General features: G+C 39.9%; 2 protein-coding genes and 2 pseudogenes across 2 annotated transcripts; all 4 read left to right on the forward strand.

The window, feature by feature from the left end:
* The first annotated feature begins 9,578 nt into the window (after window positions 1-9,578).
* On the forward strand, window positions 9,579-10,254 carry LOC119507036 (60S ribosomal protein L9-like). Its single transcript, XM_037800095.1, has one exon. The coding sequence runs from the start codon at window positions 9,591-9,593 to the stop codon at window positions 10,167-10,169; it is 579 nt and encodes a 192-aa protein (XP_037656023.1). The 5' UTR covers window positions 9,579-9,590; the 3' UTR covers window positions 10,170-10,254.
* Window positions 10,255-29,855: 19,601 nt separating this feature from the next.
* UBL3 (ubiquitin like 3) lies at window positions 29,856-96,627 on the forward strand. Its single transcript, XM_037799947.1, has 5 exons — window positions 29,856-30,563; window positions 83,730-83,838; window positions 88,617-88,703; window positions 93,157-93,234; window positions 93,686-96,627. Exons 1-5 carry the CDS (start codon window positions 30,537-30,539, stop codon window positions 93,736-93,738), a joined length of 354 nt encoding a protein of 117 aa, XP_037655875.1. The 5' UTR covers window positions 29,856-30,536; the 3' UTR covers window positions 93,739-96,627.
* A 31,245-nt stretch (window positions 96,628-127,872) lies between these two features.
* LOC119506759 lies at window positions 127,873-129,562 on the forward strand (annotated as a pseudogene).
* Window positions 129,563-131,110: 1,548 nt separating this feature from the next.
* Window positions 131,111-135,136, forward strand: LOC119506760 (annotated as a pseudogene).
* The last annotated feature ends 9,043 nt before the right edge of the window (window positions 135,137-144,179 follow it).

Below are 144,179 nucleotides of genomic sequence, written 5' to 3' on the forward strand. Positions count from 1 at the left end.
AAATTTCCCGTTTAACCACTTTCAAGTACACAGTCCAGTGGTGTTAATTACATTTCACAGTGTTGTGCCACTATTTCCACCATCCATTACCAAAACTTTTCCATCACCCCAAACAGAACCTCCATTATGCAAACTAAAATTTCCCGTTTAACCACTTTCAAGTACACAGTCCAGTGGTGTTAATTACATTTCACAGTGTTGTGCCACTATTTCCACCATCCATTACCAAAACTTTTCCATCACCCCAAACAGAACCTCCATACCAATTAAGTCTTGTTAACTCTCTATTTCTCACCTCCATTCTAATTTCTGACTATGAATTTGCATATTTTAATTGTTTCATATAAGTGAGGTCATACAATATTCGTCTTTTTGTGTCTGGCTTATTTCACTTAACATGATGTCTTTCCTGGCATCGTGGGACGGAGAACATCTTCTTGACCAAAAGGGGGATGTGAAAGGAAATGAAATAAGCTTCAGTGGCAGAGAGATTCCAAAAGGAGCCGAGAGGTCACTCTGGTGGGCACTCTTACGCACACTTTAGACAACCCTTTTTAGGTTCTAAAGAATTGGGGTAGCTGGTGGTGGATACCTGAAACTATCAAACTACAACCCAGAACCCATGAATCTCGAAGACAGTTGTATAAAAATGTAGCTTATGAGGGGTGACAATGGGATTGGGAAAGCCATAAGGACCACACTCCACTTTGTCTAGTTTATGGATGGATGAGTAGAAAAATAGGGGAAGGAAACAAACAGACAAAGGTACCCAGTGTTCTTTTTTACTTCAGTTGCTCTTTTTCACTCTAATTATTATTCTTGTTATTTTTGTGTGTGTGCTAATGAAGGTGCCAGGGATTGATTTGGGTGATGAATGTACCACTATGTAATGGTACTGTAAACAATCGAAAGTGCGATTTGTTTTGTATGACTGCGTGGTATGTGAATATATCTCAATAAAATGAAGATTAAAAAAAAAATTTTTTATTTACAAAAATTTTTAAAATGCATGAAAATGCTTATCATATGAATATGGGGACAAGCAGAACACAAATTACATATTTGATATGAAATAAAATCAATGTAAAATTTAAAAAAGAAAAAAAAACATGATGTCTTCAAGGTTTATCCATGTTGTAGCATGTATCAGAACTTCATTCCTTTTCACAGCCAAATAATATTCCATTGTGTTTATATATCATATTTTGTCTATCCATTCATCTGTTGATAGACACTTGGGCTGCTTCTACCTTTTGTCAATTGTGAATAATTCCACTTTGAACATTAGTCTGCAGATATCTGAGTTCCTGCTTTCAATTCTTTTGGGTACATACCTAAAAGTGGAAGTGCTGGGTCATACTGTAATTCTATAATTAACTTTCTGAAGAACCACTGAAGTGTATTCTACAAGCAGCTGCACCATTTCACATTTCCATCAACAATGTACCAGGGTTCCTATTTCTCCACATCCTCCTCAACATTTGTTATTTACAATTTTTTTAAAATAGTAGTCCTTCTAGTGGGTGTGAAATGTAGCTTGTTGTACTTTTGATGCTAACAACGTGAGTGTCTTTTCATGTGCTTATTGGCCATTTGTTTCTTTTTGGAGAACTGTCTATTCAAGTCCTTTGCCCATTATTTAATTGTGTTCATTGTCTTTTTGTTGTTGAATTGTAGGCATTCTTTATATATTGTGACTATTAAGCCCTCATCAGATATATTGTTACCGAATATTTTCTCCCTTTCTGTTTGTTGTCTTTTCACTTTCTTGATAATGTACTTTGATGCAGCCATGTTTTTAATTTTGTTGATGTCCCATTGATCTATTTTTTCTTTTGTTACTCTTGCTTTTAGGGTAAGGTCTTTCTTGTGCATTTTTAGCTTAATCAGGAAAATTTCTCTCACCACCACAAACAAAACTTCTTCATTTAATTCACTTATTTGTTCATTTATTTATTCAATAGCTATTTTCGTGTACCTAATCAATCATAGTCCAGTCTCTGAAGAGAAAACAAAGTTGATTAACACCCCTTTTGCCTGGAGGCTTTACAGGAGACTCTGATTTGGGCGTGCAACTTCCAGAGTGAAAGATTCCCAGCCTTTGGTATCCTCCGCCCCAAGTTCCTGAATCGTAGGCTATCGGCTAGGATTCACCTTGAACGCCTATTTGAGGAAAACCCTAAATAATAGCGGCTTACACAGGACAGAACTTTGCTGTTGCCTCCAGGACAAACAGGGTGGCTCCTGGTTTCTGGAATCTTGGCTCCTTCTGTCTTGTGGTTTCCACCAACCTTCGTTCGTCACTAAGATCTGAGATCTGCATTCCAGGTAACAGAAAGAAGGAAAGGGAAAGAAGAACGTTGCCTGGCCCTTTTAGGAGGCGCCCCCTTAATCTCATTAACAGAACTCAGTCCTGTGGCCACACCCAGCCACAAAAGAGGTTGGAAAAATCGCACCTTCTTCCCATCAGCCTTCGGATACAAAAAGCTTGGAGTGGAGGATGGTGTAAACACCCAGCAATCTCTGCCACCTCCCACACGTCACGCCTGGGCAGCCTCCTGCTCCAACTAGCTACCTACAGATGCAGAAGTAATAACCCGTGCCCTCCCGTCAGCGGGAAGGAAGCCATTAAACTTGAATGATATTATTCACCTCACTAGCATTCCTTCAGTCGTGCATCTTGCAAAGTACTAATCTCATCTTTTGCATGTTTGCTTGTTCCTATGAAATAACAAAATAGATGTTGGTAGGCACAATTATTATAAGCTTTCATGTATATCAAGATAAAATCCTTACAGAGGCAATAGCAGTCATAAAGCACTAAAAGCTATGGAATTAGAATATCCAAGTTCTATAAAAAAAAAAGCAACATTAAATCTGTCACGTTGATGATGGTCTTTTAAATTTCCAATTATCCTGCTAATTGCAAAGTCTTAGAATGGGACATGGCAAATGGGGAAATAAATTAATGTTACTATGTGGACCCTCATTTTTTAGACCATAACTTTGAAATAATTCAGTGCCTTTAGTTTTTTTATTCATAAAAGGAAGAAACGAGCAGAGTGGAAGGCACCAGCATGTGTAATGCTTGTGGTGACAAAGTCCACGGAAGCTTTGATGTTAATATCCAACAGAGTTTAAAAAAGAAAAAAATAAAAGGACCAGTTCATATCTCACCTGCTGCTAATATTCAGTGGGGTATAATTAAACCACCGTCAGCTCTCTCAAGCAGAGATGAGACACATTTTCTTGTGTAAAGAAAAGTGCTACTCTAAGTTCTGCCCAAATAATAATCACAATCCATGTAAAGAGCTTCTCTTTAAATCGGGTCTGGGAGAAGTTAACTGTGGCCAGTATTTCTTTCACTGCTAATGTTGGGCCCCAGTCTGAAGCCAAGTCCTCTTCCCTGTCCCCAAGTATTTGAGTGTTTCCAGGGCACCTCCAGGTGCTGGTGAAAAAGCCTAGGCGAATCTCAAGAGGCAGCTGCGGTGCGGTTTCTTTTCTCGGCTCCAGCCCAGTCCACCCTCTCCTTCCCCCAGGGATTGCCGTGTCTGCAGGGCAGTGATGGGTGGCCAAGTGCGTGGGGCTTTGTGGGTTACGGTCATCCTCACAGGACTCCTCCGTCACTCACAGGTGCCAGAGCAATGCTGCATATGCCCAATAACGTAGAGAACGGTTAGTTAGTCAGCTCCTTGGGGTTTGACCTCCAGCTACCGCCACCCTCCAGTGTGTCCCCATCCACAGGGCTTGAGCTTGCATCAGTGGGAAGTTGAGCTGGATGATAAATGGAGTGGTTGGACTGAGTGATGTCCATAGAAGGAGCCCTCTGACACACCGTCCAAGGCTTTTTTTCTAGCTGGATTCATTCTTCCCTCAGGGTGACTTCCTTTCCAATAGGTTCTTCAGTGCCTCATGCAAATAGACTTCTGGCCAAGTGCTGGCGACAAAATTACCAGATATACTGAGGCCTGGTTGAGCAGTGGAAGCAGCCTAGATGGGAGCTGAAATCCTGTGGCAGAGATACTCTCTTCTAGTATCCGTTCTCTCCTCCTTCGATGGTAAAAGAAACCACAATTTTAGCTGTGCATCTAACTGCCCAAAATAATGATCTCCAACCTCTTATGCCATTCAATGTAAGAATATGTGTCTAAGTTCTGGCCAATGAGATATAGGTGGAAATGGAAGAGAGGCATCATGCCCTACTTTCCCCCTTCCTAACTTTCTGTTGTTAAGAATGTAGATGGAATGGCTGGGGCCCCAGCAGCTGTCTTGAACCATGAGATGATCTGAGAATAAAACCATACAAGAGTCAGAGCAAAACAAACAAAAACGCTGAAAGAGTTTGGGTTCTCCTGACATTATGGAGTGCAATCTAGTTCAGAACTAACTGCTTCTGAACTTAATGAACATTAAAGAGAAATAATCTTTCTTGCTTAAGCCACTGCCAGTTGTAGCCAAATTTAATACTAAATAAATCTTCTGGGCCCTCTTTTATGATCCTTCTCCCGGAGGTCAGCCTCTCACCCCTCTGCCCTCTGAGGCCCAACGTTGCAGCTCCCATGCTTTGGAATTTTCCTAGTCACTTGTCTTCTATCCAAATTTGCCAGTCCTATATTCCATTCTCTTGGGTCATTCAGGTACCTGGCTGGGGAATCTGATCATTAAGTGTATTACTTATTATTGGAAAATAATGTGTGTTCTTATTTCAATATTGCATTGTGACAGGGGCTTGGGTGATCAGACCCCAGCAGTGACTAACACCAACACCAGGGCAGGTAATTATGGTAGATATTTTGAAACAGGCAGGCTTCTTGATATTTTATATAAGAAATACAGTTCTGCAGACTGTCAGGCAACTCCAAGTATACATCCATAGCATGTCAGATTTAATCAGGATTTCCAGATATTGCTTACTAGCGCAATACCATACCAATGGTGTTCACAATAGGATACAAGGATCACAGGTGTGAGGACGTGTAGGAGTTAATAGTTTGAAAACCTTATAAGTTTCGAGAAATGGTGTTCTTTTGGTTTTCCTACCATAGAAATTGCAAACAGTATTTGAAGAGGGCATCCACATCCAACACAACGGTATGTGTTACAGAGGCTTAGTCCCTCCCCCTGTGATCTCGTAAACTAGCCCTCAGCTACCCCAAATAAGCCTTCCCTCCAAGGAAAATCAGTGGGCTCCCTGTGGAACACAGCTTCTAGACGGGGACTACACAAGGACAAGGACTCCAGCCCTTCCAGCAGAATTGTGATGGATCTACCGCTGATTGACGCGATACCGTGTTTCTTACATCTTCAAACCATCAGTCAAGTCTACTAGTTATTTGTGAAGCAGTAATTGTTTGTTGTTATTTCAGTAGCTTATATTAGGGGCTTTTCTTTCCCTTCTTTTATCTCACAGGTAACAGTAAGGGAAACGTATAATAAGGAAATCAAGAACACCTCTGTCATCAACTGACACCTGAATAAACGTTCAGTTTTCCTTAGCCTTGATTGGCTTCACATCCAGTAGAAATCAAGTCATTGGAGCCTGTGTCCCCAACCCCAAAGCAGCAGTTTATGAACACATGTAAACTGCAAATCAACTTCCTTAAAGATAGCAATGCCGTGAAATGCAGGGCTGGCCTTGGAAATTTGGGAAGCAAGTAACCTCATGGTAACCTCTTGTCTTTCCTTTCAATACCCTTATCTTTCCATCTTCTTCCTTCTCCCTCTCTCGCATCCCACTACTATATACAACAATGGGCCCCTGGCAGGAAAAGAGTTAAAAAAAACAAACCAGAAAACCCTACTGAAATACCTTAAGTTATTTTCCCCTCCTCTGATTTTCACTTTAAGAAATAGCCCTTACATAATTGTGTGTGGTTGTTTTTCTCCACCCTTACCTAAGCTCACCAAGATAGAATGAAACTTTCTTGAGATCAAAGACCCCAAAAACACATGGAGTTTAGAACTAGAAGCACACTTGTTATTGGCTAATCACTCCTCTCCTAGGCATGGTGGAGAAGTGAGTATAAATCATCTATGACGGAGACAATTAGACAGCAATGCCAATTGAAGATAATTCATAATGGTGTCATGCTCTACATCAGTCCTTGAAATAGCAACCTACATGCCTAAAAATAGAGCATGGGTGAGTAAGGAGCTGGTGGGTGAAAGGCCTGGAAAAGCCCTGGAGCCCCGCCCACCTGGCATTGTGCTCTCACAACGACTCAAGGCGATTGTCTGGGCCAGAATTTCATCCCATTAAAGGTTTTGTGAATTTTCAGTTTTGGGGCATTCGAGGTTAAAAAGAAAAGGACTCTAACCTGTGCCCCTTTCTACTCCTGTACAAGTAGGAAAGCCACTCAGATTACTGGTAGGAATGACCCATAACCCTTGTCTGTACCCACCTGCAAAAGAGCCTGGGGGTTTCTTCTCTGGCAAAACCCTTTGGGATGCAAAGAGAGAAAGGAAAAGAAGATACTTCCACGAAAAGGCTGTTAAAGGGAAAGAAGTGGAAACAAAATGAGGTTTTTATGTTACTTCCAAGCTACATTATGCAAATGCAATGTCTAATTCTAATCTTTTTTTTTGTAAAATAGCAATAATTTAGATGTGTCATAGTCAATATTTAATTACCGTTGAGTTCAAAATAAATTTTCCCTTTGCAAATATAAAATTCTTGCCATTAGGAAGAAAACTCCAGTCTCTGAGTAAGATTTTGCTTCTAATTCTAGATTTAAACAAAGGTTGCTTTTTAACATGATTGAATGGTTGGGTCCATCAACTTATGACTTTGTGATAAATCAATGAGATTCAGCACCTGGCCATAGTATGTAGTGCTCAGTAAATGTTTATTATTATTATTTATTGTTTTAAACAAAACAATGTGGTTAAGCTATAGTCTCTGGGAATATACGTTTATTGAACATCCCCAATTTTTCATTAACTCACCTCATGAGTTCCCATTAAAATGAGTTGAAAATGCACAATGAGAACTATTTGAATTGTTCACAGTTCTTAAATTATACTGGCCCCTCCCTATAAATCTTACCTCAAGATTCTGTAATAGAACTAATTCTCTTTTATGTACTTTAGTGACCAAATTGTCTCAGCCAAAATCTAAGGTTTGTCCATTTATAATTATCTCACCATGTCAAACAGATCTTCACTGAGTGACAAAACCTCTCTGCTTCTCCAAGGTGGGGAAGTTTTTGTGCATATATAGTGGATGCCTGCTGGTCATTCATTTTTTAGGAAACTGCTTCCTACCCAGTTGATCTGTGCAGTGGTTGCCACAGCAGGTATCTTTCAGACATTCTCTAGTAAGTGGTCTTAGTAAATGGTCTTCTGCCATTTGTGGAACAGTGATGGCTCTACCTAATAAAAGAAGTCTTGGTATAAATTAAATGTAGGTAAGCCAAATTATTTTACATGCAATCGAGCTTCCAAACAAACTCTAGTTGCTCCTCTGCAAAGCGAAGGATTCTTTTACCAAGTCAACAATTACTTCCTAGCGCATGGTTTTGTAAATCAGGTATTTCATCCATCAAATTTGCTTAAAACAGGTAGACCCTTTTTTATTTATTACTCCAAGGGCTGGTCTTCGGCTAATTTAAATTTAAAGAATAAAAGTATCAAGACCAGATGGCTCCAATCACACCAGTGTTTAGGCAGAGTTGATTACTGTGTGAAGAGTAATTGGGCTTAATGGACGGAAATGTAAGATATGAGGGTGGTTGGGATGATTGGGGTGATGTTGGGTGGGCTGGGAGGGACTGCACTTCAGAAGGATAACATGGCCAGGATAGCAGCACAGCTACAGTTTGAATACCTTTGATTTTCTTTTTAAATTTACCCAGCTGTTTGGGAGATTGCACCCTAAAAAACAAATAAACAAGACCCAATACTCCACAAAACTGAAAAAGGAAAGATGAACCTCCCACTGACTCTGAGCTCAGAGTGGTAGCAACGAGAGCTCATGAAGCAAGCACAAAGAGGGACGTGGGCAGAGCAAGGAAATACCTAAGTGGAGGTTGTGAAACAAAACCACTAAGATGGAAAAGGACAAAATTAGTTGCAGAAGCATGTTTTTCTAACCTAGAGAATGTAAAACTATAAATAAGACCTCCTTCTTATCAAGAAAAGCTGCAACATGCCCTTTAAATTTCTCCTTTGTGCCCCTCACTTGCAGGCTTTTATCTTGTTTTCCTGCCATCCAGTCCTCCAGGGAGGAAAAGAATCTGGCTTTGTCCAGGCCAGACCTTCAAAGCAAACGCAGCCCTTTGTTTCAGAGCTCTTTCACCTTCACAAAATGCTGATACAGTTTCTACCAGTCTGAGGAAATCTGATGGTGAGATTTGCAGAAAAAGAATTTTCCTTCCTGCAACCAAGACGGGACAAATTTAAAGTCATCTCTTCCAGGGAAAAAGACGGCTGTGTTGGTGGTTTAGACCCAATAGACTTTCAAGGTTCCTTTTCTGGGATCCTACGCCAAGTGCTGGAGGAATTAGGAAAGCCTATCATCTATCCCCCTAAATGCTCTGTCCCTCTAGACATCTAAATTTTTGTCAGGATTTTTAGCTGCATGTTCTTCAACGGGGCTGTATTTTCAAAAGGAAACCTCCATTTCTGACTGCTTGGCTCCTCTTTGAACTATCCTTTCAGACTCCAAAAACCTCGATGTGCTTTACTGCTTGAAATTGAGTGGGAGGGTTTCAGGGGATCAATCAAAGATAATAAGAGGGTTCTGAGCTTTTATAATTAAAAAAAAAAAATGCTGTTTTCAGAAATTATAAATAAGAGCACCATTATGAGCATTTAATTATTTCTATAAATGTATTATAGACTCCTCCATTGCTGGAATGTAATAACTAAAAACTGTTGTTATAATGAAATTTAATTGAATGTCATTCCATGAAATAGGACATTAAAATCATATAGGCAAACAATGGCATTTCCCCCCTATCATTCCTCAAAACTGTTGCTCCATCAAAACACAAGAGAAATGTTGTTCCCATCATGTAAGACTGAAATAAACATAACTTTCATCACAGTCTCAAGGCCCTAATTTTGTAATGTTCTAGGACAACTTGGATTCCTTCGAAGATATTGTGAAATCCTTAAAGAAAACAGACAGCTAATTAAAGTTTAATACACTTCAGTTGAAAACCTGAATACATGGAGGATTTTTTAGAGGTAGAAGCATCGTTTACCACTTATATTAATATATTTATTCTACTATATGCATAGAAACCTTTGCCAATGGCTAAGAGCCCAAAGGCCTGGGGTCTGAAAGATGGTAGATTGAGCTTTAAATATCAAAAAACAAAGAGAAGAAAGTGAAAAAAAACAAAACAAAACAAACAAAACACACACACACTTAAAAACATTCGATTTTGACTATTGAAGGGTTAATTATCCAATTCATAGACTTTACTTTTTCTTATTTTCTTCCTGATGGTACCTGATTTTGGGCAATTACTCGCTGATTTTCCCAAGATGGTGGGTTTGGCAAGAGAGAGGATATGAAAGTCATGTTTAGGAACCTGTTCCAGTTTGGGTAAAAATGCTAAATAGAGGCCGCATCTACTGCGAGAATGAAGACCATTCTCAGCAACCAGACTGTCGACATTCCAGAAAATGTCGACGTCACGCTGAAGGGACGCACAGTTATTGTGAAGGGCCCCCGAGGAACCCTGCGGAGAGACTTCAATCATATCAATGTCGAGCTCAGTTTACTTGGGAAGAAAAAGAAGAGGCTTCGGGTTGACAAATGGTGGGGAAATAGAAAAGAGCTGGCTACAGTTCGCACTATCTGTAGTCATGTACAGAACATGATCAAGGGTGTTACACTGGGCTTCCGTTACAAGATGAGGTCTGTGTATGCTCACTTCCCCATCAACGTTGTTATTCAGGAGAGTGGATCTCTGGTTGAAATCCGAAATTTCTTGGGTGAAAAATATATCCGCAGGGTTCGGATGAGGCCAGGTGTTGCCTGTTCAGTATCTCAAGCCCAGAAAGATGAGTTAATTCTTGAAGGAAATGACATTGAACTTGTATCAAATTCAGCTGCTTTGATTCAGCAAGCAACAACAGTTAAAAACAAGGATATAAGAAAATTTTTGGATGATATCTATGTCTCTGAAAAAGGAACAGTTCAGCAGGCTGATGAATAAGATCTTAAGAGTTGTGCAGCAATGGAAACAACAAGATGCCAGACCTATTTGTGATTTTAAAGATGCAATAAAATTCATCTGTTAATTTCAAAAAAAAAAAAAAAAATGCTAAATAGAAACATATATAATAATATATGTAAAGTTTTGACACAGTCTTATGACGTAACAATGTGCAGCCATTAGCATTGATATTTACTAACAGTTGTGATGCTGTTAAAGTGTTTATAGTAGTGATAAAAGGCCAGGTTCCAAATTGTATACAGTATGAGCTCAAATATATAAAAGAAATATAGAAAACAAGACTAGAAGGAGAGATGCCCCAAATTTTTAACTGTGCATATGTATGGGAGGTGAAGGTTAGGTCTGGGTTATGGGTGGGGTTTTCTTTTTCTGCTTCTATAAGAATGCTTTACTTTTGTATTTATGATTTTTAACAAAGTTTTTAAAAACAATTGATTCATTTCTATGCATTCTCTGGGCTCAGTCATTCTTAAATCCTTTTGCTGTTTTTGGAGAGGTTGGCGTTAAAGAAGCCCTTTAGGAGCTGTTGTAAATAGAGGTATCCTAATGACGGCTGTCATGAGGCCAGAAGGCTGTCCAAACATGGTACCGGGTTCATTGTCTATCTCCGTTAAATGACTGCCACTGATCATTAAGGGTGACGTTTTAATGTGTAAACAAGAGGTATTCCTTTTATTCCCCCAGGAAAAGCCAGATGGCTTAGAGTCTAGTGAACAACAGCTTAAAAGGGAATACGTTCCAAAGAAGAGATTTGGTTTTTATCTCAATAGAAGCTGCACATCAGGAGAGACCTTTTTGGGGAGCAGAGAAGTTTTAAGTGGGAGCTTGGCCAGAACTGGGATTCGAATCAAAGGACTAGAAGAAACGCTGCCCTGCTGTTAGGAAGAAGAGCTTGGCCTGGAGCTGGAGTGCAAGAAGAAGAGCGGGATGAACACAGAATTTTCAGGATCCAGGCAGGAATCAGCATGACCATAGATAAAACAGACCTGACTTATGAGGCTGGACAGAGTGTCCAAGACCTGGGGTCTGAGTCACCTGACCCAAGCCAGACTGTATCTTGTTACCTAAATCCATCCATCCCTGGACAGACTGCACCCTTGTCAATGATCATCATGGGAAGAAAGTTGTTTTCATCACTTTGCTCAAGAAGACTGGCCAGGGAGTATGTTGCAATCATGATGATGACCAACCAGGGAGAAAAGTACCAGGGAGGGTGGTATAATCTTGCCCAAGGGCAGAAAGGAGAAATGCAAACTCTTCAGGAGATAAAAGCAAAGCACAGAGCTGCCTGTGCGGCTACAGCATGCTCCTGGTATACCTGCCCAAGCAGCGATGCTAATTAAATTGGCATTCCTTATCACCACTGCTGTGGTTTCTTGGGAACATTCATATTTCAACATATCAGTCTCGGCAATACTATCAGTCTCCTCTGTAGTCCTGGTTGTTGTAGAAGGGGAGGGTGGATTGGGCTGGGCTTGTGGCTCTACCTTAAAATATACCAGGATCTAACCACTTCTCTTCCTCAGCCATCCTTAGGTCTCCCAGCTTCCTCTCACAGCCCCCTACGATCCATTCTCCTTACAGCAGCCAGAGTAATCTGCATAAAATCTAACCCAGGAGTTGACCCTGCCCTGCTTAAACCCTCCGTGGTTTCCCCTTGCTCTAGCACCAGTCTAACCCTTTGCCAAACCTACAAGGACCTGCGTGAACTCCTTAACTCTGACCTCTCTGATTTCAGCCCTTGCCAGCCTTTCTCTCCCATGCAGATCAGGCTCAACTACCCTTATCTTCTGTCTGTTTCTGGAAACCACCAAGCCTGTCTTAGCACTTGCCTAACTCTCTGCCTGGAAAAGTCTTCCCCCTTCTCTTTATATGGCTTTCCTCCCTGCCATCAGGACTCAGTACAAGTGTCACTCCTCAGAGAAGCCCTCCAACCCCACCCCACCCCCACCTAAGGTAACCCAGTGCCAGCCACTTTGCCCCATCTCCCTGAATCATTCTATTCACAGCATTTGACACAATCAGCAACTACCATATGTATTTTGGCTCTGTGCTCCTCTGTTTAACTGTTTATGTTTTGTCTCCCCATACTAGAATTTCAGCTCCACAAGAGCAAGAATTTTGTGTCTTTTGTTCATGCTTTAGCCCAGAAGCCTAATCAGTGTCTCTTAATAGTAGGTGCTAAAGGTTTGTCCTAAAATAACAAATATTAAGTGATTTTGTATCGATTTTTATTACTTTTCCTCAATGTACCCCATTTTCCAAAAGATCTTTATCTCCTAGGCTGCATCTATTAAGCTTTTATGAAGACTTTCCCATGAGATAATCAATGCCATCATATTCTAGCCCAAATCCAAAAAATTTGACATTTTATTTCCCTAGCAGCCTTATCAGACACAAATATACAATTGCTATCAATCCTTTGAAAGTGTTGAAATTATCTCCAGTATTCCTTCTCTCTTCCCCAGTACCATCTTCTCAGATCCCTGGCATCAAGAAACCCAAGCTGGAAACTTGTGGGTTAACCTTTGTGGGATTTACCACTCTAAGTTTCTGTGACTCTATGGGGTACTAGAATGTGTCAGCTGACCAAAACTAAAAAATATCACTCTCCTTCCAGGACCATTTTTCCCTTTACTTGTCTATGTGGCTAAAGTAAATTCAAGACCCACAGTATAAGTTGAGCTAAAAACAAAGGCTGAAACGAGCCCATGTATTTTACCTAAGAATCTGTGGTAAAGGGTCCCATGACAAATGATCCATTTCATAAATGGGATGTCCCTATACTTGACATGAAACATCATCACTTCCTGCAGTTGGCAAAAAGTTTTTGCAAGAATGAAAACAAACACACACAATGCTATAACTAAAGGGAGAAAAGGAGCCAGCTCAAAAGTATCCACTGCCACTCAAGCCCAGGGAACACCAAGCAGCTGTTCAGAGACTCACAGTAAACACTGACAATGGGAGGTACTGGCAGTTTATCACTAAGAAATTTAATTTCATCTCTGGCCTCATAAGAATTCTTGCTGATACAATCTGTTTGTAAAAGTGAGCCATCATACATTTGATTTTCCCTAGTGTGCTAGTTGAATCTGTTATGTACTCCATAAAATTCTATACTCTTTTAATCCACTCTTGTGGGGGCAGACCTATTGTGGGTGGGACCTTTTGATTAGGTTTTCTCCATGGAGATGTGAACCCCACCAGTCAAGGTGGGTCTTAATTAGTTTACTGGAGTCCTTAAGAGAGCTCAGGGAGAGAGAGAGAGAGAGCTCAGAGCCAACACAGACTCAAATGCTTGGAGATGCAGACAGAAAGACATTTGGGGATGCTAAGCTGAGAGATGAAGCCCAGAGTTTGCCCCTGGGAGAAGCAAGCAGGGACCCACAGGAGCTAAGAAAACACCTAGAGACATTTTGGAGACAGCCACTGAAACCAGAACCAGGAAAGAAGCTGAGAGATGATGCCCAGAGTTTGCCTCAGAGAAGCTAAGTAAGAACCCACAGACTCTTAAAGAGAAGCTGGGAGAGACATTTTGGAGAGAAGCTAAGATATGTAACCCAGAATTTGCCCCCGGGAGAAGCTAACAGAGAAGCTAAGAGAGACAGAAGCCCAGAGATGTTTTGGAGAAAGCCATTTTGAAACCAGAACCCAGGAGAAGAAGGACCAGCAGACGTCACCATGTACTTTCACATGCGACACAGTAACCCCAGATGCCATCGGCCTTTCCTCAGAGAAGGTATCTACCTCTTGATGCCTAAGTTTGGACATTTTCATGGTCTTAGAACTGTAAATTTGCAACCTAATAAATATTCCATTGAAAAAGCCAACCCATTTCTGGTATATTGCATTTCAGCAGCTTTAGCAAACTGGAACGCCTGGCACCAGAACAAAACAGGACACACCCATGTAAAGAGCATATATAAAACGTGTTCAAATGTAATTGGAGTTTAAATTTTGGGAGGATAAAACACCTCCAAGAAATGCAAAACCCTCCCCCAAAAGTACTTTTATAGTTGCTCCAAAGGAACAGCCTCCTTCAGAGTAAACTGGTATGTAATTTATTCATCACCCAGTCAAGCCCAGTAGAGCCACTGGGTTGGGGAGGGGAGGAGGTGAAACTCAAGCTTCCCACAGAATTGGTCTTCATTTTGCTTGATGTGCAGCCTGGATGAAAATTTGGATTTGGAATTTGACAAGCACTTCTTTAGAACACTTTAAAAAAAAAAAAAGAAAAAGAAAAAGTTTGGGCCACTTGGGTAAGCCTAGCAGAACGGAGTTTGTAAAAAGAAAAGAAGGATCAAAAATCACTAGATCCATTCAAGCCCCAAGAAGTATTTCATGGTGTCAGAAGATGTGTGCGTGTGTGTGTGTTTGCCATCATTTTATATTAATATATGTCCATGTTGTGATTAGTTTTTAAATAAATGGGACGTTTGATTTCAATTTCTTTCACTATGTCACAAAGCAGCATTGTCTGTAATCATATTTGTGTGGAAGGCAGGAACACCTTTCCAGGAATGACACAAACCCAAGAGTGGATTTGATGGATAAATTAAATCTTTAAAAGAAAGTATACTCAAAGGCCAGCTTTTATTAAGCCAATAATTTATTTCTGGATCCCTGGAATAATATCTGCTTTTGTTGTTTGGGGAAGAGAAGTGAACGTGCCTGAGCTCAGGAGAGTAACCCTGAAGTGCCTCTGAGGTTTTAATTCAACTCTGCCAGCTGTGAGTTTGTGCAAACTGTTGCATGGACCATTTTCCAACCATCCCCTACCCTTCTCCATGAAATTAAGCAGACCTGGCTGTGACCTCATGGGGTTGTTGTAGTGACCTCATGAAACAAACAAAGCCTCAAACTACCTGGGGAAGGTTAATGCCATCCAGTTGCTCTTCTCCCACCCTTCCTTCTTCCCATTCTCCTCCTGCCCTTCCCTTCTCTCACCCTTGCCTTCTACATCCTAAAAATGGCAGATGAGTGGCAGAGTCAAGGAAGCCTTGGTCAGGGGCACAGGCGATGCTCCATGTCCTTTCCCCATTCTGCTGCCTGATTAAAGACCTCTGCAGTATGAAAAATCGCCAGTAGAATGGCTCCACGCATTCATTCATTACCATGACTTGGCTATGAGTGCACTTCCCCCCGGACAAGCTAACTAAACAGCCCGGGCATCATTCACAAACACAGGCTTGAGAGCTGCAAGGAGATGGAGAGTGCATGACCCCTGCCCTGGAGTCCTCGGAGGAGAAACCGAGCCCTGGGGAGTGAACACTGTCTCCCACCTAGAGCCCAGGGGGTGGTATCTGCGTGCTGCTCTGGCTTGTCAGTCACTTCCTCTGGGTGCTACATAGCACCCAGAAGGGTATGGGGATGAACTGTTTCCTGCTTCCCTAGGGCTCTTTGCTGAATTTAGGGATTTGCTAAATCTTAAAATGTTGCTAAACATGATGGATGATGGAGATTCTAATCAATAATGAATATTGCTGAAGTTAACTTTTAAAGCTCTAGTCTGGCATCACATTTGCTGGGCAAGATCATCTTTGTTCAAATTGCAAAGTTTTGAAGTCATTACAGAAAGAAGCATTTCAGGGCCTTTCCTTGTGCTAAATTCTCTATGCCTAAGAGATAACCTTTGTCCTCAAATTTGTTGCTGGTTTGGTACACATGTGTGTATTAATTTTCAAGCTAAATCTGAGTGTTGGGGTCTTCAGTTCTGTTTAGTGGTGGCAAAACACAAATTCCACTAAAAAACACAACAAAACAAACAGCTGAGTTGTGAAATGTGCTTTTGGTTCCCACCCTCCCCCCCAAAAAAATTTAACAAAATTGCTGTTTTACTATCTCTTCCAAGGGATCCTGATCTCACCAAAGTACCTTTACATTTACTTTAGTGTTACTTGGGTTGACGATCAGGGATGGAAAAGTGACAATAGAGACTATAACAGTAGGAAACAAGCAGGGATGTTTCACTAAAAACCTAAACACAGAGACCCAAGAGAAATTTCTTCTCCAATATCCCCACAGAACTTTGAAACTGATGGTCAGAACTGGGAATACCCAAGAACCAGGGATAAGCTTTGTTTACAAGTCAGAGAAGATCTTGTAAAGCATTGTTTTCCCAATCAGGGGAATGCTGGGAGAGGCCCAAGAGAGGCAGAGCCCAACTACAGAACTTTCTGAGTTTCTTCAGCTTAACAACCCAATTCAGAGCATTTATTGAGCAACTACTGCATGCTGGACCTAACAGTGTACCAGGCTGGGTTAGGATTATAGATGCTTGTGCATGATACTTCCTTTAAGTGACAGATCTCTGGAACCCTCTGCCCCCTGGCTCTTTACTTGACTGGCTCCCATTCATTCAGGTCTCAGCCCAAATGCCACCTTTCCCAAGACCTTCCCCAATGATCCACCCTAAAGCTGCCCCTCCACTACCCCCTGTCACTCTTCATTCCATTTTATTTTCTTTGTAGCATGTATGACTACCTAAAATGATCTTGTCTATTCATTTGCCACCTGTCTCCCCAGCTAAAGTTAAAAAACCTTCTCTCTAAAGCTAAAGTTCCTTGGGAGCTGGGCCTTGTCTGTCCTGCTGGGGCACTCACCCAGTTATCTGCAAAGGGATGCTAAGGCAGAGTACACGCCTGCCAAAGCAGTGTCATTTAAGGGGTGCTGCAGGCCACGGCCGTCCCCAAATGTCTTCTTCTTGGTCCTCTGAATCTGAAACTATGATTGATGGAGGTTTGGGGAGAGTTATGGACTGCTTCCTGGGGAGCCTCAAGTTTTGGAGGATAAGGAACAGTTAGAGGATGAAGCAAGAGAAAGATACCCCAAGCCAAGGCAACAGCTTATGCAAAGATGTGGAAGCCTGCAAGAACCTTTTGAATTCTGATTTGCAAGATTTTTTTTGGTGTGACTGGAGCAGGCATTGAAGTGTGAAAAGAGGTGAAAAAGTATTAATAATAATAAGCCGGAGAGAGAGAGCAGAGGCCCAATGCTGAGGGAGCCAAGCTAAGGTATCTGGGGTATGACAAAGATTTTTAAGCAAGGAGATAAAAAATATAGTGACTCAGACCTGTCAGTGGTGTTTGAGTCAGTCAAGCCTGCATCCAAGTTTCAGGCCCTCCACTTACAAGCTATGTAACCGACTGGTCTGTGCCTCAGTTTATTCAACTCTAAAATGGAGATAATAGCAGAACTTATGTCATAAAATTGTTGCAAAGATCAATGCATGCAAAGGGCTTAGCCCTGTGTTAGGCATATAAAAGTGTACAGTCAATTTTAGCTTTGATTATTGTTTTAGTTTCTGGGCTGCTGAAGCGAATACTAGTAAACGGGTTGGGTTAAACAACAGAAATTTATTAGCTCATGGTTTTTGGCTTAAAGAAAGTCCAAATCAAGGCACCATCAAGGCAATGCTTGCTCCCTAAAGACTGTGGTGTTCTGGGGCTGGCTGCTGGTGATGCTTAGTCCTTAGCTCGTCCCATGGCAGGGCACCTGGCGGCAGCTCCTGCTCTCTTCCTTCTGTTCTGGGTTCCCTTGATTTTCAGCTTCTGACTGCTCCCTCTGTGGCTTTCTCTCCTCTGTGTCTGAATTTTGTTCCACTCACAATGGGCTCCAGTAATAGGATTAAAACTGAGCTGGGCCACATCTTAACTGAAGTAACCTCATCAAAAGGTCCCACTTACAATGGGTTCACACCCACAGGAATAGGTTAAGTTTAAGAATATGTTTTTCTGGGTTACATACACCTCCAGACCACCACGATTATTATTAGGGATAACATAAATTGGGGGTTTTTTAATGCATAAATAGCCATTAAATGTAATTTATACACAGATTTCATGAAATGATCATTTAGGCATAACTAAAAATATATGGCAACAGTTGACAAGCTTTCAGATTCCATGACCTAAAAAACTATTTTTATAAAACGTCATTGAGGTAAAATTGATGCACAATAAACTGCACATTTGTAAAGTATACAAGTTGAAGAAGTATACATTTTAAAGAAGTTTTAAATGAACACAGGAATGCCAACTTTTAAAAAACATAATAACAATGACCTATTACTAACTGTTTCAAAAGAAATTATTTTAACACCAAAAAAGCAGAAAAGACATTTTTTTCCAAATAAAAGACAAATTTTTAAATTGAAAAATAAAAAGCTTTATGAGAAACTCACTGCATTATTTTCAACATTTTCCCACAGATCAATGAAAAGTTCATCCTGGAAGTGACTCCCAGGGATGAATCTGGACCCGGCATCATGGGATTGAGAACATCTTCTTGACCAAAAGGGGGATGTGAAATGAAACAAAATAAAGCTTCAGTGGCTGAGAGATTTCAAATGGAGTTGAGCGGTCACTCAGGTGGACATTCTCACGCACTATATGGATAACCCTTCTTAGGTTTCAATGTACTGGAATAGCTAGAAGTAAATACCTGAAACTATCAGACTTCAACCCAGTAGCCTTGATTCTTAAAGACAAATGTATAACTATGTAACTTACAAGGGGTGACAGTGTGATTGTGAAAACCTTATGGATCACACTCCCTTTATCCAGTATATGGATGGATGAGTAGAAAAATGGGGACAAAAACTAAATGAAAAATAGAGTAGAATGGGGGGGGGTGGTTTGAGTGTTCTTTTTGCTTTTTTTTCTGTTCTTATTCTTATTCTTTCTGGTGTAAAGAAAATGTCCAAAAATAGATTGGGGTGATAAATGCACAACTATATGATGGTGCTGTGAACAGTTGATTGTACACCATGGATGATTGCATGGTATGTGAATATATCTCAATAAAATGGAATTTAATTAAAAAAAAACAGTTCATCATGGATTGGTGTTTGGGATCCTCTAATATTCAGACTCTATAAGAGGAGTCTGGAGGCAGGGAGGCATCATGGGTGGCCAATGATCCCAGGAAGAACTTGTCAAGAAATGAATTAAGGTTGTGGAAATGGGAATGCAACTGTGAGAGACAGATTCAAGAAATATTAGGAAGGTAAGATCAATAGGACTTGTATACTGGGGGTGAGTAATGGGAAAAGCCAAGAACAGGCTTTTGGAAGAATGGTGACATAATACAAGATGAGGAGTAGCTTTGATGGAGAAACTTGTGATGCTTTGGTTTAGAATGTGTTGACTTTGGGGTTCCAATGGGACTTGCCAGTGGAGAGATCTAATGGGCAGTTTGGATGCTTGGGACTGGAGCCCAGGAGAGCAATGTATGACTGAGATATGACATTGGAAATCATCTGCTTTGAGGAAGTAGTTGAAACCACTGAAGTGAAGGATATGCAGAGTGAGAAGAGAGGGAAGGAGAGGGGATGAGAGGAGAAGAGAGAGAGAAGGCAAAGACTAACACTCTAGATAACTTCAACATTTAAGGGGCAGGTCTACTATAGAAATTAGTGAAGGAGATGGAGGCAGAGCAAGAGGTAGTTAGAAAACCTGGAAAGGTTGGTAGCATAGAAAAGTGTGTGTCCTTCTTTACAAGAGGACTGTGAGCATTTCTAGAATTATTTATACGTATCAGGCACTGTGCTAAGTGCTTCTCCAACTATTTTATCTGGTCCTCATAACAACCCTATGACATAGATATTTCATGATTCAGGAGATCACATTTGACAGAGATTAGGTCAACTTGCCCACAATGTTAGTGAGAAGTAGAGTTGGAATTCATTCCCATGCAATCCCACTTCAAAGCTCATCCAAGAGTGACAGAGTGTCCAACAATGTCAAGAAGTCAAAGAATTGGTCAAAGATGACAAAGGCTGAAGTGTGTCCATGGTATTTGGCAATTAAAATCCTTGGTTTGAGAGTCTGGTGACGTGTGAGGGAAGGCAAGAAGCATGAGGTGGATTTATCGAGTGTGGCCTTGGTAAATGCGTGTTGCACAGCTCTGGAAGACTCTGCTCAAGTGGATTAGGATGTAAAACGACTCCTGCAGTTGTGTGTTGTGCAACCTGCATAACCTGTGCAGCAGCCCTGGGTGAGGGTCAAATGGTATATGGGACATACTCCCATCCACTTTTTTTTTTTTTTTAATTTTATTGAAATATATTCACATACCATACAATCATCTAAAGCCATCCACTTTTAAGAATCTTTTAAGAAGGGAAGGATTAAGATAGAGTAGGAGTTGGGCAAGAGCACTGAGAAATTACAGAACATGCTTGTTTTTAAGATGAGAGAGATTTGAGCATATTCCCATGCTAAGGAGAAGTAGATTGGTTTGCCTGGGATAGTCCCCGCTTATCGGTGGTCCGGGAGAAATTATCACCAGTGCCCACTTTCACTCTAACTTGTTTGGACAATACATTATATGGTCACCATGGGAGAGGGAGAGGCAGAAGAGTAAGAGAGAGGGAAGGGCTGTTTATTGAAACAAGTTCCCTGAGTAGAAGGGATGGCTCTGGGCAGATAGACGATGGGGTCTTGGAAGGCATGATGCGATAAGAGTAGGAGCAGAGGATAACAGGTAAGAGGCTTGATGGAGATTTGTGAGATTTCTTATTTGATCCCATTTCTCTGTGAAGTAGGTGGCCGTGAGGTCACAGCTTAGGGTTTGTACTGTCACCCAGGAGGCCAGCCTTTTCATAAATGGGGTTCCAATGTCTCTGTAAGGAAAAGCAGGCATTGTGGGAGATCTGCGGTGAACATGAACAAGCGACTGCAAGCAAGAGCTCCAAGAGAAGGTGGTGTCGATATCATATATGAAAATTTCAGCACAGCAGAATAATATAAGAGACCAACCTGCAACACCAACACTGGAAGCATTTATCACCGCATCCCCATTTCATTATGACAGCTATAATGATAGGTTATTATGGGGAACTTATAATGTGCTGGAAACTGTTCTAAGTTTTAAACGTATATATGTTAATGTTCTCAGTGCATGCACTCTTCTACTTTTATTATTCCTTTTTTTTTTTTAATAGAGGAGGAAATTGAGCAGCTTCCCCAAGTTTACACATCTACTAAATGGCAGAGGCAGGATTTGCAGCCACCGCCGACACTCTTAACCAATGTGTTCTTTTTCTCTCTCACTCCAATTCAACTCAAGTTCGTTTTAGGCCTTCTCCTTTAACTGCAGCATTAAGTCAAAGGTTACCATTGTAATTAATCACAGCTGATCCCCCAAAAAAGATGAGACGTCCATCTGGTATGAAGGCCACTGGCGTGCAGACGAGCTGCCCAGTTGGAGGTGATCTGTTCTTCATGTTGTGAGACAGCTCGATCCCTGGCTCTTCTCTGCAGTGTCTGCTCGGCATGCTAGAGGAAGTGCATGCTAACTGGATTATTCAGTTTAGGAACCACAGTCACGAAATTCAGCCATGTGGACAGTTGCCCAATAAGGACTGATTCACGATCTGAATCAGTGATAACAGAGGCCGCCCTCTGGCTCCAGCGGTTCTCCAGCTGTGCCGACCTCCCTGCCGTGTGATCCGTGGGAAGCCTTCAAGAGCAAATGGGGGAAGGGGGTTTGGCAAAATCTCTCCTTGATTTCTTATTCTGTTCATTAAATATTGATATAATGCACATTATGTTTCTTGATAGTGACACTACCTCCCTTGGTGGATATAGAAAAATACAATTTGAACATTATGGGATAATTATAGGTCAATTAATCAATCATTGAGAAAACTTGTGTCAAAAACTAGATGCCATTACTGTGCCAGCAGCTATTGGGATACTGAAGAAATAGAATTTATAGTTCACATCACAAGATTAGTGTTAAAAAGAGTTCTCTTGCCTACACTGAGGGAATATAATGCTTATATGGGATTTTAAAAAATTCTGGATAGAGTTTTATTTATTTTGGCATTTAAAGCATATTTTTGGTTGAATAGTCTACAATTGAGTGCTGATTTCCCATGACAATGAAAACCAGCAATAGCGATTGTGTTTCATGAAACCAATTTGATAATAAATTTTATATTCATTTCTTGTATTTGCCATGACTTATAAAATTATTTAATAATTCAACAATTACATAATGCCACTAGGAAACAATCTGTCTTTTTGTTTCTTGGAACATCTTCGAGGAAACTCATTCTCATGTACATTTGAAAATTACCGAAAAAATGTGGCTGCTTCTCAATTATTTTCCATGTCCTCATTTGTGAAATAGATGGAGGTGATGTCATCTCTAAGGATCCCTCCAGCTCCAGCATTGGAAGATTCGGTGACCCCATATTGTGTGCAAAAGTGGAATCAGGAAGAAATTGTGAGCATCAGAAAGAGACAAGAATTACTTTTCCGGTGGTCTGTGAATTCTTAGCCTGCCCTCCTGATATCTTTGCTTGTCTGTAAAAATAGCTAGAAACGTTACCATTAAAAAATACAACTCTTTTTTTTTTGTTTTTTCAAAAATAAAATTCTCCTGCTTTCATATCAAAACTGCCCTCCTTTGTGGTGACACATACTCCCTTAGTCATGGGAGAACAATTGAACTAAACCTTGACTATCATTTCTGTGTAAATGAGACACACATCCAGGTTTGAAGCTAACATTAAGCAGCTAATCCCTGACTTTACAGAATCACCATACTGGGAGGGGATTTTAAAAGTTCAACTGTTATCTCCAATGCATTTTTTTTTTTTTTTTATGCTATTCATCCCCTGGAGGGACAAAGATGAACAAAATCCAGCCCCAGCCCTTAAGAAGCTAACATGCAGTTGGAGACCCAAGGCACAAACAGATGTAAGAGAAAAATAACAGAGCTGCTAACCTTAGCGGAACCAGGTGTTGCCTCCTTCTCCATTAATGGCGGACAGTCTAGGAGCTGTATTGTGTCCATAAATAATTTGTAATGACAAATATAATTTCTGACATTCAATATGTTGGTATTTGTCCTGAAATAATCTTAAAACCAGGGGTTTACTCCGGGGCCACAGACAGTGAGTGTAGAGCACCCCAGCAATCTCCCAACCAAGAAGTCTGGGCTGTCCTGTCTCCAGCCCATCCCCAGTCTGGAGGACATGCCCCTTGTCCCCATGGGAGGCACACTGGCGCTGCAAGACAGGGCTCCTCGGCCACACAAGTCCCAGACCTGATGGTTTCTGCTGGTTTCGCTGGTTCAGGGTTAATCTGTCAAAATTGTTTGTTTCCTACACACAGAAAAAGGCTCACTATGATGGAAATCATTAAAATGCAAAATGAACAACCACGAAGTGTAGGGCTTTTTTTTTTAAACCTGATTAATTAGCATGCATGTGCAGTGACATCTCCATATTTTCTGAATACGAAGGGCTTCCTGCCTGGTTGGTAAGTGTGTGTGTGTGTTGCTGAAGCTCAGCTTGTATAAAATACACATTTTTATCTGGATTGTTCCTTTACTTAGAATAGACTAGAGAACAGTTAATGAGATTATTGGAGAGGCTTAAACCTTCTCCCAGTCGTCACCCTGTGGCTATCTGCAAGGGTATGTGTACGTGTTGAAAACACACAGGTATGGCTATGATACATATAGCAGCTGCAGGAGGGCGTAGCATTGTAAGCAGGTGAAACCCCTTTAGAAGATAATTGGGCTGAGCAGTTTAAGTGCCAGGGAAGTGCCCATAGACTTTGACTTGGTTCTGGACTATAGCCTAAACAAGTAACTCAAATTTATATGCACAAATAGTGAACAATTACAATCTTTATGTTCTCCCAAAAGAAAATGACTGCATAAATTACAGTACATTCACTCTGTGGAATAGTGTGCAGTCTTTAAAAGTGAGGAGTAGGACGTTTATGCAAACCTTTTGTAAAAATGCACATTTAAAAAATTTCTAAACAAAAAATAATTTTCTTTCAATGTTTGAAAGAGGTTTCATTTAATGTTTACAAGGAAAAGTATTTTTTAACACATAAAAGAAAAATGTATGTATACCATAAATATGTGAAATTGTGTACACAAAAACTGAAAATAGTTTTTCTAATTTCCAGAATTTTTATGAAATTGATACTGCTCTTCAAAAATAAAAGAGAACCCATTTTTAATGGGTTCAACATATATTATGTAATAGAATGAGTAAAGATCCTCCTTGTTTTGTTGATGGGAGGGATACTGGAAAAGTACCAAATGAGAAGTCAGTCCTGATCTGCTACTAAACTGACCTCAGCTTCCTGATCTCTAAAATAAAGAGTGGCGTTTGATGATCTCTAAGATCCCCTAAGAGTTTTTTTATGGTTTTAGTCCAAGAGGTCCTGTGGTATGCCAGCTAACCCAAAACATACAGACAAAAAGGGCTGTTGGAGTTCTGAGGGCTTTCACCGTCCTATGAAAACAAATCTCATCTTGACACTCCCTAGTTTAAAACCTTTCAAAGGCTTCCACCGACTTGGAAGTTTGGGGGGAGTTGGTCCAAACTTGGAGCCTACATTATAAAGCCCTTGGAGACCTGCCTCCGGTTCTCCATCCCGACCCCAGCCCGCCCCCTCTGCCAGCAGCCTCCGAGCCTCAGCCACCTCCACCCCCTGCGACCCGCCGGCCTCAAGTCTTGGCTCTTGACCCATCTTCCTGACCAGCCCCTGCTCCACTCACCTTGGCCGGTTAAAGGACAGAACTGAGGGCGGCGTGGGACATCTTCCCTACAGGCTCTCAAGGTGCCCAGTGCTTGTTTCTACAGCAGTGTTTATCAGCGCATCGCCTGGTGTTTTGATTTTTACCCTCCTTTCTGCAGCTCTTACTTGACGGTGAGCACAGAAGGAGACATTTTAGGACAAAGCGACTTGAGTGTTATCAGGGGAGAAGTCAACCTGTTAGTTACTGAAAAAGTGCCCTGGAAATGGGAGGAAGGAGCTGACATCATTATCCCTTAGACCATGTGACTGTGGCCGTGGATCACCTTACAAATTCCCAGGACCTTCAGGAATTTCTTACAAAGGAAATTGACAGGGGAAAAGGAAGGAGTGGGGTGGAGGGGCCCTGGCTTACACAGTGCTTCTCAACCGTGCCTGAGAAATACCCGTGTCGGCCCCATCCTGATAGATTCTGCTTGAATTGGTCTGGGGGAGGGTGTGGGTATCCATCCTTTTTTTTCTTTAATTCAGTTTTATTGAGATATATTCACATATCATACAATCATCCATGGTGTACAATCAACTGTTCACAGTACCATCATATAGTTGTGCATTCATCACCCCAATCTATTTTTCTGAACATTTTCCTTATACCAAAAAAAAAAAAAAGAATAAAAAATAAAAGTAAAAAAGAACACCCAAATCATCCCCCCCACCCTATTTTTCATTTCGTTTTTGTCCCCATTTTTCTACTTATCCATCCATACACTGGATAAAGGGAGTGTGATCCACAAGGCTTTCACAATCACATGATCACACCTTGTAAAGTACATTATTATACAGATGTCTTTAAGAGTCAAGGCAACTGGGTTGCAGTCTGATAGTTTCAGGTATTTACTTCCAGCTATTCCAGTACATTAAAACCTAAAAAGGATTATCTATATAGTGCGTAAGAATGCCCACCAGAGTGACCTCTCGACTCCATTTGGAATCTCTCAGTCACTGAAACTTTGTTTCATTTCACATCCCCCTTTTGAGGTATCTGTCTTTTTAAAAGACCCTTGGTGATTCCCAGGGGTCCCAGGTGGAGAACCTCTGGTTAGGGAAGTGTAAGGTTAACGGGGCCGGAAGTGTTTGCAGTGTGCCATGGGGGCCCTTTAGGAATAGGAACAGGTCACCCAGCTTGTGCCATCCACTCCTCAGCCTTCCACAATTTTGTCCTATTCTTCATCTCCCGAACCCCCTCAGAGCACAATTCTCAAAGCTACAAACACACACGCACACATTCATTCTGCTTGGGTCCTAACCTTAAAGAGTCAAGATGAAGGGATAAAGTCCACACTAAGCCAGGAAACAACCCATCTCTGGTTTCAGAGAAAAGACCTTGGCCAGTTGTGGGGGGAGCTGATCTTTTGTGAACCCCTGCTATGTGTTGGGCACCGTGTTAGGGGCTTCACGCGGGCTTTCTTGGGAGGACAATGTAATTTTTAAAAAATTAAGTCTTTGAAGTGACCCTTAAGCAGAAAGCAAGCAGGAGACTTCGTTTTAGAAGAACTTCAGGCATATGGCTGGAGGTTGGTCGTCTCCACCAGCGGACCCCTGACGCTGGAGGGTCTCAGCCACTGTCTGATGGGGAAGCCCAGGACTGGGACTGGGGTTCAGGGAGCTGCAGACCAGGCCAGCCTGGGGCAAATCTCGGGGGAGGTAGCAGTCTGCCTTCAACACTCTGGCTTCTGCTTCCCCCAAATGTGCGAGCTGTGTCCCTGGGGTCCCCACCCAGGCCTTGTGACAGACTTCTCTCTGCCTCTTGTGACATTTCCAATCCCTGATCTTTAATAAATGATGATGGGTGGTATAATGAAGTAATCAACTAAATTAACACCTGATAAAAGGTCTCTTATAAAGTAATGCTTCTATCTAGTTTAAATTCACAAGTTTCCTTGAGAAGACCTTTCAGGAATGGTCCTAAAGATGGGAATCATTTCAGACCCCGCTGATGGCAGTTGGGGGAGATATACTTATTAGGAGATTTATTGAGATAATTTACATATTATAAAATTCACCCAAAGTGCACAATTCAGTGGTTTCTAGGATATTTAAAGACATGTGCAACTATCACCATAATCTAATTCTAGAATATTTTCATCACCCTCCCACCCCAAAAAACCCTCATATCTATGAGCAACTAGTTACCTGGGGGAGATATCTTAATGGGCCATGAATGTCCTGCACTATTCTTCCAGGAACTGGCACTTATAGACTCTTAAAGGGACCTTAGAGATTTAAACTTCCTGCTCGGAAGAAATTGAGGCTCAGAGAGGCAACACATCTTGGCAAAGGTCACACAGCTAGTTTGTGACAGAAACAGATCTTCCCATTTCCTGTGAAGTTCTTTTTCCCAATACAAAATGCTGTGTCACTCACTTCCTTCAAATCGATGCTGACAATCGATTATTGGTTTCAAGAAGATGCTCCCCTCCCCTGCTGTGGACGGACGGGCTCCTTTCCACAGCTTCCCTTCTCACTGGCCAGAGTAGGGAAGTGGAGAGTAAAGATTGGAGAGTGAAGAAATCTGCAAACATGTGGGATAATGTTAGGGAAGTGTTATAATGAGCTTTATTGAGAATAACGTCTCCGCCTCTTACAGAAAAGTAATTGGAAACACAGCCAGACACAGTGACTTTACTTTTGAACGATGTGGCCTTTTGTAAAGGTGGCTGGTAGCCAACAGAAATATCACGTGTCAGGAAGGTCAAGGTTTGGTGCTGGCAGCGGGACTCTGTACTTCCCTGACTGCTGGGCTGCTGAGAAGCCGCAGAGTCATGTGCGTCGATGACTCCCCTAGCTGCCACCTTACTTCTTCTCTTTCCACTTACAGTAGCCCTCAGGGCCAGTGGCATGCTGCCCAGAGAGGTCATCGGATGAAAGGGGGTTAGGTGTGGGGCAGGGGACTAATTTTGTGAGCGAGAGCCTGCAAAATGCATTCCAATATTCCTTCTGGACTCATTGATCAACTGAAGCATTTTCAACTGCCCTTATTTACTGGGATGTTGAGGGGGGCTGGTATCTGTGTCTCCGTCAGGGCTAAACATGACAATGAGCATCCAAGTAACAGAGGGTGTGGGAAAGCATCCATGTACAGACACAGAAATATCTAGACAAAGTCCTGAAGCCTAATCGTGGTGCGACTGGTGTCCCCTTTGCACCCTTCTGTTTGGTTTCTTTGGGAATCCGATCTGCCTTGCCCGTCCCCTGGTACCAACTCTAACCTCGCCCCTGGGTGTGTGGGCCCCGTGGAGTGCTTGGAATGTCTCCAGCCAGGCTACTTGAGAGGCAGGTACTCCGAGAATCCTGGGTTGCCATTCCGATGAGACAAATGCCTGATTGCTGTGGGAGATGACACAGGTTCCTAGACAATGAGGTCCCTGAGGACAGTGATTGGACGATTCATTTTTAAACTTCTGGTGCCTAGCAGAATGCCTGGCACCTTTGTTTGTTGAATGAGAGAATGAGTAGTAGCATTTCACATCAAATGATGCATTATTATTTACCAAATGATTTCCCATGCATGAAGTCATCCTCACGATTGCCTCTACTTGACCACTGGAAGGGAGGCAAGACTGTTTTACAGATGAGGTCACACAGACGAGGTAGGACAATCTAAATTCACTGGCATTTTCTTACAGGTGTCTTACCAAGACTGCCCTTCCTGTAGTACTCTGCCAAAGGACTAAGAGATATGAATACAGATTCCGATTGATATTGGTGGTTTCTGCAGTTTATAGCTGACTGGGGTGGACGTATTTCATCCAAGTCTCTCAGTAATGGCATTTCCCCCCTGCTGCCTGCTAATCATCATGGATTAAATAGACTTTAGGGGCTAGCCTAGTAAACTGGTGAATCCCCAAGTAGTTTGAAACAGCTATTTCCTGATATAGATTTGGCACGGGACGCTATTGTATCTAATACTGTTTTTGATAATTTCAATTAACAAGATTATAGCTTTACGGCCCTGGGTCTTTAGGAAACACATGTTCAAACATTCTCACTGCTTAATGCGATCCTTGTTCCTTTTGAACTACTCTAACCTTATTGGAAATCAATGCTTGCTTCTGATCTTCAAAATGTAATGGTGAGAAGACCTGGATGAAATCACTATATAAAATGTTTTGAGATGGTAGGATGTGAGGAGCATGCTGTAATTAAAATTATTCTGCTTAGAGGTATACCATATATATTAATAAAAACCTTATTTTTAGAGCAGTTTTAGGTTTGCAGAAAAATTGCACGGAAAGTACAGTTTTCCCATATACCCCTCCCCCCAGCTTCCCAGTCTCCCCTTTTATTAACATCTTGCATAATGTACTTTTGCTACAATGAATGAACCAATCTTGATACATTAGGAATTAAAGTCCAGGGCTTACGTTAGGGTTCACTCTTTGTGTAGACAGTGCTATGGGTTCTGACAAATATTTAATGTCATGCATCCACCATTACAAGGCAAACCAGATTTTAACTCGCTGTGAGAACTACGCATGAGGGAATCTCTCTGCGCGGAATTATTTTCTACAAAGAGTTCGCACTATCACAGCACTCTCCGCAGGCGGTGTGGCCTAACTGCGGGGCAGAAGCGGGGCTAAAACCAGCGAGAGAGCTTTCCTTTCCTAGCAACTGTTGCTGGGAGGGGCGTGGCTTCGTACTGGGCTAGGACGCGTTACGCACCGCGCCCCCCGCCCGCAGAGACTACAGTTCCCATGATGCTCGGGGGCGGGCTCCGCCGTGACGCACGCGGGGGTCGGTGCGGGCTGGTGGGGGCTGGTGGGGGCGGGTGGGGGCCGGGCGGGGGCGGCGGCCGCGGGGGCGTGTGGGGTGGTGCGCTCTCCGCGGTGTACCCTTCTCGCGTTCGGCAGCCGCTGCCGTCGCCGCCGCCATGTTGGCTTGAGAGGCGATGACAGGGGGCGGCAGCGGCGTTTCGGACTGAGAAGTGGCGGAGTTGGAGAGACAAAGCTCTGCGAGGAAGCCATTGCCGGGCTGAGGAGAGGGGGGACCCCGTCTCTTCCGGGGACCGGCCGCGGTCGGCGTCGCCCGGCGCTCGCGAGGCGGGAGAGGGGCGGGGGCGGCGGCGGCGGCGGCGGCGGCGGCGGCGGCGGCGGCGGCAGAGGAGGAGGAGGAGGAGGAAGGGGGAGCTGCGCAGCCCGAGGCGATGCGCCTGGAGCCCCGGCCCGGCTGCGGCTGCTGCCCGGGGGCGCCCGCGGCCTGATCCCGAGGGGCCGTGGGGCTCCGCGTCCCCTCGCTCCGCGCGCCGACCCTGCGCCCGGGACTCTCGCGGGCTGCTGCCAACTCGGCGCCTGCCCTTGAGCGCGCCCGGCCGTTTCCTCGCGCGGCCCTCGGGCTCCGCGGCCGGCCCGGCGCCTGCTCGGCGGCCCGCGCGCGTCCATGCGGAGCTCCCGGCTTCTCCGGACAGACGCGTCGCGGCCTTTTTCTCCTGCTTGATGAGGACCTGACTCGACGGCGACTGTGACTCATCTCCGGGGCGGATTTAACGCCCTCCCACCCCGTCCATGCCCGTGTGTCACTCGGCTCGGCCCACCTGGCGCGGCCGGTCCTGGGGCTGCTGCTGCTGCCGCTGACGACGGGCCCGCCGCCCCGGCCAGACGCGGCTCCCGGGCTCGCGCCGCCTGCGGAGTAACTTCCCTTGGGGAGAGCACTTCACGAACCCGTCGCCGTCCTTCGGGCTTGCTGCAGTGGCTCGAAGATCCCGGCTTTGAGTTTGTCGTCTTTTTTTAAATTTCTTTTTGCGTGGAGCCCTGGGGACAGATCAGACGGCAAGATGTCCACGAATGTCCCGGCGGACATGGTAAGTGAAGCGTGAAACAGGACCTTGTTTGATTTTGTTGTGGTTTCCAGGCTTATTTAACCAGAAGGGTGCAGGCGTGGGGTAAAGGTTGGGAGATTTTGGAGAAGTTGGAGCTTCTGGTTTTCGCTCTTTTAGAAAGACGTGGTTTTAATATGGGTTCTCTCATTTAGGTTGTGTGCTGTGTGTGTTTGGTATTTAACTAACCAGCGACGGCGGAGAAGTAGGGAAAATGTAGCAAGGTAGCTCGAAGTGGAGAAAACCTGCCTTTGCTAGAAAAGCCCCCGGAAACCCTTGCATCCTGTCGCTCCCGACCACGACGGTGGCAGTGGGCAGAGCCGGAGCGACCCGGGAGTCTTGCCTCTAGCCCGATCGCTAATGCAGTAGGCACAGCCTTTATATTTTGCAAGAACAGGGGTTTACTTCTCTTTAAGAAAAAAGTATGCTAGAATTTGTGTCGCCGCCGTGAGCTTGGAAATTTCTGGGTGAACAGGTTATGACAAGACGAACGTTAGGATTTGGGGGAAACAAATCTAGACTGACCGCCTGTGAGTGCCGTGTATGAATATTCCAGGACTCTTAGTACCAGATATTTAGTAGTGTGACATCATTTGGCTTTTGAGAACTAATACGTCTTTATCGGGGCATGTTTAGAACTCGAAACAAAAAGTACTCTTGTTTATTGACGCTTTTCATTTTGTTAGTAAAGGTTAAGGTCTGACTGTGGACTAACAGTAACTGTAGGCTTCCAGGGCTGGGGGGTGGGATAGTGTGAGTGTGAAATTACGCTTTGCAGTTGTAGGGGCAAACATAACTCAATTAACAGGAAGGTGAATAATCTTGTTTATGAAAGAATTGAAGTTAACATAGTTATGCTCACTTATATTAAGTTGACATTTGAGTGTGTTCCAGTGGGGAAGGAAAACAAAATTGAACTTTGATGATTAAATTAAAAATGTCAGATGTTTGTGTAGGAGTGAACCTTATTTACAGATTTAAAAAAAATTTTAATTAAATTACTCTAAACAGCAGCAGGTTTTGACCTTGGTTTAAAGACATTTTGCTTAATGTTTGATTTTCCATTTAATGGGCTATGTAAATGCAAGGGAAACACAACGTTGTGTCTCTTGAGTGGCCACACAGCAACCTTAACTCTCCTTCCTGAGTCTTAAAACCCATGCGTTGCCCTTTCAGTTTTCCTTTCCCTCATGTTGTGCACACAGGAGGATATACTTCTGCCTGGGGAAGGATGGCCGGACGTGGCTTCCTCCAGCTGCTCTTGGAGTTGCCTGGAAGAGGTCTCCAGACAGAACTAGGAAACATTGTGCCTCGGATTTGATGAGTGCCCTATGGACTCATCACCTCCAGCAAAGCTGTGCTCCTTTATAAAGCCTCTATTTGATACCATCATAAACCCTGCAAGATATGTTCAACCTGAATACTATTTATTCTGTCACGGAAGTTGTAATGAAATAGATTTGTGTCATTAAAATAGTGCCACTACTTTCTTTAGGCCCAGTGACGAAGAAAAGCTGGAATGTGCGTAGCATATGTGTCAAATTGAGATGATTTGGGGACTCCTGTTTCTGAGTCAGAGAGAAGGATTGGAGGCTAATGTTCAGATCGAGGGACTTGGAAGTAATGGCCAGGTTTTGTTAAGAGCTGCAATTATCATGTAGAACTATTTATTTGTTTTCAAATGTGTTCTAGGGCCTTGATGATTCTGTCATGCTTTGAGATCCTTTGATTAAAGGTGATATGCAAGGGCAAAGCAGTATTATGTAATAAACACACAATGCCCCATGATGCTGCTTCAGAGGGTGTACTGTTGCACAGCTCAGGCAGATTGTTCTGAGTATTTTTTATGTCTTGTTTTCTAGCTGTTCAACTTGTTGGAGGGATTGAGTTTTTTTGTTGTTGTTGTTAAAGCTTTTTAAACTTTCATTTGCTTGCACTGTATTTTTGCTTAAGTGCATAACTATAGTATGCACCTGGAATTCTCAACTTTTTGAAATATAACATAGTGAATGTTGGTTAGAAGTTGTTGATTAAATACTTTATGTTTGGTAGTTTTTCATATCAATAATTGGCAGTAAATTTGAGTTTACATCCATGAATTAATAGTGAGAACAGTTTCATCACTCTTTCAATTTTGAAAAGCCCCAGCCTCCCTGCTTCCAGCCCTGTCCACAAACTAACATTTCCTTGCAGCAGTGCAGCCCTGAACTGATTAGGATCAGGAAGCCTGTTGTAAACTTGCAATCCAATATACTTGCAAGCATGAATACATGCTTCTTTGCTTAGGTGAAGTGAAATCTTAAGGGTTCTAAGTGTTAGCAGTGAGTAAGTGCTGCTTAGAAACAAACATTAGGCTCTTTTCCATTTTTCTGGTGTTCCTCAGTAGTATAGGGAATTCTTATTTGGGGGATGGGGTGGGACAGTGAAATTCTACTATAACCCCTGTCGTGTTTTCATTACCGATAATTCATACTTGACTTGCAGTAATTGCTAAATCAGTTTGTATTTTGGTAAAGTCTTATGATTATCATCGTGACTCACTTTAAAATCAATTTCTTAGCATTGGTTTTTGTTTTGAAAATATGTCACTTTTAAAATTTATTTTTAGACATTTGGTAAATGTTTGTGTTTACCATAAGGTGTCTTATATTTCTTTATAATCTAAATTTAGCAAGCTTATCTTTTTGGAGGGGGAGTGGCACTCCTAGTGAATGGATTTACTGTAATCATTAAAAAGATCATTGGCACTTGGTACTTTTCCAGTTAACATTCAGCAAAAAATATGTCCTATAAATATAAATATTTTTACATAAAACGTTTTTTTTTTTCAAGAGTGAGTTTGAATGAAGAGATTTGCTGACATACTGGTATAATAACTTATTTATGAAACAGATTTGAAAATATCTGAGCAGAGTATCTTTATGATACATTGTATCTAAATGACTCATTTCCTCTTTATTCCTCAGCCAAAATTCATAGTTCATGATGAGTTAATGTTCATTGTTTATGATCATAGCAGGAATTATGTTAATGACTGTAGGTTTGCTGGAAGAAAACATTTACTATCTGTTATAAGGCTGGTTAGAAATGTGGTAATTTTGCTTTTTGATTTGGAAAATTATCAAGAAATATATGGTTGCATTTATTAAAGTTTTATGTACAACATTTGAGCTACTATTCAGAGCTTCGGACTAAAATGATACTTTACAGTATCTATAAAACTGAAAACCTCACCTAAAAGAGATTTTGACAATTAATTTCCGAGTAACAACCAAGCAGTTTGGTATTTGAAATATTTTGGTTAATAAAACATTTAAAGAAAAGTTTTTTCTTTTTAAATTATCAATGTAAATATTGTAGCAGGTGTAACAATTTTTAATTTGGGGTTAAATGAGATAATAACAATTTGAGTTTTTTCTGTACATTTTATTGCTTAATTAGTGTTTTTATTGTAATTTTTGTTATATCTCTTCCATCTGTGGAAGAAATATTGGAGCCCTCTGGTGGACAGCAAATTACTGAAACATATTTCCTTTCAAAGAGAACTTTTATCACTTTTCCAAGTTAAAGTAAAATGACAGATAAAAGAGTTTATCGGAGAAAAATGCTGTGCTAGAAAAAGTTCCAGAGAATAGAAAATTTTAACACTGAAAGAAGAGTATATTGAGATCTATGCCAAAAACAATTTCCTCTTTACCTACAGCTCCTTTTCCACCCCTATTCCTAGAGCTCTTATTTCATATATAAGTTGGAAGGTTTTATGAAGGGTTGATAAGTTCCATTTACATTTATATATGAATTGTGTGTGAATTGATGAACAGTTTAAGAAATAATATATCTCTAACTGAACATTTTTCTAAGCTTTATATGAGTGTGTCTTATATTTTGTATTTTGTATTAGACATTTTTATGAACAAAACAAATGACAAATGATTTTGCTCAGCGTGTATGCTTTCTCCTTTCTGACTCTGGATCCGACCCATGGCTCATGTCCCTCTCCTCTGTGAAAACAGTTTTTAGTTCATTCTAACCCAAGTGCTTTCTTCCTTTTCTATCAGTGTATTTGATATTCTTCTTAAACGGTATCACATTTATATGGATATATGTCTTATATTTAATGTATCTCCCATAGTTTCTAAAACGCAATAGAAATTTAAAAACTGCATTGAATGCTTTTCTTGCCTCATGAAGCATTACTTTGTTACTTATGGAAGAAATAAGTATTGTTCCACACTTCCATGACTCCTACTACTAATGGTGCTAAATATGAAGTCTCTGATGTCTGCTCCTATTACCACTTTGAATATGAGATACATATTTTTTATATTAAGCTTGAAGTTATTTTAAATTAGTGGATAAAGTACTGATGGCTGTCCTAGATTGTATAATATGAAACAGTGTTTAGGAGACCAAAGTATAGTCTTAAATTAATGCTCTTTGATTTTTAACTTTCTCTCATTCTGGGGAAACAATTTGAAAGTGACTGTAAATTCATGTTAATCTGGAAACCCTGGGAGATAAGTCATTCTGAATCAACAACTTTTCTGATACATGAAGGTTATGTTTTGAAATATCCCAGTCTAACTATTTTGGATTACTGTCCTGTTTACTTAAACAGAATATACTATGCATTATTTAGGCTTTTGTGTGTGTGTGTGTGTGTGACTTAGAATCATTATTTGAATAATTGACTCAGTTCAATGAGCATTTATTATTATTCTGTAATCAATAACTTGATACCCTCAGGGCCTAAAACAGATTATAAAGCTTTCATGACCCTTCTCTAGATCAATAGTTTACAAAGTGATGGGAGGCAATAGTCAATTGAGGTGTGAGATAAAATTCTAGAACTTCTATTTGTTTTGTGACCCCCCCCCACACACACACACGGTGGGGGGGGGGGGTTTAGTTTGCTTCTGTGTAGAAACCAGATTTCCAAAGTTTATTTGAATAACGCGTGTCAAAGCTTTGGTATTAATATATGTATGGGCACTGCGGCCTCCCACGTTCACACTAGGTGGTGGTCAGGAGCGTGGTTTGCTGAAAACAGATGTGGGGATTCCATGATATAGAGGCCACCGCAGCACCATGGGCTTCTCAGAGTTGTTGCAGTTTTTCTGTCACAGTATATTATCTGGTTACTCTTTAAAATACTTTTTGAAAGAAGAATCTAGGATACTTTATATTGAGATGGGGGAACCAAGGTTCATGGCCAGAGTATTTAAAAAGAGTTGAAGAAGTCAAAGATGAATTACGTGTTTTTATTACAAAAGACAGAGTATTCTAGATATGCTGATCTTTTTCATTATGGTAAGAGGTTATCAATAGTATGCTACCTAGCAGATATCTTTGAAAAGACAAACTCAAAGTTGTATCTTCAAGACAAAGCTGACATTTTTAAAAGAGGGAGAACCTACTTTTCAGAAGAAATTAATACTACGGAGAAACCATTTTTGAAAACGTTTAGATCTTTCTGATCTGTTGAGAAATCTTGGTTACAAAGAATTTCAGTGGACTTTGAGCCCATTTATTGGAAACATAAAAAGGAAGGCCTTTTATGTAGTTTGTAAAAATATCTGACTGACATCAGAAGTAAAATTTTAATAACTTTGACATCAGGTAGCTGACTTAAAAATATTTTGTTGCCATTCTAGGCATTTAAAAGTGTGCAATTCAGTGGCGTTAACGACATTCACAGTGTTGTGCTACCATTGCCATCATCCATTACCAAAACTTTTTTGTCACCCCAAACAGAAACTCTTTTTTTTTTCACCCATTAAACAATAACCCTTCATTCCCCCCTCTCCCCAGCCCCTGGTAGTCTCTGACCCACTTTCCATCTCAGTGAATCTGCCCACTCTAGATATTTCATGTAATTGGAATCATACAATATTTGTCCTTTTGTTGTCTGATTATTTCACTTAGCATAATGTTTTCAAGCTTCATCCATGCTGTACCATGTATCAGAACTTCATTCCTTTTTATGGCTGAATAATCCATTTATATATATACCACATTTTATTTATCCATCCATCTGTTGATGAACACTTGGGTTGTGTCTAATTTTTGGCTATTGTGAATAGTGCTGTTGTGAGCATTGGTGTACACATTATGACAGCTTTTAAAACAAGTGTCAGAATACATTGAACTTCACAAATTGGGAAATCAAGATTTGTTAAGAAGAGGCACATAAAATAATAGTGCTCTCAGTCAATATGTTAATAGTACTAGTATTTTTTAGTGATTGCAAAGTTAAATTAATACTTAAAATAAGTTAGCAGTTAAAATAACATTAAAACAGTATTTTTATGTTTTAATTTCTATTTTAATATTTGTTTTATAATGTACATGATTTGATTTATAAATGAATATATATATTGGAGTAAGAATATGCACAAGTATTTTATAATTGGGTATTCAGTAAAAATAATTGAGAAGCTACTGCACTAAATGACTTCAGACTTCTGAGCATTTTAAGTTCCTTTTTGTTGTTGTTTTTTGAAGGAAATTAAATTTTATTTCAGTTTCAACCCTTGGGAAATAGATATGGCTATAGGTTGTAGCAACTACTGCATCTTTTTTGTTTTTGTTTTGTTTTTTTTTTTTTTTTTAGAGAAATTGTGATTTTACAGAACAATTATGCGTAAAATACAGGATTCCCGTATACCACCTGTTCCAACCCAGCTCAGCCCCAAAACCAAAGAACATGCCAGGCACGTAGTTAGACATGAGTTTAATGGGACTTACAGACAGGAGAGATGGTTCCATGGTGGTGGCCGGCTGGGAAAGATGAAAGTTAGCACTCCTTAAAGAGCAGGGGGAGGGGGTGTGTGCCAGGGGGTGGATTATAAGGGTTAGGACAAAGACATTCCATGGAGTGTGAGAACAGTTTCAGCAGGGTCTTGTGACATGGGGATGTGGGGAGTGTTATCAACAGTCATCAGGGGAGCGGAATTTTAATGCTTTGTTTAGGATACCATTTGTACATTCCCCCCATCCCCCACCCAGACCCCCATGAAGTCTGAGACCTTTAACCTCTGTCCTGGTCAAGTATTCAGCTATGTGAAAGAACTCACTTTCTGTAAGGAGGGAAGGAACCCTGGCCTTGGGTACCTACACCACCCTATTATTAACACCTTGCATTGATGTGGTACATTTGTTACAATTGATGAAAACATATTTTTATAGTTGTACTGTTAGCTGTAGTCCATGGTTTAGTATAGGGTTCTTTGGGGTTGCACAGTTTCACAGATTTTTTTTTTCTTTTAATTTTTATTCTATTTCCATATATACAACCTAAAATTTCCCCTTTTAACCACATTCATATACATATTTCAGGGCTGTTAATCACATTTACAATGTTGTGGTACCATCACCACCATGCATTACCAAAACATTTCCATCATTCCAAACGCATTTAAGTTCTTGTGTCTGATACTGATAGTTTTTCCATCTTAGGCCTTGTTGCACCTTTATTTCTTTCTGTGATCAGTATGCCTGCCTGTCCCTTTCTATTTGAAGTTGCTGGTTTTAGTTTGCTAGGATGTGGGGACCACATTTCCAAAGCTTAGAATAACATGTGTTAAAAATGAGCAAATGGTGTCCAAGTAGGACTTTCAGGGGGTTGCCCTATAAGTAAACTATATGATCTTTCTTTCATGGACTTGATCCTATCTGTTTTGAATCTTAGAGCTCTTTCTTTTGGAGGGCCTCTTTTCTGGCTCTTAGGTATTTTCTGCCTAGATGTAGATTGGTGATAGTGAAATATAAGTGGATGATTAAAAAGTAAAATCACATGTATGGCTTTATTTAGAGTTCATAGGAGAGAATTAGTATTTGTTGTGTACTTGGTATTTACCAGCCATGATGCTTGACACTTGACGCAATGATATTTCATTAAATCCTCACAGTGACCCTTGCTAAGTTTAGGTGTGGCACCTCTTTAGAAGGAAACCAGTAATTCCCACCAGATAAAGACCACCGGGAGTGCATCCGGAGTGAGAAAAGTCAGGCTTATTAACTTGCTGCAGCCAGGCAGGCACGTACCAGAGGATGCACGTGATGTCTTGGAGGGAGTCAGAGGAGTTTCGGCTTGTGATTCTAATGAGCATCTAAGGGAAGTGGGCTAGCTCTGGATTGAATGCTACCACTCAGGAAGTGGAGGGCGTGTAGTGATATCTGCAGTCTTTGTTTAGGATGCAGGAGAAACCCAGGGAGGGGATTCTAGAGTCATTGATAAGGTAAGCAAGCAGTAGTTTCTCAGGGAAAGGGAGGTGGTTAGTCATTTTGGAGCTATAGCCTGGCCTTGGGAGAAATACTGTTTTCTGTGGGTCTTATGTTGACCTCCCTGTGTTTGTTAGGAATGTCATTGTCTGATTATCAGCAGAGCTGATTTTCACTTTCTCACAACCTAGATCAGAGAGGGTAAGAAACTTGAGGACAACAAGTTTTACTTTAACTCTTTAGTTTTCAGCAGTATTACTGTGAGGTGCTTTGTGTGGCTTTTGTTGTAATTATTCCATTGAGTTTGTAGGAATCTGGGTCTGATGGCAGTAGTGATAAACATACTGTGCCTTTCCTCTACCTTACCTGAGCAAACATTGCTAAGTCCCTCAGGCACACTGCCCTGAACAGAATGCCTCAGATTCCTTCCCAGCAGTTTTCTCCAGGCAGTCACTGCTGATTAATCTGAGCTAGCATGGTAGAATAGAGGCGAAATGAATTTTTGTATTTCTGTAATTTGTTATGTAAACCCTGGGTTGGAATTATTTTAATGAAGGTGGGTTGTCTTATTAATTGCTAGAATTAAAGGGAGTTTTCTTTAGACTTCTTGAAACTTTGGGGTATGTATTTGTTATTTAATAGAGTATTTCCCTGTAAATTTATCACTTTGCATATAGAAACTATTATTCCTTTATATAGGTAACAAACAGATTGATTTATAAAGGACTCAATGCCTGCAGGGCATTTATTATCTCCATACTGTGAGCTGCTTATGTTTGATGCAGATTCTTTATTGATTTCAAATCTTAGTAAAATTTTTAAATGGACTAAGGAAACTTTGTGATCAGCTTTCTATGCCTAGTTCTTAAGAAGAAAGTTTCTTTCTGCTGAAGAAAATTGTCTAAATTTGGCAATATGTCTTTTATTTATATACTTAAGTTGAGATGGCTCTTCATTGTGTCCAGATAAAATGTTCTCACATGTTTTATTTTCTTTACTTTCATGTAAAATCTGTGTTTTCACCATAGAAATAGTCCTGCTTTTGAGTCCTGCTTTTTTCATTTTCATTTAGCCGTATATCATGAAGATCTGTCCATACAAATATGTAAACAAGAAGCTGTATTATAATTTTGAACTGATCTAGGATAAATTCTTAGCAATGTAGCTGTTGCATCAAAAGATATGTATTAAACTTTGGGGAGAGGGAGGATATGTATTTACTAATTTTAAAGTATCCTTGGATTTCTGGATAAACCTGACTTTTTCATTATGCATTTTCCTTTCAATATGCTAGATTATATTTTTGCATTTTAAGGTTGACTAGAAATTTTAATTTCCTGTAGTCTTTGACAGATTTTAGGTATCAGGATTATACCAACCACTTAAAATCATCTGGGAAGTGGTTTTTTAAAATTTTCTGAACGAGTTTCTGAAGATTGATTTTATTTCATCCATAAATGTTTGGAAGAATTCACTAGTGAAGCCATCTGGAATTTTCTTGTAGGGACTATTGATTCTGCTTCTTCAATACATATAGTACTATTCACATTTTCTTTTTCATTGTCAGTTTTAACAAGTTTTGCTTTTCAGTGAATTTTTCCATTTCATCTAAATTTTCCAATTTGGCTTAATGTTTTTCACAATATCCTTTTGTTTTCTTTTTCATGTCTTTAGTATCTGTAGTGCTGTCTGGTTTTTTATTACTTTTATTGGTAATCTTTGCCTCCATTTAAAAAAATCTTGACCAGTCTTTTCAAAGAGGTAGTTTTCAGATTTAAAAATTTTTTGCTTTCTATTGATTTGTTTTTCCTTTCTTTTTTTCTTTCACTTTTTTTGTTGAATTTACTATTCATTGTCAGTTTCTTAATGGATACTTAAAACATTAGTTATCAGCCTTCTTTTTTTAATGTGTGCGTTTTAGTCTATAAAATTTACCTCTAATGCAGTTTGCTGGACCTCACAAGTTTGACATGTCATATTTTTATCATTCAGTTTTAAATATTTTAAAATTTCCATTGTGGTTTCTTCTTTGATGCATGGGTTATTTAGAGAAATATATGGTTTAATATATAGGCTTAATCCCCATTTGGGGATTTTCTAGCTGTATTTTTGTTATTGATATCTAGTTAGAACTACTGTGATCTCAATTGTGTGTGGCATGGAAGGGTCTTACAACACTTTATTTCCATTCTCTTCCACATTTTGCTCTATTTTAAATACCAAAAGACATTATTATTGCTGTTGTTGTAACAGTAATAATGTTGTTGTTAAAACAGCCATTACTGCCTTCAGTTTGTCCTCACATTTATACTTTCTGGAAGTCTTTGTTTCTATTTTACTGTATTTGCATCTGGTTAATTTTCCTTTTATACAGAGAACTCCCTTAGTATTACTTTTAGTGTAGGTCTTTGGGTAGTGAAGTCTGTTTTTGTTTGCCTGAAAATGTGTTCATTTTACCTTCATTTTTAAAGGTTTGTCATTATCTTCTGCTTCTGTTGCTTCAGTTAAGAAGTCAGCTTTTGGGCTTATTGTTGCTCCTTTGAAGTTAATGTGTTTTCCTTTGGCAGTTTTTAAGATCTTGGTCTTTGGTTTTTAGCAGTTTTACTCTGATGTGTTTATGTGTGGTTTTTATTGTAATTATTCTTCATGGAGTTTGTAGGGCTTCTTGAGTCTATCACTTTCTATCTTTTGTCACTTTGGAAAATTTTTTAGCTAATATCTCTTTAAATATTGTTTCTATCTAATTCTTCTTTCATTCTGGGACTCCAGTTACACATATGTTAATTCATTTCACTGTTTCCATACTCCCCACCCTGTGTTTCAGTTTGGATATTTTCTGATGACCTGTCTTACAGTTTACTTATGTCTTCCCTCCCCAATATCCTGTTATCCCTAGTTATTGATTCTTAATTTCAGTAGTATTTTCAGTCCTAAAGTTTACATGGATCAAGTTCTCTAGTGATAAGTTGTCTATGTTTTCACCTATTTTCTTGAGTGTTTTAATCATAGTTGTAAAGTTTCTGTCTGATGACTCTTAATACGCAAATCATCGTGAGCCTATTTCTGTTGTCTGGTTTTTGATCATTTGATCCTTTTTCCTAGGATGTCTGGTAATGTTTTATTAACATTGTAATGAAAGCTTTATAGAGGATCTGAATGATGTTATCTTTATCCAGATAGCATTTAATATTCTCTGGCAGACAGTTAGGAAAGACACTGATCACTTTGATTCATCAGTGATAGGAGGCTGAATTCAGGGCAATCCGGAAATAGAATAAATGGCCTTACTCCTAGTGCCTGGCCCTTCTAAGGTGTCAGTTGAAAGTTTGGGGTATTTATCAAGTTGTTGCTTCCTTGGCAAATCCTGATTTTCAGTTTTCAATCCTTAGCCTTATGAGGCTGATGAAAGCCCTGCTTAGCTTTTTAGTCTCTTTGCAACATCGTTTTGCTGTGTTTCTCTGTCTTTGGGGTCATGCAGTTTATGGTTCAGTGGATTCCGGAAGGGCAAAAAGTTGAGCAGAATGTTGGGTTTGTTTCTTTGAAGTTCCCTTTTAGCTGGAATCTTTGCCTCTTAATTCTTGGCTTCCTTGGTAGTACAGAATTCCAATTTTTGTCTTCCCAGCCCAGTGAGACTGATGCAAGCTCTGGGGTGCTGCTTTCTGATGACCTGTCTTACAGTTTACTTATGTCTTCCCTCTCCAATATCCTAACTATTACCTACTTGGCCTTTGTATCCTGTACTGGTGATTGGCAGATACCTCAAGGGGAAAATGTGGAATTCATCTCACTGTGTTTCTCTTCTCTGTGGAATTTGATTCCTCCTGTCTTGGTTCTCTTGGTTGCTTCCTATCTCTTCAAGTAACTGTTTTTTTGTTTTGTTTTTTATGTTTTATCCCATTTTCAGTGGGAAATTTGGTTAAATATTGCTTTTCCCTCATAGCTAGACCTAAGTGTCCTTTCTTTTTGTCCCTTAGTTTCATTTTTGCTATTTTGTGTCATGGGATCATCACCAGTTCTCTTTCTTTCTTCAGTGTTGCTAGTAGCTAAGAACAGCTGAAATTCATTAAATACTTCAGTTTTACTTACCATGGCACCATTAGTCAAGCAGTTGCTTAAGGCAGACATCTAGGAGTCATCCTTGGTTCCTCCATTTCCCTCATCCCGCAGATCCATTCCAAAAGGTAATGTAGTCTGTCCACTGCTCTTCATCTCTGTGCTCCCACCCCAGTGCATGTGCCTTAGCTGTCTCCTGGAGGACGGCCTCCTTGTACTTCCGTTCACAGGCGAGCGATCTTTAAGAAATGTAAAATGGATTATCTTTCCCTCTCCAAAAAAAGAAAACTTCAGCAATCTTCCCTTGAAGAGTCAAGTCCCACAGAATAAAGTCCTGAATCCTTAGCCGGGCAGTTAGTCTTGTGTGATTTGGCTCCTTTCTGCCCTGTTGTTCTCATCTCCTGTGACTTAACTGTGCTTCTGTTACAGTGGGTTCCTTTCAGTTCCTCGAGCATGCCCCACACTCTTTCCCACTCACCGGATGCACCTTTGTACATGCCAATTCCTTGGCTTAGGACACTTTTCAGTATACAAGTAATACCTTCTTGGCTTTTCTGACCTCAGAGACACTTTTCTTGACTGTGTCTTAAGCTGATTTCCCTTTCCGCCTTGTTGTCTGTCTTAGCACCTTATTGATTTCCTCCACAGCACTTATACTTTGTGATTTGTTTTTCCACTTGTTAATTTTCTGTCTTCTCCAGTACACTATAGGTTCCATGAGGACAGGTGTATATCATTTGCTACTATAACCAGTAAATAGTATGGTATCTTTTGATAGTAGGTCCTCCCTAAATATTTCTGGAATAAAGGAATAAATGACTCCTAGGCACTGTGCTGAGGAGGAAGAATGGTCAGCAATAGCAGGTACTGAAGGGAGGTGAAGAATAAGGGCTCATCAAAGTACATTTTATGTAATTTGATGAAAGATCTATGGTCTTAATGCTTTGTCAGATAGTTTGATGTTTAAAACAGTGTTTTTGATATAGTTATGGTAGTTTTCCATATTGAAATGATAGGCCTAGAAGGATTAAAAACGTATACTTTTGGGGGGAACTATTACAATTTTTCAATTTTCTGTCTGTGTGTACCTTTTTTCCCAACCCTTGTCAAAAGGTTTCACAATGCTACTATATATTTAATCTGAACGAGTATTAATAACACTTGCTTTTTTGCTCTGAAATTAATCCTTTTAAATCCTACATAGATGGATTTCTCTATTACCTACTAGTATGGGTTGTTAGCTCAATAGCAGCCATTCAGTTCATGCTTTGATGCAGGGATGACTAAGATGTTGTTTTTTATTAAATTCTCTGTGCCAGAGCAAGACAGTTTACTAAAAATTTGGGAAATCTTGCCTCTCAGAGGTGCTGTCAGGCTCCGAGCTGGCATAGGAAGCAGGCACTTGGCTCTTTCATTTCCAGTAGTACCTTAGTCCTTTGGGATTAGGAGAGGCAGTGCAGAAAAATGAGAAACTGGGAAAATATTTTCCCTAAATACTTTTATTCTGAAGTAGAGATGAGCTCACTCTTAGCTTGTATATAGTGTAGAGTGCAGATGTACGCTTTTTATGATTTTTGTTTCTTAAGTTATGCCAGCATGTGAGTCATTCATGGAAGACATGCTTATTCCCTTTCTCAGTTAGAACCTGACAGATGTACAGCTGAAGTCTTCCTGGAATAGTTCAAGCGGCCATACCTGGCAATACTATTTTGAAGGTGGATGGATGGATAAAGGGGATATCAATCTACTCTGAAATCTTAGGACTCTTTTTCTTTTCCAGGTGACTTGTATAACTTATGTAAGTTGTAATTATCTAAGAAATGCACCAAAGATAACCATAAGTGCAAAAGGAAGATGTCCCAGAATAATAGGTACATTGGCTGTTACAAAAGCAGGAACAGTGGACTCACTTCTACTTTTTTTTTTTTTTTTTTTGGTGAGTCTTTTTCCAGCAGTATTTGGGTGGCTGTGTTGAGCCAAGGCTGGAGTGACCCAAGAGAGAGTAGAAAAGGAGAAAGGGTGGAGGATAGAGGATATTTGTAAGGATTTGATTATAGTCATGGATGTTGGAACTTCTCTGTTTTGAAAACCAGTCACATATATGGTCATATATGGTTACTTTTAGCTAGAAGAGTGATTGTCTGATTTTGACCATCCTTGTTTTGAAAGCCTTAATATTTAATATTTTACAAAATAAACTATTCAGAAGTTAAGGGAACATGCAGTATCAAGTAGGGTACTGCGATTACCTCTCAGCAATAAGTGAAATGTGGTTTATCTTCCATAGTAAAACAAATCACAGTTTTCCTTTCTGTGATTTCTCGGTATACTCGACCAGTGGTTTATCTAAAGGGGAGTATTTATCTGGCATGTCTAATTTTGTCCTTTCTTGGTCATATTCTGTCCATTTTATCTGTCTACATTTAAAAATCTAAACTCATTTCTTTGTTTATTTTTGCTTCATAGAATTCTTAGAAATTTTGAACATTAGAAAGCAATGGGTTTATTGTAAAACTTGTAAAATTCACAACTTATTAAAGAAAATATTATTTATAAAATTGTTACTTAGATATAAATGCTGTTAATGTTTTTGCTCTCTACCCTTTAGACTTTTCTGAGTGTGATGTATATGTGTTTGTGTGTATATTTGATGATTCATTTGGAAATGTTCTCACATGGGAAAAATTTAAATATTTATTTGTCCTTATAAAGACAGTTTGCACTCACTCATAAGAAAACCTTAAATCTTTGAGTTTTCTAAGGAATGAAAGTCTTCTTCTTGTAATATATCATGTATGTTCCTTTTTCTCTTTAAAACGTAATCTTTGGAAATTCTATATTCCAGTGTGGATGTGCCAGTGACTAGAAACATTTTTCTAATTTTAATTCAGTAATTACGTTAAAACCATGCAAAACAAAAACTCACCTAAACCAGAGTACTTGATTTTAGTTGAATCATAGGGAAAAGGAATCTATTTATATTTGAGATTTCTAGAAATGCTTATTTTAAAGTCTTTCTGACCTCACAAAGGATTCAACTTTTTTTTTTTTTTTTTTTTAAATCTTTCTCCTTTCCAGTCAGTACTTTGCTTTATCCTATTTCTAGGTTTGGCGATACATATATGGTCTGTAGACAATAATAGCTACGTCTATATCTAATGTATCTATATCTATCTATAGAACCCAAGATTTTTTTAAAAGAATCTTATACTTTAAAATTTATTTATAATTCATTTACTCCCCCTCTTGCCCACTGGTCAAAAAGTAAATAAATCTCTAAACGTATAATTTACAAAATTTATATAGTGTACTTTTAGAAATGACGTTTGTGTAAAGTCCATTGACTTTACAGAAGCTTTACTAAGTTCAGTCTCTGACAGCTTTAAGACTCAATTTACTTTGCCTGCCAGATATAGTCACCAAGGCAGCATATTCCAGTAGTGGTATTGTTAATTATATCAAAATTAAGAACATCAAATGATATTTTTCAGCAGTCCTGAATGACAGCAGATTCCTACATTTTATAATTTAACTCATTAACAGAGGGCTTTAAAAGACCAGAGACTCAGTCACTTGGAAACTACTTATAAAACAGTTCATAATCTCATCTAAATTCCTTGAGACCCACTGCTGACGATTCTGTTTTGGGAATTTATGGGCAGTCTGATAATTCAGATTATTATATTTTTTACAAAGTCAGTACAACACGAAAAGGAAGTTAAAAAAAATGAGTTGAAGTTTTTATATGGTCTTGCACCAGAGAAATGTAAAGTAAAAGATTTTCATTGGCATAGTAAACTTTGTTACCTTATAGAATCTATATTCAGTGGAATAAATGATAAGCAGTAGAAAGTGGTAGAAAACTCAGCCAAAGAAGTTAGCATGGTCTTTTGGAAAGAACAGAGTCTTCAAGCTCCAGCTAAAAGTTGTCGTCTGCACAGCAATAATAGCACAATCTCAAACTTTATTTTAGAAATTTAAAACTTAGATCTGCCATAAAGTTTGCCAAATGGCTGCAAAAGATGTTACATCTGGCTGCCTAAGCAATTTGATTAGTCACCTAAGAACTGTATTCACTGTGAAAAGACATACAGTAAAGCTATACACAATAAACACAAGTTCAGTCCTGATATGTGTACAGATTTCAAACATATACAGATATAGAATGTGAACTAATAACAAGGAAGATAATTTGTTTTTCTCTGTGATGAACTACATGGAATAAATCAAACATATAAACATATATAAACTGCAAATAATAGGTTAAAAAAGTGTTAGACACCTTGAGACACTGCTCGGATTTCACTGAAATTTTATAACAAGATCCTTTTGTGGTACTTGAATCAATAAGCCATCTTATTTTGTTTGCGTGGAGTTATTTTCAATATATAATACAATTTAGCCAGCATGTTTTGAATGCTTCACAAGTATTAACTCAAGAAAATTTCCCAACAGTGCTGTGAGGTAGGTATTTTTTTTTATTCCCATTTTATAGATAAGGAAATGGAAGCATGGTAAGTTGCTGGTAACTGGTGGAGCTGGTTTCCAGAGCCTGTTGTTTGACAACATGACATCTTTGGAGTTCTGGGATTGTGTGCTGTGCTATTAAAAACCACATATATTAGAAATGTGGCAGTTCATTTTATATAAGCATGTGGTAGGATTATACAGAAAAAGGGCCACATTCATTGAATAAGTAATAGTAAATATGTAAAAGGGTTGACTATGTCTTTAATATGCAGTTAAATTTACTGTTTGTGTCAGCTTATGGTCATAACCTAGCCTATTGATTGGAGCAGTGTCCGTAGTTAATTCTTTAGATTGAAAGAACAAAATTAAAAGTAGAAGATAACTCAAGAAAAACAAAAACTTAGTATCTTATTTTTAAATGTCTAATACTATTTCAAATATGGGAACCATAAATGAAAGATATACTCCAGGGTGGCAAGGAATCTGGGAGTAGTCTAACCGTAGAATGAATTCTGTATACTAGGAAAGGTATAAGGACCTCTCAGTGAGAGAATCTACCAGTCTCTGGCACATCTCTTTTGCAGACTCATCAACATACTACTATCTCTAGAGACTTCATTAGAGAAGTGTCTTTCCAGAAAAGAAATGAAATCCATGCATTAGAAATTCTGTAAATTAAGAGACACAGACTTATCCATCCTCCATTTATCATCCTGTAAAGTTTATTTGTAGAACCTTTTACATTTCTGAAGTGGTTGTCATTTTATCCTTGCAGTTGTCTATAGAAAAGGTTTTGAGTAGGGAGTGGGAAAAGGGGATTATTATCCTTGATTTATCCCTGTGATGGAGATCTCAAGTCTTTTAATGGACCCTTTGACATTAATGAGTGTTGTTCATTAATCCTTCTGGGATTGCTTAGGAATGACTATGGTTCGTTAATTTACTTGGGGCATGGTAGAAGCATATTGGAAGCAATGTAATTATTTTAGGATATTTGTTTTTCTTATTCCTTTGTTTTGTTTTGTTTGAAATGTTTTTTTTTAAATTTTTTTGATAAATTTTTTTTTTTTTTAATTCTTCTGGAGGAGTGTCATTGGATTTGTCTGTCATTTTCTCCAGCTTGCTTATATGGCTCTCTTCTACTTTTTCCTTTTTAAAATTTTTTTTTAAATTATGTCCTATCTGGAATAAGAGCACATTTTCTTTTTGAAAAATGCTCATAAAAAGGAAATCTGGGGGAACCTAAGATGGCGGCTAGGTGAGACAGGGCAAAAAAACACCTCCAAGAAAAATACTAGATAAAAACCAGAAAGTGACCCAGAATACCAGTTTCAGTGATGCACTAGCTGGACAAGGTCTGCTAAAACCACAGGGACCATGCACTTGGTGAAACTGGGAGTCTGCATTCTGAAATGAGTGAGTAAGCCAGCTGAAAGTCCCGCAGCTGCGCTGCAGTGTGGAGAAACCGGGGGTTGGCATTTGGAGATGGACTACTTCTTTTTAAAAAAAAAAAAAAAAAACAGTTATGACGGTGAGAACCGCTCAGTGAAGCACAGCAGGAGCGGGCTGTGCCAACCTCTCGGTGTCTGGCGTGGAGGATAGACTGCTGCTGATTACCTCAGGCCAGGGGGCCAGAGGGGAGAGCCAAAAGGAGAAAGAAACCGTGCTGCTTGCAGCCGGACTCCCTGGCGGACTGTAGGTACTCTTGCCCGGGGCCGTACCCACAGCCCAGAGCCACGCCAGGAAACCCAGAGTGACGGGGAGTGTATCCCACGGCACCACACACTTGCCACAGTATCGGCCGTTGACTGTGGCCTTGGGTGCATACACAGCTAGTTGTCCCGGAGCTGGGAAGGCGGAGCTGTGTGAAAGGGCAGGGGGGAGATGCCCTATTCAGCCATCTTTGCATCAGGCTGGGAGCACCTCTGCACGGCCCGGTGGCCTGGGACTTCCCTTGAGGGACAGCACACACTTGTGATGTAGCACAGCCTTCCCTCAGCAGAGGTCCTGGAAGATCACAGCTGTCAAGCAAAGCAAATGCCAAGAGGCCAAAAGCAACAGAAAATCTTAAAGCATTTGATAAAAACAGACCATATGGAGAACCCAATCCTAAACACCCAAATCAAAATATCAGAAGAGACACAGTACTTGGCGCAATTAATCAAAGGACTACAATCAAAGAGCAAAAGCGTGGCACAGGATATAAAGGACATGAAGAAGAACATGGCACAGGATATAAAGGACATAAAGAAGACCCTAGAAGAGCATAAAGAAGAAATCGCAAGAGTAAATAAAAACATAGAAGATCTTATGGAAATGAAAGAAACTGTTGGCAAATTAAAAAGACTCTGGATACTCATAATACAAGATTAGAGGAAGTTGAACAATGACTCAGTGTCCTAGAGGTCCGCAGAACAGAAAATGAAAGAACCAAAGAAAGAATGGGGAAAAAAATCGAAAAAATCAAAATGGATCTCAGGGATACGATAGATAAAATAAAACATCCAAATTTAAGACTCATTGGTGTCCCAGAAGGGGAAGAGACGGATAAAGGTCTAGAAAGAGTATTCAAAGAAATTGTTGGGGAAAACTTCCCAAACCGCCTACACAATATAAATACACAAAGCATTAATGCCCAGCGAACTCCAAATAGAATAAATCCAAATAAACCCACTCCAAGACATATTCTGATCAGACCGTCAAATACTGAAGAGAAGAAGCAAGTTCTGAAAGCAGCAAGAGAAAAGCAATTCACCACATACAAAGGAAACAACATAAGACTAAGTTGTGACTACTCGGCAGCCACCATGGAGGCGAGAAGGCAGTGGCATGACATAGTTAAAATTCTGAGAGAGGAAAATTTCCAACCAAGAATACTTTATCCAGCAAAACTCTTCAAATTTGAGGAAGAGCTTAAATTTTTCACAGACCAACAAATGCTGAGAGAATTTGCCAGTAAAAGACCTGCCCTACTTCAGATACTAAAGGGAACCCTACCGACAGAGAAACAAAGAAAGGAGCGGGAGATATAGAGAATTTTAACAGACATATAGAACCTTACATCCCAAATCACCAGGACACACATTTTTCTCTAGTGATCACGGATCTTTCTCCAGAATTGACCGTATGCTGGGACATAAAACAAGCCTCAATAAATTAAAAAAAAAAAAATTTTTTTGAATATATTCAAAGTGCATCCTCTGACCACAATGGAATACAAATAGAAGTCAATCATTTTTGGTTTGTAACTCCACTGTTTACTTCCTACATGATATAAAATACACAAACTCTAATGACAAATCAGTGGTTTTGGACTCAATGTAAAATATGTAATTTTTGACAAGAGCTATATAAAGGTGGGGGAATGGAGGAGTATAGGAATATAGTTAACGTGTCCTGTTGACGTTAAGTTGGTATCAAAGAAAAACAAGATTGTTATGGATTTAAGAGGTTAATTTTAAGCCCCACGGTAAACACAAAGAAATTATCAGAGAATATGACCATAGAGATGAAAAGTAGAGTATGGGTTACGAGAAGTGGGGGAAGGGCAATGGGGAGTTAAGAAATGAGTATAGGGTTGCTGTTTGAGGTGAAGGGAAATTTCTAGTAATGGATGGTGGGAAGGTGATAGCATTACAACATTCTAAATGTGATTAATCCCACTAATGGAATGCTAGGGAGGGGGTGGAATGGGAAGATTTAGGCCGTATGTATGTTTCCACAATTGAAAAAAAAAAAAAAAGAGAGACAGTCTAAATAGATGACAATTGAATGACAAGGATGATCCTGGATGGGATCTGAGGATGGAGGACAGGAGGCTCAAAGGGACACAGTTGAGACATAAGAAAAAAAAAAAAAGGAAATATAGAATGTAAGCTTTGTATCAATGTTGAATTTCTTGAACTTCTTAGCTGCACTTAATGGGATTGCATAAAAGAATGTTCTTGTTCATGGGAATTGTATATATGAATTACAGTGTTTGTTCAAGGATGTGTGCAGCTTGCTCTCATATGTTCAGAAGACAGCAATAGATGATGGATGATAGGGAGGGAGGGAGGGAAAGAGAAATGGTGGTGTGACAGGATGTTAAAGTTGGTGAATCGGGGTATCGGGGGAGGGGGGTCAGGGTATGCTGGAGTTCTGTGTATGGGGTTTGTATTGTTTTTGCAACTGTTCCTATAACTTTGAATTTATTTCAAAATAAAATTTAAAAGAAAAGGAAATCTGCATGATTTGCAGTACTCTAGTATTTTAATTCACTATTGTAAATAAATGGCAGTTATTCGGGATAGTTCAGAAAATGTAACTGCTTTATTAATTTGAAATATTCTAGTCTTCTAATCCCATATATTGGTAGGTTAATTTTTTTCTAGACTTGTAGAAGTACCATTATAACAGCCTCTTCAGTTAATGGACTTGGCAGAATCTTGTACTTACAGGTGGCTGTATTTCTTTTGAACTCTGTGACCATGGTTCTGTACTCCAGGTCTCGATACAAAGTACAACAAAACACCTTACTTGGCCCTTCTTCCTTTATTCACTATATATGTCTCATTTTCTGTCACAGAGCTAAACCAGCTGCTGTGTGGGGAGTTTGGCTGAACTCTTAGATTATTCTAATGTTCTGAACATCACCTAGGAGGGATTTGGTAAATGTTTTTAACTTTTATGAAACATTTTAAACAAATACAAACACAAAATGAACCTCCAGTGTGTCCAGTGTGTCCAGTGTCAGTAATCACCAGCTCCTGGCCAATAATGTTTTATCTATATCCAGACCTACTCTACCCCTCCTCCCAGATTATTAGACAAATCCCAATAGTATTTTATTTGTAAATATTTCCAGATGTATCTATGTACAATAAGGGCTCTTCTTAAAAACTACTAGTATACTCTATCACACTTTAACGATTAGCAATAGTTACTTAATATTATCAAATATACACATATAAAGCATATGAAGACAGTTTTTAATGCTACTTTTTAGCAATCTAAACTGAAGGTCATGAAAAATAGCATTTCAAAATGTGTTTAGCATCAAGGTGTTTTTCTCTTGTGAACATTGAAAAAGGGAGAAGGCATGGGAAAATTCTTTTTTAATCCTGCTCTATACTAGATTAGAGTTCTTGGTTTTTCTGTCTTATCTCTAAAAGAAGTAAAACATCTCACTTTGCTGTCAGAGTACACATTATACATTGGCTGCTAATATCCAGCACAAGCACACTTGCGACATACATATACTTGAAGTAAGAGCTAAATAAAATTGCCTCGAGGTTTAGAAATAGTTCTTGAATGAAGAAACATTCTTCAGGTGATGGATTAGCTTTAATTTGGAAAATAATTAGGGTTCCTGTCTTCCTTTTTAGTTGGAAGAAAAAGGAAGAAAATTAATATTTGTATCTCTGGTCAAGTGAGCGAGAATGTTTGCTCTCTCTTTCCTTTGCTCTATGAGAGTTTAGTTAGTTATTTAAATAATTGATGTTAAGTGTCTCCGAATTCCTGTGGTTTGAAGGTTTTACAGATATTAACTTTCTCTTCCTGACTGAAGAGGATGTGTGTGATATTATCTTTTTTTCCTTAGTCAGTCTAAATTTAGAGTTCATGAATTAGAAAGCTTGTGAGTATATGTGAAATAGAGCTAAGGGTGGCTGTTAACCTTTTTTTAGCTTTTTCTCCTCCTTCCTTTTTTTCAGCCTCTGATGCAGTTCAGAGTAGATGTGAGCTAAGTGCTGGTGTAATGCAGCTTCAAGGCCAGAGCATTTGCACATAATATAGTCTATATTCGGGACTTGAAATAGGGACTAAAATGAAAAATCTGAATAAACCAGGCTAAACTGCTAAACTGGCAGCTGCATCATATTTTAAAAATAAACTTTCACGAGCAGTTCAGGCTAGAACAAGTTATTTTTCTATAACTATTGAACTGAATAAAAACAAAAATTTTAAAAATTATCTGAATCAAATCCAATTTTGAATCCTAGACTTACAGAGAAAGCATTTCTTTATGTCTGATTGTCTTTTACCCAGCTCCCTGCTTTCCCTTCTCAAAACCCTGGCTCTGTCTTAGGGCTCTGGATTGGAGTAGGGAGCGGCCATGTGCACAGGGGTGTGTGCTCAGGGGTATACACGTATGCTTTCATGTACACGTGAACTTGTACTTCAGTCTCCCTTGATGATTTTTGCATTGATCTTTTGCTGACTGGAATTTTTTTATATCTATGCTTACTCTCTGCTTTTTAGAGTTGGAGTACAGATTGACATTTTTAAAAATCAAAAACCTCTAAAAACCTTGTCCTTTCGAATACATTTCAGCTGTTTTTACTTATGCTTCTTTAAGTGCTCCTCCGCTGACCTCTTCTCTTATTCCCATCCTGGCACCCAGGGCTCTTGTCCTCAGAGCCCCCAGCCCCTTCAGCTGGGTGGCAGTGAGGTAGGGACACAAGCAGTGAGTAGAACACAAGAGTAAGCCTAGACGGCTTAAATTATATTTTCAAAAAGTCAAGGTTTCTGCTGCTTCTACATCTGTCACACAGGAGGCAAAGAAAATAGAGAAATTGAAGTTTAGTTATGATAATTTATATGTTCATTTTTAAAGATTCTAGTATTGAGCTGTGTAGTAACTGGGAGCCTTTCCTCATAGTGATGTTTAAATTCTAAACTAGAAAAGCTTTTGTTCATGTATTCCAGAACAAATAAAATTTGTCAGATAAGAAATTAAATATTCATGTATTTCCCTATTACCTGTTACTTTAAAGACTGAGGTCATTTTATATTTAGCACTGGTACTTGGAATTGAGCAGTCTTCACCACAAAATTTCAGGGATAAAGAGAAAACAACATAGCAACACTGCCCCGATTTTTGTCTTGCTTTTGGAATTTGTTGAATGCAGCCAAGACAGCTCGTGTTGTCTTAAATTGAGATTTGACCAATAACCCATAATTTACCTAGTGGTTATCTATACAGTAATCTCACCTCCCTAGAGCTTAGTTAAAACCAAGGAAATAACGCAAAGGTCTCCAAGTAGAAAAAAATATCACACCAATTCTTGTACCAAATTTGTAAAGTTTACTCCTTGAAGATGTCCAGAGTTCAACATTTGCTCTTATTTTAGGCAGAGTTTAACACTGATTATCTCAGCCCACAGGAAGAGATTTGCTCTAGGTAGCTACTGCAGGCAGCTTGTATGATAAAATCTCCTTACTGTTAATTGGTTTCAGAAGTAAATTCCCTAAACTCCATGATTATATTCCATAATAATCAATTTCTTCAGTACTATATTGCTTTAATTGAGAGTATATGGACTCTTTACAAAGTAACAGTAATAAATAATAACAATATTAAGTAATACTAATAAAATTGTAAAATATTTAGAGTGCTTTATAGTTAATGAAATGCTTTCATTCATCTTAATTAAAAGTAGATTATTTCTTCTAAGTCCGAGTTTGCTGACTGAAAAAATCCTGAAAAGCCGGCAGATTCTAAGTATAGGATCCTCAAAGTTTAGGGGAAAAATATCCTTGAGCACCTACCTAATAGGTCCTAAAGGCATCATTGTTTGGTAAATGATATTTATGTGGCTCCATGCAGAAACTGATTATTTGATAGACATTGAAGGATGCTGAGCTCATTTCCATTAGAATTGTGTAGACTATGCAGCTGTTTACAGATTGCAGTGGCCCCAGAAGATAAAGCTAAGATAGGACTGTGTAAGTTCATTTTCCTTCATTGCAATAAGGCAGTTCTCCAGACATCCTCCATTGAGTGTCTTTTTGTTTGGGTTAGAATCCATTTAATCACTCTGTCAATGGTATAACCAGTTGTTTGCCCAGGTATGGAAACTCATCTAGTAACAGAGAGATTTCTAGGTAATTCAGGAAGCTCAACTGATAATTTCTTTCTTTTTTTTAATATTCAATTTTATTGAGATATATTTACATACCATACAATCATCCAAAGTGTGCAATCAGTTGTTCACATTATCATCATATAGTTGTTCATTCATCACCCCCATCTATTTTTTTTTTGAACATTTTCCTTGTACCCGAAAAACTGAAGAAAAGAATAGGAAAAAATAAGAGTAAAGAAAGAACACCCACATTGTCCCCCCCACACCCTATTTTTCCTTTAGTTTTTTGTCCCCCTTTTTCTGCTCATCCATCCATGCACTGGATAAAGGGGTGTGTGTCCACAAGGCTTTCACAATCACATTGTCACCCGTTGTAAGCTACAGTGTTATACATACATCTTCAAGAGTCAAGGCTACTGGGTTGCAGTTTGTTAGTTTCAGGTATTTACTTCTAGTTATTCCAATACATTAAAACCTAAAAAGGGTTATCTGTTAGTGCGTGAGAGTGCCCACCAGAGTGATCTCTTGACTCCATTTGGAATCTCTCAGCCACTGAAACTTTATTTGAGAATTTCTTTTAAACCTTAGTAGCTTTGCCTGAATTTTTGTTTTGTGGTTTTGGGTTGGGATGATAGTACATTTCAGGGGATTAAGTGACATTCAGAAGACCAATATATACATATTATTTGACTTCTTATCCTCACAGATTTGTTTTTTTCAGGTAGTTAATTAAATTTCTATCTTGGACAAAGTAATTTAATATTTAATATCTTCTATTCATGGCAGATTGGTAATACGTGGCTATTTCCCAAAGTTATGTGTATTTATAATTTTATAGCATCCAGGATAGAAGCTCTCAGAAGTTTAAGCAGATTTATTGTAAGTTATCCCCCCTCCCACCTTCTGCCCACTTCCCACTTGATTACCTCCTGTTTGAAGTCTCAAAGCATCGGCGTCCCTTTCTTGGGGGTGTCTGTAAGTGTATTGGGCACACTGTGTGTGCCCTGTGACACAGAGGATTTCTGTTGTTCTTAGTCACATTGGATTGAAATTTCAGTTGCTTTTCTGAATGTCTGTTTTGCCCAGGGTCAGGCCATTTCAGGTGGGTTGGACATCACTTCTTAGTAATATTTAAATATTTGCTCAACATGTATTTAATGGAAGAGAGATACACTGCTTTTCCTAAAAATTTCTATTTAGAAACAAATACCTTCCCAATATATTTTTACTGGCCAAAACTGGGTCAGTATTCTAAAAATAATTAGACAAATATTTCCCAATTTTTAATAGTTTTAATTCCATAGTTTTTATTTTGTGATTTCTCTGAACCAGACAACTTCCTAAAAATAATTTAAAATTTAGAAAAGATTTATTAATTCTGGTAAAAACCCCTGTTCTATTCAATTTTTGAACTTGAGCTGACTGTATCCATGTGGGTCAATACGCTGCAATGCTTTAGTGTCCCTTGTAGTTGCCTACCCCTAGACAACAGCTCACCAAGTCTTGTCTCTTCTGTAGTCCACAAGCTGTGTGAGCACAGAGCATGTGTGTCATATTCAACCTTCTATCTTGGGCCTATTAAACTGATTGGAAGAGTGGGTGTTCAATAAATATTTGATGAATTAGGGAGTATTCGTTTTCCTCCCCTTTAGCCATTTGTAAAATTTGACCTGGAGTCTCAAAAAAGTAAAATTATCATTTTTTTCATTACATAGTTGGTGTATATCTCTGTGTATTAGATGTTCTGTTTATGTGAACAGTAGAAGCCTGTAGCAGGCTGTCAGGTTGTTACCCTGAGTTCCTTTTCTAAATTGTTTTCTATTTGGTAGAACATAAATTTGTTTTCCTTGATAGCATCTGTAAGCCAATAGTCAGGCCCAGTTTTAGTTAAGGACAGATGAATAAAATATGTAACTACTGAAAGACCTTATTGTTGCTTTTGATATTTGAGATGATTAAAACAAACTATATTTACTCATTATTGTAAGTACATGAGATCCTTTCACAAAATCGGTAGCACAATAACATTATGTACTTGAAAAAAAGCTAAGCTAGACTTGAAACTACAGTTTTCTCTTAGATTATATCTAATAACTCAGAATAGGAATTAACTTTCTTCAGTAATTTTGAGGAGCAGTTTGTGATTGTGAACATTATTCCATTAGATAAGCAGAACAGTGTCACTAATATTCACTAATGACATCTTTTTCCTCTGAGGATTTTCATCTTATATCAAAAGCAGTTCTGATTCTCCTTCCCCAGAGTACATGAGAGTATGTGATGTATAGTCTAAAGGTTGCTTTATTTTCATAGAAAAGAATGAATTTTGCAAAGTAAATTACAAAATAGAAAACAGCAATTTGAGGAATGCAGCTTTTATATGTTACTTAACCAAGTTTGCCTTTGCCTTCTGTTGTTTTTAGTGTTTATTCAGGCTTTGATTCTTATTGAAGATTATTTCCTGTCTCATTGCAAAAAAAATAAAAAGGTATATGACTTTCAAAAAGAAAAAGAAATCTGAGCAAACAGGAAATACAGGTACAAAATACTAAGGTGGCTAGCTAGAGAAGTACAAATTTGGTTTGAGCTTTCTATGGGCAAGGCAAAAAGATCCCTGATCAAGAATAAAATTACCATTGTTCATAAAATGAAACTCTACCGGTTACTTAGGAAACGGAATTTTTTTTTCCTGACACTGAAATCTGAGAGACATTTCTTCCATAGGCCTTAATAAAAGAGACATCAGGTGATACAGTGAATAGCTCTCTCCAAGTAAATATAATAGTGAATTTGGAATGGCATAACTCCTAGTTACAGTTGGGTAAAATTGATTCACTAGAGAGAGATCCATTAAAAATATAATATAAACAACTATGTAATTTTAAATTATTTTAGTAGCCACATTTAAAAGTTAAAAGAAATTGATACAATTAGTTTTAATAATGTATTTTAACCCAGTACATCCAAAATGTCACCTCAACAATGTAACCAATATAAAATTATTCATGTTATTTTACATTTTTTCCATACTAAGTATTCTAAATCTAGTGTGTAGTTTTCATTTATAGCACATCTCAATTTGATGTTAAAATTTCATAGGAAATAGTCTATATTTAGATGTCATTAAAATGTACACTTGAAAAAGTAAATTCACATACTCAAGTTCCAAGCATGCTTTAAGTTTTCCAATAACAATCTCATATATCAGTTTATAAGTTTAAATTAACTTCAAGTGCTCAGTAGCCCCATTTGGCCAGTGGTTATCATATTGCTTGCCACAGTGCAACTCTAGAATATCTGAAGTAGAAAACTTTACCCAAAGGTACACATCAGAATCACCAGGGGCCCTCACCATATGCATTTTGGAAAAGTTTCCCAGATGTATTCTCGTTTTATTCTTCGTTCATTGATCCAGAAGAGAAAATGAGCTGCGTATACTTGCAGTAAGGTAAGTGTGAATAGTGGATTTGCACCTAGGCTTGAAATAAGAGTTCAGCAGCAAGAACCCAGATGTTCCTGAAACTCTTAGAAGTGAATTTTGAATTGGCTAAATACTGTGCTGATTTGAAGGGGAGGGTTCACATGGGAAATGGAATAAAGGAGAGAAGAGTAGTAAGTGGAGAGAATTGTAGACTTCAAGACATAGTCCCTGTGACAGTCCTCTGGGGACTTGAAAGGCTTCTTGAAAGATGTGGGAATTAAGCTAGGCCTTTAAGAATTGATAAGATTTAGATGGTAGGGCATTCCATGTATGAGAATATTAGTACAGTTTTAACATACGTTGGAGAAGAAGTTTTGAAATGAGATGAAAAGCCAGATTAGAGAGAAAATTTCATTTATTCAGAGGGCAGTGTGAAGACACTTGGGTATTTGATAGAAGATAGAGTATGTCAGTTAGAATCCTTTTAGCTGCCCACCCCCAAAAATATTTAAAAACCTCACTGATAGTGACTTTATCAATCAAGACATTTAATTATCTCACATGAGGAATTGAAAAGTCTGTCAGCTTAGTGATGTCATCAAGCAGACACATTTTTACCCTTTTTTTTGGAGATGAGCTTTTCATCTTTGGCATTTCTGCCCAGTGGTTTCAGGATGGCTGCTATAGCTTCAGGTATACCAACCGATTCAAAGGCAGGAAGGGTGGGGAGATGGAGTGGAGGGTATGTCAGGGACAGCCCAACTACCGTTTTCCTCAGCCCTCTTATCAGCAAAGCATTAACTTTCCCAGGAGCCCTCATCAGTCTTCCCGTATTACCAAGAACTAGCTCACATGGCCACCCCTAGCTGCAGATGGGTTTGCTATATCCATGATATTCTCTTCATGCGTTAAACCTTGCTTCACTTAAAAATACTCTTAGAGAAGAATGAAAGGAACATGGCATGTATCAGTTGTATTGTATTTGGCTATTAGTAACTGCAAAATCATACTTAATGTAAAACAAGTTTACATGTCTCCTGCATCAAGAAATCTGGAAGGTGGCAGTCCGGGGCTGGTACAGTGGCCTGAGAATGCCCTCAGGGACCAGGCATACCCTCCTTAGCTTGTGGGTTTTCTCCTCATGGTCAACGATTTCTCTACTTCCAAACACCACATCGTATTCCAGATGGTAAAAAGATGGAAGAGCAAAAGACTTTTCTCTAGCAATACTTTGAGAACAGATCTCCCTCTCCAGGTATTTTAATCTCTATCCTGTTGACCAGAAGTATGTTAGAGGTCCACATGTAGGTACTGGAAGTTTAAGTATGTATTGTAGAAGCCTGAAATTCTAAATTGCTAACAGTGAATGAAAGATTACAGCACCAACACAATAGCCAGCCTTTTAAACAAAATTGCTTTTTGTACCTCTGTGTCAGGTGTGTGCATCTATTTCTTCCTAAGCACAGTGCTAGCTCCCAATCATAGCTTGAATTAGAAACAATATTGGTTCAAATAAGATAAATCATGTTCTTTAACTGAATTCAAAATATCTAATTCATATATAGAAAAACTTACTCTTATAGGGAAAATGCCTGTATTTTTATCAGTAGAATAGTAATTAGTCATTAAATTATTTACAAAGGCTGTGTACAAAATATACTGCACATCTCTGGAATTGTTCTAAGTCACTGATGATCTCCAGTTTACAAATCCAGGGAGCTTCTCTTTTTTATCTTACTTGGCCTCTCAGTAGCACTTAAAACAGTAGACCATCTGGTCCTCCTTTAAACACTATCTGTTCTTGGTGTCCATGACCCCACATACATACTTGGTTTTCCAGCTACCTTATTAGCTACTCTGTCTCAGTTTCCTCTGCCAAATCCTTATCTGATTTTTAAATGTTAGCATTCTTCAGGGTTCAGCCCTCACCCCTATTATAGGATCAGTTCTCAGTCTTGAAGTACCATTTAAATGCTGGTTGCCCCCAAATTTATATTGCTGACCCAAACCTTTCCTCTGAATTCCTTACTTATATATCCAGTTATTTATTTTACATCTCCACTTTTTATCTCACAGACATATCACATTTAGGACCCACCCTAGAGATAGGCGCCGTCCCTCCAGTTGCTCAGAACAAATGTGTGGAATCATCTCAATTCCCCAGTTTCTTTCCATCATTTACCTCTAAAACCTCAGTGAGTTGTGTCACTTTACCTGTAAACTATGTACCTGATCGAGACATACCTTCTTCACTGCCCCTTGCCCAGCCCCAGCTCTTGTCGTCTCAAATGAACTACTGCAGCAGCCTCCTAAGTGGTCTCCCAGCTTCCGTGTTCTCCAGAGAAGGAACGCTTTATCTGTGCCACAGCCAGTGTGGTTGGATCCTCTATTCCCTTTTAGTAACGTCCAAAGTGCCTTCCTCACCATGTGGGATTTAGTCCCTGCTCCTCTTCAGCCTCACTTGTGCCATTTTTTCTCAGTCACCTACTATCTTCTGTCCTTATTGTTTGTCTTCTATTTCCTCAAATTTGCCAGGTTTTTTTTCTTTTCTGCCATGAAGCCTTCAAATATATTATTCCCTCTGCCTAGAAGGTTCTGCGGCCTTCTCTTTGCCTTGTGGGCCTCTACTTCAGGTCTCTGTGCAGTTGTTGCCTCCTCAGAGAGGCCTCAGTGCAGCTCCCCCTTCCCCAGTTCCCCATTCTAGAGTGTGGCACTTCATCTCTAGCACTTTCCCACGGTTGTATTTAGCTTGGTTACTTGTTTGTCTGCCTTCCTCACTATACTGTAAGCCCTGTGAAGTCAGAGACCCCTCTGTGTTTCACCCCTTGTAGCCAGGGTGTCCATAGTAGGTTCTCTCTTTCTCTCTCTCCCTCTCTCTCTCTCTCTCTCTCTCTCTCTCTCTCTCTCTCTCTCTCTCTCTCTCATTGCTTCCATGGAGAAAAGCTTTTATTGATTATTTTGGGGAATAGTCAGAAAGAACATTGTATGTTCTATTGAGCATAATCCTAATCTGTTAAAAAGTTAATAGTTTTTAGGTAATAAGAATCTTGATGCTTTTTAAAAAATAGTTCCTAATGGGAAAAACAAACTTAACTCTTCTAACGTGCAGTTTTACACCTAGACATAACTTTACAGATCATTTAATGTAATCACTACCTACCTCTCTGATGAGTTAACATGATAATAATATGCTCATTTACATTTTTATAAAATGTTATAAAATTTACAAAATGCTTTTTTATATATATAAAATCTCTGACCTTCAAAATAGTCTTTTGAGTAAGATACAGTATTTCTGTACGTAAGCCCTGTATGTAAGCCTTGGTCTTGCTACCAGGCATGTGATCTTGGGTAAGTCATCTGAAAAATGAGAAAATGAGGGAAACTTGGGCATCCAATGAATTTAATATATGTGAAAACATTTTGTCAACTACAGTACTAAAGATATGGGCAGTAGTGGTATGACAATCGAGAAGTTATAGTCCCCAGATCAGTTTAAGTGACATGTCTAAGATGTCATGGGTACTAAATCGTAGGGCTATTAACCAAACCCCAGCTGTACATGCAATGGAAGTATCCAGGGCTTTGAGTAGTAAGGTATTAGAATGCCTTTGTAAATATTGTGTGGGTATGTGCGTGCATGCATGCATGTATGTGTATGTTTGGACATGCATTTCCTGTTTTCTTTGCAACATGTTTCCTAGAAATCATGTAATAAACTGGAAGTTATTTTCCAGTAACAGTAAGGTCATGTTTGGAATTGCATTCCTAATTAAGAACTCAGGGTCAAGTAAATTAAAATATGGCCAGCAGTATGTCCTAAAGGCAAATGTGCAGTAATTGAAATTCTGCAATTATTTAAAATCGTAAAATCAGGCTTTAAGTTAACTAAATGGGCATATGTGGGCTGTATTCCTTGAGTATATGGAGAGCAAATAAAAATGCTGTGACACTTTTTCATAAATTTGATACAAAATTAACTTGCTAGCTATATATTAAACATTTAATTAGTAATAATTTTTTGCCCTCTTAAAATGTATAAGGGATTTTAGAAGATGATTTTAATCGTCTAGAATGGATAATTAACGAAAGCTGTCTAAATAGTGGCTTTTTTCCCCTTAGTTTCTCCTTTAGCAAACAGAAGCTTTCAGAATTTTCCCACAGTTTTAGCGTTGGCTGTTTTTATACCAGCTGACTCTGGTATAGTTCTAGCATTTTCTTTCATGAAAGGTTAAAAAAGCTTGCATTTTGTTTTTGTTTTTTTTCTACCTGTGTTGGAGCAACTCACCACAGTAAATTTTTCACTGAATTCTTATGTGCAAATTTTTAAAATCTCCCACTTCAAAAAACAGCATGTGACCATTCAAGTTGGCACTCCACGTTGACTGGCTTATTTGATAGGAGGTCAGAATGCATTTGGTCATGATTCATGTTGATTGTCTCCTGACTCCTCTCGTTTGTTAAAATTTCTAACACATCTTCATTGTATCATTTATTTGAAAGAGTGTGTGCTATTTATGGCAGTGTTGCTTTGACAGGCTGATAGACTGCATGTACCAACACACCAAAATATTTTCATAAATTTCTGTGGCTGCATAATATTCCACTGTGTGGGTATGCATATTTTTCTTTAATCTTTCCCCTTTTTTCTGCATGTATTAGGTCCATTTACATTTTTTTTTCTTTAGGCTTCAGAAATAAACATTCTTCTGTGTCATAGCTTTTTATCCTTCAGAATTTTTTTTTTTTTTTTTTTTAAATTTTTACATCATTTCAATTTACAAAAGTGGGCTCTGTCAGTAAAAGAGAGGAAACATTTCTTACAGGCCGTAGTATGTATACTGTCTGAGCTTCTCTCCTTCTCTCATGCCTTTCTGCCTTTCGGCCATCACAGTTGATTAATTCATTCAGTTAGGGGCAGAAGGGGAAGAAGCTGAAATGTAAACCCATCAGTTGAATTACTTTGTTGGTATCTCTTGTCATAAATCCAGTAGAGGAAGATGTCAAAACTAGTATTTCAAAAGGCATTTTTAAATTTTTAAGTTATCTGTGAAATGCAATGACTTGCGGTTTTGAATTCCCTGTAGGATGTGTAGAGAAGTAAAATTCTTAATCATAAATAGAAACACAAGAGGTAATGATGATTCAGTAATTGGATTTTATAATAAATTGAAACATGCAGATAATAGTATATCCACCCCCCCCAAAATGTCATCGTAGGAAACTTTATCCTCAATCCACTGATTCTATAATATATGAAATACTTCAACTTTTTGGGCTTTAAAAAAAAGATATCCACAACTCTGGCAAACTTTATCTTTTGAGATTTGGACTTATTTTTAAAATAAGTGAAATCATTCAAACAATGTCTGATAAACAAAGTGATGATAAACTGTATATTATTGTTCTAGGCTTAAAAGAAAAAGCCAAATGTGATTGGCAAAATAATAAGACAAGGATTGTGTGGGGGGGGGATTAGAAAGGAGGTGATGGAGAACAGAAGAGGGAGGTTGTTCTTCACTGGGTCTGAAAATACTTCCAAAATGTAAGTTCAGATTCTTTTCCTCCCAAGGACAACAATTGTGTACATCCAGTCAAAGAGGATACTTCATATGCACTTGTCTGCATATAAAAAGTTGCGAGTTTTGTTACAGACTCTTAATTTTATAGCCTTTTTATATGGAAGCAAAGAAAATAATATGTTAGAGTGTAATTTATTGAGTTTAGATACGATTAAAACATTTTTACTGAACTATATACTATCTTCAGTTAGTTATATTTTCAAATGGTTTGAAATATCCTTTTTTTGCTGAGTGGTTTAAAATATGAAGTTATTGTTGCCCTTGTTTTTTCCAACAATGTGTTCTTGATGATTCAACAAGTTAAAAGGGCTACCCAGTGATTCTCAAACTAGGGTGACTTTAACCCCAAGGAGACATTTGGCAATATCTGGAGACAATTTTTATTGCCATGGCTTTGGGCTTTGGGCTTTGGGTGGGCAGGGAGATTGCCACTGGCATCTAGTTGGTAGAGGCCAGAGATGGAGTTTCATATCCTACAATGCACAAAGCAGACCCTGACAACAAAAAATTTGCTGCTCTCAAATATCAGTAGTGCTGAGGTTGAGAAACCCTGTTTAGCCTAAGATCTTGGGCTCCAGACATGGTCAGGTTGGTATTCAGTCTGCCACTTAACTTCAATACGATGCTTATTTCCTTATCTGGAAAATAAAGATAATGTCTACCTGATCGTAATTGTAATCAGCACAGTTTCTAATGCATGGCAAGTGCTCTATTATTTTTGTTGCTATCACCAGCAATAATGTACATGTCGAAAATACTAGACAGTTTTATGAGCACTGTTAAGTGTCTTAAAGTTTTCGGGTTCCTTTGCTCAATTTCCCTCGTTTGGGAAGTAATTAATGCACACTTTGTGTGCTATGCACACAGCATAGTACTTTTTTGTTTTTCACATATTTTATAATTACACTTGCTTCAGGCTACCTTATTCTGATTTAAACTATCAAAATAATAATGTTTATTAAGGGTTGTGAAAAATCTATTAAGGGTTGTTTGTAAGTCTTTGGGCTATTGCCTCGCCCCTGTAGGGTCACCTCTTCAGGAGCTGCAGTGTTTTGTTATGGACCGCTTCGGTGATCATGGTAACCAGTGTATTTTCCTCTTCCTCTCTAGTGGCCCCTGATGATTTTATTGACGCACTTTAGAAGGAGGATGATCTGCCGGCTCAGTACTTGTTCCATGCCCTCATTAAGTATATCTAATAATGCCACTGCAAAGACCCACTCTGAAAAACTGGCTAATGGTGGAGAGGAAGTAGAAGGAAGTAAAAACAGGAGCAGAAGGCCTGATTGAGAAAATATAAGATACATACATGTTTAATTAATACTCAGAGGATTACAGGTCTAAATGTATGGGGAATCTGACATATAAGAAAAGAAGTAAATGAGTAAGGTTAGGAAAAGGACAAATCAAGGACAGTCATTCTCATTCATTGAAGCTAATTACTCTTTAAATATAAATAAGACTAACAGTTTAGGGTCTTAGAATTTGCAATAAATACATGTAAAAAATTTGATCTTTGCAATATCCATAAAGGTAAATTAAGATATATGTAAATCAAAGCATCTCCCAAATACATGTAGATAATGCATATAATGTGTTTTAAATTATAGATTTGAAAATGTTGAGGTTGTGAAAATACATTGTAGAATCAGAAGAGTAACATCCATCTCCCATGCTTTCCTGGCCAGTGGACACAAATATGTTAGGAGACAGAGGAAAAGGGAGGGATTCACCAGATAACCACCACATCTTGATGAAAATATCCTGTAAAAACATTTAAATTCATATTCTGTCTGTACTCTTCAAACCAGAGTTTACTCACCACCTAAGCCTGTTTCCTTGATTGTGAGCATAAGGTCTCCATCACAAAATAGCAAAGTACCCAGCACATAATTTTTCTGACCTGGAAGAAATGTACAATTTTCATGAAGAAACAAAAACAAGACAAACAACAGGTACTAACATACAAGGAATAAGCAAAGTACATTATTTTTTTTCCTTTAGAGTTTTTTGATAGGTGTGTTTTTGTAAAACATTTCTACTAATTAATTTGCAAATAATTAATTTATAAATACATTAACTTGCTTATTCCATGACACTATAATCGAAATGTTAGTGGTTAAAGAGACACTTACAAACCCTGTTCTTTTATATGACAGATACTTCCTAACTTCAAGTTTTCCCTTAAAACCTTCCTGTAATTTCCCTAAATCTAGAAGATGAAACCCTTGGAGAATAGCAGCTGGATTTTTAGAATAGTACTTAGTGAAGAGGCTGAAAGAATCTGCACATAATACCTTTCAGTAGAGTGGCCTTCACTGTTGTGATTACAATTCAGACCAAGTCATGAAGGAGACTAAAAAATGAAATCATACAATATTTTAACATCTCAAAAAATTGTGGCCCTAAAAATTGTTTATATGAAAAGATGCATATTCCAGTAAGTTTAAAGTTATTGTAGAATTGTATGGGAAGTCATTTACATGTCTTAAGATCCAAATAAACACCAAATCTAGTCAATGTTGTAACCACCTACATAAGGGTTATAGATGTCTGTGAGTAGGTAGAAAAATTAAGTTATATGTAAATTAATAGTAAATAACTTGAATCAAATGGTCAGAGTTTCTACATATGGTTGGTTAGATTCTTCCACCTAAGGAAGGGGACACCATTCATATCAGAGGCAACTTTTATTATTTTGAAAGTTTTCCATATGCTTGTAATTATTGGCTGCAAAGGTGGATGTTTGTGTTTTTGTTTTGTTTTTTGACAACTTTCTGGCAGATGAGCTGATCATCACTAATAATTTAACAAGATGTCTTGTTCAGAGGCTACTGTGCCTGAGGAAGGGGAACCTTCTTTTTTCATTTACAGAAAGACATCATTTGTGTTAGTAACAGGCTGCTAAGGGATTTGACTGTCATCTCCTGTAAGTTATGGAGTCTTTGGTATAACAGCTAGAGACAGGAGTTTTACCCTTGTCCCATCAGGACCTCTCTGATTTTGAAGAAACCTTAGCAGCTGAGAAGGTATCCCTAAACATTACATGGAAAAGTTGTCCCAAAATTGTTTGTGATGATGTAATTGTTTTCTAAGACAAACATCTTTTACACCAAAGGAGATTTTAAATTATGTATAAAAAGAATGCACAGAATAAGCAATCTCTCCATATTTAGTAGTTTATATACTTTCCATATTTAAGAAAACACAGTCTCTTTCATTCCAATTTTTAAGAGCTTTTCATTACAGAAAGTTTCCAACATACATAAAAGTATAAAAGATAGTGTAATGGACCACTGTGTACCTGTCACCCTATCTCAACAATTAATCACGTGACTAAATGATGTTGAAGATCTTCTCATGTGCTTGTTAACAAATGCAATTCCAATTTAAAATATGTAATTGAGTATTGATTTTGACTTGTGGTTTTTGGGTAAAAGTCTTACAAGCTTTTGTTCAGTGCTGGAACATTCATGAGAACTTAAGGTTCACCATTTCTCTAATTTATTAGATTTATAAGAATGATTAAGTAATTGGGAAGATCATCAGTTGGTTGAAATATCTAAAAAGGAAATAGAATCCATTTGATTTATAATTGCAGTTTAAAATCTAAGTAATTAACCAAAGCTACCAGTTATATTTTGCCGGACTTGTAAATTGAGTAAAATTTTAAAGTTAACTTTAAAAGCTTAAGGGAGGACTAACTTTTTGAATTTGTAATTTTCAAAAATCAAATTTTAAGTTTTAAAACCAAAACCAAGGTAAACCTCTAAATAGTGTATTCCAAAGACAACTCATTACTTTAGCCTTTTGGCACATCGAGTTGTAGCTGTTAAGGCACCCCTAATATGCCTCTTCATTTGCGTTGGATCTTTCAAACTTTATCTTCTGTTCTCTTTCCTGTTTGTTTGTTTGTTTTTTCCTGGCTCTAGCATCGGAATTGAGCAGCAACTGAATTATTTTTAATGCCACTAAGAGTAAAAACTTTTAAATTATTTTTTATTTTAAAAAACAAAACATCTCACTCCACTGCCATCACTCGTACACTTTTCATAAATGTTCCTCAGTATTGACTGCGTACAATTGTAAGCTTTGACTTGGAATTTTAGTTTAACTTGTGCTTGGACTAGTTGACTTGGAGCAATCTTGGGCAAATTATTTATGTATAAGAAGTGTAATTTTAAGAATGCCAATATATCTCACAAGGAGTTACACACCATTTTGAGATTCGATTCCTTTGAAGACAAGTTGCAAGTAAAGGGAGAAGGAGGCATTGTCCTTAATTTGAGGGTCCAAACAGTGGAATTGTGGCTGTGCACCCACTGCTCTGCCACCTGAAAGGAATTTTCCAACTGCTTTTTCAGGTACACTTTGGTCAGGGGGCAAGAGTTTTCTGTCACATTCTTGTTCACACACAGGGTGACCCACATTTTTGAGAACTGTTAACCTCCAAATGGTCTGCAAGTTAAGAAGTCAACAAGGCATTCACGCTTCACCTCAGTCCTTGAGTTAGAGATCCTTTTCCCTCTCACTTGGAGATGCTTTGTCCCTTCATTTCTTTCCCTCCAGTTTGAGTCACTGCTGACTTTCTCTCCATTCTCCAGCCCTTCTCCCCTGTCCCATTCTTGTCTTCACAGAACAGCTGGAGCAGCAAGCACACCAGTGAACCTTTCCAATTTGATCCTTTGTTAACAGTTTCTTTGCATTCTTGTTTCTTGGGATGAGGAGATGGTGCTACCATGATTGGCAGTACCAAGAAAGCAGTGGTGGAGGGCAAGTTAGAGAAAACAAACTGATTAAACTAACAAGCCCTTACCCTACACACAGTATGTATAACTTACAAGACAACACTAAGGAATGGGGTCAGAGGTTAATTTGATAGATTTCTGGAGTGATTAGGAGAACTCATGGCAGTATTTGCCCTGATGGTTAACTGACTGAGATTTGTTTTTGTTTTTTAAGTCAGAAAGACTTAGGTTTATTTGGGAAGCATTTTGGAGACCAATGTTCAGTCCCAAGTGCTCCAGCTTACGTAGGGCCCTGCTCATACAGGTTTAGAAGTAAAACCTAAGTATACATGCATGAGCAATCCATTAAACATTAGTTGATTGAGTAAAGTGATGACACCACTTAACTTCAGAGATTTGTAAATGTTCAAATATTAATGTCTTAAATATTCTGAAAATAAAAAAGCTCTAATATAAGAAATGCAGCGATAGGAACTGTCACTAGGTCTTGCCGTGAGTCCAGAGGCTCATCATCTTTCCCCGACTTTTTGCATCTGTTTCATGATTATTCTGAGTTGTTATCCATATAATGTAGCAGCGTCTGAAATTCCTCACATATTCTTGAGGATTGTGTTTCATAGACATGAGCACAGGCTGTTGAAATGCTAAAAATAAGACATTGCTGAGCATATAGTCCAAGTCAGAGAGGTGTCATGATTCATATAAACCTGAGCCAATTTTTTTTTGGATTTCTATCTTACCATTTCTTCGTAACCATAGACAAATTTTTTAAAACTCTGAACCAAAATTTTTAAATTTGCAAGAAGAGTAGTGTGATATTTTCTAGTTCAGCGCCAGAGATCCTTTAGTTCTTGAATTTGTTTCTCTGGCAAGGATGCATCCTGCTGTTTTCACATCTGCATCTTTGTGTAATTGTCTAATCTGTTGTTAACGATCTTTCCTGCTTGTGGTATTCCTTTTTAGCTTTATTTTGCACTTTAGCACTCTAGTTCTGTTATTTCCCCTTTGAAGCTATCCACTGCCGTTTGTCTTGCTTTCTGTAAGGTAATACTAAATGTTTCAGTGCTGCTGGATTGATATTCTGTAACAACTGTATTTTATGAGCATTCAGGTTTTTTAAGAATACATGAATAGTATGATGCATTCACCTCCAGTGACTAGCACTGAATTAATGATTAGGCTAATTAACATTCTTAGCTTAGAAAGTGTGCATAGATGCAGAATTTTATGCATAGTGAGAATTGGAGTTAATACTACATAGTGACTTTGATGCATTTGCCACATTGACCTACCTCATTCCTCTGCTGTTTAGGATTGGTCAGACCAATTCTAAGTAAATTGATAAATTATTTATTAGGATTTTAAATTTAATAAATAATTATTTATTAGGATTTTAAATTTAATAAATAATAATTAGTAAAACAATTGTATTCAAGTAAGAATTCAGGAATGTTCTACAGACGGGAATTTATAAGTGAGAATCGCAATGTTTAGAGCACGTGAGGTCATGACTGTCTGGGGCACCACCAGGTGGCAGTGTCACTAGTCACAGGTTGAGGCAGATTGTCTGAGGGAGCTGAATAGGGCTGCAGGGAACAGGCAGGGTGAAACAATCGCTTTCTTCAGAGAAAGAGAGAACGTATTCTTTTTTTTTTTTTTTAAATTCAATTTTACTGAAATATATTCACATACCATGCAGTCATCCATGGTATACAATCAACTGTTCACAGTACGATCATATAGTTACACTTTCATCACCACAATCTATTTCTGAACATTTTCCTTACATCAGAAAGAATCAGAATAAGAATAAAAAATAAAAGTGAAAAAAGAACACCCAAATCATCCCCTCCATCCCACCCTATTTGTCATTTAGTTTTTATCCCCATTTTTCTACTCATCCATCCATACACTAGATAAAGGGAGTGTGATCCACAAGGTTTTCACAATCACACTGTCACCCCTTGTAATCTACATTATTATATAATCATCTTCAGGAGTCCAGACTGCTGGGTTGGAGTTTGGTAGTTTCAGGTATTTACTTCTAGCTATTCCAACACATTAAAGCCTAAGAGGTGTTATCTATATAGTGCATAAGAATGTCCACCAGAGTGACCTCTCGACTCCATTTGAAATCTCTCAGCTACTGAAACTATTTCATCTCATTTTGCATCCCCCTTTTGGTCAAGAAGGTATTCTCAATCCCACGATGCCGGGTCCAGATTGATCCCCAGGAGTCATATCCTGCATTGCCAGGGAGATTTACACCCCTGGGAGTTGGGTCCCACGTAGCGGGGAGGGCAGTGAGTTCACCTGCCAAGGTGGCTCAGTTAGAGAGAGAGAGGGCCACATCTGAGCAACAAAGAGGTAGAGAGAATGTGTTCTTAACAGGAGAGATTGCTTCACTTTTGAACAATGAGTTGACTGACAAACATATTGTAAAGAACAGAGTGATTTTTAAAGGTCTTTTTCATTTTTCCCTCTTCAGGACAATTGTTTTTTTTATCACTGTGGTCTGTTTCAAGCTTGTGTTCCGTGAAAACTGTGCATGGAAAATAGTGAGTTTGTCATCCCCTAACTGTACATAACAGCAAACAATGTTAGGAAACATTTTTTATCTGTAGTTGCTGATAGATCCACTTCCTGGTTATATGTCAAGTTATCCTCTTCGATTCACATTGTTGAACTCTCTTAGGAATGTTGGCTGTGTCTGGTGTTCCCTGGTATACGGCTCATTCATCTTCAAATACTTACCTTTTTTCCAGACACGCTCTCTGAGGGTAACTATATGAATTAATTTAAAATGCCTTTCCCACTCCTTATTTGATCTAAAAGCAGGATTTAGTTGAGGGAGGGGGACAATACAGCAAAAAGTACCTCATCTTCAAAATTGTTCTATAGCCACACAAGTAAGAAACTATTTGGTGCTCAGAGAAATATTAAAAATTTAAGATTGAGTCTCTGCCTTAAAGACCATGATTTAATCAGAGAATTAAAACATATACATGAACTGTATCTTGCTATAATAAATGATGTGACATATATAATTTATAATTATAATTTATTATTTAAATTGAAGTACTTTTGAGCAAAGGGGTCACTGCTGATAGTAGTAGTGAGACATAAATAAAAATTGTCCCAGGCAACCTTGGACATATGGTCGCCCTAATGTAATGGCCAGTGATGAGATGGAACTCTGAGGAGCGAGTGAGCTCTGCAGGCTGGAATGGACACACATGCTCCAAAGGTGGCATTTGAACAGGACAAGAGGATCTGGTGATTCTTGTAAGGGTGAGCTTTGTAACACATGTATCAGTTTGTCTGGAATAGAAATTTGCATGGGGAAATAGTAGTACTTGGACTGAGAAATTTGAATTGTGAACTGTATGACCTTAAGAAGTTACTTAACCTTTTGGTGTCCCAGTTTATCACTTGTAAAATGGAAATGATAATACCAGTTTCATAGGGATGTGAGGATTAACTGTGTACCGCATCACAACACTGCAGAGTACTTAAAGGTGATCAGAAAGTGTTACCTGTTTGTAACATTGACACGTTAAACTGATGACAGTTTGGCATTGTGTGGTTTGGATTGGGAGTGAGAGATTGGCAGCAGAGAGAATTGGAAAGAATCTGCTAACTTGGTAAAGAGAGGTAAGAAAAAAAGGACAGGAGTAAAGGATGATTCTGAGTTCCCAAGTGCCTGGGAGACTGAGAGAATTTAGCAGCAATAAATAAGTCAGGAGCAATACCTGTTATTTGGTAGAAATAAGTGTAAATATAAACATACTGATCTGAGGGAACAGCAGGATGTCCAGTTAGGAAGAGTCACTGGGCCGTTGGAAAAATGAAAGTGGTGTTCCGTGGAGAATTAGTTTGGGAATGTGCCAAATATTTGGCAGTTAAACCCTTAGGAGTGGATGAGATAGAGTGTTGGGAAGAACAAAAAATTGTTGAGGGAACGTTGGAAAAGCTGTATTTGGAGTACCAGAGGAAAAAGAACTGAAAGAGTGATGGATCAGAGAAGCAGGGATGGCATTCCCCCAAGTATGTTTCACCAGAAACTAGGCCTGTGGGATAGTAACAGGTAAAATGGGAAAGAAAATTGATTCTACGGTCAAATGCTGCATCTGTGTCAAACAGAGTTAAACGAATTCATTTACTGCAAGAATTCTCTGGGTTTTTAATATGTTAATATCCCTGGCAAGTCTCCAAGAGGAGAATATATGAAGCAGTCTTTCCCAGATTTATCTGAACACTGACACATTCCCACCCTCCACCCCCCCCACTCCCGGCAATGTCTCATGGGGGCACATGTTCCAGAAAACACACTTTGGAAAACTTGGTGTAGAATTATAGAAACCTAGTGAGGAAAGGTTTTCAAGAAGAAAGGAGTTACCAACTATTTCAAATGTTGCAGAGAGAGACTAAGGATGTTGAGAAATGAGAAGAAACGTCTTTGTTTTTTTTATTAGATGGTCCTAAGTGACCTTTAAAGAGTACAGTTCAGTAGTGTGGCTTCATTTAATCTACACAGGTTTGGTTTGCATCATTCCATCTCTTTTAATTCAATTATGAAGTGTGACTGATAGGAGCGACTTGATCATTACTGAATATGTGTTCTATGTATATTACTTTTATTATGCATAATAAAATAGATCTATTTCTAAATAACATACCTTTTTTGTTTGATGCTAATCATATGATATTAGAGCCAAAAGGGACCTTAACAGCCATCTAGGACAATCCCTCAGGGAAACATTAGTTTCCCTTTTATAGGGCAAAGGCACATGTTAAAATTATTTTCTTTTCTGGCCACAATAGCATCAAGTCTAAACCATTGGTCCCGTGTTTTCATGAAAGTATATGGGAAAGAAAAGCCTTATTCAATTTTGTATTTTTAAATGCCCGTCTTACGTGAATTTTAGTCTAATTAATGTTAAAGACCATCTCTGGATCTACAATAGTGATACAAATATTTAATCAACACTTGTGCTGTTAAACGGGGGAATAACTCTGACATCCTCTAACGATAGGTGTAGACTTTTAATTACCACTGTTTCAGCATTTTTTTTTTCAGATAAAATACTATGCAGTAGGACTGATGTCTGACTTTCTATTACAAGTAAAATTTTTTCCTGCATCAATACACCATGCCCAACAAATTTGAAAACCACTAAACAAATATCAGTATCGATGACCTTTGTATGTGGTGGAATGGCTTTACAGCACACCCGAAGTACTGTTGAGACTGGAACTGTATCTGGCTCGTATCTTCTACAGAGTCCATCTAGCCTAGTGCCTTGTCTAACAAATGTGTGTTCATTCTTTTGAAGCATCAGCTGAAAATAGAATCTGGAACTCTCTGGTATTACTACCACTCTCCACTCACCTTGGAGAGTCACAGTGCATTTTGGCATATGAAAGAATCTTAGAAGTTTTACAATGAAGAAACTTGTTTGAATTTTTTTTCTTTTTGCGTTTTGAGTATTTGTCAACTTTTAGAAAAGGTTTTCATTGTGAAATACTTTCAAATGCACATGACCTTTGAAAAAATAATACAAACCTCAGAGAACGCCAATGTACTCCCATGCCCCCCAGTTACCTAGATCCACCAATTTTAACATTTTGCCACCTTTACCATATCATTCTTTCTTTCTCCTATTATCTATCTTCTGAACATTTGAGAGCAGGTTGCTCACGTAAAACTCTTTGAACACATAATACTTCCATGTGTATTTCCTACGAACAAGGAATAATAATTACTTACATAATAATAATTACATAATAATAATTACTTACATAATCATCGTAAGTACAGCTATCAAGTTCAAGAAGTTTAACATTGATATATAAAACTTATATTCTATATTCCAGGTTTTTTTATGTCCCAATATTGTTCTTTTGACCTTTTCTCCTCCATTCTTAGAACCCATTCAGTATTATGTATTGCATGTAATTGTCATTATCTCTTTAGTTTCTCTTTTTTTTTCGTTCTCAAAGGCTGTCTTACCCAGAAGGCTTCTACCATCATTTTTCCACCAATGATAAATGGACAGAGGAAAGAAAGAATTGTCATCTTCCTGAAACACATAAAAATTCATTATGAATATAGAAAAAAACACCCTCCTTGTTCCCCTCAGTGTCCTCTCTAAGGCTTTGTGTATGCCAGCTCCTTTTCTTTTATTTATAGTTTAATAGCTTCAGTGCTTGGTTGGATAGAAACAATTGTACTGAACTGTTCTTAATTTAGTGAGTCATGAGACCTAAAAATCCTCCTCAAAACAAAGGTTTCCCTGGTTACAAACCCAGTGCCCCAGAGAAAGTGCTTTGGTTTCACTAAAATTTGTTATTTAGTTGTTATTACATTTAGTGTATTAGATGCTGCCATTGTATATTGTAATCTGGTTAAAGCTGCCAGTTTGTATCCTATATGCAGGTTTCAAAGGGATATAGAACCATAATTTAATTTCAGAAGCAACATGTTTTCTAAGTTTACAGGATTTGGAAAAATATATAATTTTAAAGAATAATTTGCAGGAATCCTCAAGAAAATGGAGTTCAGTCTTCTCATAGAATTTTAATTTTAGCAAAGTTTCCCAAACTTATTTTAAAGTAATTATGCATTACAATGTATTTAAACAAAGGCAAAACAAAGGCATTATATAATTACTATCATGTGATCTACTAAACTGATGATGGTTGTGATGATGATGATGATTGATACTTTGTGCTAATAACTGAGTAGACACTTACCATGTGCCAAATGCTAAATGCTTTATAAATTGAGTTGCATAAGAACTCAGTGTTTTCTTTGTTTCTTCACTGATGAGGAAAAAAAAAATCAATCTGCATAGAAATCAAGTAGGCTAACTATTATTATTTATTATTAATTCATCTTTGTAGCCCTAACAGCTTCTTATTCATGTTCAGCACTCAAAAATAATTTAATAAATAGTTGAATGGTTCATGGAATTCAGAAAGTATTAAATGTTGCTTGGGAATATAGTTCCTCTACTTAAATTTTAAAATGAGTTTAATATTCTGGAAAGTGACATTCCAAGTAAAATGAAATGATGTAAAAGTTTTACTCTGGAACTTAAGCTAGAGAATCCTCTGATCTACCCTTTACCTACATCTCAAGATAGGCAAATGTTGCTACAGTAAAAAATAGGGAATACCATTGAGTTTTCTACCCGTAAAGATTTAGTATTTAGTATGTATTAGACTCTACATCATACTAGGTGCAAGAAAGAGTGTAGAAAATGGTCCCATAGCCTCAGTCCATTTAACAAATCGCAGTGTACTTAGTTTAGGACTCCATGCCTCAGTCCTGAGTAAGAGTGAATTCATAGGTGGGAATCCAGATTTTTTTTCTTATGGGTTCTCTGTTTTCATATGTAACCTCTTCACAAATACGAGTTTTACGCCTTTCATTGGGGAGTAGGAGTACTTTTGTGGCTTCTTCAATTCTGTTTTGAAATTCTTTTCCTCCTCTTCTGTCAAAAATTCAGTTTCAACTTTGTGGCTCACAATCCCTTTATCCAGTCCATGAACAGATGAGTAGAAAAGTGGAGACAAAAAGTAAATGAATAATGGGGAGGGGGGGTTGTTTTGGGTTTTCTTTTTTACTTTTATTTCTATTCTTATTTTTATTTTTATTATTTTTTGGAGTAATGAAAATGTTCAAAAATTGTGTTGATGAATGCACAACTATATGATGATACTGTGAAAAACTGTACATTTTGGATGATTGTATGGTATGTGACTATAACTCAATAAAATTGCAAGGAAAAAAAATTCAGTTTCATTATTTCATCCAGGCATGATTAGGCTCAGGGGATTTGCTCATGCCATCTCCTTTCGAACCTATGTAAGCCAAAGTGTGTGGATTGGGTTGTGGAGCATTTTAGGCAGAAGGAAGAACGTGTATAAGGCCTGGGGCAAGTAAGAACCCAGCAGTCTTGAGACATTGAAAGCCGATGCCCGTGAATAGAGCGAAGTGGGGTAAAAATGGTGTGTGGGGGTAAGCAGGGGCCAGGTAAACCATGGTAAGGAATTTCGGGGAGGGGGGTCCTCCTGGTTCACTTTAGCAGGTGCTGAACAGCATGTACCTTGTCAACACTTCTGGGTCCAGTTGTCAGCTTGCCACTTACTAGAGCATGTCTCTTAGCTCATTCCCACGGCTCAAAAATGGGAGTGCCACCTGCTTCTCAGAGGGGCTGGGGCATAACCAGGCCCACTGCCTGGCATGCTGGGAGCCACTCTAGGAACGAACGGGGTCAGGTTTATTACTTTTACTCACTATACCGGGTCCTATTCTGGAATCTCAAACTCACAGGAGCTTCCTCTATATTATTTTGTCAATTCAGTCAGCAAATATTTATTGCACACCTACCATTTTATATACTAGTTACCCTCTCCCCTGTAATTATCTCATAGCTTCAAGTTTATGAAATACTTAAAGGATTTAATATTAATTTTTTGTAATGTGGTCACCAAACACGGTGTCTATCTCAGAAAGTGTTTGAATAACTGAACAAATAAAAGAAAGCTTATTAAATATATAATAACTGTATTCCAGTGCTGCAGTTGTTTGCATAATTTTTATTTGAAATCAGTCCTTTATAGAAAAGTGGACACATTTATCTTTGCCCTCATTCCATGTTTCTTTTACAGAAGTTAACAAAAATTCAAAGTATGCCATTTACAAATCCTTAACTCTAGAAAATGAAGGGAAATATGCTTATCTATGTTCAAATTCATAGCATGGCTTAAAATAAGTCACTGATAAATTTACATCTTTTTTCCTATATCAAGAGGCTATTTTAATACAATATTATTTTTAAAAACTGCTATTCATCTTCAGATGCTATTAAGAAAAAACAAGCAGAGACAGACATATAATACCATATAAATTTTTAGCAAGTTGAGAGCTTGCTTTTTTTAAGTAGTCTTTTTATTTTAAGATAATTGTAGATTCACATGCAGCTGTGAGAAATAATACAGAAAAATCCCAGATACTCTTCACCCGGTTTTCCTAATGGGAACATCTTATGTAACTGTGATAGGGAATCACAACCAGGAAATTGACATTGATAAAATTCATGGACTTCATTCAGTTTTCTCCAGCTTTACATGCCCTTGTTTGGATGGGTATATTTAGTTCTGTGTGTAGATTTGTGTGAACACCACCACAGTCCAGAACCAGAATGGTTCTCTCTCTAGGATCCTGCATGCTACCCTTGTGTGATCACAGCCATATCCCTCCCTCCCGACCCTCCCCCCTTCCTTACACATGGCCACTACTGATCTGCTCTCCATCTCCATGACTTTGTTATTTCAAAGATGTTATATAAATGGCATCATACAGCATGTAAACTTTTGAGGTTAGTGTTTTTACCCAGTATAATTTCTTTGAGGTGAGTTGAGAGTTTTTAAAAGTGATTTGGAAAGAGGGTCTAACACCTTTTCCTTATGCTTGTTGCTGCCCTAGAGCAAAAACAGTCTGGAATGGCACTATTTTAGCAAAAGCCCTTCTGCTGATAGCTTTTCCCAAGGCACCCCTCACATGTGAAATGGAGTAATACCCCAGTACTCATTTTATTCTTAAGAAACTCGCAGAGAACTAGGAAATTCCATTTCTGATCAGCATGTTGATCTCTTGGTGGAAAGAATTATGTTTCTTTCAAAGGGCAAGACTATCCCTATCCATCATTGCCTGTTTCATTTTCAAAGACCATTCCTGTTAGTTTCATCTTCCCTTCCCCCTCTTTCCTTCCCCTAATTTTTCTCCCAGCCTGAATAAGTGTGGGAGTAAGTATGTGAAGTAAGTTCAAGATGTGGTTTCTCCCAAATGATCTAATCTAACAAAAAGAAATGGTAAACTGACTGCAAACTGTTAAAACTTGCAGTGACATGCATGGAAGAGTTCTTGTTCTTTTTCTTGGCCTTACAGGAAACCATCATGGTAGTTCTATCTCAGTAAAAGTCTTGTTTTGATTTGTTTTGCCTCAAAAGTAATTTAAAAATATATAATTCATTTGGTGATCTAAATCCCATCCCCTGAGAATGTTATTTCATCATAGGAGCTCCATCTCATACTGGCTCACTCAGAGTTCTGATGAGTGGTTTTATTTTTAGACAGGTATGTTTATGAGGTGTGTCACATTTTAAGCTGTAAACAAGAGACTTGTTTTTAACCTGTACTTCACAAGCAGAGGTATTTTAAGCTATTTTGTAGATTGAGTTAGCTTGATTTCAAGGAAGTACCATGGTCTTTTCATCAATTAATGTTTCAATAATTGGTACATAGCTCCCATTAATAAAAATTGCCATACATTTACCAAGAGGAGCTATAATTGACATTATATGAATAAGCCTGAGAAGATTCTTACTATAAATTTTGAACAGTTAACTGCTGACCACCGTGTATATTTAGGTGTTTATCTGCATCATTGCTTTCAGGATTTCTTCTAAATGAGATTATGGGATGTCAGTGTTTTCCTCCTTTGGTGTTACAGTCCTAGGAGACACTTGGCTGCGTACTGAGGCAGATTCACACTTCTGGTCTAGGAACAAGATGGTCTCATAGATAAAAATCTTGGACTAAGTCAAGACTTGTCATTACTCCTCCATATTAATAACCCAGGGTTTTTCTTCATTTGAAAACTGGGCACAATATACATGTTAATATGGTAGCTCAGAATTAATTTTATTTTTCAAAATGTCTTTCTAAGTGATAGTGTTTATATAAACTGTGGCATGTTGCTGCCAGTAAAGATCCAGAGCTTGACAAATTAAGATTTAGGTGTTTACCCAATGGAGCTCTCCACATAACCAGTCATTTCCAAGAAATGATTATTATCTGCTCCCATTCTTCTATGTGCTGTCCATTCAATATGATGTCTAGAATGCTGAACCTGGATTTGAATCTGAGCTCTAACCTTTCCATTCTGCATTTCAATTTGCATCCTGAAACTGAAGAAACAGAAATATTTTTCATTGAACAAATACTTCCTAAGCACCTACTATGTGCCAGGCAGTGTTCAGGCACTGAAAGTGTTTTAGTCAATGTGTTACTTTATTTGTCACCTTAATTTTACGGATTTATTGCTGTTATTTATAATGGTAGACATAAGCATTTTCCCTGAAAACAGTCTTTGTTATTTTCAGCTTGGGATGGTTGTAACTATAAGATTTGATAAATTCTTACTGTTATGTATTTACAGACTACTCTTGCATTTGTCATATTCTCCCCTTCCTCATTGAGAAGGGTGATTAGGTTCTCACTCAGAATGTTACCCTTCTTTTTGTGCACCTGAGGCCACTTTCAGACTCTACCATGAGATACAAACTCAAATGTTTTCTGGGGTCAGGCAGGTATAAATGCATAAAGCAGGCCAGTGTGAGTAAACGGGGATTAGGTAGGGGCTGTGTCAAACTGAAAAGTTTGTGCCCACCCAAAAGACAAATTTTTTTTTTCCTAAACCTATGCCAAACACATCTAGAAGCCAAAAGTTTCCAGCACTTTGCTATTTAAATATATATTTAGATATACATAACCTCTTTAGACCATTGATTTTGAAATATGAAAAGAAAATATTAGTTTGTTGGAGTCAGTGATATATGTCAGTTTTAAAATAGGAAATGCTGAGAATTTTGCAGGATTTAACCCAGTTAGTATTATGTATTTATGGGGTGGGGTGTGTGTATGTTGTTTGGTTTTTAAACAAAGAGGAAATAAGAGAAACTGGGAAAATCCATGATGATTCCTTCAGCCCAAACTTTTGGAACAGAAGTCAGTGAATAGTCTTCCAAGGATCCAGGAATATCTTATACCTCCATTTAAAATATGATATTTATATGTTTCTGTGATTAACTTTTTATATATTTTATATTCTCAAGGAGAATTCTGCTCAAGAAAATCTTCATTTAAATTGCCTTGAAAGCCCATCCTGATATAGTACTTGAGCTTTAACAAGTGTTTAATATTAATACATTTATTAAGAATATTCTGAAATGATTAAGGGATATTTTTTGAAATAGTTTTATTATTTTATGTTCTATTTTTAAAGTAATACAGACTAAATGTAAAAAAGAGAAAATGTAGAAATAAACAACAAAGAAACTAATGACCAACCTTAATGCAGAAATAACTGTTGTTGATACTTGGTACATGCAGAGTCTTCTAGACTGTGGTGTATGCATTTGTATGTGTGAGATGTACACACCCATGCTATAGAAACAAAGCTCTGCTTTGTATTTTTGGCCTTGAAAGTCAGAAGAACTTTTATTTAATTCAAGTTTGTAAACTTGTGAACTGCTTACCAGGAAGATGAGAGATCAGCATGTTGTTTCAAGTTTCTGAAATAAAATATTTTGACATTAGGAAGTCCTGATTTCTTTATGGAATGGCAGGAGACAAAGTTTTCATTTAAGATAGAAAACTTTACACCATTTCTTAAACTTGTTAGTAAATAGGTTCTTTGTTCAGCCACCCATGAAGATTCTGTATTCTTTAGCTTCTCATAGCACAATGAAGGGATTTATAACAATAGATGAATGAACAAAGTATTTTTAGATCCAAAAAATAGTTTCCCTTTTATTAAAAGCTGCTTCCCTTCCTAAAGTGAGCCTCATGTTTCTTATTTTATATTTTTCTTTTCTGGAGTAGACTTGTACTCTTTTGCTTTCACAGTACTGTTTTATAGTCTCCCTTTTCTCACTTCATATATTGTGGACATCTTTCTATATCAAATTAAATAGATCTCTATCTCATGGAATTCCATGGTGAGGATGTACTATCATTTATTTTTCCATTTCCATATTGATTGGTATTGGGGAAAATGTATAAAGTATGATTAGTTTCACCTTTACAGATTCTAAGAATTAAGTCTCTTTTTTTTTTCCTTTGTCTTTCTTCTTTATTTCACACTATTATAACTTGAATAAAAGCCCAATAGAAATCCATTTTAAACTTAAAAACATGATTCCAAGAAATAGTTAAGTTCATGTCACATGTAACTCTTAGAAAGCTTGAAGTTGTTATATTTCTTTCTGGTTAAACACATGTAGCTGCACCATTACGAGGGGCATAATTTTTTAGACAACAACTAAATGGGTTCTTGTAAAGTGGTTTGGAACCATTAGAAGATTCCATATAAATTCAGATGATAATATGTATTTATCAGTATTCATACATAAAAAGCATGGCCGTGAATTGTGATATATCTGTGAAAAGTAAAGTTCACATTGTGTCATGTAGATGTTAGGTTCCTTGCTTGAAGAATCACTGATTTCTTATTTGCTGTGGGAAGTAAATTAGATGGTGCTTTCTTATAATTTAATAGCTTTTGCAAACTACTGCTAGAATTTTGTTCAAAAGGAACTTACACCATTTTTGGATCATGTGACTTCTTTACAGCAGTGCGTTTTCATCAGATTCTTCTCCCCTCCCTATATTATGTTTTTTTGGGGTTAACTTTCATTCTAGTTAGAAAAGGCAGTAAGAAATTTTTCAAATGTATCAAAAGGGCCTTTCACCTAGAACATGGATTATTTTTTTCTTCAACTTTTTGTCTTTTGATAATTTGTTTACTGAGACATAACATACAGGTTGAATATGAGTCCAACTAAGTTGAATGCAGAACTATTTGTGTGTATGCATTTTTCTAGGAGAGATGGGCATTGCCAATGTTACTGGTGGTGGTAGTAGATAGGGAATCAAGGACCCTGAATCCTGATGGTGCGTCAGTGGGCACCAGTGTATTCACTGTGAACTCTGCCAGTTTGCAGATTTTCTGGTATTTTTATAAGAAAAAAAAAATATCCGTAACTGTAGAGGAAAGCTTGGGTGACTCCCAGACACAATTCAGAGAGGTACAATGACATTCTCTGTTCTTTACCTATAAAGAATCTAGGGTAGATTGCTTAGCCCCAGAGCTCGGCTCTGGACCAGACCCAAGTTTTAGGAAGGTCTTTTTTACTCTTAACAGAGGCCCAGAGATCCAGAAAACCATGTCTGTATTTTTGTGATTTAATGGGAAATGGTTTTCAAAAATAACATCACGTTAATCACAGCAGTTAAAAATTTTAAAGTGACTTATAAGCATAAATCTAGTGGATCAAAAATTTTAATTCTGTTATCCCCCTTAGGGTTTTCATTGCAAGTAAATCTGTATCCTTTGTCATACACATACCCCCAAGGAAACAAATGGTCATGCAATTGAGATTAAAGTAGCTACGGTTATTGATTCTTCCATTAACCATAATAAAGTTCTTTACAATTATATTTTCTGATTGATTTGTTTAGGTTCCAATGAAGTTTATAGGATAAAAAGTTGTATATAATTTATTGTTTTCTCTTTGTTATTTTTTTAAGAACGTAGAGTACAACTAAATTTTTTCTGTTTAATGATGGGATCTGTAGTCAACATTTTTATTAATTTTGAAATAGAAAATCTGTACTCCATAGTAATAGTAATAACCTGCAGAAGTCTAATTCTGAAGATTCTTGAGGTAGTTGAATTTAAAAGCATAATGAATTCCACTTCTCCTTTGTTCATTTATTATGACAAATACATATATTTGAAAATTATATACATTTTGAAGAGTAGGAAATAAAATCATGTGCCCATTCTTTTTTTTTTAAGAAAGTTTTAATAGAATTTAAATAAAAATAACCAGTAAATGGCATTAGCAATAATTTAGAATGTGATTGAAATGAAAAGCCAATGAATTATTTTTTTTACTTTAAAACATCAAGATTTATATTTAAAAGAGTTATTGTTTTTTTTTTTTTCCAGATAAATTTGCGCCTCATTTTGGTAAGCGGGAAAACGAAAGAGTTCCTCTTTTCTCCTAATGATTCTGCTTCAGACATAGCAAAACATGTGTATGACAACTGGCCAATGGGTGAGTGTTTTTTTCCCTCTTGAGAATGAGTAGTGTTAATTCTTTATACTCTACCTTATTTCACAAAATTTTGAAACAGTTACAACTATATGAAATATAAAAGAACAAAAACAAATAATTGAAGTATAGGGTCCAGACTTAAAGGGGATCATTGTATGTGTCCCTGGATTTTACACTTCACCTATCTCACTGCAAAATGCCGCTTAAAGTAGCCTTGTCTGCAAAATCCATGGTTTTGCCTTCAAACTTTTTAAATGTAAATGAAAATATTTTTTTAAAAACAAAAGCACAAAGTAGTTAATAAATACACCTTCATATCAAAAAACCTGTCTATGCCAAAACACAAAGTAAAAGAAAAGAAAAACTTTACCAGATTACACTAGTCTCATTGGTTTACTCTATATATAGCCTATTTAAAATTGAGTTTTACAGAATTAATTTATGATTCCATGTCTGTTCATATTTCTTTTTTTAAAAATGTTAAATGCAATTTTATTGAGATATATTCACACACCATATAATCTGTCCAAAGTATACAATCAGTGGCTCGCAGTATCATCATATAGTTGTGCATTTATCACCACAGTCAATTTTAGAACATTTTCATTACTCCAAAATAAAGAGAAAAAAAAATAAAAAAGAACACCCAAAATATCCCATACCTCTTATCCCCCCCTTATTTTATATGTATTTATATTTGTCTTTATTTTATTACTCATCTACCCATACACTGCGTAAAGGGAGTGTCAGTTACAAGGTTTTCACAATAACATGGTCACACAATAAAAGCTATTTAATTATACACATATGTTCTTTTTTTTTTTATTTTATTTTGAAATAAATTCAAACTTACAGGAACAGTTGCAAAAACAATACAAACCCCATACACAGAACTCCAGCATACCCCGACCCCCCTCCTCTGATACCCCAATCCGCCAACTTTAACATCCTGTCACACCGTTTCTTTCCCTCCCTCCCTCCCTGTCATCCATCATCTATTGCTCTGTCTTCTGAACATATGAGAGCAAGCTGCACACATTCTTGAACAAACAATATAATTCATATATACATTTCCCATGAACAAGAACATTCTTTTATGCAGTCCCATTAAGTGCAGTTAAGGAGTTCACGAAATTCAACATTGATGAAAAGCTTACATTCTGTATTTCCTTTTTTTCCTTTCTTATGTCCCAACCATGTCCCTTTGAGCCTCCTCTCCTCCCATATGTTCTTTTAACTACTATAAAGACAGCCAGTATCCACAACAAATAAAATTTTGGTGTGTGTGTTTTTCTCTTCCCTTCTATGGTGCTTTTCTCTCTCATAGGACTGTTTCTCGCCTCCCTTAAGTGAATCTTGAGCTTGTGCTCTCCTTTGAACTTCTTGACCCTTTCTGTGGCATGCACTAAAGTGCTATGGCTGTCTTAGCTGACTTCAGTTCATTTTACAAACGGAAGCAATTTGAACTTACAAAGGACAAGCCTTGTTCCAACAGAGAATACTGTGTGTATATAAAACGAATCATTTAGATCAGTGTTTCTGAACCTTAAATAATATATGGGACCCTTGTATAGGAAGAAAATTCTTATAGATCCCCTAGTGCTGACTTAAATTATTTTTATCATGATGTTATTTATTTTTAAATGCACAAACATGAAACTGATTAAAACTCTTTATCCTTATAACTTGTATACAACCTAAAACTAAAACAGATCTATAAAGAAAATGCAAATATCACTCTAAAACCAATAATAATTCCAATTAATAACACTAATGTGCCAGACGATTGGCCCATTAATGAAATCACTGCTTGTACCATGAATTGTGGCACTGTTCAGTTTGGGGTGCCTGTGCCCCTGCATGCTGTGTGCTCACTCAGTTATCTGCAGATTCACCACAAAACCTTTATTCATGCTGAGTACCAAATTGTCATTCAGTCTTCACTTAACAAGAATGCATCATTTACGTATTAAGTCAACCTCTGTTCTTTTCCCATTAGTCCCTTGACAATTAAAGCAGTACTGCTTGGTGCCAGTGTGAGCCTCGTCATGATACAGATTGGGTACTAAAATTTCAGGGCTGTACTTGGTTATAAAGTGATTATTCGAATGATCTAGAAAATCTCTTTCAGATCAGTAAATTGAAAACAATTAAAAATTGAGAACTTGCAAACCCTAGGGATATATATTTGTGGGTTCGTAGACCTGAGTTTAAGAAGCACTGAGGTAGACAAAAATGCTTTGAAGTACTGGATCTTTCTTCCCATTAGTAGGCAAGGGGCCAGTCAGTGCTAGTTCCTAAACCAGGGAGGAACTGAAGCGAAAGGCTGTAGCTAAAAAGAAATTTCAGAAAAGCTAAAGTAGACTAAATTTGGAGCTCTCAGAATATTGGGTTTTCTCCATAGCCATTTAGGACTGATGACTGTCAGCCTGGAAAGTATTTTTAAATACCTGTCTAGTAGTGCTGTTGTGCTAAGGATGTGACACAAAGGAGTACTTTTTAGGTCAATTTTGGTATCTGTGAATGTTGTAGAAAAGATTACACAAGACAAAAAGAGTAATCCTCCTAAAAAAATTACTTTCTTTGGGCAATATTATAACTTAAGTACAAGAAATACTTTGACTTTCATAATTCTTTGACTTAAATATTAAAATTAGTTTTAATTCCTTAAAATTCCCTGATTAACAGCAAAGATAAGTGCAGGTCTTTGCCATAAATAATGTCTCAAATGAACCATCTATCAGTGTTGGAAATTAAGTGTATCAATCCTCTGTTATTTATTTTCCCACGCAAAAAAGTTTTTAATTTCCAGTTCTCCAAATCTATCACCATTTTTAGATGCTCCAGAGAATAAAACAAATAATATAATTCGTATAAAGTCAATAAATATAATTATGTTGTGATGCTAATAATAAAGGTATAGTAAATATTGAATTTTCCTTAACATACCCTTATGCAGTTTAGTGGGAATATTGTTAGTAAATGGAATAGTCTGACACACTGTAGTGTCAGAGGTACAAAAAATCCACCAAATATGGATACCCAAAATTCCTTTTTATCTTTTTTATGTTTAAATTTATCTTTAAACATCATCCTTCTACAGGGGAGTCTTTCTAAATTTCAGCTCCTCTGAGAGGAAAGGAGGGGGGGGATAGCATATTAAATAACTGAAGTGTCTAAAAATCATGCCACTTTTTGTTTAAGATATAAAAATACGTGAATTTGTTTCTGCATCTCAAAAAATACTTTAAATATTTTTAGAAATCACTTTACAAAATTTCATGCTGATTGAGAAAATTGTATCTTTAGCCTTTTTTCTCCTTTGAATTGGTCAATTACTATCATTTTTCTTTATATCTATGGAACACTTCCATCTAGATGAGAAATATTCTATTAAACAATAATTGGGGAAATGATGAATTTGAAGTGATCCATACTAAAATATTAGAGACTTATATGATCCTCCTTCTATCAGAGTTGTGACCTGGGGTACATGAAGTTAGACGGCAACAAAGCAGCGCCAGGAGGAGAGGAGGGAAATGGGGAAAAGGCACAAAGCAGGGGGAGGGATGCATGAAGACCATCTCAGGGCACTTTCTCCTCCACTGAGGTCTGTGCCTGAATCAACCCAGAGGCAGTGGGTTTGTCAGATTCGTTTTCACCATTTTGAATCCACAAACAGTAAAAAGGAAAAGCATCCTACTTAACCTCCTATCACTCACTCTTTTCAGAATATTTAATACTATTGTATTTAAAACTTGTATTTTAAACTATTATGTCAACAGCTATCATCACCTCCTGATAACAGGAACTTCTGTAGGCAACAAACACATTATACTAGAATTCTTGATAAAGGTGACTAAAGAGTTTGCAAGTCGTCTTCAAAATCAGAACTCAAATGATTGCATCTTCAAGCTGATGAACACTGCTAGCCCGTACCCTGCCATAGCACCAGTGTCCTTAAGCCATGATTTGAGCAAAGTGGTGTTCCATATTTTACAGTAACATAAACTAAACTTATGCTTTTACATTACTTATACTAAAATTAAGTAAAATTAAGTAATCTGTTATCCATCCTACCCACCAGTGTGGTTTTTAAATTTTTGTGTGTGTGCACTTTCCTTGCTTTGATATTTGTTGGGTACCTTCTAATGTATGTTATTTTTTGGGTTTCTTCTGAGGATTGATTTTGGGTAAAGTGAGCTCAAGTTGTGTCTTCTGTAATGTTTACTAGCTGGCTTTGAAAAGACAGTGAAGTAGTAAATCAGTATCCAAAAATAAACAATTTTTTTTCTTGTTCTCAATCTCAGTATATTAACTCATTTAAAAATCTGTGTTAAACTTACTGTTTCTAGCCTTGAATATACATTATAAACAGGGACAAATATTGGAACATTATAGTCTTCTCTTTTAATTACTGGTAATTGCAATTAATTTTCAAATAATATTTCTCTTTACCAAGATGAGATTTTTGCCAGCTCATTTGTTTTGATTAATTATTTGTTTAATTTTGTAAATTCAGGACTACAAGTTCACATAATTTAGTTTTCCCTTATAGGCAAGAGCTTATTTTTCTGCAGCTCCCAATATTTGATGAACAAGCAAGGAACAAGCAGGAAACAAGGCTGCAGTGAATACGTGAGCACTAACTGAGTTATTAGGAAATTCATAGGGTCTTCTTTGTCATACTCTGATCTGGATCTGAACGTTTAAAACAATGCAGTGGTACCTTAATTATGTGTTGAATGCACCTAAGCAGTTCACTGGATTCTTTTCAGACTGGGAAGAAGAGCAGGTCAGCAGTCCAAATATTCTACGACTTATTTATCAAGGACGATTTCTACATGGAAATGTCACATTAGGAGGTAATGTGATTTAATGTGATTTGTAATGGAATTTAAGGTTGTTTCATGGTGGTGTTATTTTTTGTTGTTTTAAATGCTAATGTCTTTGATTTTACTAAAAAAATTAAAATTTTCAAACTCAGTATGACTTCTATCCATTTTTTGGTCAGAAAAATTTTGACCACATTTTTGCCTGCTGCTTTACATTTTGCATTCTGATAAATGTAATTTTAGCATTAAGATAAATACTTAGTACATTGTAAAGTAAACTCTGTCCCATTACAGGTGGGCGTCCATATTTATTATTTTATAAATGTAATTTTGTACTTGTGGATAATAAACTTCAGATGTACTATTTTTAAGTCAAAACCATACATACAAACTAATAAAAGTTTATGATAATTGGTTGGATATAATAATGAAGGGATTTTTTTTTAGTTTGACTCTAATATAATTGCCAATAATATGAGAATAAAAGTGGATGACTAACATTGGAGAAGCAGTGGGGTGTTATGATCAAAAGAGCAGATTGTAGAACCAGGTTGTCCCAGTTGTGTCCTCACTCAGTTATTCACTAGCTGTGTAACCTTGGGTAAGGTACTTAACTACTCTGTGCTCCAGTTTCCTCATTAGTAAAATGGGATGGCAGTAGTGCCTACCTCATAGCTTGGGAGGGTTAAATGAGTTTATATATTCAAAGCACTTAGTTAGTACAGTGCTTGCCTTAGCACACAGTAAATACTCAGTAATTGTTGGTTATTAGAGTTCTTTAGACGTGATTGGAGAAATGTAGCTCAATGGTGCCCCCTTAAGGGGTACATTTTCTACCATTAGCAGAGTTTGTTTTGTTTTGTTTTATTTTTAGTGTCTGTAATTTCAGATATATTCAGATAACCAGAAACTTGTAGGCACATGAAGAAAGGTGATATATTTAAATATGTATATTCTTAAATATAGTCTGACATTTTTCTCTAAACCTGACAATGAAACCATCTATTTTTCCTTAAAAGGTAGAATATTTCCATTCATTCATTCAGCATGTATTTGTTGAGTTCTTCCTATGTGCCAACACTGCTAAATACTTGGGGAAGCAGGGTTAAATAAGATAGAATCTCTTCCTTAAAGGTGCTTTGGTATATTGCCTGGGAGATACAGGCAAAATCCACTGATAAAATACTGAGTGGTAAGGACTCGAGTAGATATGATATTATGACAAAATCAGGTAGAACATTTTAAATATAGTCACTTGTATATCCAAGCTCCAGTGGCAGTGTTATAACTGGTGTAAAAAGCACATCTGTCTATTTAGACATATCTGCCATTTAAATATAACTTTATTTTGTTTGTAGTTCTTTTATAGCACTTTGTATGGTTAGATGGGACCCCCCCCCTTAATGTAAAAATTGAATATTAGCTTCAAGGTATATTGTACATTCATTAAGGATGTGGCCATGTTTTGATTCCTATGGCTCACACCAGATCTTGTGTGAATGAACACTTGTTAAATGTTGGTCAAATAGAATCTTGAGATTCTCCAGTTCTCTTTGAGAATTGATCTGAGTAGTTCCTCACCAATGTTATTCCATAATTATCTTTCTGTTGTGTCCCCGAAGTTCCAACTTCATACTAAAGATCACAGAATTTGAATTAAAACCAAAATTAGTAATTCATTCCCATTAAAGTATAATTTCTTACCATGACATACCATAAAGTATTGGCATTTTGCCAGTATTTTTTGGGAATTTGTTTTTGAAGAATTAATAAATTGACTTATATTGTTAGTGATGTCATTCTTTGTTGTTGTCAATCTTTCCAAAACCAAAATAAACCATCTCTGGCCTTAGTGTCTTAGACAAATAGCATGGGAGCATAACCTAGCCCTATCAAGTTAATCAGTGGAGTTGGGTGTTTGATAAAGGTTGAGTAATAGCATTCAACTAATTTGGTTTTTTTTGGTCCCAGTTTTTCTTTTGAGTCTCCCTGTGTTATTGAATGTGGGTCACAGAGGAGACAGCACCCAGGGGGTGTGGAGGACTCAGGCTTGTGTTGTGTGGCCCTAGACTGCCCTAGATGGGCACTGTTAGCTCTGAGAATTAGACCTATGGCTGGTAACTAGAATTCAAAGGCAGACAGATTTCTACCCAACATAGGAAAGGATGTCTGAACACATTGAGCTGCTCAAGCCAAAAAGAAGTCCTTACTATTGGTGATGTTCAAGCAGCAGGTGAACGCAAAGTCATGGAGATAGCTGTCACAGGTGGGGTGCAGTCGCTGTGTGGATGGTGAAATGAGGAGGCCTGGGAATTCTCTTGCCATTCTTCAGATTTTTAATCTATTAAAACATAGATTACTATTAGGCTCAGTAAGTTTCAGGTTTAAATTTTTGGTTATCAAGTCTCTTAAAACATGGACCTGAATCCCCTTGTTTTGAGATGTAACTTTTTAGTCACATGGACTTTTAGTCCACTTAAGTACTGGCATGATAATAGCCTTACTATTTGGAGGATGAAAAAGAATATCAACTAAAGGCCTGATGTTCATTACATTCCAGATCATTGTTTCCCAAAATGTGGTTCTGAGACTGTGCACATGAGAATCACCGAAGACACTTATTTTTAAATATGATCTCTACATCTTCCACCTCCCCTTCTCCCAATCTACTACTGAATCAAAATCTTGGGTGATTTTTGCACATCAAAGGTTGAAACCTGTCTTGGGTGTTGTCCAGTGTCATAGTAGAAAGCAGAAGCATCCACAGTGAAGGAAACAGGAAGCCTTTTGGATTCCAGGTTCCCTCCTCCTCAACACCTTTAATACTTTTGCATCAATACCTACTACTTCTAGTTAAAATTTACATTGCAAAGAAAAATAGTAGTCCTTGCCAGTCCAATGTTAAGCCACTCAGCAGCTTTCCAGTCCTGTGTAACATTCCTTCAGATTTGCATCTCAGCTCACTTACCTGTTCCCTGAAATCCATTTTCATTGGTATCTCAAAGTGAAGCTGTTCTGAGGATCATGGTAGTGGTTCCTGAATGCTTTCTTTGTGCCACACCCTGAGTTAGACACTTTCCTTCGATTATCTCATTTAGTCAGCACAACTGTAAGGGGCAGATATGAGAATTAATAACTCCAATTTAGGTTAAGGGAACTGAGGCTTAGGGAGAGGTTAAATAACTTGCTCACATTACACACTTGGTGTAAGTAGCAGAGACAGGCTTTTTTTAACGCAGGGCTGGAGAGAAAGTGATACACGATTTGGTGTGCATTACAGTTCAGTTCAAGGTTTTAAGTGTTGGTCAGGCTTTCCCAGTACATCTGATGAAAGTTTAGTAATGTAAAATTTTCAGTACATTTTCATGTTAAATCAGGCCTAGGAGAGCATCCAAGTGCTCTCCTTTTTTGTCATCAGAGTGTATATTTAGATGCTATCCTGCTTCGTTTGAACTTCAGTGCTTAAGAGAGTAGACCAAATTGTGGCTAGCCAACTTTATAGCAGGTGAAAACTCACCTTGAGTACATGGAAGTTTTGAATGTGGTTGGATATTGAGGGTAATTTGGACTCTCTTAATCTACGTATTAACCATCATCCTATAAGGCAGGATTTAAAAAGCAGGTAGTAGGGGTCATACTAGAGCCTGTTTGGAGTTCGTGAAGAGAAAGTAGTTTTGGTGTCACAACAAAATCAACACAACTGTGGAAACAACTCCACAGAACCAGCTGCTTCTAATTTTATACCCAGAATAACAAAGGGATTTGCTACAAAACTTGTTGGTATATGTTTTGATATGGATTCATGGGTGTTGTCATTTTATTCTCCCTGTGTCTGAAATAACTCATAAGAAATTCTTTTATTACATATAAGCAAGAAAAATCTCTTAAAAACTTAGTTTAAAAGCATGGATTATTACTAATACCAAGATGTTCTTTTAAACTAAACTTTTTAAAGAAATTATTTTGTAATTGAAGAATGCAAGGTTGAGGATACATGGTTAAAGTTAGGTTTGTAATTTCTAATATTTCTTCATTATAGTAGACTATTTTATTAGAAGACTAATGACTACAGTGTAATTAGATTTGGAAACAAATGTTTCTCAATCTAAACTTGTCCCTAATGTGGAAAAAGTATTCTTTAAAAAAAAACTAGAAACTTTTTTTATTCTTTTTCTTTTCTCCTCTGAAGGCTACATCTGACATTAACCAATTATGTGTTTCATTTGTCCCCTTCCTTAAACAATATGGTTATATGTGTCAAGTTAATGGCCATAGCTGGGAAGAATAATTTTTGAATTGTAAAAGTTATTTCTGATTATATTGACCTAATTTTGTTTTGTCAAGAAAGTGCACTATCTAGCAAGAAATTGTATCTCTTGAGGGAGTCATACAAAAAATCAATGTTTTAAATGGCTTCAATTTAAGCTCCGGATTTCAATAGGTCGATGTATATGTAACGGCTTGTTTTCTACTTTTCATTTAGCATTAAAACTTCCTTTTGGCAAAACAACAGTGATGCATTTGGTGGCCAGAGAGACGTTGCCAGAGCCAAACTCTCAAGGTAAGCCACACACTGGAGAAGTTTCTCAACTGAGTCATAAGAGTAAGGGTTCAAACACGTCTTGTTTTTTCTTGGACATTCTAAAGGAAAGGAAGTTTTTATAGTTTATATAAATAGAGCTTGTTAAGCAAATATCACTCATTTTAGAAATTAGCTAAAATTTTAAAAACAATTATTAAAGCTTTTTGGTTATTAAGAAATGCAACATTAAAAAATCAAAACCTACTTCTTACTGTTCTTGGTACCCACTACACACACACACACACACACACACACACACACACACACACACACACACACACACACACACACACACACACACACACACACACACACACACACACACACACACACACACACACACACACACACACACACACACACACACACACACACACACACACACACCATTCTGATCTTTATAGACAAGGCTTTTCTTCATTTTCCCCAGGTCAGAGGAATCGTGAAAAGACTGGAGAAAGCAATTGTTGTGTAATCCTGTAAACACTGTCTGCTGTGTCTGCTGACTGTGATGTGATGAGTCTTTGTCTTCATGCTGCTGGGACGGAAGAGACCCCACGTTGCTTCAGAATCCCTTAGGAACAGCCCGCGTGTGGATCCACGGGATGGAATCCTTACATGGACACTGTTGTGTTTTCTCATGAAAGTGAAATGAACCAAGAACATTTTTCGCTGTGATTTTTTATTTCTGGTATCTTTGTTTATGTTGAGCAGTTTAAAAACGTATTGGTATTTGAATGCAGTCAGTCGCCAGGGGAAATGTTAACCAGTTATCTTCCATAGCAGAAACCATTTTGCTGCCACAAAATTTTTCATCACCAGAACTAACAAATCAGGTGTTCCAGATACAATTTGCACTAAAAAAGATTGACATCATTTTCCTCATCAACAGAAGTTATAACAGTTTGTGACACATAGAAGTGCTTATATTTAGAGTTCCACACTGGAAGACACTCAGTCAGCAATTAATGAAGTTAATTACTGGGCCAACTTGAGAGGAAAACATGGGAAAGAAACTAAAACATTTGGTGAATCCTACCAGTCATCCGTGGTAGGTGTACCTGGGACGGAATACTAAACCGAAGGTGACTCTTTTCACTGCAACAAATGAAAACACAAAAAACAAAACGTGCCTGTTGTTTAAAGCACTCAGTAGAGGGCTGAGAAACTGAGGTTTTCTTCAACATGTGCACTCCTCAGTCAGGCAGTAACAGTGCGCGTTCGTACAGCACGGAGTGGGGTGAGAGGGTTTCCTAGCCTTAATAGGGGAGGGGTAAGTCCACTCATTCATAGGCTTTTATTATTGTGCATACATATTAGAAAACCTCATTTACTGATCCATTTTATGTATTTGAATAACAGCAAATTAAATTTTTCCAAAATCTTGCTGATTTCTCACTGTGTCCAGTGTCACGCATACTCATTAGAGAATTCAAATAAATCCTTAAAATTAAAAGAAGAAACTCTCCATAGTACTAATTTTGTTTCTTTATGTAGTTTGCATTTGGTATTAGTGCTTGCAATTGTATTAAAATCAAAAGCTGATTTTTAAGGCACACATGATTAAGGGTGCCATTCTTTCTTTTGTTTTGTACCAATCATTTAAAATTGATATGCTAAAAACAACTTGCACAGCACTAAAGCATGAGTTAGTTTCATCTAAACCTGTAAAAACATAAAAGATTTTATATTTTTTCACTGGGAAGAAATTCTTCCTGGGTGAAATTACAAATATGTGTAGAATATATTTAATAAAAAACCTATAAAATACCTAACTATAGAACATAAATATAGATTGGCGTGTAGTATCTAGAACAATATTCCATATAAATAACTTTAGCCTTTATAAAAATGAAGCTACAGGCTGACATTTTGTTCTGTATTTGAGTGTCCACAGCCCTTGCGAATATTCAGTGTAAATGGTTTCAGATGGTCAGCTTTGTTTAAGTGTAATCAGGTTATTTTATTCATTGTTACTGCTTTGATGAAAAGGCTTTATATGCAGTAAGACCTACAAAAATACTGTTCATACTGATCAGAATTAAATTTGTATAGAGCAGAGTTTTAAAACAAATGTAAATAGCACTAAACTGTTTCTGCAACCTGTACTTAGTAGAATCTTTCTGTAAACTAAATAAAAAAATATTGTAGTGCATTTTTGTGGTAATTTTAAAGGTCTTGATTAGGTTGATAGTTGTTTAAGGACTCATCCCTGCTAAATTTGTGTTCTACTTTTATTTCCTAATCTTTAAAAAATTCATTTAATTAGTATTCAACTGTTGGTTTAGGGAATATTCCAATGTCTCATTTGATTTTTAACCTGGTTAATTTGTGCACAGTCACAACAATGGATAGAATTATGTAGTCTCTGTTATCACTAAAATGTTATATTCTGGAGATGTTAAATATTCATATGCTTTGACTCCCGCTCCAAAATGAGTTCTTTTAGTGTTTGAATGAAGAAGAATCTGGTAGTTACTTAATTGGGCAATTAAGCCAATTATGGCTTTATTGTTCTTTTGTAAAACAAACTACTGGTAATTATTTTTAATACTTATTTTAATTCTAATTACTCTTCTGGTTTTCCAAAGTTAAAGACTGTCAGTTAATTATGATTGAGGTTGTATGATGGTTTAAAATATTCACTATTGGTTTTCAAGGTATTTTTCTGTGAGTTCCCACAGTACATATTTCCCTTCTCTTTCACAAGACCTCAATTTAGAGTTTGCTGAATGGGATAAACTGGTATATTAGGAGAGAAAGAATTATGTCATTTAGTATCTAATATAATTTATGCAAGATTTTAAAAAGGAATTAAAAAGTAGCAGTAAAATTATATACTGAAAACACCAAAAATTTAGATGCCTTAATAGTGTACAATTTTAAAATAGTTCCTTGGACTGCCTGATGGTTAAAATGCAATTGGTCATATCCACCGCTACTGCTTAGAATCCCTCTGCCAAGACTCACGGTTCAGCACCTAGAGGTGAGAGCTGCGTGGGCCCAGTGATGGAGGGAAAGCCGTCACCCTGTGTGCCCTTGGTGTCCGCTATCTCTTCTCCCTAAATTGTCCGAGATGTCATTAAGTGTTCTGGACAAGGCAATGCTTTTCTTCTTTATTAGAATCTCACCATGTCTCCCTAATTGGAATTATTTGCTTTCTTTCCCAGATAAGTTGTATCTTATCTTACCATTAAAAAGTACAGTATCTAACGTGGACATTCATATTAAAGGAGGTTTTCTCATAACAAACCTTTATTCTTAGTTTTAATGACGTCACCTTGACCATTGTTACAGTATTTCTGTTAGCTGATTGTGATAAACAATGTTGAATGTGAAAAGAAATTAAAACTTTCTTCATCTGTTGTAGAATATTTCCTTTCTTTAAATGACTTCCATTCATAATTTTGGTGTTGCTTTCCTAGTCTTCTCTACTATTTTCCTCTTTTTTTCCTTTCTTCATTATTTTATTAAATTCTATAGTAAAATTCAGCCTCTGTCAGCCTTTCCTCTGCAATATTTTACCAAAATCAAAGAGGAGTGATCAACTGAAATTGAAAATGTCTTCGTAGCATGCTGATTGCCAGCAGTAGCAGGTGTGGCATGAGCCATCCGTTTCCATTCCCATCTTGTAATACAGCGGCTTGTTACCCACACAGAGAGGTTGGGGGTGAGAGGAGGGCTTCAGAGAAGAGAGCCTAGAGCCTGCAGTTACAATAAAGGTGAAGTGTGGACTGCTGGCAGCTACGAGGCACAGTCCACAGCCAGGGTGGAGTTGGGGTCTGGGAGATGGGCAGTGGGTGATGACCTGTGGTTCCCAGCTTATTCCTCCCTCAACCCCCTTCCCACCCCCATCATGTGTTTTCTTTTACAAACAGGGCGATGTTGGGAGTGAGGACATGACTTCTGAAATAGTTCGTGGACCCAATTTAGTGAAAAACATCGAATTCTTAAGAAAACAAAGTTTGAATGTGTGCTAGAATATGAAGCAGATTTTGTTTCTTAAAGTACTTATTTTGTGGTCTTTGACAATGATCTCACACGTTTGTCCTTTAATATTTTTTGTTTTCTGCCTCATTTTCAAAATAACAGCTTTAAAGGAATACAGAGTAGACCAGTTCAAAAACACTTGAGGATATAAGGAATGTCAATTTCTTTCAGAGAATTCAACTAATAAAACAGGCGTTGGGGAAACACACACTATATTTCTTAAAATGGCTCTAGAAGTGATTTGTTTTTTAAAGTCTTAGGCAGCATTTCTGACTGGTTTTAGAGTGTAGCTATTACGCATTCAAACATTATTCAGTGTCTGATTTTTTTTTATAAGAACAGTTGCAGATTTACAGAAAAGTCATGGAGAAAGTACAGTTCCCATATACCACCCCCATCCCCTGCCCCCACAATTATCCCTGTTGTCAACAATTGAGCCAATAGTATAATTTCGCTCTTAACCATAGTCCACAGTTTACAGGTGGCTTCTTCCGTGTTGAACAATTCCTTGGCTTTTGTTTTCTGCTGTCAGTTCCAGTTCTCGAGGCTCACTTGGTGTAGGGGAGTCTGCGGCTCAGTTGAGGGGAGCACAGCCTGGAGGGAACCTCAGGACTCGGATCGGCGCTGCCTTTACACCGTCCAAATGCTACATGGCAGTATGAACATTCTTGGGTTTCTTCACTTCTCAGTTGCCTTCCAGATAAGAGTGATTTTTCCAACATTCAGGAGCCAGGGCTGGTGGGTTCCCTCCTGTTCCCCCTTCCTTACCGGGTCTTGACCTGGGGTGTTGCTTTACTGGGTTCCACTGATCAGAGGGCCTCTTTCCTACAGGGTTTCTCAGAGCATTTTTTAAAAAAACCTGATCATTTTAGCATCTCCATTTTGATTGACACTGTCATTCAGCCCTCGGATTTTAGAATACCAGGAAAATAGCTGGGCATTGGGTGACCAGGTGACTTTGAACAAGTTACTTACATCTTTTCATTTGTAAAATGAGAATACCTATGTTGTAGGGTTGGTTTTAAATAAACATCTAGAACACTACATTCTTGCCCAAGAGGAACTCACTTGATAAACTGGCAAGGCTGTCAAAGTGGAAATGGAGTGCTACGCATCAAAATGTACTCTAAGTTTTATGGAAAAAAGCTCACAAAAAGGTCAGAGAATATATGCGGATGATTCTGCATCCCAAGATTTTTAAAGGGGAGATGACAAGAAGTAGGCAGAGCTCAAAAATAAACCTTTGACTTCAGGAAAACTAGAGGACCCAGTAATTCACTAACAGAACTCAAGGCTTCAGACATCTGTAGGCCCTGGTATAGAGCTTGAGGCGTGAGCGAAGAACTGGATGGACATTTGAATGTAAGGACATAAATCTGATGTATCAGAATTTGCAATGGGGATTCAATCACTAGGATACAAAAATACACATATACCTTGTTCAAAAGAAAAAGATCTAATAAAAAAGGTAGGAAAACTGCACTATATGTCAAGAAGACACATATTTGGCTGTCCATAGACCTGAGAGGGGAAGTGGGTGAGGACTATCTGAATCGTGGGGGGAAAAGGCAAAAATAGGCTTGGGGATTATGCTCCACCTCATTTCCTCAGTAGATGAAGGCTGTGGGTTTCTGTTCTGAATCTATATTAGGAAAACATTGAGGCAAGATACCTTAGTGGTATCTTCTGCTAAAAGTGGAGAATCTAACTTGATTTGCTGGCAATTCCACCCCATTTAGTATAAAAGAAAACTGCTTTTAATGGTTTAACTTTAGTCCAGAGGGAAAGAATTGTTAAAGGGGAAATGTTATGGACCTGCAGAGAAAATAGTTGGGTCCTCTTAGATTTTGTAATGGTAAAATCTAATTAAGACAGATGCTATTTGTTGCTTCCCCATCATTCCTTCACTTTCTTACTACACATTTGCAATGTTCAAAAAGAACAAGGCAGGGACAGGTGGCCGTCCCAACCAAGGGAGATTTTTGTTCTTCTGTTCTTTTTTTTTTTTTTTTTTACCTTTTCATACTGATGCCTGGGCCTCACATCAGCCCAGTTAAATCTGAGCAGACTTAGGGCTTGGAGCAAATGTCTTAATTTTTACAGATGACCAAAAATAGAACCACTTCAAGACAAAAGAAAACAAGGGAATAATACACTGGAAAGATAAGTACAGGCAAAATGGAACTGAAAACCACACTGGATGGCCAAGGCAGGAGCCCAGCACCCAGCCTCTCCGGGTTCAAGTCCCCAGGCCCAGACAGATTATATCCTGGGGTTTGAGGAGAACCCAATAGCGCTCAGAGTGAAGCTGTCCGTCTCTGTCGCCACCTAAGAGGGGGCCGCAGTCTGGACCCCTCCTCCTGCCAGCCTCGCCCCCACCATCCACTGGGGGAGCCCACAGCAAGCCCCAGGCGAGCGGTCGCCCCCCGTGTCCCCACCTGGCCCTGGGACACCCACTTTTCTATTCCCATTTCCCACCACACACCCTCCTTCTCTGCCCTCTGGAGCGCAGGATTCATTAGAAATACCTCTCTGAAGGTTCCCTTCACTTTCTTGCTTGCACCCCTGAGGATGCCACCTCCCCAATGGTTTTTCAAGTATTTCATTTCTTAAAAACTATCACGTACTGAGGCTTATTTGGTGATGAGCACAAGGTTCTCTGGTTGTGATAAAGGCCCATTTTACAGGTATTAAAATGAGTCCAGAGAAGAAGAGTTTCTTGTTTGAACCCAGAAGGTATGTTTTCCCAGGTAGGGGTTATTCTTAAAAATATGCTGGGTTTTTTTTCCTGCTTTTAAAGGTGGTATTCATGTATTATAGAACATCTCATGAGTAAAGAAAAGCATAAGAAAAAAATCAAAACTATTGTTCTAGTTTGCTAATGCTGCCAGAATGCAAACACCAGAGATGGATTGGCTTTTATAAAAGGGGGTTTATTTGGTTACACAGTTACAGTCTTAAGGCCATAAAGTGTCCAAGGTAACACATCAGCATCGGGTGCCTTCACTGGAGGATGGCCAATGGTGTCCGGAAAACCTCTGTTAGCTGGGAAGGCACGTGGCTGGCGTCTGCTCCAAGTTCTGGTTTCAAAATGGCTTTTTCCCAGGACGTTCCTTTCTAGACTTCAGCTTCTCTCCAAAATGTCACTCTCAGTTGCTCTTCAAAACTTCATTCACAGCTGCACTGAGTTCCTTCTGTCTGTCAGCTCATTTATTTGGCTCCAGTGATTTAATTTAGACCCACCCTGAATGGGTGGGGTAACACCTCCATGGAAATTATCCAATCAGAGTCATCACCCACAGTTGGGTGGGGCACATATCCACAGAAACACTCAAAGAATTACAATTTAATCAACACCAATATGTCTTCCCACACAAGATTACATCAAAGATAATGGCATTTTGGGGGACATAATACATTCAAACTGGCACAACTATCTATAATCGCACCATCCAGAATCAACTATTAATATCTTGGTGAATTTCTTCTCATCATCTTTATTAATTTGTATACATTAAAATAAAAATAAAACTATACTCCATATGCAATTTATATAATACATATCACAGGCATATCCCCAGAATATTAAATCTTTGAAATCCCAATTATTTGCGGCTGTATAGCACTCCATTAATAGACATACCTTTTTTTTTCTTCATTTAAGAAACGTTGAATGTTAAAACCATAGTGGAATAGCACTATTCCCCCACCATAATGGCTAAAATGAAAAGGGTCAACAATGCCAAGTGTTGACAAGGACATGGAGCTGCTGAAATGCTTATACATTTCTAGTGGGAGTGTTAATTAGAATAAGCATTTTACAAAACTCTTTGGTAGTCTTACCAAAGCTAAAAATACGTATACCCTGTGACTCAGCAATTCTGCTGGGTAAATATCCAACAGAAAAAAATGTTTGTCCAAAAAACACAGGTAAAAGAGTATTCATAGTCACTTTATTCATAAACTAGAAGCAACCCAAGTGTCCCCAAAATGGAAACAACCCAAATGCCCATCAACAACAGAATCAATTTTAAAATTGTGGTATATTCGTACTATAAAATATTATGAAGCAATGCAAAACAACAGAGTACCACTACATGCAACAGCATAACATTAAGTGAAAGAAGCCAGACACATAAGAATACATATTGTACGAGCTCGTTAAAGTTTATGAATGGGCAAAAACTAGTATGTGGGGATAGAAGGCAGAATAGCGGTCACCCATTGGGCAGGGGGTTTGCTATTAACTAAGGGCATGAGGGAACCTTCTGGAATGCTGAAAATATTCTCTACCTTGAAATGGTGGTGGCTACATGGGGGTGTACATGCACATGTAAAAATTAATCTGTAGACTAAAGTTTATATACTTTATTGTTTGTAATGTCTGGATACTCAATAAAATTAAAACAAAGCAAAAAAAGAGAGAGAGGGAGAAAAAAATATTTAATGAGCAACTAGCATGTGCCAGACAATATACAAGGTGTTAGGGGTTCGAGGGTCACAGTCCAGGTCTCTGAGCTCACCATGATTCATCCAGTCACCTAATTTGGGACATTTACGTTGTTTCTAATATTTCTACACATAAATCAATAGAAGAAATTGCTAAGGAAAATGTCAGATGCTTGACTGTATAATGAATATCAATTTGAATTTATTCCCCAATCTTGTTTTTGAAAAATTCCAAACTTGAAGATAAGTTGCAAAATAAAGTGTAATGAACACCCATATATCCTTCATCTATATATTCACCGTGTGTTTGCATTTCATCACATTTGTTCTCTCTCTTTCTTTTTATATGAAGAGAGAAATAGGATAGCCGGGATAGAGGTGGAGATGGAGACAGAGACGGAGACGGCGACGGAGATGGAGATGGATAGAGATGGGAGCGGGAGGGGAGTGGCAAGAGCTGAATCTTCTGCAAGTGCAGATTTGTGACTCTTCACTCCTAAACACTGTAACACGTACCTCCTAAGAACAAGGTCATTCTCTTTCACTTCACATTCAGGAAATGTGACATGGGTTCAAAGTATATTACCTAAAATACAGCCAATATTCAAAGTGCTCCAATTGTTCCAATAATGCCTGTTAAGCTATTTCTTTTTTCTCCCAATCTAAGATCTTATCAAGCATCCTGCATTTCCTTTAGGTGTCCTGTCTCTTTCATCCAGTCCAATTGTTTTGTCTTGCCCCTGAAAAACCCTTCTCCCACCTCCGAGCTTTGACCCTCCTGTCATCAGACAGCAGTACATTCCCCTCCTGGTTGTGTCATCTGCTGACCCCAGGCTATACTCCTTCTCATTCCTTCAATTAGTTCTTGGTTCAATGTCACTGTCTTCCACTTTACTTCTCTTTAAATTCTTGGTGATTTCAAAATCCACATAGAAGAGCCTCCCGTTACCCTGCTTCCTGTCCCCCCTGCTGCCTCGACCATGCATGCCTGTTCTCACACCCTAGGTCTTTTTATTACCAATAACAGCTACCCCAACATAACTGCAGGTCAAACTCCCCACTCCCCGACCACCATCTCCCATTTTTCCAGCTCACTCCATAGAGCACCCAGACACCACCAGGGCTTGACCCCACCCCCAGGTCTACAGCCCAGTTACCTGTTCACTCTGCTTTACCCCTCTTGAACCTACTTCCCTCCCTGCACAGGTAACATCAATGGGCTGTCTTCAAAATCCTCCCCTTTGCATACACTCTCAACTTCTCTGTCCCTCTCCTCTATGCTTGGCAAAACCCGAAGCCTGATTAACTCTAAGTCTTCGTCTCCTCTGCATTCACATCTGTGCAGCCACGTGGGGCTAGAGAAAAGCACCAACCATGCCGACTGGTCTCATTTTGGATGGACAACTACTGAGCTCGAGAGAGGTCTTGGGGCTGCCCAGGAACGACACCACCTTATCCTCGTCCATACACTCTCGTGCTCATTGGATGACAGTTGCATCACTTCTACCAAACTCCCAACATCTCCAGCCTTGTCCTTCTTTCTATTCTACTGAGTAATGAGAAACAAATAGAAGGGAAATTCCACAAGCTACCCCCACTAACGGCCATGCATTAAACCTCCGGAACCTGGGTCCTCTCATTACAATACTCCTATCTGAGGCCAATCCTTTGAATTGCACATCGGATCCCATTCCCTCAACCTACTCAAAGACATCCAGCAATTCCCCATCTCATACATGTCATCAATCTTTTCCTTCCTACCAGATCATTCTCACAAACACATTAACATAGTATTCCTCCCGTTTAAAAGTTAATGAACTAGTTAATATAAAAGCTCTCCACTTCCATCTCTACTTGCCACCTATTTGTTCTTTTAAATCAATTTTATTAAGGAATAATTTACATACAATAAAATGCACCCAATTTAAGTTGTATAATTCAATGCCGTTTGACAAATATTTACAACCTTTAGCCATAGCCACAATTAGATTGTTATTCATATTTCCTATTTCATCATGTATCAATTTTGGCTATTAATGTCTTCCTAGAAATGTTTCCATTTCATCCAAGCTGTCAAATTTATTGGCATAAAAGCTGTCAAGCTGTCAATATTATTTTCTCATTATCCTTTTAAAGTCCATAGGATGTTGCAGTATCCATTTTTTTTTTTTTTTTTTTTTTTGGTCCTAGTACAGAACCAACATTTTGTTTCTTTGTTGTTTTTTTCCTGTTGTTATCCATTTTCTATTTCATTAGTTATTCATTTTCTATTTTATTCATAAAAACTTATGGTTTTAATGTGTTCTTTTTTCTAACTTTTTGATGTGGAAGCTTAGAATGACTCTTTTTCCTTTCAATATAAGGATTTAAAGTATAAATTTCTCTCTAAGCACTGCTTGAGCTGCATCCCACAAATGTGTTTTCATTATCAGTCACTTAGAAGAAGAATTCTGATTTTTCTTGCAATTTCCATCCATGGGTTGGTTACTATTATGTGGTTTAATTCCAAGTAGGGCTTTTCAGATATCTTTTATTTATGCATTTCTGATTTAATTCCATTGGAGGCTATTTTAGTTTCCTAGGCTGCTCCAAGCAAATACCATGAAATGGGTTGGCTGGAATGATGGGAATTTATTAGTTTACAGTTTTGAGGCCAAGAAAATGTCCAATTCAAGTTGTCATCAAGGCGATGCTTTCTCCCTGAAGACCGGCTGCCAGCGATCCGTGGCTCCTCTGCCACATGGCAAGGCGCATGGCGGCATCTGCTGGTCTCTCCCTTCTCTTCCAGGTTTCATTGCTTCCAGCTTCTTGCTTCCATGGGTTTCTCTCTCTCTTTCTCCCCAACTCCCCCCATATCATTTATAAAGGACTCCCATAATAGGATCAACACCCATCTTGAGTGAGGTGGATCACACTTAACTGAAGCAACCTCATCAAACTGTCCTACTTACAATGGGTTCACACCCACAGGAGTGGATTAAACTTAAGAACCTGTAATTCTGGGGTGCATACAGCTTCAAACCACCACACTCCACCCTCTGGATCCCAAAAGACATGTTCTTTCCATATACAAATACATTCATTCCATCACAATATCCCCAAAAACCTTAAATCATTTCAATAGCAATACTAAGTATAAAGTCTCATCAAAATCAGTTGTAAGTGTGGCCTGTCTTGGGTCCCAATCCCCCTCCTGACTGTGGCCCTGTGAAACCTAGAGAGTAAGTTATCTGCTTCCAACATACAAAAGAGGAACAGGCATGGGGTAAACTTTTCCATTCCCATAGGGAGAAAGTGCAAGGTAAACAGGGGTCATGGGTCCCAAACAATTCCAAAACCCTGCAGGGCCCACTCCATTAGATTTCAAGGTCTGAGAGTCATCTGGAGAACGATGTCTTGTCCTCTGGGCCTGATGGAGCGGCAGCCCCACCTCCCAAGGGTTGTGCAATGGCCATGCTCTCCCTGAACACTGGGGTGAAGTCTCCACCCTCATCAGGCATTGGGGTGCAGCCAGGCTCTCTGCAATCCCCCAGGTATCTGAGAAAATGGGTGGCAGCTCTCCTCCTGAACAATGGGGCAGAAGGCACCCCATCTCTAAGTGCCAGGGCAGATTCACCCTTTCCACACACATGGGGGTTCTGGACAGAACTTAGGCTCCATGGTCCTGCCTTTGAAGTGATTTTTCTTTCCCTTTTCTGTCCTTTTAGTCCAGGCAGGCAGTAATTCCATTCATACAGTTCTCACAAAAAAACTCAGTCGGTTTTACATGTACTATATAGGGATCCAAACCATCAGACAAACTTTCCACACACACACACACAAAAACAGAGATTTTAATCTTTGCCACCAAAATCAAGGAGTCTAACAGGTTTCTTCTGTATTTATAACATTTAAAGTTATAATTTCATATTTTTAATTCATTTTATTGTGATATATTCACATACCACGCAGTCATACAAAACAAATAGTACATTCGATTGTTCACAGTACCATTACACAGTTGTGCATTCATCACCAAAATCAATCCCTGACACCTTCATTAGCACATACACAAAAATAACAAGAATAATAATTAAAGTGAAAAAGAGCAATTGAAGTAAAAAAGAACACTGGGTGCCTTTGTCTGTTTGTTTGTTTGTTTGTTTCCCCTATTTTTCTACTCATCCATCCATAAACTAGACAAAGGGGAATGTGGTCCTTATGGCTTTCCCAATCATATTATCACCCCTCATAAGCTACATTTTTATACAATTGTCTTCAAGATTCATGGGTTCTGGGTTGTAGTTTGATAGTTTCAGGTATCCACCACCAGCTACCCCAATTCTTTAGAACCTAAAAAGGGTTGTCTATACTGTGGGTAAGAGTGCCCTCCAGAGTGACCTCTCGGCTCGTTTTGGAATCTCTCTGCCACTGGAGCTTATTTCATTTCCTTTCACATCCCCCTTTTGGTCAAGAAGATGTTCTCCGTCCCACGATGCCGGGTCTACATTCCTCCCCGGGAGTCATATTCCACGTTGCCAGGGAGATTCACTCCCCTGGGTGTCTGATCCCACGTAGGGGGGAGGGCAGTAATTTCACCTTCCAAGTTGGCTTAGCTAGAGAGACAGGGCCACATCTGAGCAACCAAAGAGGCATTCAGGAGGAGGCTCTTAGGCACAATTATAGGGAGGGCTAGCCTCTCCTTTACAGCAACAGTCTTCCCAAGGGCAAATCCTGTGATAGAGGGCTCAGCCCATCAAACCACCAGTCCCCTATGTCCGTGAGCACATCAGCAACCATCAAGGTGAAGCCCAATACCCCTGCATTCTCCACCAGCTCCTCAAGGGGCTCTGCATATTTTTTTCATTTTTTTTAAAATTAACTCTTTCTTTTAAATTGACTATATAAAAAATAAAAAAAAATTAGAAAAACATACAATAAATAACATTTTAAACGGACCATAACAAGGGAGTAAGAAAAAGACAACTAACCTAAGATAACTACTTTACTTCCAACATGTTCCTACTCTACTCCAAGAAATAACCTAATATAGCAACATTTCTGTGAACTTGTTCCTACTATACCCATCAGAAGTTAACAGACCATAGTCATTCCTGGGCATTCCCAGAACATTAAATTTACCCACAATAGCTTATCTGTTCTTACTGGATTATCATTCCCCCTTCCTTAATTGATCTTTATCACTAGTTCCCCTACATTCTACATTATAAACCATTTGCTTTACATTTTTCAATGTTCACATTAGTGGTAGCATATAATATTTCTCTTTTTGTGCCTGGCTTATTTCGCTCAGCATTATGTCTTCAAGGTTCATCCATGTTGTCATATGTTTCACGAGATCGTTCCTTCTTACTGCCGCGTAGTATTCCATCGTGTGTATATACCACATTTTATTTATCCACTCATCTGTTGAAGGACATTTGTGTTGTTTCCATCTCTTGGCAGTTGTGAATAATGCTGCTATGAACACTGGTGTGCAGATATCTGTTCATGTCACTGCTTTCAGATCTTCCGGGTATATAACAAGAAGTGCAATCGCTGGATCGAAGGGTAACTCTGTATCTAGTTTTCTAAGGAAGTGCCAGACTGACTTCCAGAGTGGCTGAACCATTACACAGTCCCACCAACAATGATAAGGGCTCCAATTTCTCTACATCTTCTCCAGCATTTGTAATTTCCTGTTTGTTTAATGGTAGCCATACTAATTGGTGTGAGATGGTATCTCTTGTGGTTTTAATTTGCATCTCTCTAATAGCTAGTGAAGCTAAACATTTTTTTCATGTGTTTCTTGGCCATTTGTATTTTCTCTTCAGAGAACTGTCTTTTCATATCTTTTGGCCATTTTATAATTGGGCTGTCTGTGCTATTGTCATTGAGTTGTAGGATTTCTTTATATATGCAAGATATCAGTCTTTTGTCAGATACATGGTTTCCAAAAATTTTTTCCCATTGAGTTGGTTGCCTCTTTACCTTTTTGACAAATTCCTTTGAGGTACAGAAACTTCTAATCTTGAAGAGTTCCCATTTATCTATTTTTTCTTTTGTTGCTTGTGCTTTGGGTGTAAAGTCTAGGAAGCGGCCGCCTAATACAAGGTCTTGAAGATGTTTCCCTACATTATCTTCTAGGAATTTTATGGTACTGTCTTTTATATTGAGATCTTTGATCCACTTTGAGTTAATTTTTGTGTAGGGTGTGAGGTAGGGGTCCTCTTTCATTCTTTCGAATATGGATATCTAACTCTCCCAGCTCCATTTGTTGAAGAGACTGTTATGTCCCAGTTCAGTGACTTTGCAGGCCTTCTCAAAGATCAGTCGGCCATAGATCTGAGGGTCTATCTCCAAATTCTCAATTCGATTCCATTGATCAATATGTCTATCTTTGTGCCAGTACCATGCTGTTTTGACAACTGTGGCTTTATAATAAGCATTGAAGTCAGGGAGTGTAAGTCCTCCTGCTTCATTTTTCTTTTTTAGAGTGTCTTTAGCAATTCAAGACATCTTCCCTTTGCAAATAAATTTGATTACTAGCTTTTCCAAGTCTGCAAAGTAGGTTGATGGAATTTTGATTGGGATCGCATTGAATCTGTAGCTGAGTTTGGGTAGAATTGACATCTTAATGACATTTAGCCTTCCTATCCATGAGCATGGAATATTTTTCCATCTTTTAAGGTCCCCTTCTATTTCTTTTACTAGAGTTATGTAGTTTTCTTTGTATAGGTCTTTTACATCTTTGGTTAAGTTTATTCCTAGGTACTTGATTTTTTTTAGTTGCTATTGAAAATGGTATCTTTTTCTTGAGTGTCCCTTCAGTTTGTTCATTTCTAGCATATAGAAACATTACTGACTTATGTTCATTAATCTTGTATCCTGCTACTTTGCTAAATTCATTAGCTCTAGTAGCTGTATCGTCAATTTCTCAGGGTTTTCCAGACATAAGATCATATCATCTGGAAAACAATGACAGTTTTATTCCTCCTTTCCAATTTGGATGCCTTTTATTTATTTGTCTTGCCAGATTGCCCTGGCTAGCACTTCCAGCACAATGTTGAATAACAGTGGTGACAGTGGGCATCCTTGCCTTGTTCCTGATCTCAGAGGGAAGGCTTTCAGTCTCTCACCATTGAGTACTATGCTGGCTGTGGGTTTTTCATATATGCTCTTTATCATATTGAGGAAGTTTCCTTCAATTCCTACCTTTGGAAGTGTTTTTATCAAAAACAGATGTTGGATTTTGTCAAATGCTTTTTCAGCATCTATTGAGATGTTCATCTGATTTTTCCCTTTCCAATTGTTAATGTGTTGTAATACATTGATTGATTTTCTTATGTTGAACCATCCTTGCATGCCTGGAATGAACCCCACTTGGTCATGGTGTATGATTTTTTTAATGTGTCTTTGGATTCGATTTGCAAGTATTTTGTTGAGGATTTTTGCATCTATATTCATTAGGGAGATTGGCCGGTAGTTTTCCTTTTTTGTAGCATCTTTGCCTGGTTTTGGTATTAGATTGATGTTAGCTTCATAAAATGAGTTAGGTAGTGTTCCATTTTCTTCAATGTTTTGAAAGAGTTTGAGTAAGATTGGTGTCAGTTCTTTCTGGAAAGTTTGGTAGAATTCCCCTGTGAAGCCATCTGGCCCTGGGCATTTATTTGTGGGAAGCTTTTTGATGACTGATTGGATTTCTTTGCTTGTGATTGGTTGGTTGATGTCTTCCGTTTCTTCTCTGGTCAGTCTAGGTTGTCCATATGTGTTCTAGTTTGCTAATGCTGCCAGAATGCAAAACACCAGAAATGGATTGGCTTTTATAAAAGGGGGTTTACTTGGTTACACAGTTACAGTCTTAAAGCCATAAAGTGTCCAAAGTAGCACATCAACAATCGGGTACCTTCACTAGAGGATGGCCAGTGGTGTCCGGAAATCCTCTGTTATCTGGGAAGGCACGTGGCTGGCATCTGCTCCAAAGTTCTGGGTTCAAAACGGCTTTCTCCCAGGTCGTTCCTCTCTAGGCTGCAGTTCCTCAAAAATGTCACTGTTAGTTGCATGCAGGGTATTTGTCCTCTCTTAGCTTCTCTGGAGTGAGAGTCTGCTTTCAATGGCTGTCTTCAAAATGTCTCTCATCTGCAGCTCCTGTGCTTTCTTCAAAGTGTCCCTCTTGGCTGTAGCAGCTTGCTCCTTCTGTCTGATCTTATATAGTGCTCCAGTAATTTAATTCAGACCCACCCAATGGGCAGGCCAACACCTCCATGGAAATTATCCAATCAGAGTCATCACCCACAGCTGGGTGGGGCGCATCTCCATAGAAACACTCAAAGAATTACAATCTAATTAACACTGATAGGTCTGCCCACACAAGATTAAATCAAAGATAATGGCATTTGGAGGACATAATACATTCAAACTGGCACATTCCACCCCCTGGACCCCAAAATGACATTATCTTTCCATATACAAAATACATTCATCCCACAAAAGTATCACAGAAATGTAAATCATTTCAGCAATAATATTTAAGTACAAGATCCCATCAAAATCAATTATAGGCATGGTCAGTCCTAAAGCATAATTTTCCTTTAGCTGTGGATCTGTGAACTTAGAACAAGTTATGTGCTTCCAATATACAAAGGAGGGACATTCATAGGATAAACATTCCCACTGCCATAAGGTCTAACTGAAAGGAAAACAGGGTTAACAGGACCAAAACAGTTCCTAAAACCCGCAGGACAAACTCCATTAGATTTCAAAGTCTGAGAGTCATTTACAGAATGACATTGCATCCTTGGGGCTTGAGAGAGTGGGAGTCTAACCCTTCCTAAGGGCCTTTTCGGCAGCCCTTTCCTCTCCAAACACTGGGGTGAGTTCTCCAACATATCCACACATTAGGGAGACCACCTTCTTGGCCCCACCCTCTTCAAACATTGGGGCAGCACCCGGATTCCCTTCCATCTCCAGGGCACATGCTCAACCCCTTCAGAACAGTGGGGTGGCAGCCAGGCTCTCTCCAATTCCCTGGGAATGTGCTCAACCCTCTTTGGGGCCTGGGGTGGCAAAACTCTTCCAGAGCATCGAGGCGGAATGCCCATCCTCAACCTCCGGGGCAAACTCATCCTTCCATGCGTGTGGGCCACTCCGTTCTCCCAGCCTAAGGCCTCTTGACTCCAGAATTCTTGACTCCAGACCTCAACCTCCATGGCTCTGTCTTTGATGAAATTTTTCCCTCAATTTGTTCCTCGTCTTTCTCCTCTAATACCAACCAGCAGCAGCTCTGTCTATAAAGATCTCACAAAAATTCTATTGGCTTCGCATGAAGCACACAGGGGTCAAAGCCATCAGACAATAGGACTTTCCACAAATCCTTTCTGCTTAACTCCTTTTCCAATCTTGGCTTGTACTGAAATGGCGGCTGGGTTCCATGTTTGGTATATCCTCACGTTGGGCTGTAGCTTCTGGGATTCCACCCCCTGGAAGCCTGTAATTTTCCAAGCCATCAGCTTCTGTTTTCTTTGAACCCAAGAGTTCAGTTCTAAGTTTATCTCTCTCTGCTTGCATTTTACTATAAGCTACAAGGAGAAGCCAGGATACATCCTCCACATGTAGTCTGGAGATCTCCTCAGCTAAGTATTCCAGGTTGTCACTTTCAAATTTTTCCTTCCATCTGACACCAGGACTCAATTTTGCCAAATTCTCTGCCACTTTAAAACAAGGATCGCCTTTCTTCCAATTTGCAACAACACATTCATCATTTCTGTTCAAGGCCTAGTCAGAAGTATCTTTAGAGTCCATATTTCCATAGACAGTTTCTTCAAAGTAGTTTAGGCCTTTTCTATCAAGCTCTTCACAATTCTTCCAGAATCTTCCCCTTATCCATTTAAAAAGCCGTTCCAACATGTTTGGTATTTGCAAACTCAGCAGCAAAAGCACCCCACTTCTCTGGTACCAAAATCTGTTCTAGTTTGCTAATGCTGCCGGAATGCAAAACACCAGAGATGGATTGGCTTTTATACAAGGGGGTTTATTTGGTTACACAGTTACAGTCTTAAGGCCATAAAGTGTCCAAGGTAACACATCAGCAATCGGGTACCTTCACTGAGAATGGCCAATGGTGTCTGGAAATCCTCTGTTAGCTGGGAAGGCACGTGGCTGGCGTCTGCTCCAAAGTTCTGGTTTCAAAATGGCTTTCTCCCAGGATGTTCCTCTCTAGGCTGCAGATCCTCAGAAATGTCACTCTTAGTTGCACTTTGGATATTTGTCCTCTCTCAGCTTCTCTGGAGCAAGAGTCTGCTTTCAACAGCCGTCTTCAAACTGTCCCTCATCTGCAGCTCCTGTGCTTTCTTCAAAGAGTCCCTCTCGGCTATAGCTCCTCTTCAGAAGGTGACCCTCAGCTGCACTGAGTTTCTTCTGTTTGTCAGTTCATTTACATGGCTCCACTGATCAAGGCCCACCCTGAATGGGTGGGGCCACACTCCATGGAAATATCTCAGAGTTATCACCTACAATTGGCTGGGGTGCATTTCCATGCAAACAACCTAATCCAAACTTTCTAACTTAATCCCCACTAATATGTCTGCCCCACAAGATTGCATCAAAGAATATGGCTTTTTCTGGGGGACATAATACATTCAAACCAGCACACTGGGGCAGCTCTGGGCTGTGGGGCTGGCGACTGGCAGGAGCGTTCCCTGCCCACTGGGAAGATGGCTGTAAGGGGACACCCCCCTTTTCTTGGGAAGTTGTGATGTTTAGTGAATTTTCTCAGCCACTGGACTTATTGCCTTGTGTCTCAGAGCTCTCTTAGTTCTGCTCTTGTCTTGACTTGCCCAAATTGCAAGTCTTTGAAGCTTTCTGTTTTGGGCTTCTTAGAGTAATTGTTTTAGAAAAAAAGAAAAAGAGAAAAAAAAAGGAGGGGGAAGGCCCTCCTTGCAGATCTAATGGGAAATGTTAAGGGACAAGGGAATTAGGGCCATTAACCCTCCCTCTCTAGGGAGCAGAGAAACCGGTTTTTCAGACAAAGAAACTCGTCTTCTGGATTTGCATGTAAGCCTGACTTGGCCCTTCCCTGTTCTATGTTCACCAGAACTCCAAAAAGCCTCTGCTTTTATTTTTGGGTTTTTCTTGCTGTTTTTGCTATCCCTAGCTCCTCTCTGCCAGGCTGGCTGCTTCCGGATTCTCTGGTGTCTGGTCTCAGTCTATCTATGCTCGGAGTTTGGATCCGTAGAATGAGTTTCTGATAAGAGCCACAACTGCAGTTCCCCTCCTCGTTCCCAGTGCTGACGGCCCCTCCTCCCACAGGACTGAGCCTGGCAGGGAGGGGCGCGGGTCCCCCGGCCGCAAAAACTTACAGATTTCACTGATCTCAACTGTTCCACGTTTTCATGAGTGTTGTATGAAGTATGCCCAAAGACAGATTGCTCTGTGGTGTCCAGTCCACGCAGTTCCTGGCTTTCTACCTACTGCCCTGGAGGAGTAACTAAAACATACAGCTCACCAGTCTGCCGTCTTGCCCTGCCCCCCTACATGTTATTTTTTAAGAAGTTAAAAGAAAAAAAGAAATTTCCACAGATTCTTCCTGGATAACTGCATCTCCGATCCTGACTTGCACTGAAACTGCTGACTGGTTCCATGTTCGGTTTAACCCTCAAATGGGGCTCTACTCCCTAGAGACTCACTTTCCAGAAGCTCAGAATTTTCTAAACCATCAATTTCTGGTTTGTTTGTGCCCCGGTGTTCAGTTCTCAGCTTATCACTTTCCTCTTGCACTTTCCATACTTACTTGGAAATCTCCTTGGCTAACTATCCAGCTCATCCCTTTCAAATTCTGCCTTCCATCCCACATCAGAACTCAATTTCACCAAGTTCTCTGCTACTTTAAAACAAGAATCATCTTACTTCTGGTTTCTAAAAACACATTCATCATTTCTAAGGCCTCATCGGAAATACCTTTAGTGTCCTCATTTCTATCAACAGTCTCTTCAAAGCAATCTAGGCCTTTTCTATCAAATGGCTCACAGTTCTTCTAGACTCCACCCAATTCTAAAGCTGTTTCCACATTTTTGGTATTTGCAATTGCTCTCCTTGTACCAAAATCCATTTCAGTTTCTTAGGTGGCTCAAAGCAAGTAACATGAAAGAAAACATGCCTTGTATGGTTTCCATTCTTTTACCTTTATTGGAATTTATATTATGGCCCAACATAGGGTATATTCCTGGTGTATATTTCATATGCACTTGAAAAGGATGTGTATTCTGCTATTGTTGGGTATAATATTCTACAAATATCAATTAAGTCAAACTCATCAATGTTGCTGTGGGGACCCGGGGCCCAGACTCCCCTTCCCTAATGGGGATGAGACCCCACAGCACGTAGCAGCCTGCGTGACCGGGACAGAAGGTGAAGATCATCAGACCTCCTCAGGGAAGAAAGTATGTACAGATGGTATCGTAAACAAAACACTGAAACTCCCCTCCCCGATCACAGTTGATAACAAATCTCAAGATCCCTGTGTCATGAGACCCTGCTAAAACTCTGTTTTCAAACCCTATGGGATGTCTTTGTCCTGAAAGCTTATAAGCTGCCCCTTTGCACCCCCACACTCGTGGAGTGCTAATTCCATTTTCCCCCCCCACCAGGGACCCACTCCTAGTCATAAGTCCTAATAAACCCACATCTCACTCTGTGCCTGGTGTGTTTTCTGGTCTCAGGGCTGCGCTAACCCAAGCCCTCCAAGAGTTGGATTGGAACATCCTTGTTCAAGTTTTACTGATTTTCTGTCTACCTGTTCTATCAATTATTGAGAGAAGAATGTTGAAATTTCCAACTATAATTCTGGATTTGTCCACTCCTCGTTTCAGTTCTGTTACATATTTGAAGCTGTGTGATTAGGTGCATACACACTCAGGATTGCTATGTCTCTTTATCCCTTTTATCATTACAAAATTTCCCTCTTAATTTCTGGTATTATTACTTGTCCCAAATTCTACTTTTTTCTGATACTAATATCACCTTTCCAACTTTCTTATGACTAGTGTTTGCAGTATATCTTTTTTCTATCTTTAATTTTAACCTATGTGTATATATTTAACATGTGTTTCTTACACACTGCATATCATATTTAAATTATTTTTCTTGTATACTGCATATAATAAGTTCTTGCTTTTTGTTTAGTCTGACTAACTCTGCCTTCTACTTGAAGCATTTTTAGAATTTTTATTTATACCATTAGTATGAACATGATTGTTTTAAAGCCTTGGCATTGTTTTTTGTTTGTCTGATCTGTTCTTTGTTTCTTTACTTCTTTTCCTGATTTCTTTTGGATTATTTTTCATTTTGTCTCCACAATTGGACAGTTGGCTTAATAGCTATAAAATTTCTTTCCTTTTACTGGTTGTTCTAGGGTTTACAATATACATATTTAAATAATCACAGTTAACCTTCATATAACAGAATACCACTTTACATAAAATTCAAGAACCTGAAGGCAGATTACTTCCATTTCCTCACTCTGTCTTTTGGGCTATTGTACCATATATTTTATCTTTATATGTTATAAATATTAAAATATTGTGTATTTATTACTTTTAAACAGTTAAATATCCTTTAAAGAAATTAGAAATAATTTATAACAAGGCTTTTATACTCACCCACATATTTCCCATTTCTAACTTTACCTTGCTTTGTGGAGATCTGACTTTCCATCCAGTATCATTTTCCTTCAATTCTTTGTCTTTTTAAGATAGCTTTACTTGGACCAAAAAAAAAAATGTTGGTTATTCTGTGTTGGTCTCAAGATTTTTTAGTAATAAAATTGTAATAATCAGAGAACCCCTGGACATACAATCTGACTACAGAAGAGAGCTGTGTTTAAAAACCTATTTTAGGCTCAGTATGACCCAATATTGTTAAATGACTGCCAAAAAGCTTGTCCCAGCTCAGACTTCATTAACAGAAAAATAAAGCTTAGTATGTGGGAAATGATATTGTGCACCAGTTTCATCAGACTGCATGGAAACTTCTATTCATTGTTAGCTCTGCATTTCAAGGTTCATTTTCACACCTGAGCGTGTTCAAAGGAGACCAGCCAGGATAATGAAGAATCTAGAAACGCTGTCATGTGTGAGGTCATCAGAGGAAGTGGAGATGTTCAACCATAAAAGAGAGTGGAAACAACTCTCTTCAAATACTCCAAGGGCTGATGTGTAGAAAAGGCCTTATACCTATTATGAGTTGCTGCGGTGGTCAGGACAGAACTAATGGGTAGAATTTGCAAGTAGGCAAATTTTGATTCCATCTGACTCAGGACTGTGCAAAAAATGGAAGGATCTATTTTTGAGTAGTGAGTTTTTCATCACAGGAAGCTTTCAAGCAGAAGCTGTCAGAAAGCACAAAGCTGTGCCTTGCAAGGTTGTAGAGGAGGGTTCTGCTTTGGGTTCAGTTAGTTATTGAAGCTTAGTTATTGTCTAAGCTTCTTCCCAACCTGATCCCATCCCTCCTTTCTGTCCTTCCCTGTGACCATGTTATTTTCCTGCTTATATTCACTCCATATTCTCACTTATAGGTACACCACCTATGCCGGGTGGGATGTATTATGACCCCAAAATGCCATGATCTTTGATGCAATCTTGTGGGACAGACATATTAGTGTTGACTAGGTTGGAATTTTTGGATTAGGTTGTTTCCACGGAGATGTGACTCCCCCCAACTGTAGTTGATAACTCTGATTGGATAATTTCCATCAGCCTGGGTCTTGATTTGATCATTGGAGTCCTACAAAAAGCTCACAGACAAAAGGAGCTCGAAGCTGCAGCTGAGAGACACATTTTAAAGATGGCCGTTGGAAGCCGACGCCGACGTTTTGTAGAACGCCATTTTGAAACGCAACCTGGGAGCAAGCAGACGCCAGCCACGTGCCTTCCCAGCTAACAGAGGTTTTCCGAACACCATTGGCCATCCTCCAGTGAAGGTACCCGATTGTTGATGCCTTATCTCGGACACTTAATGGCCTTAAGACTGTAACTGTGTAACCAAATAAACCCCCTTTACAAAAGCCAATCCATCTCTGGTGTTTTGCAGAACAGCAGCATTAGCAAACCGGAACACCACCCCTTCCATTTTCCCTCTGGTATGTACTTCCTTGCCGATATAGGAGGATCTTGGAACCCCTGCCGAATTACAAATACTTCTCAAATTCTTAATTTCTCCAGAGGACCACCTCCATATTTTAACTGCAACATGACCATCTCTTAGTAAATTTGTGTGAGCTGAGGTTGCCTAGAGAATAGAGACTGCCAGAGTCTGGTCCTCACCCCACACCAAACTTATATTGGGTTCACTGGGAGTCTCAAACCCACAAGAAAGGAGAAGAGGGAAAGGAAGGCAAAGAAGGGAGCAAACACAAGGTGCCATGTTCCCAAACTGACCACTGATTCACGACAAAGTGCAGCCAGCTGCTCCCTTCATTGGGAAGCTCTCCAGACTGGTCTCACAGGCCTTGGGGCAGCCCACTGTGAGGAGGAAGGGAGAGGAGCTTGTCTGCCAGTTCCTTGCCTCTCCTTGGTGGTTAAATTTTCCTTACAGGGCTGTAACTCCACTGTGCTTCTTGGCTGGTTACCCAGCCCTTGGGCAGCTGCTGGGGAACCAGGTCCCAAACCCCATAGCGTAGTACTTTTCTGAGTCTAGAAATGGTGCATGAGATCCCAAACCCCATAGCGTAGTACTTTTCTGAGTCTAGAAATGGTGCACGAGAAGTCAGAGCCCACACATGTGAGGCTGGAGCACCGGAGCTGCTTTTGTCCCCACCTCTTGGGCATGGGAGGGACTGTGCCACAGTGGAATCCTCGCCCCAGGGCACACTAAGGAGATGAGGCCCAAGAGTGGCAGTGGCCGGGGCTTCCCATTGACCAGCAGCCATGGCCTGGGGGAACTGGGGACCATTTAAATCTGGGGAGATGCATAAACTGAGTCTAGGAGGAACCATTCACTTCCAGCTCTCAAGTGGAGCCTGCAATTGCCCATGCATGGGGTCCCCATGGGGTAAGGCACAGCCACCATAGCGCAGCTCCTTGGGATCAACTCTGGCTTGTCACACTCCTGTCCGCACTGAGTCCTCCCTCCTCTTTTCAGATTCTTGCCACCTAGTTGTTCTACCTACCTGCTCACCCCTCATTTCTGTAGAGCGATGGAATTCAGTGAGGAATCTGCAGTGTGGCTCACTGTCTTCCTTGCCACCCAATCCCATCTGAGGTCAGGGATGGACAACTGACCATCTAGCATCCAGCCCTGACAGATCCTGGGCGTGTCTTTGCCAGTCCTGTATCTTCATGGTACTTTAGTCACCCGTTCTCTTAAGGCCGTGTCCCAGAGCCGAATGAGGGCACTTTCTCCCCTGCTCCAACTCTTCCTTCAAATGTCATCTTCTCAACAAAGTCCCTCCTGGCCACCCTGATTAAAACAGCAATCCCTCTGCATCCCCAGAAATACCTTTCCTCTTTATCCTACTTTTCTGCATGTGGCCCTTGTCACCTTCTAACATGTTCTGTTGTTTGTTTATTAAATTTACTGTTTATTTTCTAGACTGCACTTCATAAGACCAGGGATCTTCCACTTGTTTAGATCACTAAAATACCCCAGGTTATTAGATCCCATGGTTATAGGGGTTGTAGATATCGTAGCCATTTGTTCAATGACATTTGTTGAACGAATTGATGAATCTCTGCTGCAACAGGGCCGCTGACCCTCCCCTCTTTTTCTTTCTCTTTTCTCCTCCTGAGGCCCCCTTCATCTACTCAGCCTAATCCAAACCGTCAGTCTTTTCCCAGTCCTCCTGGATGACCACTTGCTTCACTTCTATATCTGACCAACAAAATTAAATTCCTACTTTCTTCTTTGTTTCAGCCTAACTGTCTTCCCTTCCAACTAGATGAATCCATTTACCCTCTTTTTCTCAACATTCTAATGTAATGACTGGTGTCACAGAGTTGTCCTAGCATCTAACCTGAGTGGCTCTTCAGGGATGAGCAGCAGTCCGTTCATTTGTCATTGGTCAGTTTCCACCTTATCCACAGGTGACTCCTACCTGGTGAATGAGGTCATTGGGGGGGAACTCAGCCAGCCGCCTGCTCTCCCACCCCTCAACATGCCCCTGTGGCCCCAGTCCTTATCTCATCCACTCCTGTCTCAGAGGAAGTGGTGTTGGCTCCTCCCATTTGTCAACAAAACTCACCACATGTGTCTGTACGCTGGTCCACCCCTCCCACCATATTCCAAACCTTTATTCCTTCTCTATCTGTATTTTTAATCTCCCTCTGCTTCAATCCAGCGCCTTCCCTTCTTCTGCATTCAAATTAGCATTCCCTTCTGGCATAGCTTCCTGGGGCTGTTGTACAAAGTACCATAAGCAGGGGGGCATCAAACAACAGAGACTTACTCTCTCACAGCCGTGGAGGCTGGCAGTCCAAAGGCGAGTTGTGGGCAGGGCTGTTCTGTCTGTGGAGGCTCCAGGAAAGGCTCCTTCCTCGCTTCCTCTAGCTTCTGGTGGCCCCAGGGGTTCCTCGGCTGGTGGCCGCAGCTCTCCAATCTCTGCCCCATCTTCACAAGGCCCTTCCCTGTGACTCCATGTCTCCCTCCTCTTAGGAGGACCCCAGGCATTGATCCAGGGCCCACCCTGAATCCAGGATGATCTCACCTTATGATCTCCAACTAATTCCATCTGCAGAGACCCTATTTCCAAATAAGGTCACACTCTGCAGTGTAACCCACTACACCTTCCTAAAAACTGTAACGACGAAACCTTGCCCTTCATCCCTTCTGAGTTATGGCCCCATTTCCCTCTCTCCCTTCTTGCCAAGCTCCTTAGGTACAGTGTTCTCAAGCCCTATTTCTCCAAAATCAGGGCAGTCTGTGGTCTACTCAGTCACCCTTCTGAAAAGACTCTCACTTAGTCACTGGTGATTTTTAACTGCTGAAATCAAAGTCCCATTTTAAGTTCTCTTCCTCATTGACTCATTTGTAGTATTTTACACATCTTTAATTTTCTCCACAACATTTTCATCACCTGCCATCAGTGATACAATTATTGGCTTATAAGCTCCATGAGGGCAGATATTTTTAAAGTTTATTGCTGTGCTCCCAGCACTTAGAATAGCACCTGGCATAAATATGCAATGGATGGATGGATGGATAGATGGATGGATGGATGGATGGATGGATGGACAGATGGATGGATGGATGGACAGACGGATGGATGGATGGATGATGGATGGATGGATGGATGACAGCCTCTTCTTGCTCCTTTAGGGCTCTCTTCTCCCCTGGTTTGGGTGGTTTTGCCTCTCCTGGTTTTCCCCCAGGAACCATTTTTCTTGTGCATCTTTTCCTATCTCCTCCTCTTCCTGCTCTTAAAATCTTTCCCAAAGTCCCACGCCAGGCTTGCTGCAGTTGTCACACCAGGAGCCTCCCTGTCCGACCATATTCGCACCTGCAGCCCTTCCTTCCCCCTCCGGCTTCAGTCATATTACCCACTGTTGGATAGGACCACCAGAATGCATAGTGGGAGTCTTGAAATGAACACAACTGAAATGGAGCTCTTTGTCTCTTCACCCAAACCTGCTCCACCTTCTGAGTTCTTGGCCTTACTTAGGTGTGTCACCAACCACTCCAAAGCTATCCATTCCTCATCCTCACTCCCCAACACCCAGCTGCCAGGGAACCCTGCCAATCCCACCCAGTCCCTCACTTCTCTGTCCCTTTGGCATTACCTTGTTCACACCCCCTCCCCCTCTTGGGGACACAGAGCTCTTCATGGTCAGCCTGTCACCAGCCTTTCTCCACTGCGGTCCTTGACAGCCAACAGAGTCTCCCAAAAAGTAAATTAGCAGTTATTAGGAAATCTATGGTTCAATCCCATGTAGCCATTAAAAATGACATATATATATATATATATATATATATATATATATATATATACACTTATATAGATATAGATACAGATATAGATATAGATATCTAAAGCCTCTGTCAGAACATGAAAATGCTTGTAATATAATGTTTAAAAGTCAAAAAGTCAAGATATAAAAATGTTATAGTCATATCACGTTTTTTTTAATGTGGGCATAGACAAAATAAAAAGAATTTATACCATGTAGAAACAGTACTTGTGTTTGGGTATTAGAACTTTTCAGTTGATCATCTTTCTTTCAACTTTTCTGCAAGCTTGAGGTAGTACTTTCCTATTAAGAAGTTAAAACAGAGCTGGGCATGGCCCTTCTGTGCCTCTCTGGGCCCCTCTGCCACCGCCTTAGTCCAGCACAGGAAAGCTCTCACACTCCGCCACGCCCTCTTGCCACCTCCAGCCACATCCCTCCTCGTCCTGCCACTCAAACCATCACATCATTCCCCACACATGTGGACCCTTCACCGCCTGAGAACTCGGCACCTGTTCTGGTTTGCTAAAGCTTCCAGAACGCAAAATACCAGAAATGGATTGGCTTTTACAATGTGGGTTTATTAGTTCACATATTTACAGTTCTAAGACCATGAAAATGTCCCAATTAGGGCATCAACAAGAGGATACCTTCACTGAAGAAAGGCTGATGATGTCCGGAACACCTCTGTCAGCTGGGAAGGCACGTGGCTGGCGTCTGCTGGTCCTTTGCTCCCAATTGCATTGCTTTCAGCTTCTGATACCAGTGGCTTTCTCATTAAGCATTTGGGGGTTCTCTCTTAGCTTCCTCAGGGAAAACTCTGGGCTTCATCTCTTAGCTTAGCATCACCAAACATCTTCCAGTCTGCACCTCCAAGGTTTGGGTCTGTGTCAGTTCTGAGCTCTCTCTCTCTCCCTGAGCTCTCTTAAGGACTCCAGTAATCTAAATAAGAACCACCTTGAATGGGCAGGGTCACATCTCCATGGAAATAATCTAATCAAAAGGTCTCACTCACAATTGGGTGGGTCACATCTCCATGGAAACAACCTTATCAAAAGATCCCACCTGTGCTGGTTTGAGTGTATTGTGTCCCCCAAATGCCATTATCTTTGTGGTCTTGTGTGGGGCAGACTTTTGGTGCTGGTTAGATTTGCTTGGAATGTGCCCCACCCAGCTGTGGGAGATGATTCTGATGAGATGTTTCCATGGAGGCGTGGCCCCGCCCATTCAGGGTGGGTCTTGATCAGTGGAGCTATATAAATGAGCTGACTCAGAGAGAGGGAACTCAGAGAGTGCAGCTGGGAGTGATGCTTTGAAGAGGAGCAAGCTTGCTAGAGATGAACGTCCTGGGAGAAAGCTGTTTTGAGGCCGGAGCTTTGGAGCAGACGCCAGCTGCCTTCCCAGCTAACAGGGGTTTTCCGGACGCCATTGGCCATCCTCCGGTGAAGGTACCCGATTGCTGAGGTGTTACCTTGGATGCTTTGTGGACTTAAGACTGTAACTGTGTAGTGAAATAAACCCCCATTTTATAAAAGCCTATCCATCTCTGGTGTTTTGCATTCTGCAGCATTAGCAAGCTAGGACACCACCCAGAATAGATCTGCCCCCACAAGAGTGGATTAAAACAACATAGTCTTTCATGGGGTACATAACAGATTCAAACCAGTACAGTGCCGTTTCTCCAATTCCTTCCCTAATAAACAGCCGGCACATCAAAAACATCAACACAGTTCCATATTTTTGGATCTATTATTATCTCAGCCACATTACAAGTTGGGTAATTTTGCATAAGTCATTTGAACTCTGTCCCTCAATTCCCTCATCTATTCAAAAGAAAGAGAATGCCAATCTTACTTCCCTTTTCAGAATGTTTCAGGAAACAATGAGAAACTGTATGTCAAAATGCCTTATAGTTACATTTTTATATAATGGTTTAAAGCTGCCTGAGTGGACAAGAAAGTAATAGTTTGCCATGGCCAACTGTCCATCAAAGGCAACATGGAAGCTAAGGTTTTAGGGGTCTGTGTTAGTTTCCTGTTGCTGCTGTAACAAATTAACACAACTTAGTGGCTTAAAACAACAGAAATGTATCAGCTTATCCATCAGTGGGTCAGATGTCTGAAATGGGTCTCATTGAATTAAAATGAAGAGGCTGGCAAAGCTGAGTTTCTCCTGGGGGCCCTCAGTGAGAATCCCTTTCCTGCCTTTCCCAGCTTCTCGAGGCCACCCACATTCCCTGGCTCAGGGTCCCCTCCCACGTTGGAAGCCAGCAAGGGCAGGTTGAATCTTTCTCACATCCCATCACTCTGACCCCCACTCTTCTGCCTTCGTCTTCCACTTTTAAGGCCCTTTGTGGTTCCATGGTCCCACCTGGGTAATTGAGGATGAGCTCCCTCTTTTAAGGTCGGGTGGGATGTGACCTCAACTCCCCTTTGCCAGGGAAGGTGACATAGTCACAAGTTCCGGTAATTAGGACATGGACATCTTTGGGGTGGGGTGGGAAAGCATTGTTCTGCCTACCACAGGACCAACCTTCTCATTCTTGATGTTTATGAAGATAAAATAGACACCAAGACCTCTTGCTGCCTCTCAGAAGATAGCATGATACTGAAGAAAGAACTTGAATTAGATGAGTACCTGCCTTGAATTGTGGCTCTACAAGCCACCTCCACCCCCACCCCCCACGTAGACTCAGCCAAGTCAGGCAGACTCATCTCACTTATAAAATGAGGAATATGATGTATATATTCTCAGGAGGCTAGAGGATGAAGGACTATAACATATCTAGGTGTCTAATGTGCTCAGTGAATGCCGGTTCCCTCCAGCAGTTTCCCATAGCCCAGGGATTTTCACCAAGAACTGCCTCCCAGGGGAGCAGTATTTTTTTTAAGTTGATTTTTCCCACTTTCATCAAACAATATTTTATTCACATTCTTTTCCCTTAGGATAGCCCTATGAATCTTTCCTATGCTTCATGTGCAACTTCCTTCTTTTTATCTTCCAACTCTTTCTTCACTTAAATCATATTTTACCTCATTCTCTTCCAGATTTTTATCCTTTGCCTGTTTCAGAGAAAATGTTGCTGACCCTCCAAACTCCTAGTAGAAAAGATGAAACTTTCAACACCCGCCCACCCCACCTCCTGCCCCCCGGCCCCCTCCTCCTCCTTCACCTTAATTATAAAACAGAACTGGGAACACTGCTTGCCAAAGGAAGGCACTGATTTTGTCTTTCCCTGTCCCCTCCCTCCAGTCTCCAGGAGCCAGGTACAGAGAAATGTTCTGGAATGAAAACCCCTATGAATCAGGACCCCGGAGAAGGTCAGGCTCCTTACATCCCCTGGTTTTACTGTATTCTACCTTCTCTCAATTTTTTTTTTCTTTGCTCAATTTTAGAACATCGTCTTCTCAAAATAAGAGCTCAGAGGCACTGACCGTGGTGCTTGGCACCCTGTCCCCTATTTGAGATGCGCTTTGCTGGTCACCTGCGTGCATCCGTCTGCAGCCCCGAGGCTGGCGGTGGCCTGAGCCCACGGCCCGAGGGCAGAACAGGGAGCTGCGTCTCTGAGAGCAGGTCTCGCCACTGTCCCAGGGTGTGTGCTGGTTTCCTCCTCCTGTTGTTTCCATCTCATCCTCATGTGGGATCACAAAGCTGGGCACACGCCTGCCTCGGGCAGCTCTGTGACTGAGGATGCTCGAGAACTGGTAAAGACTCAGGGAGCTGTGGGAGGGTCTCCTGACACAATGACTCCCAGGGTACTACACTGTCAGAGACCCTAGCTCACTAATTCTTGTTTGGGTGGTACTTTTGTTTCCGCTTTTGTTTTCCCCTTTTCAACCAGCTTTGGATTCTGACAGCTCTGCATATTAGAATGTCTGTGGGAGTCTTATTTTCTCTGCCACCAGTGGTCTGCCTGTGTTACAAGAATATGCTGCAAACTAGGTCAAATACATCCTTTTCCAAAATATTGAATGCTGCCTGTGTCCCAAGACTTGGATGAGTCACTAGGGATTCTGAGTCAAATGAAGGGATCCCTGCTCTCAAGAAGCCCACAGTCTAGTGAGGGGAGATGACAGACGGTATAGCGGTTGTGAAATGGCCTGACAAATAGGATGGTGGGTGCACAAGATGTCACGAGAGCAGAATGGACAGGTACCCAGTTCCAAAGAGGGGAATCGGGAAGGCTTTCTGGTATGGAGAAGGTGATGTCCAAGGGGAGACCTTAAAAATGAGTAGGGGTAGCCAGGCAAAGAAGCATGGTAGAGAGGGCCAAGGAGGGGGTAGAAGGCTCTGAAAGCAGAGCAAACAGAAATGCAAAGGTCCAGAAATGAGAGAGGGTCATCTGGTCAGGGCACTGTGAGTGGCTCCAGATGGTGAGAGCATGGGATACATGACTTTGGTGGGAAGGAAGAAGAAAGTTACAGCTGGAAAAGTAAGTGGGGAGTATGACAGGAGGAGTCTTGGAAGCCTGGCCAAGGACCTTGAAGTCTGGACTTTTTCCGAAGACAGTCACACAATTAAGTATCATCCACACTCACATCACCCAAAATGAACTCTGCTTCTGATCCTGGCATATTTCCTTCCAGTCTTTCTACTGTAATAAATTGTAAATTACTTGATTGATTATTTAAAAAAAATATATACATATAAAGAATTCAAACAGCCCAAAATGGGAACATATGAGTGTTTCAAATTACCCCAAAACCATCACTCATAAATAAGAACATTATGTGACTACCTTCTATTCATATAGACAATAGCACTGGTTAATAAGAAAATCATTTTTATAAAAATGGAATCAAATCACAGTTGCTCTTTCAAATGTTTAGGCATTTAATTTTAGTCGAATTTAACAACAACAAAAAACTAAGGTGAAACTGAAGATATCATTGACTGTCACAAAAAAGTTTCATCACCACAAAAATGTTGTTTCCTAAAGATTCCTTTAGGGTTAAGGGAAGAACAATTATGGAAAAAAAAAGAAAAGAACAGGAAAAAGATGCTGGGTTAATGTTTGTTTTTATAACTTTACATCCCGATTTCAGGCAATACTGGTCAATTCCTTGCTATGAAAGATGAAGACATTAATTTTTCTCCCATCTGACCCCCTCCCAATTTTGATTTTTTAAATATTTTGCAGGTTTTTAGCACTTACACTGTGCTATAGATTATGTTTTCTCATAATTTAGTTTTAAACTTGATCTTAGCCAAAAGGCCGAGAAGCGATCTCTCATAATTTAGTTTTAATTTTATATTTAAGTAAACTCCATATTCACTGCCAGCCTTTTTTTTTTTTTTTTTTTTAGGGCTTCCCTATTGTTTTTTAAACCATGATTTGTATATCAGTTGGTAAGTCCCTATTTTTAAAATGGTTTTCCAGAAGACTTGTGATACTCTCTGAAGATGTCTGCTTGCTGCCTTTACATTTGAATGATATCATGGCAGGGTATAGTAATCTTAAGTCATACTTTCTTTCACAATATTTTAGATACTCTATTGTATTTGGGATTTGATTGTTGTTGTGAAGAAGTCTGGAGCTTAATCGGTTCTGGTTGTAGTTGATTTGTGTGTTTCTAGCGACCTGAAGATTTGTTTATGCATAAAGCTTAAAAGCTCCACCAGAGTATGTCTTGGTGTTCAGTATCAAAATCTTCAGGATTATGGAGTGTTCTTTTAATCTACAGATTCAGTCTGTCTTCATTTCTGGGAAAATGTTTGACTGTCTTTGAGTACATTTTCTGCTCCACCGTCAACCCTGGCAACAATTATTCTTATGTTGGATTACCTTCATATCTACATCCTATCATCCTCTCTGTTTGCTTTCATGTTTTTGTCTCTTTCATTTGTATTCACTATGATTTCCTCAAGTCTTTCTCGTATGGCAGCACTTTGATTTTCAATTATGTCTAATCTTTTGCTTTTTCTCATTTATAGTATAGTTCTATAATTACTATGTTCTGGGGAATTGCAAGGGGTGGGAAGATGGAAGGTAAAGGAAGAGAGCTCAGCTGCCGCAGTGTGCTGTTAGAAAAACTACACTCTTCTTTCTCTGCTGCTATGTGGTTGGACATCCGGATCCAAGGTTCCTGCCACCTGATGGGGGAGGGTTTCACATTCCCACATGGTGTAACCCTCAGGCTGCAGATTGTTCTCCCATTTCAGGTCTAGTTCTGGAACCCTCATTACTGCTGGAGAATCAGATCCATTTTCCACTTTCTTCATTTCTCTTATTCCTTTACCCCACAATCTCCTTAACCCTCTTGACTCTGGATTCTGCAATTAATAACTCTGATCAATATACCATCCAACTTTAATTCTCACTTTTCTCCAAAACCTATCAAGCTAGTCTCCTCCCTAACCTGGGAACATACCATATTCATTTCTGCCTCAGCAACTTTTCTCCCACTCCCATTTTTCCTCTAACCTGTAACTATCTCTAGTGGATCCTAGAGCTGGATCAGCCTCTCCCTTGAGCCTCCTTTAATTCCTATGGTTCTCAAGGAACATCCACTATGCACAGAAGAGCATCCTGCTGAGGGTGGGAAACAGTCTCAGCTCCTCCAGTGACCTATGGTGATCCTGGAAAAACTGGTTCTGTTTCCTTCTCCACAAAACATGGAGGTTGGAGCCCATGAGCACCATGAACTCTACCAATTCTAAAATTTCTAAGACTCCAAGACTCCAAAAAAATAAAAAAATAAAAAAAACCTGTCCCCAATCCCAGAATGCCAAGCTTCTTTGAAACCCATTTTATTAGAGTCCCATGACATCTTTCCTTCCTGACACCTTTCTCTGCAAGGTTGACTGAGCACATGTGGGATTGTTTGTTTTAATTGCTGGAAAGACGGTCCTGCAGCTGGCTGAGCCCAGCACTGAGTGCTGAGGAACACAATCGTTTCCTAACAGGGCGATTCCTGCTGGAGTACGGTCATGCTATAGGGACCAAGTAAACAGCTTGCACATGTGCAATTCCCGGGCTTGTCGGCTGGGACCTCCTGGCCACAGCTGAGGCCTGGCTGGGGAGGGGCCAAAACAGAGCTCTCAGTGCTCGATCCAGGGGAGGCAGAGAGGGGGCCCAGAGGACGGCGCAGGCGGCCGCGGGCGCCTTGTTGGACGGCTGGGGAAGCCCGGCCCCGAGGCGCGGCTGCGTGGCCAGCCTGGGGGTGATGGATTTGGCAGAAGTGAGCCATGGGTTAGCTCCTACACAGCCCTTCTACTTCACAGTGCAACACAGGATGCTCTGCTTTCTACCCCTGCACTGGCTTCCATGGCAACCGGGAAGGGCAGGGACCCTCTCTGTGGGCAGACTCATAGGCCGTCCCAGGGGCTTGCTGGCCGCCCCCCTGGGAGACTCTCAGCTGCTCTTTGTACCCATTTGCAGCAACTACGGTTGGTCCCCCTTTTATCCGAGAGTCACCTCCCTGCATGGCACGACTTGACCCACTCAGAGGCTGCCTTCGGGGGACGAGATTGTGCTCTCAGCTTTCATCGAGGGGTGAGGTCTGGAAGGGCAGCTGGAAAATGCTTCTGCCCATTTCTTGCTAGGTCCTTGCACGTGCCCTTCGGAGGCCTGCACGCTGCTGGAGGAAACAAACAAGCAAACAAAACCGAAGCCGGGGCGGGGGGTCGCCGCGGGGCCCCGGGGCAGCCCGCCACCCCCACTCTGCCGCTCCTCCGGGGGGCCCTCCCCCCCCCCCCGGCCCCCCTGCGAGGACGGTCCCGCTGGGTCCCACGCTGTGCACGCGCCTGGGAGCCGCCGCACGTAGCATCTGATGCAGCAAAATGGCACCCAGGGAAACCAGTACTGCAGGATAACCGAAGGCAGTTCAACAGAACTAAAATAGGAAGGAGACGGACAGCCAAGAAGGACCCACTGGAGCAAACAAGGGATGGAAAAGAAAGCCAGTGTTTAATCCCGTGTATTTCAACAGGCCTCCTGAAATCTAACTGAAAGTGTGCCTGCCCTTTCTTCCAAGAGCTGTTCTTTTCAGTATCAGTTACATGGAAGCAACCAGCCCCTACATGTTAGTTGCCTGCTTTTCTTAATTCTACTTGGGAAAACATTGCTAAATGTTTTCTTCTCATGCTAGGAATGAGAAGAAAAAACACCTATCAAAATGTTATGAATATATTTGCATTTCATTAGCGTTTGTTGATCTTTTACTTTTGGTAAACATTTCCCTTATATCCTATTTCAGGGATTTTGTACTTTTAGGCCTTAGGCTTACTAAATACCACATCTGTCTATTTACTCAAATTATTTCCTTTACTTACAACTTTTTGCATTATCCTTCGTCTTGATAGTGGGTATAGATTATTATCAGAATTTCCTTATAAGTGTCAAAATTTTTTTATTTCTTTATAATAATTTTTATTTGGATTTCAGTCCTTGCTTGTGTTTTGGGAGATCCAGTTACTACCAAAGCCTGAATGCACAGAATGTTTACTCTTGTCAATGTCCTTTCCATATCAGCATTCAGAGTTACTGGCTGTCATTTTCCATGACGATGATTTTATTTATTGCTTTTATAACCTCTTGCCAGAAGTTGTTGCCTTGGTACAGGATATAAGGATAACTTCATATATGAATGAGGCTATCCTATGTTTTCCCTTTTTATCCCACTCCAGTTACATAGTGAGTTCTAAAAAAATTCTCTTGGCCAACCAAGTTCATTATATGTTTTCTTGGGCCCTGGTTCCTCTCTGTGCTACTTCAGATACTCATTCTTTTACTTAAAGTACAGATTCCAGCTGATATCAAGAGGAACATTTCCTGGTTGTACTTTGTCAATAGTTTTCTCATTGCTACAGTCTATTGGTTTAATTGTCACGAACTTAGTTTAAGAGAACTTGCCTTACCTGTGGATTCATTCGCCAGCTGGAAATGCTGCTTCATTCCATTTATAATTCAAAATCTTGAGCAAATAGAAAAGCCCATATCAGCAATAATTTGTTAATGTGTTGCATATTAAAACAAATCAAATCTTACAAGTACAGTAAGAATCACAGTTTTGCAACCAGGAGAGAATGACTTAGGACATAGAAAAATGCTTAGTTGCATAGTGCTTTAGTAGTGATTGAGAGTTTGATCCTTAATGATTTGAAGAATTAAACATGACCTGAACTGACGCTTTCCCCCTCCAACTTTCCTACTTTTACAGAATGTGTATTTTGGCATTATGAATTTTTTTTAATGTTTTCTTTTAAAAACAAAAGAATCCGAAGAGAAGTTTTTATATCTGTTCAGGAACATTGCATATTACAAATATTAATTTGTTATTAGCACTAAAAATGAGTTGACATTTAGCCATATTGATGTTTGTGTTACCCAAAAAAGTAATGGATGCAAACTGTTATGTAAATCTGAGATTCACTGCCAACTTTAAGACATGAACTTAAACATTTTTATCAAATTAAAAAAAAAAAAACAAACCACAAAAACAAAAACTAAATCACATAAGCTGCTGCTTTTGGGTCAGAAACAACTCCAGTCTTACCCTATTTCCATCTGCTTTCATCTTTTGGAGCAATGGTCTCTTCTTTTACACACACACACACACACACACACACACACACACACACACACAGTACACCCCTGTGGGCCCAGACCCATGTGGGTAGGAGATCTGGCCTGGCCTAGGCACTTAAACTGAAACCAAATGCCCCTCACCTCCCCACACTGCCCCCACCCCATGGACACCTCCCACAACTGAACCCACATTACTGTGTCCCCCACTTTCTGAGGGAAGGAGATTAGACAGCTCCCAAATTGCAGAAGACATTGGGTTTTAGGTTGATCACATAATTACAAAAAATCTTTGTAACAAATTTTTCAGTTTTCTTTTTCCTGATGGATCACTTTGACCTGTTTATCAGATGAGAACTCGGTAATGGTTTCCTTGGTTGCCTGGAAACTCTCAGCTATGTTTTATATCCATTTGCTGCAACCATCCTTAGCCTAGTTTTCTGTTTATTATCTGCACAGCTGCCCAGTCATTGCATAACCCCTGTTTGTATTTTAGAAAAAGCACAAACCCAACAGCCAGATGTGTTTTGCAATCCCACATCTACCATAAGCAAGTCGAATGACTGTGGACATGCTATTTAACGTCTCTGAGCATCAATTTCTCTGTGAACATGGAGGGAAAAGGCCTGTCCCCAGAGTAAGTTCCTTCGTTGCAAAGACTCAATGAGCTCACATCTAGAAAGAACCTGAGACAGCCAAGTGGTTGCAAATGTGAATTCCTTTTCTTTTCTATTTTTCTCGTGGTGCCACCCTAGCTGGTTTTAGCCTATGTGCTCACAGGTGCTTTTGGAGGGAGGCAGGTTATCTACACTGAATAAAGAAATAAACGTTAAAATTGGTGCTCATGCCTGCTGGTGGGGGTGGGGGGGGGAGATTTTTCAGCAATAGGGTAGTTAGAGTCTAGTGGTTGACAGGATGGAGGATGTTCATGAGCCCTAAATGCAAATTTGGCTTCTGGTCTCAGTTCCCCAAAACTGCTATGGGGATCCCCAAGACCACCTCCCAAGTAAGAAATGAAGCTGTAGCTGTAAAGAGTTGAGAATGGTCTCCAGGGTCAAAAACAAGTGTGAAAACCAGAAATGAATGTTATTGCAAGCTGGGGACAGCCCAGGAACAGATGGTTAAAAACATGTGCCCACAAATAAGTTTGAGCTGGTAAATTTGGGGTGCTTAGTTACAACACCTGCTTTCTTCTCCCTTGAACCCTTATTATGGGCATGCACTATTTCAAGCAAAGGAGAACTTCAGCAGCTTGCAAAAACATATTAGATTCATCAGAGGTAGTGTGGGGCCCCAGATGCCAGACACTGGGGAGGAAGCAGTGAATGAAAGGTGCCTCATCCCCAGTGCCCAAAGCCTGCATCCTTGTCGGGAGGGCAGATGGTGAAAAAGGAACAGGAAACCAAAGAGAATCAAATGCAACAGACATTTATAGCAAGAGGGGCCACACGTCCCAGCTTGTGCCTGTGGTCCCGGAATCTTTGCTGACAACACTGCCTTTCGCTCTATTTATTGACACCCACTATGGGCCAACCCTTTGCTAGAGGCTCAGGGAGAGACAGATGAATTGATACGCAGTCCAGACTGTGTTTACCCACCACCCAGAGAGGGTGTCCAGCAGCGTCAGCAACCTGGAAGCCAGCTGATTAGAAGGACACTAGAAGTATTCTCACTTCTGGCAAGTTCCATGGGAGCCTGGAGGGGGAACCTCTTCAGTTTCCGAGACACTGTTTTTCAGAATATACTGTCAATGTCAGGTGCCTAATTACAGCATAAAACTACAGAGCAGTCCTTAAAACCAAGATGCTGGCAAACATAAGTTGTATGGTCTAGAACTGAAAATGGAAATCGGTTATGAATTTTGAGTCTTCAGGTTTGTTTGCTTGTTTTTGTTTCACTTCTTAATGTTTAACTTCAAAATGATACACAAATACACCCCCTTTCTAACCAAAGCTCATTCTCTCCCCTTGTGTGGCTGCTGTCCCAGTTTGCAGTGTGCAAATATATGTAAATATAAGATCCTTTTTAATAGTGTAATGATATTGTACATATTATTCTGAAATTTTTTTTTACTCAATAATATGGCTTGGACATCTGTCTATAGTTTAATATTTTCCCTATTGATGTAAATTTAAATTGTTTCCAGTGTTTTCTATTAAGATCTTTATTTCAAAAAATATCTCTTTAGGTCTAGTTGACAGTTAGAATAGTCCAGTTTCTTTAAAGTCATATAGGAAATCAGGACGGTTACATATCTCAAATAAACGGCTGTCTCTCTGAAGATTGTACAAAGAGCCCAAGTATTTAGTTTCTTATAATGCAGCAGTCGTGTTCCTTAATTTCATGGCTTTAGTGGAAAACCAGAATCTAATAAAACACTGTTACTTTTTCCAACACATAGAATGTACACTCAAACTTAAAGGGATTTCTGAGTTATTAGTGCTTAATTCACTAAAATGTCAATTGAATATTATTGAGAAGGCTTGGTTAGCCCCTGCTTCCTTAGTCTTTAGCGACAATATTGGGAATGCACATGTACTTGTTGTCAATGGCATTTTATCGTAACCTAGTAAGAGTCTTGATTGCTATGAATTAAAATCAACCCCTGAGTTCAGAAAGGGTGATATAATTTCTTTTAAGCACTGAGTGACTTACCAGTTTTGGCAGCATCTCTGATTTTTCCATTACCTTTGGGAAATTTAACTCTAAGTGTTTTGCAATACACTTGATGCATAAAATTGTTTTATTCCATTTCCCAAGGATTTTGATTTGACTGTGGTCATGAATGTTTAGCCAATTATTATTTGTACATTTTACCCATTCAATTTAACAGCACATAGCTTGTGTTTGAAGCCTAAAACAAAAGCAAACACAATAATCTGATAGCATGTGCGCTGATTAAAAAAAATTCTGTGCATTTTATTAAAAATCTATTTGAGGCAAACAGCATACAAAATGTTGTAATGCAAGTTGTTCTTAAGCACTTACTGGGTTGTAGTTAGAAAATGCAACTTTAAATAGATTGATAATTTTTAAATAGTTCTTTCGAATATTTACAGTATCAATTAAAATGAACTGTGTGGTTCCGGCACAATAGCAACAAAAGCTTTTATTTTAAATTGTCATCCACACTCCCTTACCTTCTCCAAAGCTTCACCAGATCCTCAGTAGATGACTCTAACATGAAGCTGCAATTGAGGAGAGATGGAGTCAGAACTCTAAAAACCTTAACCAGTAAGAAGCAACAATCGGTGTAGTTAAGCACCATGGCTAATAAATAAAACATCTGCAATGAACATTTTACAGGATTTATGATAATTTGACCTTCAGGAAAGCCTCCAGAGATGTTCTCATCAGTGAGGTTCTCCTCCCTCCTCCGAGTTGGACTACTGTCTACTGGAGAAAGAGATCACCTTCTCCATCTTATACTCAGCTCAAAGCAAGCCTCTGAAGGTAGGGTGCCTCGGGATAGCACACAGGCCAGTTGTTGGGGCCACTTTTCACCCCTTGCAGCCCTGGACCAGGTTCTGAAATTCCTTCATGGTCCCAGCACAGCACAAATCTGCTTTGACCACCTCCTACCCCCTGCTATCTCTCTTAGAAAGGTTGGGGCTGGATCATTGCAAAAGCACAATCTCCAGTGGCTCCTGCCATGAGGTCAGGAGGCGGAGCGGAAAGGGCATTGGTGTCCAATGGGCCTGGCCTCGGCTCTTGGTCCCACACTCACTAGCTGTGGGTCCTCACCTGGAAAGTGCCACCAGTGCCACCAACACTGTAGGGTTTTTGTGATAGTTAAAGAGACACATACATTGAGTCCCATGAATTTCCTTCCCAGAGGACTTCAGTATGGCTCATGCACAAAAGTCCACTCGGCATTGGAGGAGCTGGTTCATAGCGGCATTATTTATAATAGCCCAGGAGTGGGAGCATCCCAGGTGTCCACCAATGGACGAATGGATAAACGGAATGTGGTCTACCCATGCAATGGAATATTATTCAGCCATAAAAAGGAATGACGTTCTGATGCGTGCTACAACATGGATGAAACTTGAAGACATCGTGTTGAATGAAAGAAGCCAGACACAAAGAGACAGATATTTTATAACCTCATTTATACAAAATAGCTAGAATATGCAAATTCATATAGTCAGAAATTAAAATACCAGGGGTGGGGTTGGGGAATGGAGAGTTCATGCTTAATGAGTACAGAGATTCTGTGTGGGTTGATGGAAAACTTTCAATCATGGATGGTAGTGGTGCAAGCACAGCATTGTGAGTGCAATAATGACATGGAATTGTATATTGGAAAGTGGTTAATATGGGAAACATTATATTGTATGTATACTACCACAATAAAAGATTTAAAAAAGCTTTTTTTCCCCTCTGGAGGCAGCCACCAGGTAAGCCAAGGTGGGTGCTTACAGGTACATCCAGGAGCTATGGAGGAAGGAGCGGTCCAATGTGATGCACTTTGTTCTGAGGGTCCGCTCCACAGGGACCCCATGCCACCCTGCCTGAGAAAGCGTGCAGACTTTGGGATGCAAAGCCAAGTGCAGTTATGTTACCTATAGGATATGAATGCGCCATGGTGGCCTCCAATGCCTGGTTCCTGGGCACACCCCATGGCAAGCCTGTCCATCCCGGTGCTAACCAGCCTGGAGTCTGCCGCTGAGGAGTGAGCTTGGGGTCACAGTGGGGCACTGAGAGTCCCGAATTCTTACTGTATTGGCGAAGTCTCCACAAACAAATTCTTTGAGTTTATCCTCATTGATCCATTCCATAAAGCTGTCAGAAGAAATCCTGACACCCAGTGGACACCAAGCCATGCACAAGCACAGGGAGATGCATGGGCTGACGTCTGCAGCACGAGAGCCGTGGCCTTGGAAGGGGCCACAAGCTCCATCATGGTACCCGTGGTTCTCACCCTGCAGCCTGGAGAAGGCGCAGCACTCCCCAGCTCCACCGTTACACGGCTATAAGTCATGTTGGTAAAATTCATACCTAATAGACGCTTTAGGACAGTCATGTCTCCTTAAAAGTGTTCTTTGTTAAAACAGTAGTTGTCTTCAGATTGTTTCATGAATATGTTGTCAAATCATGAGAGTTAAAGTGCAACGATGTTTGAAGACTCTAAAGTGATAGTGTATCTTGTTTCTATAAGGTAAGCAATTTTGTCTTTGCTTTATCAGGGAATTATGTGTCAGTGTTTAAAAAGGCCATGCTGTGTGATGTAATAGGTATGAAATAAATTCTTTAAAAGAGGGAAAAAAAAGATTGGAGGAGGTGGGCTACGAACACTTTGATCATCAAACCTCGATCAAGGTCAAAATACCCATCTTCACGAAGCATCGCAGAAAGGAGCACCCCAGGGCCTGGCCAGCGCCCCACTCTGTCTGCTGTTGGCTGCTGGGGCCAGACGAGGGTGACAATCACCACGCTGACATGAAACACCAATATTGCCATGGTGTCAGTGTCTGTTGAGATTTTTAATAAAATGTTGGCATTAATGCTGATAGTTAATGCTGATAAAATTAAAAAATAAGTGAAAACAAACATTTTTACAGTAGTTTTATTCAGATATATTCACATACCCTACAACCCATCCAAAGTGCACGAGAGGTTCACATCATCACAAAGGTAGTTAATACCTTATGTGCGGTCGGGGTTACTGCTTCTAGGGGGAGTGGCGGCCGGTAGCCGAGCCCTCAGCTCTAGGGGCTGCTTAAAGGGTACCGGCGGCGGGGGCTCTTTCCCGGAGGCGAGGGCGAGGCGGAGGACGTGGCCAAGGTCCTCGGCGAGAGGCGTGCAAGGCGTGGAGGGCGGCGATAAGGACAAAAAACACTCTTCATCCAGTAGGAGTATGCGCCAAAGAGATTTATTCAGGGGTGATTACAAGTTATATAGGCTGGTAAGAGGGGCAGGGCTGGAAAGGAGGTGAAGTAGCCTAAAATGGCAATATTGAAGGGAGAGGGGCTAGGATTGGTTCTGAGAGGATTCAGGAGCCGTTGCAGCGGGCGGGGGTTGTTCTGGCCACGGTGCATGCGCACTGGCGGTGGCAGGAGTGGCCTTGGCACAAGGGAGTATGTGGGTAAGATAAGGAAGTGGGGAAAGGGCAGTTGGGAGAAAGGCGGTTTCCTCCGGCAAGCCTCCCCTGCCAGTGGCATTTTGGGTGAGGAAAAGGGAGCTGCCTTGACCTCGCTCCTCAGGCTCGGGGGGGCTGCAGAGGGCACTCACGCCCGTACCTACTACCCTCCCCAGGGGGTGATATCAGGTCCCCTGGCCCAGGCCTGGTGAGTCGAGGCACAAGCTCAGTCCCCGCAATTCCCCTTTCTTTTCTAATTAGAGGAAGAGGCTTTACCGGAGAGGCCGCTAAGGGTGAGGGAAGGAGGAGGTAAGGGAAGGGGAAAAAGGGGTTGACGGTGGCTCAGCGAGGCTGGAGCTCAGTGTAGGTGTGGTGCCCGGGCGCTTGACAATAGCTTCGCTGCAGCGGGCTGGGCGAAGGTGAGGGGTTTAAAGTTCAGGGGTTTAAAGTTCAGGGGTTCAGAGAAGCTGGAACTCGAGGTGAGAGCGATGTTCAGGTGATTGAGAAGGGCCTCGCGGTTGGCGAGTCGACCGGTGGCGTTGAGGTCGCGGAGGGTTGGCTGTCATCTTGGAGTGGGGGGTGTCAGAGGTGGCGAGTCGCTGATACTGGATTTGCACGAACGAGGAAAAAATGGCATCCGTTTGTTTTCTTACAAGCTGGACAATTTTGCGGATGATGCAGGGTCCTAAGATGAGAGCTAGAATAATTATTAATAGGGGGCCAAGAAAAGGAAGGATGTATGGGAGGATGGGAGTGAAAAAACTGGACCAATAACTGGTGGCTTCACGATCTCTTTTACGCTTTTCCAGTCCCTCTCGGACCCTTTTCAGGCTGTCCTCGACGAGACCTGTGGAATTGGCATATACACAGCACTCTTCTCCTAGGGCGGCGCAGAGGCCTCCTTCTTTGAGGAGGAGAAGGTCAAGACCTCGGCGGTTTTGGAGCACGACTTCAGAGAGGGAATTGACAGAATTTTTTAGATGGTAAATAGCGTTTTGTAGGTGACGAATGTCCTCGTCAACAGCCGCCCTGAGGTGAGTTAGGGCGGAGCCTTGACTGGCTAGTGCAGCGATTCCGGTGCCAGCGCCGGCAAGACCTAGGAGGGAGGCAATTGTAAGGACGGTGATGGGCTCTCGCTTTTGCAGAAGGGCAGGAGCTGCAGTTTTTTCCAGACGGAGGAAGAAGTCTTCTTCGCTATGATATAAGACCCTAGGGATAAGGACAATTAGGAGGCAAGTTTCTTTATATTCGCTGATGATATTCGTGCTGAGACAGGGGGTAAGTCCTGTAGAGGAGCAGAGCCATTGGGAGGAGTTATGAGGAATGAGAAATTTTGCCGAGCTACTGGGAGATGAGTAGCTGGCACAGGCAGTGAGGTCGGGAGAGTTACTGGAGCGAGGGCGGACGCACTTTCCCGTATAGGAGACTGAATGAAATGTTAGGGGGACGGCAGAGGTATTCCAATTGCATTCCGAGGGGCTGTCTTCTGTGCTTTCTGAAAAGGAGAGGTTGGAGGCAACGGGCTCGTACAGTGAGGAAGAGGTGGAGAGGCAGAGCCAGCAGGAGGAGGTAAAATTGGGGTTGGAGGAGTTCACTGAGGCAAAGGCGGCTTGGATGAGGCTGAGGAGGGGAGAGGAGTAACGAGAAGGGGGGCAGAAAAGGTTGGGGTGGTGGGGTTGGTGATGCGTTGTTTGTAGCTGAGGTGCGGCCTCCGGATGCGCTGCTTGTACTTGAAGTGCGGCTGGAGGGCTGTGGAAAAAGGGGGTTAATGACTTGGTTGGGACCTATGCCAGAGGGTGTTCTTAATGCAGTATTTTGGTCTGGTTGGTTTACAGCCTCCTTTTTTATAAGAATAAGTGATTCTCGGTTGGTTCCTTTTTCATAGATTCTGAAGCCCCAAGTTTGACCGAGTAACCAGGAGGGATCAGTGGGGAGCTGCACTGTAAGATTAAGATGTGTGCAGGATTTCTCACTTTCTTGGCCGAGCCAGTTAACAGTAGGGAGTTTGCACCCTGTAGGGGCCCACTTTAAGGTAAGGTAATGATTAGGAACAGGAGGCTTCCAATTAGTGGCTAATGTTTCACACCCCCAATATGCACAGTAGTACTCGTTGGGGGAATTACAGTACGATTTTCCAGGATTTGAGGATGGGCACATGTAATATTGGGCCTGGGGATTACTTACCTTTCGAGCGCAGGTTTCTTCGACTCTGGAGACAAAGGTGGCGAAAGGCTTACTCGGTTCCTGGAAGAGCTTGGTGAATTTATTAGGCCGACAGGCAGAGCAGTTGGCAAATGCTCGTAAGGCGATTCCCCAAAGGATAGGCCAAAAGGTGGCAGGTACATTAATATAAGCAGACGCACTTAGAAATGCTCCAGTGCCCAAATAGGCTTCGGGGGGATGATAGACTCCAATGGCTGCGTCTTGCTCACTTTACTTAGCTGCTTCTGCCTGGAAGTGAGCACGCCAGTCAACAAACTGACCGGGGTTAAAAATTGAACGGGCAAGCGAGGCCCAGTCTTGGGGGATGCAATAGTTCATGGCGAGATCCTGTAGTATTTGGGAAGCATATGGGCTACCTAACCCGTCCTCCTTGACGGCCTTGCGAAGCTGCTTGATAGTATCTAAGTCAATGGGATACCAGTCATGCGGCCTCTGTGGGGTGGGGGCAAGGTTAAGAGGAAAACAGCGAAAAGCACGAGAGAAAGGAGGACACGCTTGCAGAGGACTTGGCGCGGGAGTGGGGGTAGGGGGAGCCTTGAAGGCAGGAGCGGATGGTTATCAGAGTGGGGAGCAAGCCGGGAGGGAAACGCTTGCTCTCATGTTCCATGGCATTAGTGACCCGATCAATAAGACGATCATAAGTAACAGGGTCCCAAAGATGGCAAGTGGTGAGCCATGGGTTAAAGGGCAGCAGGAGATCCCAGTATATCTGCAGCTGCCGGACAGACACTTTACAGCGATGCGTGTCTAGGAGACCCGCCAGAGCACGAACTTGAGGTGCCTGACATGTAGATATACGATTACCCATAGCTGAGGGGAGAGGAGGGGGAGTTGCTCCCGAGCCGGGCCGGCCGGCTGGCGGGGAGGAGAAGGAGGAGTAGTTTACTGAGCAGAGAGAATGAGATAAACTGTGGCTGCAAGGCCGAAGGAGACGGCGAGAGCAGAAAGCAGTGCCCTTTGGCAACGAGAGCAGTCAGGGGGGGGGCGGTTGCAAAGAGGCACACGGTGCCAAATGAGGAAATAAAGATACAAAGAACTACAGCAAAGTAATGGAGGGGAAGAGGGAGAGTGTTAGGAGGAACGGGGGTCATAGAAGTGCGCATACAAGAGGACGAAGAGAGCGTGGGGGAAGGGAGGAGTTCCTACTGGATGAAGAGAGCGTGGGGGAAGGGAGGAGCGGCTTCGGAGCAAGGAACCTCCCACGGCTCCGGAAGCGGCGAGGGAGAGGCGGCCCTTACCTTGCAGGCGAGGAAATGGGAAGCTGGAGAGGCGTCCGGGCGAGCGGGTGACCTGCCAAACTGTCGTGTGGAGACGTTCCTCACACGGGGCACCAGTTGCGGTCGGGGTTACTGCTTCTAGGGGGAGTGGTGGCCGGTAGCCGAGCCCTCAGCTCTAGGGGCTGCTTAAAGGGTACCGGCGGCGGGGGCTCTTTCCCGGGGGCGAGGGCGAGGCGGAGGACGTGGCCAAGGTCCTCGGCGAGAGGCGTGCAAGGCGTGGAGGGCGGCGATAAGGACAAAAAACACTCTTCATCCAGTAGGAGTATGCGCCAAAGAGATTTATTCAGGGGTGATTACAAGTTATATAGGCTGGTAAGAGGGGCAGGGCTGGAAAGGAGGTGAAGTAGCCTAAAATGGCAATATTGAAGGGAGAGGGGCTAGGATTGGTTCTGAGAGGATTCAGGAGCCGTTGCAGCGGGCGGGGGTTGTTCTGGCCACGGTGCATGCGCACTGGCGGTGGCAGGAGTGGCCTTGGCACAAGGGAGTATGTGGGTAAGATAAGGAAGTGGGGAAAGGGCAGTTGGGAGAAAGGCGGTTTCCTCCGGCAAGCCTCCCCTGCCAGTGGCATTTTGGGTGAGGAAAAGGGAGCTGCCTTGACCTCGCTCCTCAGGCTCGGGGGGGCTGCAGAGGGCACTCACGCCCGTACCTACTACCCTCCCCAGGGGGTGATATCAGGTCCCCTGGCCCAGGCCTGGTGAGTCGAGGCACAAGCTCAGTCCCCGCACTTATGCATCAGAAAAATTATAAACATATTATAAATATCAAGAAAAACATTTATAATTGACATATTTTATCATTCAAACATTAAATGATTAAACATAAATGTATGTAAAATAGTATTGTTTAAAAATAAGTGAAAACTATATAAAATGAAGAATATTGAATCACAAATAACTGAAAATGAAATAATATTATTTGACCTTTTCTTAGAGCTCAGTCTTAAAAAACAAAGTGGTTCAGTGGTGTCACTGGTAAACGGTGAACACATTTTTATCAAAAAATTTCCAGCTGCTGAAAAAGGCTCTTTTTTCCCCTTATACTAGTCAGAGGAATTGTGAAGAGACAGCAAGGAATTCCACTTTCACAACAGGATTCCCATTTCAGATTATTCAAATATTCCAAAAGCAGTTTCACCAACAGAAATATCTGTGGTTCAGCACTCAAAAATACAGCCTGCCTGACATGCAATTAGCTATGAGCAAGACACATTCATCCAGAAACCGTTCTTGAGCACATATTGTCTTCCGGGTCTTCTCTTGGACATTAAGGATAAATGGAGAACATGACAGTTGCTACCATCCCTATCCTTGACGTGCTTATGGTCCAAGGTGCAAACCAATAAGCAATTCAACAAAAAATAATTGCAAATGGAGCTTAGTATCTGGAGGGAAAGAGCTGAGAACCAGGATGGAGCACAATACAATCAGCAAAGGCTCTCTGCAGGGGGCGACCTTCCACCTTCGGGCTGGGTTTAGGGGGAAAGAAGCCAGCCTAGGGGAGACAGCATCCCAGGCAGACGGAGGAGGGAGGAGAGGTGCAGAGGGCCTGGGCAGGAAAGAGCTCCGTGCATTCCAACAGCTTGGTGACTGGCATGGAGGGAGAGAGCGGGAGATGGGCAGGGGGGAGGTTGAACAGTCAAAGCGGCGCCAGGACAGATGGACTCTTGTGGGCTCTTGCAAGCAGATTGGCCTCTATCTCTAGGACAGGGACATGCCACTGAAGAATTTCAAGCAGGGAAGTGACGTGCTGTCTTGTAAAGAATACTCTGGCTGCCAGGTGGAAAACCAGTTGGACGAGGCAAGAGAGGAAACAGTGAGGCCGGTTAGGGGGCTGTTGCCATCCACGCATGAGCCCTGACGGTGGCCTTGACCCAGGTGGTTGTGGGAGACGAAGGGAGACAGGCTCCCACGAGGCATGTTTTGAAGTGGAGCCAACAGGACTTGCTATGGGACAGATACAGGTGAACGGGAGTGGGAGGAGTCACGGATGACAGCCAGGAACCCGGTGGCTTTAGTAACCAGGTGGACCACACGCCACTTACTGGGACAGAGGGGAGTGGGGGAGGGTCAGGCTTGGAGACAGGGAGGAAGGGTCTCAGGGTTCAGAGTTTGAGGACGTCGGTGAGACATCGAAGAGGAGATGGTGGTCAACGAGTCCACACAAGGAGAGAGCACTGGTAGAGGAGAGAAGGGGGCCCAAGCCCAAGCCTTGAGGAAGCCCAGCATCTAAGGGGCGAGTAGAGGGGGGGGGGCAATGACCCAGGAGCATGAAAAGGAGAGGTCAGGGCAGAAGGAGCAGAACAAGGATGGCGAGGTCCCTCAGGCACCAAGAAAGAACAGTGTTCCAGGAAGGAAGGGGCTGTCAACTCGTCCAACCTTGCTAGGAGGTGGAGCAAAATACAGACCACAAGAGTCCATGGGGTCTGGCGACATGGAGGTTTTGGGTTGAGTCTTGCACAGCTTCGGGGCAGAGAGAGGTGGGACAGGAGTGGCTTGGTGAGGAAGGGGATGTTGTGTAGACAGCTCTTTTGAAAGCTGCTGTGTTTTGCCAAGCTTGGGGTCCGGAAGAGAGCCCCACACCCCTGGGGAGGAAGATGATCCTTTTCCCAATGATCCTCTCTCAGTGCCTCAGTCTGGACACCTCCCCTTCAGCCACACCCCTGGCCCGTGGGGGTGGGAGTGAGAAGGACCCGCTGGTCCTTCTGGTGAGCATCTGCTCATTTTGCTGCCCAGTTACCTCTCTCCCCTCCTGCTAACAACCCCCATTGGCCCCCACTCCAATCCCCTTTTGACTTAGGCTAGCTCAAGTTTCTACTACTTGCAACCAAGAGAACCCTTTTTCTCAAATGGGTCAAGGCCAGCTTCTCATGGCTTTCTCACTTAGCTAAGACTAAAGTAAGGGACACTGCAGAGTGGGAAATTAAGGAGAACTTGCAAGAATGCCAACATTTTGATTTTTCAAATTTTATTTCATTAAAGTAACCACATTACAGGAAGCTGTCGTTGGAGGAATATTGATTTTTCGAAGCAGAGCAGGGCTTTAGAAAGAGATTACATGGCTTTTACTGAATCAGAGGATGGCTTTATTTTGTACATGCCCTCCGTAATGGGGGAGAGAGGACAGGTAATAAATGAAGAAAAGGAATTTCATTACAGGTAGGATGGTAGGACATGAAGATTCCAGCTCTTACCTACCTGAAAAAGGATAGAAATTGGATGTCAAGAACAAAAGGAAATGAGTGAAATAAAATAAGATGCAGCAGATTTAACCGATTCTCTTATTACCAGCCGATTAAATTCCCCTTGGCAGATCAGATGTCTTTCCTCTGACGGCAGCAAAGCTTCAGAGCCGCAGGCTGGCATCAGGCCCTCCGGAGAATCAGAGTTTTGCAAACTGCAGTCGTGGCATTTCCTGGGGTCCAGCATCTAAGCCATATCCCTCCCACTCTCATCCTCCTCATGCCCTGTCACCAAAAACCAACACTGATGGGAAAGGAGAATGTTGTTTCTTTCTCCTTCGATGCTCTCTGTACTTCTGAATAATACAATATATTCCCCAATTTGCCCCAAATCCTCCTCTCCCAGTTACAGGCCATTGGAGTCTGGGCAGACCCAGGAGAACACGTGTCCTTTTCTCCAAAAAGCTTTGTGGGAAGTTGCCCACCAACGGCAGGGTCTGTTTTGTTCATTCTCACATTCCCAGTGCCTGGAACGTGGGTGAGAGACTGACTTCGTGAATAACTGGATGAAAGAATGAAGCTTTCTGCAAGGATATATTCAAGAGTTAGACATTCAGGCTCTGTGTCCACGTGCTTCCATTACCTCTGAAGAAGTTTTTCCTGTTTTATTATTATTATTATTGTTATTATTATTATTTTAATTATAGAAGTTGTGGGTTTACAGAAAAATCATACAAATAAAACAACGTCCCCCTATACCCCCTCTTGTTGACACTTGGCATTAGTGTGGCACCTTTATTACAACTGATGAAAGAATATTGAAATTATACTAATAACTACAGTTCATAGTTTACGTTAAGTGTATATTTTCCCATATACTACCCTATTATTAACATGCTGCACCAGTGGTACATTCTTATCCTTGTGCTATTAATTATAGTCCATCATTTACAATAGGGTTCACTGTGCTGTACAGTCCTATATTTTATCTTTTAATTTTTATTCTAGTAACATATATATGATCTAAAATTTCCCTTGTAACCACATTAACGCATATAATTAAGTGTTATTAAGTACACTCACAATATTGTGCTACCGTCATAGCCATCCATTTCCAAAACTTTACAATCAACCTAAATAGAAATTCTGTGCAAATTAAGCATCAACTCTCCATTCTTAACCCCAGTCTTATCCCCAATAACCTATATTTCAGATTCTAATTCTATGAGTTTGCTTACTCTAATTATTTCATATTAGTGATATGATAATATTTGTCCTTTTGTGTCTG

Source organism: Choloepus didactylus, chromosome 12 (genome assembly GCF_015220235.1).
Source record: "Choloepus didactylus isolate mChoDid1 chromosome 12, mChoDid1.pri, whole genome shotgun sequence".
Lineage (NCBI taxonomy): Eukaryota > Metazoa > Chordata > Mammalia > Pilosa > Megalonychidae > Choloepus > Choloepus didactylus.

What these genes read in the sequence shown, in the direction of transcription:
- LOC119507036 (XM_037800095.1), top strand. Translation starts at nt 9,591, where the DNA reads ATGAAGACCATTCTCAGCAACCAGACTGTCGACATTCCAGAAAATGTC.
- UBL3 (XM_037799947.1), top strand. Translation starts at nt 30,537, where the DNA reads ATGTCCACGAATGTCCCGGCGGACATG. An exon ending in GTATGACAACTGGCCAATGG is followed by an intron (nt 83,839 to 88,616) that starts GTGAGTGTTTTT and finishes GATTCTTTTCAG; the next exon opens with ACTGGGAAGAAGAGCAGGTC. An exon ending in TGGAAATGTCACATTAGGAG is followed by an intron (nt 88,704 to 93,156) that starts GTAATGTGATTT and finishes CTTTTCATTTAG; the next exon opens with CATTAAAACTTCCTTTTGGC.